This window comes from Coffea arabica, chromosome 5e, assembly GCF_036785885.1.
Source record: "Coffea arabica cultivar ET-39 chromosome 5e, Coffea Arabica ET-39 HiFi, whole genome shotgun sequence".
Classification (NCBI taxonomy): domain Eukaryota; kingdom Viridiplantae; phylum Streptophyta; class Magnoliopsida; order Gentianales; family Rubiaceae; genus Coffea; species Coffea arabica.
In genome coordinates this window covers 40,043,721-40,187,899 of record NC_092318.1, presented here as the reverse complement: position 1 = coordinate 40,187,899, position 144,179 = coordinate 40,043,721, and the positions used below count along the sequence as shown (strand labels likewise).

General features: G+C 35.2%; 4 protein-coding genes and 3 long non-coding RNA genes across 24 annotated transcripts in view; 1 reads left to right on the top strand and 6 right to left on the bottom strand.

The window, feature by feature from the left end:
• Window positions 1-647, bottom strand: part of LOC140006280 (uncharacterized) — a 1,970-nt gene extending 1,323 nt beyond the window's left edge. Inside the window, exon 1 of the long non-coding RNA XR_011813919.1 lies at window positions 533-647. This is a non-coding gene — a long non-coding RNA (uncharacterized lncRNA). The remainder of the gene's footprint in view (window positions 1-532) is intronic.
• A 5,275-nt stretch (window positions 648-5,922) lies between these two features.
• LOC113687337 (cysteine-rich receptor-like protein kinase 25) lies at window positions 5,923-13,192 on the bottom strand. The gene is made up of 7 exons (XM_072048659.1): window positions 12,372-13,192; window positions 8,530-8,673; window positions 8,318-8,448; window positions 8,020-8,230; window positions 7,277-7,514; window positions 6,991-7,141; window positions 5,923-6,588 (listed from the first exon to the last, which is right to left on the bottom strand). The coding sequence occupies exons 1-7, from the start codon at window positions 13,186-13,188 to the stop codon at window positions 6,256-6,258; spliced, it is 2,025 nt and encodes a 674-aa protein (XP_071904760.1). The 5' UTR covers window positions 13,189-13,192; the 3' UTR covers window positions 5,923-6,255.
• A 15,506-nt stretch (window positions 13,193-28,698) lies between these two features.
• Window positions 28,699-29,183, bottom strand: LOC140006569 (uncharacterized). Its single transcript, XR_011814262.1, has 2 exons — window positions 29,086-29,183; window positions 28,699-28,997 (listed from the first exon to the last, which is right to left on the bottom strand). It is a non-coding gene; the product is annotated as an uncharacterized lncRNA (long non-coding RNA).
• A 4,479-nt stretch (window positions 29,184-33,662) lies between these two features.
• LOC113688306 (uncharacterized) lies at window positions 33,663-79,870 on the top strand. Of its 18 annotated transcripts, none has more exons than XR_011814257.1 (13): window positions 33,664-34,637; window positions 35,159-39,375; window positions 39,897-44,113; window positions 44,635-48,851; window positions 49,373-53,589; window positions 54,111-58,327; window positions 58,849-63,065; window positions 63,587-67,803; window positions 68,325-72,541; window positions 73,063-77,279; window positions 77,801-77,876; window positions 79,359-79,413; window positions 79,600-79,870. It is a non-coding gene; the product is annotated as an uncharacterized lncRNA (long non-coding RNA). The 18 variants fall into 18 exon arrangements; XR_011814251.1 differs by having other exon boundaries at window positions 79,359-79,494; XR_011814260.1 differs by having other exon boundaries at window positions 33,663-34,637; window positions 77,596-77,876; window positions 79,359-79,667.
• An 8,178-nt stretch (window positions 79,871-88,048) lies between these two features.
• LOC140007010 (cysteine-rich receptor-like protein kinase 25) lies at window positions 88,049-88,894 on the bottom strand. The gene has a single exon (XM_072049690.1). It carries the CDS (start codon window positions 88,892-88,894, stop codon window positions 88,049-88,051), a length of 846 nt encoding a protein of 281 aa, XP_071905791.1.
• A 15,344-nt stretch (window positions 88,895-104,238) lies between these two features.
• Window positions 104,239-110,405, bottom strand: LOC113687338 (cysteine-rich receptor-like protein kinase 25). The gene is made up of 6 exons (XM_072049689.1): window positions 109,475-110,405; window positions 106,685-106,785; window positions 106,386-106,596; window positions 105,855-106,092; window positions 105,568-105,718; window positions 104,239-104,842 (listed from the first exon to the last, which is right to left on the bottom strand). Exons 1-6 carry the CDS (start codon window positions 110,337-110,339, stop codon window positions 104,510-104,512), a joined length of 1,899 nt encoding a protein of 632 aa, XP_071905790.1. The 5' UTR covers window positions 110,340-110,405; the 3' UTR covers window positions 104,239-104,509.
• A 10,521-nt stretch (window positions 110,406-120,926) lies between these two features.
• Window positions 120,927-139,775, bottom strand: LOC113688304 (cysteine-rich receptor-like protein kinase 10). The gene is made up of 9 exons (XM_027206104.2): window positions 139,220-139,775; window positions 128,050-128,849; window positions 126,950-127,523; window positions 123,367-123,510; window positions 123,158-123,282; window positions 122,859-123,069; window positions 122,318-122,555; window positions 122,018-122,168; window positions 120,927-121,289 (listed from the first exon to the last, which is right to left on the bottom strand). The coding sequence occupies exons 1-9, from the start codon at window positions 139,773-139,775 to the stop codon at window positions 120,957-120,959; spliced, it is 3,132 nt and encodes a 1,043-aa protein (XP_027061905.2). The 3' UTR covers window positions 120,927-120,956.
• Between the last annotated feature and the right edge of the window lie 4,404 nt (window positions 139,776-144,179).

Below are 144,179 nucleotides of genomic sequence, written 5' to 3'. Positions count from 1 at the left end.
AATAGAAAAAAAATTAAATTATGAAGTTACCTTTATAAACTCTAATTCTATCTGAAAAATCTGGAATAGTAGGGAGTAAATTGCAAAGCCATGTCGTATTGGTTATAGTATCAGTCAATCCTGGAGTAAACCGTACAAGTGTGGTATTTATTGTTTGTTTGCAGCTGGGATTTCTTGACTTGATGAAGATCTGGAACTACAAAGCAAGCGAATGAAGTTTGGAGGGGCCGAAGACGACTTCTTCTAATGTAGCTTCAATTTTTGTACGAGGAAATTGCCCCTTTTTACCAATTCAACTGCTAATAATAGAGACTATTCCTCGTTCTCTCCTGAACAAGTATCGGCTTCAAGGAAATAACGAAGAAGTTGGGCACTTTTGTTTGTTCCCGGACGCTTAGATGGAATTGATCAATGAATTTTCCCAAATTGGTAATGAAATTTCATTCTTCCCTCATCGAATCAATTCTCAATTCATTCACTGGAAGGGAAGGAGAAGATTGACAGAAACTAATTAAAACCCCATAATTTCAACCTGAGTTATGCAATGGCCAGCGAGTGGAGCATGGAGGGGTGGAGGTGGCAGCAAAAGTGATGGGTGAAGGCAGCACAAGTGGAGGAGGCAGCGGCAGGAATGCTCCAACAGAGCATTAGATATGGCGATTGATAATGGAAAGAGAAGAGAGAGGTTTGAGTTTCTTCCATCAATTTTACAGTTGACCCATTTTTGAGATTTTACCCGTATAAGACCCGCGTGTTGACCCGATTTAGGAGTTCAGTCGTGGAATTGGAATTGAAATTCTTTGGTCCAGCCAAAGAATTGGAACCATAGAATTCGATCGATTTGGAATTGCAATTGATTCTAATTCTACAGGAAAGATAGTACCCAAACACAAGAATTGAAATTGGAGCTCCAATTCCAATTCTACACTCCAATTCTATGGGGAACCAAACGTATCCTTAGTTTTACTACTTCAAGTGTATATTCCAAGTTGTTTTTGTCCAAAATATACAGCTCAAAAACTTGGACAACAAAATATAATTGATGTTGCAGGAGCAATCATTGCTTGTTTGTAGGCATTTGACTTGCAAAATCAAAACATGGTTGGCATCGAGGAGGAATCATTGCTTGCATAATTTGGTACTTGAGGAGGAAACATTTGTTCTAGGCATTTGACTCGTGGTGAAGACTTCTACTATCCCGCACTATTTCAGATAATGCCCATCACAGTTTCTAGTTTAAGTTTATACCAAAGTATTGTTTTAAACAATGACCCTATGATTCTTGCTCTAATACTATGATAAAGAAGACAACAAATAGGGAAAAAATAATTGACAGACTAAGTTACGAAGCCATCTTTGCTACATATAAGTGATAAAAGCCAACTTTGCTCAAGACATGTTGTCTATTTTACAAAAAAAAAAAAATGTCTAAAGTGCAACAACAACTTGCATTTTTCTTTCAAGCACATCCTTAAATCCTCAAGGTGCGAGAAGTCAATCAGAGTGAAGAAGCTAATTTACAACAATAGTGGAGAAAGATGCCTTCCTGGTAAACGAGTCATGCAACAAACACTACAACGTGGTGCTGGTGATGCACTGAATATTCCCAACAAGAATTGGCCTATTTCTTCCCCTATCTGGGGTATGGTTCAGTAATTGATGCCTCATTTACAGAGCTTGGAATTGAAATTCTTTCGGTATTAGATTGCTCAACTTCCACCTCTTCCACCATGCTTTCCGATCCATGGCTCCGGAAATCTGCTGGACGATGTCGAGTTGGTAGGGTAACCGAGCTACTATTGAGTAAAGGTGGCAAATCAACCCACTTAACTAAATTTACCCATACCCGTCCATGAATAGATGGGTATGGATATCTTAAATTTTTGTATATGGATATAAATGGGTTAGGTATTATTGAGTAACCCATCAAACCTAATTAACCCATTTAGAATTCTCTTCTCCTAAATCTCTTCTCTTCCCCCACCCATTTTTCTTTCCAAATTTTTCATTTTGTCATGATGTTAACTACTTTTGTTTCATTATTATTATTATTTGTTGGTTTTATTTTATTATTTTATTTTCTCTTAATTTGTTAACTTGCTCATTTTTCAGCATTACCAATTTATGATAAATTTAAGCCTCTTTTCTTATCTTTCTAAAATGAAATTTTAAATTTATATATGGAAAAAATGTTAGGGGTTCAAAATTTTTGAATTAAATTTTTATATTAACCTTTATAGTACTTAGTTCAAATTTTTATATTCTTATTATTCAATTATTAAATAATATGTAATTTTGTGAAATAGAGTATAAATGAAAAAAAATTGGTAATTAGGCTTATTAAACATTATAAGTAAATATTTAAAACTAATGATGGGTACAAAGAGCGGTATAAATTGATAACTTAGTTTGTAAAAATGAATTTAAATGAATTTACAAAAAATTAAAATAAATGGGTTATAAATGGGTAATTGGGTTACCCAATTCATTTTTTAATTTATCCATTTATACCCATCTAATTAAATGGGTACAAATGGGTTGACTCACTTATACCCATTATCCATTTTACCCAACCCAAACACGCCCAAGTCACCCATTTTGACACCTCTACTATTAAGCATATTGACCAGGGAAGCCATTGTAGGCCTTTTACTGACATATTCTTCAACACATAGTAAGCCTCATTGGATGCATTGAATGACTTCATTTTTGGCAAAAGAATCTCCAATTCTTGAATCCAGAAGAGTTAAAGGTTCGCCACGTCTCCAATGCTTCCAAACCCTTTTGAAATAATTCAACTTATAAGGAGTTCACACATAAAAACTTCAATTTGTTCAACCATTTATACGTGTCACAAGTAATGCCACCTTTCGAATCGACATCAGTAAATGCTCTACCTTCAAAGTTTAACCATACAAAAGGTTTAGAATCACAACCTTCCTATCCATCCTTTTATATGGTCTGCCAAATTAGTTAAAATGACTTGTAAAAAGAAAAGGAAGCAAACTAGTCTTTACTAAAATTTTGAACCACTGTACTGTGTGTAACTATGAACAAATGACGAATGATAAGGCCTAATGGCATCATGACGGTGAGGATTCGCATTGGACGTCTAAATATTTCCACTAGGGGTGCCAAGTTAAAATCCTTGACTGCAATTGTGCAAAACCACAGAAAATTAATAAAAACAGTAGTAGAGGTCTTACATAGCTTACGAGGTCTTCAATTCGCACTTACATAGCTTACGAGGTCTTCAGAATCTTCAGATTTTTGGAAACTACTATTCTTCTTGCCTGTCACAATTTCTAAAATAAGAACCCCAAAACTGAATACATCTTACTTTATCGAAAACTGGCCCCGTCTCATATATTCAGGACTCAGGAGCCATGTAACTACTGCAAGCCACAATGATTGTTATAAACGGTGCTAAGATGACCCCAATGAGGCAATGAAATGGAAGTGTAGATAATTTTCCATGAAGATTCAAAGTCATATTCCCTACAAATACCACTGACCACGTGCTTTGGCCTGCTGCAAATTTCTTACAGCCAACTATCGAACAATAGAAGTTAATTCAGATAATTGTTGTTGAATTGACGAGACATTTACCTCATTTACTCGATGAATATAGATATCTTCCCTTGTGCCAAATTGTTGAGAATTTTCTGCCATCCCTTCTATCAATTCCCAAACTTCTCGAGGGGTCTTATTCACCAATGCACCTCCATTGACAGTATCTATAAGACTTCTATCTGCATAAAGCAAGCCTGCATAGAAATACTGAATCATTGCTCACTAATTTGGTGCTGGGGACAACTTGTACATAGCTTCTTAAACCTATCCCAGAACTCATACAGAAATTCTCCATGCTGCTGCTTATTTGAGCTTATTGCCCAAAATATTTGAGCTTATTGCCGCAGCTATTCTTCAAGAATGCGATGAAGTACCGAAATAAGAAGAAAAGGAAAGAAGCGTCTGTCTGTCTCTTGCCAAAAAGATACCTCCTGACTAGTCTCTCGCTTCGAGAAAGATAAAGAAACTATCATGTGTCCTATTGTTCTGTTTCCTACTCCTCCTAAAACTGCTCCTCTAGTCCCTATAGAAAGAATGGACTAGTGTCCTATTACAAATGAATGACTGTCCATTCGGCCAACTGAATCCAATCCTCACGACTTTGATTCGAAGTTGGAAATATTCTCACGAGCCAAATCCCAAATTTTCTGGAGGTGCAGAGAGTTATTTTAAATACCAAATCACGTCTTTAATCCCTTTTTGTTTCAAATTCCTATGATCAACACCAATTATCAAAAATAAGTAAAATCTACCAATTAACGCAATATTTGATAAAATACAAGAGGAAAACAATCATAAAATTAATAACAAAAATGCATATTTTTATCTGAAATCTGAATCCATTAACTGATTAAATTGTTAATTATTAAATAAAATACATTTGAGTATATATTATTTTTAGTATTAAGTGAATAGTTTATCACTTATTTTTGGAAGTAAATTTTACCTAGAAAATTCAGTGACACTTAATTAATTCAGATGCTCAATTTTTTGTTATCAAACGCATCTAAACATATTAAAATCTAAATACATTAATTTTAAGTGCTGAATTGGACTATCAAACAGAGCCTAAGTCTTCACTTTAGATTTCACCACAAGATTAGGGAAATTATAGTATTTGGTTAAATTCGGTTCATTGGCAAGAGCGAATTTCAATGGTTTGAGTGAAATACATCCTTAGCAAGGCAAGAGCATTAGTGATAATTGACTATTTCATCCAAAGTTAGGTACATTAGATGGATTATATATCCTAAAACATTTGTGTTTAGTTGAGTTTTTTCAAATTGTTAATTTTCCTTGCATTGTTTTAGCATTGTGATTATTTTACTTAGTTGAAATTCTTGATTAGTTTAAATAATAGAGTGAGCTAAAAGCTTTAATAGTTAAAAGTAATTCTCATAGGATCAATCCTAACTCCCTAGTAATACGAGCCATGACCTTTATACTTGCAGTGAACTAGGGAATTAGTTAAAACTTAGAGCCTAGGCTAGAATCTCGTCGGGTGTAGCGTTATAATTGATAGACTAAGCTAGGAAGTCTAGTTTTTCTATCTGCAAATGATAAAACCTCAAGACATGTTTATTTTTTTTTTAAAAAAAAAACCTAAAGAGCGACAACAACTTGCATTGTTCTTTGAAGCACATCCTAATACCCTTAGGGTCCGTTTGCTTCAATGTAAAATTTTTTTTCCAAGGAGAACATTTTCAATGAAAAAAATTTTCCTGAAAAAATTTTCTTTTCCCTTCATTTTCAGATGTTTGGTGCAGTTTTAAGAAAATTTACCACAAAACTAAAACATACAAGAAGAAGATTCCCCAATAGAACCCCTCCAACTACCACCATCCCATGTACATTGGATTTACAATCTCAACCCAGAGAGTCATCCAATCTCCAAATCTATCAAACTCCATAATCAGGAATTCATAATTTCTCAAACCAATTACACATTGTACCAATGAAGATTCAAATTAATAATATGTCAATAAAAATTGCTTCAATAATTAAAACCTTATAATTGATCAACCATCATATGGACAAGTAGCTCTTGAATTCTGTTACAAACTTTTCTGCACAAAAGTCTTCCTCCACTCTATCTCTTTCACTTTTCTAGATTTCCCTCACCCAAAAACTTATCAAGACCCACTCTTGGGATAGATTTTCTACATCTCCATGGATGCATTGTTTATGCTGGCATGGGAGGAAAGGAGTAGAATTGGCGAAGATGAGGAGGAGGGAAAGGTGGCTAACAATGGCGTTTTTCGTAGCAGGCACAGGGATGGATTTTTAACAATAGTCTCGGTATTGGTTTTTGTTATATGTTACGAGCATCTTAATAGGTAAGCCTTGAAATGGTTGATAAGCTTCATGAGTTTGATTGAAATTAACTTCCGTATGCCTGCTCCATAAGTCATTTTACGTCCTGTAGCGTAAAACATTTTACATTGGAAAATATTTTCCTAACATCTTCTGCTGCCAAACACCAGAAAATCCAAAAAATATTTTCAGTTCAAACAAACAGACCCTTAAGGTGTGAGAAGTCAATCAGAGTGAAGAAGCTAATTTTCAACACTAGTGGAGAAACTTTAGATACCTTCCTGGTAAATGAGTCATGCTACCAGAAATACAATGTGGTACCGATGATGCACTTGATGTTTTCTTCTAGTATTGCCTTTGTTTATTCCTTTATCTAGGATATAGTTCAGTAATTGATGCCTCATTTACAGAACTTTGAGTTAAAATTCTTTCGGTATTAGATTGATCAACTCCCAGCTCTTCCACCCTGCTCTCTGATCTATTGCTCCGGAAGAATGCTGGACGATGTGGAGTTGGCAGGATAACAGAATTACTATTCAGCATGTAGACCACGGAAGCCATTATAGGTCTTCTACTGACATCTTCTTCAACACACAGTAAGCCAACTTGGACACATTGAATGACTTCATTTTGGGCATAAGAATCTCCAATGCTTGCATCCAAAAGAGCTAAAGCTTCGCCACGTCTCCAATGCTCCCAAACCTTTTTGAAATAATTCCACTCATAAGGAGTTCACACCTAAAAACTTCAATTTGCTCAAACATATAGGTGTCACAAGTAATGGCACCTTTCCATTAGGCATTAGTAAATACTCTACAGTCAAAGTTTAACCATACACAACCTTCCTTTCCATCATTTTATGTGGCCTGTCATATTAGTTAAAATGCCTTAAAACAAAAAGAAGTAAATTCTGAGCTACTCTACTATGTTTAACAATGTAGAAATGGCAAATGATAAGTCCTAGTGCTGTCATGATGGTGAGGATTCGTATTGGACATCTAACTATTTTCATTAGGGGTGCCAAGTTCAAATCCTCCACTGCAAATGTGCAAAAGCATAGAACAACAGTAAAAACTGTAGTAAGTTTTTGCAATTCGCACTTACATAGCTTACGAGGTCTTCGGAATCTTCAGATTGCGAGAAGGTGCTGTTCTTTTTTCCGGTGATAATTTCCAAAATTACAACCCCAAAACTGAATACATCTGACTTTACCGAGAACTGGCCCCTCCTTGTGTATTCAGGAGCCATGTAACCACTGCAAGGCTCAATGATTGTTATAATCAGTACTAGGACAATCCCAATGAGGCTATCGAATGGAGATGTACATAATTTTCTATGAAAGATACAACGTCATTTCATGCGAGAAATATAGTATGGGCATAAAACTTACAATGTCCCAGCAATTCTATTTGTATTTCCTTCAGATTGATCAACTCCACAAATCCTTGCCATGCCAAAATCTGCTATCTTTGGGCTCATATTTCCATCCAATAATATATTGCCTGCTTTGAGATCACGATGAACAATTCTAAGGCGAGAATCCTCATGCAGATAAAGAAGTCCTCTTGCTATACCTCCAATGATATTGTAACGTCTTGCCCAATTCAATGATCGTTTATTTTCTGAATCTACACAAATTTAAACACAATATATTGTGTTAGCAATGAAAGTTACCAAATTAATAATTCCAGAAAGCACAATCAAATAGGTAAATTACACTCTTGGTTCTTAAACTATAAACACACTCTCAATTTAGTTTTTAAAATTCTATTGTGGACACTTCACCCTAAAGGTTTCAATTTATCCCACTTCAGTATAATCAGTAATGAAATTATTGAAATGAATGAAATATTTTGCTCTACTTTGATCATCACTTACCTATTATCGTTAGTTTTGACAATTCATTTAGTTGTTATACTGATGTGTGACAAATTTGATACTTTAGAGGATGAAGTAACTAAAATTAAAGTTTAAATACTAGAGTTGGAGTGCGTCTATGGTTTAAGGTTCTAAACTGGAATTCACTCCAATGTGTTATCTATCATTTCGCATAACATGGTCGAATCAAGTAAAATAGAACAAGATAACATGGACCAATAAAATATTACTTCAAGTATGTCTAGTTCGACCCACCAAAGAGAAAGTAGTCAAGGCTTTTGTTGGGAACAAATTCATAGATGAGTATCTTTTCTTCTCCTTCCAGGCAAAATCCCAACAGTCGAACTAGATTTCTATGTTGAAGCTTTGCAACTACTACAATTTCATTTTTAAATTCTTCTGCACCTTGCCCTGAGCTTCTTGACAGCCTCTTAACAGCTACTTCTTGTCCATTACCAAGTTCGCCCTGAGTAAACATGCATACTAGAATCTATTTGAAATATTAAACGTGAGATATTCAAATTCACAAAAGCAAAATATTTCATGCAGAGACCTTGTATACACGGCCAAATCCACCTTCGCCAATTTTGTTATCCACAGAGAAGTTATTCGTGGCAATTTGAATTTCAGTCAAGCTATACTGTAAGGATTCGGCCGTTAAGATATCAGCAACTCCATCTACACCTGTAATAAGCAAATATACTCGATTTAATGTTAGCTCAAAAACCTTTAAGATGTCCTGTAATTGCTATGAATAAAAATTACCAGTTGTTGCGAGTGCCCCATCAACATATCTCTTCCTCAATCTTCTTTTCAGGAAAACAAAAGACATCATAAATAGCATAACTGCAACAATGATTAGTGGGACAGCAATCCGAAAAGCTGCTCGTAGGAGGCTTCGCCCTTTGCCTGGATGAACAGAAGTTTGTTGAGCACCAAAATTCAGCTTGTAGGAAATCAAGTTTGTTGAACTTCGGGTTAGTGTCACTCTGAGACAGCGTATTGCATATTCACAAGGCTAAGCCAAAAATACAGTATTTGGAAAAAAAAATTTAATATTCTCTAAACATGTTTTTTTTTAACCGCATCTGGTACGCTTCATGTTGACTAGGAGTGGCAATTTTCAATACTACCTAAAAATACGACACAAACCTAACATGAAATTAATGGGTTTGTATTGAGATTTCGCGGGTTCGGATCAGAATCGAATCGAACCGATGGTTCTGTTAAGACTACAATGGTAAATTAGTAAATTAAAATTATATTTTAGATCATTCGGGTTGATCCACCAACCCGAAATTTTCAGATTTAAGTCAGGTATCTAGACCCGTTTTGGATTGGTGGGTCGTGTTTGGATCAACAGGTTATCTATTATACTCGAGTCTCAACCTAACCCGCCAAACCGAATCTGACTCGATTGCCACCCCTAATGTTGACGGTAAATAAAACAAAAGTTGATAGTCAATTTTTAATCCTAACTATTTTTGTTATGGATTAACACAATTAAACTCCCCTAAGGTTTCAACAATTTACAAAACTTAGCTTTGTGTTTGGACCAAATAATGGCCGCCCTTTTAATTGAGGCTGTTAAGACTCACATTTGGGTCTGTGTTGGTGGCAATTTGTAAGAAATCCTATAAACAACCTATCATCTCCAAGATATGCCTGACTCATGATGACAATCAGAGCAAAACCCATTCAAACTTGTAAATAAGAACTACCACTTCCACTAGCACCCTTGTTCCTACATACTCCATTTCCGGGACTATGAATATTCGATCCCACTTCCTATTTCATTCTATCCCATTTTTTTTTATTGTATCACTATTTATCTTTCATAAATATTATACTTTAATTTTTTTTTCTTTATTAAGTTCTAATAACTATTAACAAAGTAATATACAAAATTCAACAAACCTCAAAAAATCAAAATACAGAGAAAAGACTGTTGTATTTTATTTTTTTTACTGTATTAATAGTTATTTGACAACAAGGAAACAAAAAAAAAAAAGTAAAGATTATGTTTACAAAAGAGAAATATTAATATAATAAAAAGTGGAATAAAAAATCGAATATGAAATATAACTGAATATCTATTCCCATTTGGCTAATCAGAGGTTTATTACCACTGCCACCAGAACCACCATAACGACCACCTTATTTTATTGTACCTACTCCTATTCAATTCCCTCGAGATCTGGCATCACCAAGTAATTTTCTCCTTTCTATCTTTCCTTTGCTTCATACGCTTACATAAATGATACATACATACATATATAAATGCATATATGATATTTTGTTTGTGGAATTTGAACATATGTAATGATAGTGGTTGTAGAGGAGATTTGGGCAACTTTTTTTTTTTTGTTTCCCTAGAATGAAAGGTAATGTAGATTTTGAAAACTTTTAATGTACGGCATAGTTTGGTAGTCTGAAATTGTGTGCTAAACGGTTAAAACCGAGTCAATGAGAAGATTGGCTGTGTTAAGTAATGTTCCCTACTTTTCGGAGCTCGGAATCAGGAGGCCATGGAGTGAATAGTGAGGTAAAGGGTAAAGACAAATGTTTGTTAAACAGAACGAGGAGGAGAAGAGGTTGACCATTGTCCGTTAACAAGGACAATGCTATACATTGATGGGTATTTTGGACATCTAGCAAGTCTTTCTGTTGACCATTCAAGTTTAAGCAGATTAAGTAATGCCGAAGGGAAGGGACTTCTTGTCATAGGCTTACCAGCATTGATTAGTAATGGGGTCAAACTTTAAGATGCCAAATGTCATGAGAGATAAATGCACAAAAGATTTTGTATCATTTCCTATTCCATTCCTTGTCCCACTTTAGGTTATATTACCATGTATCTTTTATGAATATCTTATTTTAATTCTTTTTTCTCTTAGAATTTTAACAACCACTAACAATGTCAAAAACAAAGTGCAATAGACTAAGAAGCCAAAATTTAATTTAAAAATCATATTTTTTAATGAATTTTCTACTATATTTTTTGTTTCTTGATCATATATTGGTTTTTAGTTGATATATTTTGATTTTTTTTAACGCTATTAGTCGACATTGGACCTCAAGGCAAAAGGAAAGCATGATTAAAATAGAATGTTCATGAAGAGTACATGGCAATACAATAGAAGGTGGATAGAAAATAGGAGAGAAGATCCATTGTGAGATAAATGTAATTAAACATTTAATTACTATGAATTTTAATAATTAACTTCTACAATTGATGATTTAGTGCTTCACCTCATAATCTCCTAATGCTTTCGAAATGATCACTTTACCCCCTCCCTTTTTGCTTTCTGGTGAAGTGGATTGCTTTTTTTTTTCTCATGGTTAACTGAACTTGAAAGTGGGTAAATACGGTATTTGGTTGATTTCATTGCTAATTTTTGTTTTGAACATTTTTTCCCAATTAATTTTCATTTTGGATCTTTAAACTAGACATGTACACCTACTTTAGTCCTTAAATTTTAATTTAGGACATTTTATTCTCTAAAGTATGAAATTCGTCCTTAAACATTATTTTTTTTAATCTTGACAACAAGTTCTGTCACAAAACAAAGAAAAACTTAATCGCTCCACCTTACAAAAAGACAACTGAATAAGGTAAAATTGTGATTTTGAAACCACAAGATTGTGAGGCAAAACGTTAAACCACAAAGGGGTAAATTAATTTACCTATTTTAATGTTAGATTTCAAACAAGCGAAAAAAAACATATTACACTAGAATGTAAAATCTTTTACATGCATACAATGCATCCTCGATCTTCTTCAATGCCTTTGTTTAAATTTGGGAAAACTAAAATGGATTGTTCTTTGCATTACGCCATAATAAGTTCATTTGAAAAATTTTTAAATCAACATTGTCCATAATATACCTCATTAATTATTTTATGATTAATCATTACAAAATTTTCCATGATCTTGAACTCTTTTATGCTATTTAAATGTTTCTTGCAAATTGAATGCAAATACTTTCTCAAATGGACTTTCTCATTATGTATGCTGATCAACTAATCAAAACAAAATAATATAGTAGATAAATGGATAAATTACTAAAGGAAAACAAAGTGGAGAGAAGGCCAACCCATTTTCGTACATCAAACCATCATACCTAAGGGGATTCTATAATGGCCACCATACTGCTATTTCAATAAACATGCAATAGTTAATCACTGTCCTAATGGTTGCAAAATGACTAAGTATGTACATAATTATTGGCCTAAGAAGTATGAGTCCACTTAAAATTCTTCCATAAAAATGACAATTCATGATGAATGTGATCAGTACGACGTGATTATGCTGAAATCTTAACATTATGTATTCCACTATTGTATAAAGTTACGTGGTGGCCTCCTTTAGGTATGTATTTTATTTTGAGATTGAATCCACACCCTCTCATCTTATATCCACATATTGTACAAACTTCAATACTATTAATTCCAATTATAAATGCTTGAAGGCATGGATTCAAATGAAGGGTGTGTGGATTTAATTCTTTTCATTTTCGGCCCGGAATCTGATACAAACAAGAAATCGTAAGCCTGCATACAAGCCCAAAAAAGACTGCTATATATAACAATGCTCCAGAACTTACCTTTAGTGGAACTAGAAGGAGGACCACCAGGAGAGTTTGCCGGAAGCGGTGGTGCAGAGGATGTAGGCGGTGGTGCAGAGGATACACTACCGTAGAAGGGGTAAACCTCATACCTTACCTTACAGCTTGGTAACATCACTCTACCTCCCACTCTGCCATTACAACACGAGGGCAGCAATGATATAGCATTGCTGAGACAAGTTTCGCAGTCTAGAGCGGATAGATCTGGTGTGCACTGCGCAAGGGTATACAATTTCTTGTTACCCGTGGAATAGTCGCCTTCTCGAACAGCAAACATTTTCGCCCCCGTTCTATTTGCAGCCTGAACCGCAATGTCATTCACCAGGTTTTCCAACGTTGTTTCGAACTTCTCCTGGTCCCGTCCAGTGACATTTTGTACATTGTACATAGCAAAAACAACGTAGACATCGACCCTGGAGAAAATTGCCTGGTTAGAAAAGCGTAAGAAGCACTCCTCGTACCAAACAATAGCATCCTCGTGATACGGGCACTCCTCAATTACTTTTATGCCGGCTATTGCTACGCATTGTCCACAAACGTCAGTGCTGACATCGCCTCGACAGAGAAAGAGGCCATAGACCGTGTTAGAAGGGTCATTGCCAGTACTGATATTGTAGAAACCACCGGTGTCTGTCCGAAATGCATTTGAAGATAGAGCGGCAAGCACGGAATACAGATTGTTACTGTAAATCCTGCCGGAAATACTGTTAGGTTCGTATGTAGTATTTACACAGTAAGACGAAAGAAAATTAACGGGGCTAGTGAGTGTGGTATGAAAGCTAAGCAAACAAAGCATGCAATATTGGAAGTGGAACAACAAATTTCTGGAGATCATTTCACAGGCAGGGATCAAAAGAATAAAAGGCTAAAAATACACAAATTACAGTTGTACAATAGGAGCCAAAGTTTTGGTTGAGGGACCATGAAAATTGTACAGGCCAGGAAAACGTGTAGTCTAGGAAGACTTATTTTAGCAAGTCGGTCAACGAAGTGCCTGGACGGGAACCATCAGCTGAATGGTCTGTAACCAGAATTCTCTCTATACGTCCTTTATGGATTTTGACGGGAGTGGAAAATTCGAGGATGCTGACAATATTGAAGAATGTCATTGTGACAGATTAATGGAGACCAAGCTAAAAGCTAGTGCTCTAATCGTCCCAAATTCAATCTCTATTTGGTAGTAGAATCGTTCAACACTACTGGGTTTTAACTTTGGATTATTCTTTCTAAACATTGTCAGTGTAAATCCATTTCACACTAATAAGATGCATGACACGTAAATTTTATTCAAAATTTAAATTCATTTTTAACAAATATAGCATGCACCTAGATAAAAAAATAAATCTTTATGCTGATGGTGTAGATTAGATTAATCCTATTTTTAAGAAAGAGTTCTTTAGATACGCTTGAAAAATCATGTAAAGTCTATCAAATTGTTTCTTTTGTCGCCTTTATACGAATGGACCCCTACATGGAAAGAAATATCCAGCCATTTCGCCACAATTGACAGCCAATTTTATGTCCGCCACTGCTTTTCAAATCAAGTTTAATTTTCTAACGTATTTATTTACAATGGTGCCTGCTGCATTAGTAAGATATATCTTGGGCTGTAAAATAGCCAGGGTTCATGCCTTAGTTGATACAGGAGTAACCACTTTGCTAGTTGCCTGGACATGAGCCATCGGATGACTAGTCTGTAACTAAAACTTCAATACGTCATTAAAGGATGCTAACAACATCAAAACAACGTCATTGTGAAGGATAATTGTAATTCTACTAATGCTCCAAAGAATAAGTTCGACCCAAATTTAAAAAAAAAAAAAAAAAAGTTGACCCAAATTGAATCTCTATATTGCAGTTCAACACCGGTTTTAAGAAAGAGTTCTCTAAATATAGTTCAAAGGGTAAATGATACATGGCCCGTGGATTCATTCATTGTCACATGACTCTATTAATATTTACAAATATCCATATAAACTTTCTATGGTTTCATATAAAGTGAACATTTGACGGAAAAATAACCTCTAAATATATTAATTTGAAATACCAGTATTACCTTTAGGGTAAATTTCAGAAACCTCCCCTGAGATTTAGCACCCCTTGATTTTGAGAAATCACACTTACAACCCTAGGTAGAATGAAGTGACATGCTGTCCTAATCAGTAATGGAGAAATTACCATGCTACCCCCTATTATTAAGTATTTCTTGTGCAGGAAAATGCTGCAAAAAAAAAATTGAAGCTATATTAATTCAAAATTGAAAGAACATGATTCCTATCATCTTTGGCCCACAATTTGAGTGCCATTTTTGTTATATCAGGGCTTTTCCAAGTGGTTTTAACGAGGCTAAAGGCTCCTTGCAGTCCTTACTCTTCGTTTTTGAAGTAGTACAAGTACTTCGTGTCATCAAAATGTATGATAAGAAGACTTATTAATTATTGTATTTTTTTATGCATTTCATCTGGTGGAATATGCATTGCCATATACTAATCTTATAATATATAGCAACGCATTGATGCACTAGTTGCTTGGAAAGACACGTTGATGCATTAGTTGTACGAACAAATATGAATAGTAGCACACTTTTTGGAATCTTAGTTTGGCTTAGACTTAGCTAAACATGTGACCATGGAAATGCACATCTGATTGCATTGTCACAAGTACCACACAAAACAGGTTCAACTTCCTCAGCTTTCTACTTTGAATTGCCTATGACTATGAAGGCTAAAACAGTTGGTGAACAATTATAGCATTGCATGTTGTACTTGGACTTCATCAAATTGATTTTGTAATCTCAATAAAAATGTAGATAGCAATCAGTATTAGATTGATGCATCAGTTGCTCCAATTTGCCCAAAGAAAATCGATGGTGAATGATATTGTTATCTTGTTTCCAAGCTACTTTATACATCTTAAGCACCAGAAGGTTGGAATGGTCCTGCCCAACGGTCCTCTACAGTATCAATGTTAAGAAGCTTCTTGTGCTTATTGCACTTACACCCCTTTAGCTTCTAAAATAATATCACATTATAGCTTTGTTTTTATTTTCATATTGTAAATTCAAAACTCATCTTCCAGCAGGGCAAAAGTGGAACAGAAAAATAGTCTCTCTCCTATAAACAATTTTTAAATACAATTCTTATGCAAAAGGGCTGACAATGTGATGAAAGTTGTCATTCTAAGGGTGGTAAGTGTGATTTCTGAAAGTTGGGGGGGCTAGGTGTGATCGGAGAAAACCTCGGGGGAGATTTCTGAAATTAACCCTTACCTTTATTTAAACATTAATTCAAACAATGACCAGACCATCTTACATAAAATTATAGGAGAATTATGTAGATAAATGCGAAATTTATAGAGGATTAAAATAGATATTCATACAAATCATACGGGACATTAAGTATATATCATTATTTCGTCACGTGCATTTTTGGAGCACTTCTGTTCAATCACTATAGCCATTGATGTTTTCTGTCTATTTATCATATCCCATGAAATCATAGGGCGTTATGGGGATATTTTGAAATCTAAGGGGAATCATGTGCCAATGAAAAACCAAGGGAGGTTATGTGTAATTTACGACAAGATCATGTAAAGTCTGTCACATTTTAATTGGACTAAAACTTTCCAATAATTTTCATTGTCAAAAATGCCAATAAATTGTCACACTACTTTTAATTCTCTACGGTTCCTTGTGTTTGGTTAAGTGGACAAATCATAAGACAAGCATTAATTTTGAAGGAAAGAAACGTCTACCCATTTTTTAATGACCAATTCCATGTCTGTGCTGGATTTTCGAACATATTTACAAGGGTGCCTGCAGCATTAGTAAGACGCAACTCAAAAGGTAAAAATAAACAATTTTCATGCCTTAGGAGCGACCACTATGATCTTTGTTGGTCTTTGTATTTGCAAGAAACATGTCACAATAAAGCTACACGTGTAACTCCTCATTTATATTATCAATTTTGATAATCCATTTGCTTGTTAGCATTTCATTGCAATTCTTATTTTAAATTTAACTTTTCAGGATTGTTTTTCTATTCGTATTGTTTCTTTGTTCATGTTAAGAAATTATTGTGCAGAATTTTATATTTGGATTCAATATTTTCATTATCAAATTTGTCCAAATGTTCATGTTGTTCATAAAATGCTTAATCTAGTTTAGATATTTATTCTGTTTGGTAATTATTATAAGGCGCATTCTTCTAGGACCTATTAGTATTTTATTTTCATATATGCTGAAATTATCAAATGGGAATAATTTGTATTGTTTCAGCCATTATTAACAGTTATGATTGCCCGAACAGGAAAAAGAATAATAGATTTTTGTAAAACTCAAAAGAATTTAAAAGACAAAGGATTTTTCAAGAATGAAAAGGTACTGCTATTCTCTTGCTCCACATTGGAACTTTAGCAAACCTAAATACCTAAGATCAGATAACTGCAGAAGTGTTAAGATTGAGGCAGGTGTGGAGCTACGTTGCCCCCTCCCCACCTTAGCTTCCGAAAAATACCCTACTAGTTGTGAAGATTTTTAATAAGTTTTAATAGTTGCACTTCTTGAAATTAAAAGAGTGGGGGTAATATGTAAAACACGTACACCTATTAATATTTAACAAAGAGAGTTTCAGATGATCAATTACTTATGTAACACTAGTAATTAAATAATAAAATTGACAATGAATTAGCTCTTATTTTGTAACACGACCAAACGCGATGATCTAGTTTTTAGGAAAAAAATCAAGGAACAAATAAAAGGTGAAAATATATATATTTATCCTTCCACCCCTCTCCACCCCAACTATTAGGTACAAGAAAGAGTCCTTCCTTTGACCATTGACCAACTTTAGCATGGATTTTTTAGTCTTAAAGCTTTAGTTACTTTAGTCTTAAAAAAGTTTTCCAACGTTGCAATATTTCTGCTGATCTGTTAACTTGTGGTTTAAAAGAGGGTTGAATTACTCCGGGTGTCTCAGAAGTTGGATAAGACCAAGGATGTGTCGAACTCAGTCAGGGCTAGCTAAATACGACAGGCGGACCCATATTAAGATTGTTGTGGATGATTTCTCTAGTGATTTGGGTAAAGACCTTGAAAGGATTAAAACGGCGATTGAAGAGTTCACATTTGCATATTTTTCTAACTTCGAAGACAACACCAAATAAAAAAAAAAACAAAAAAAAAGTAATTATTGCAAATGTAGAGCTAAATCTATGATTTGCAGACTCCAATTCCACGATTTGCTGAGGGAGAGAAGAGAAAAGGAAAAATGAAAAAAAAAAAAGAGAAGAAATGGAGAGAGACAGAGAGAGAAAAAAAAAATTGGCTTAAACCTGCCTTAGTTATAGTCGCTTTTACTTTTGCCCTGATTGTTTGTTAAAAGAGTTTTTGGTTATTTTCAGGCCATAAGTGGTTGAAATTAGTGATTTCGATCATATTAGACCTCTTATACTTTTATGAGGAAAGTAAAATCACCATTTTAAATTTAAGGAATGACAAAATTCCACTGGCGAATTGGAAGGTATATTTTGGACGATTTTCCTTCTATATATAAAGCATGAGGCATGGTTTTAGTGTTAAAATTTTTTTATCATCTTTTATTTTTCCAAAAGTAAAGATTTACTATAGATAACTACTAAAATTCAATAACTTCCAATAATTTCTAATAATTTCTTTTTTATCTGTTATTTCTTTGGCAAAAAAAAAAAATCATACTTCTTTTGTATTTTTGTTTGCAACAAAAAATATAAAAGTTATAATAACTTCCACTGGCATGAATAAATATAACTTAATTTTTTATTAATTTGCACACCATATGGCATGCTTTTTCCATTGATCTTTCTATATATAAAGCATGAGCCATGCAGGGGTGGAGCTAGAAAAAAATTCAATGGGGGCAAATTTAAAATGTGAAATTGTGCTACTTTCAAATTTTAAATCCCTATCAAAATTCTTAATAAAGTTTTATCTATTTGTGAAGGTGAAACAACAAGAGAGCTAGCAATTTTTACAAATTTATATGTGTTGAGAAAAAAAAAACAGCAACTTTTCGAATGGATTTGTATGGTGAGAGCAAATTGGACAAGAGTGAGAAGAAGAATAAAGATAAAGTTGAATCTTTGGTGATTGGTTTTTATTTATATGTGAGAGGCGAAATGAGTTATTTATTATTTTTAATCAATCTTCTTGGAGTAGACAAAGTGATAAAAAAGAATAATATTACTTAAATATGTTTAAAAAGAAACTAAAATCTTGTTGAAGAGCGGTGGGGCAATATTCTCTAATTATAGGGGTAAAGGTATGAACTTGTATGTGTCAAATTCGAACCAGTGTTTGCAACATCTTCTAGCACCATAAAACTAAGCCTCAACCCCTATTAGATTATACTACAGCCCACACCATCCCATCACTTATCTCAATATTAGGGATTCATTCGATCAGCAATCTTACCCTTCAATTGTCAAACATAAAGGGCCGACACTAAATCCTAGAGATGGCAAAATGGGCAAATTGATGGGTATAAATGGAATTAGATTCGTATCAAACCCAATCTCAAAATTGGAAAATCCATCCTGTCTAAAGGATGGGTAACCCATTGAAATTTGGGACAGATTGCTATCACCACTAAATCCTAACTCAAGGGTTCAACCGATCAAACTATGGAGACTACATCACAACACACATTGGTTCGAAAACTAGAGAAAGAGTCCTTAATATGTAAGTGAGGACTCAAAACTAATAATTTGAACTTTTTGGTCAATGATGGATTCCTGACTTAATTACATACTGGGTCTTTTTGGTGAACTCTCTCTGGTGTTTCCCCGAATCTTCTAATTGCGAGATTGGACTACTCATAGGCAAGTGAATTTTTCTCAGAGTTGGATCAAAGAACTTCTCTTCTTGGTGGTGGGCTAAAGTGCCAAGGAGATTGGCTAGTGTTGGACTAAGTGCGCCATGGGTTGGCAGGAGCTTGGAACCCAATTTGGATATTGAAGAAGAGTGGGTCTATGATTGAGAGAAGACATGACCTTGGACGTTAATGTGGGTTTGCATTGAGATTTGAAGTGTGCTTGAAGAAGAGCTTATCTTGTTGGTGATAGACTGAAGTGCCAAGAAGTTTGACTACTGTTGGACCAAGTATGCCATGGGTTGGCCGGGTTTGAAATCCAGTTTGGATGTTGAAGAATATTGGATCTATGATTGGTAGAGGAAATGACATAGATGATATGGTGGAATTGCGTTGAGTATTAAAGTATCTTGAAAAAGAATTTGTTACTCATGAAGAGGGAGATTATTAGACTCATGAATAAAGAATTATGTCTCATGTTAGTTTGAGAGAGAGAGAAAGAGTCCTTAATATGTAATTGAGGGCCCGAAACCCAGCGGTTTAACCTTTTTCATCAATGTTAGGTTCTTAACTTACATATTTGGTCTTTTTAGCAAGCTCACTTGAGTGTTTCTCCCTAACAAGTTGTGATTCAACTACTGAACAAACATGTTTCAAAGTATACAACAATTTAATGACAAATAATGAAAAATGTTTATCCCTAACAAGTTTGTTGTGATCTAACTGCAAGATAAACGTCTCAAAGTGTACAACAATTTAATGACAAATAAACTACAAACATGAAAATAAACGAGACACGAGATTTTTATGAGATTATAATAACTTGAACCTAAATCCAGCCCTTGTATATTTTTTCTTATCTCTTGAGTGTTTCTCCCTAACAAGTTTGTTGTGGTTCAACTGCGAAACAAACATGTTTCAAATTATACAACAATTTAATGACAAATGATGAAAAGTGTTTCTCCCTAACAATTTTGTTTTGATCCAGCCGCGAAACAAACATGTCTCAAAGTATATAACAATTTAATGACAAATAAACTATAAATATGAAAATAAATTGGACAAAGGATTATTATGAGATTATAACAACTTGAACCTAAACCTAACCCTTATATAATTTTTCTCACCTCCCAAGAACTCTCTCTCATCTCATGTATAAGGCTACATAATGCCAACAATACCTTCTCCGATGGACTCTCCGATGGGCAAGGGAAATAGGAAAATTGCAATGTGACTACCTTAAGGGAAGATAAGAAGTCTCCAGGCATCAATTTGGTTCCTTCACGGTTGTCGGCAGGCTCATCTGAATAATCCTGTTAGGTGAAGTTATAAAAAAAAAAAGGAAAAAAAATGAAAACTGGTTTCAACAAGGGATGATCTCTAACTTTACTATTTCAATTACTTTATCTAAACAGTGCCATAGTCGGTTTGGCAGCAGATGCATGAACTTCCACTCCAGTCTGGACCGATAAAGCTACATACAGAATCTGTTTTATCTTTTGAAAGATTCAAGGACGCCATTTTTGTTTATCACTGCTGTAGCATCTTTCTACACTTGATGCCACAATAATCAATTTCTGAGACTCCATTGCATTACCTTTTGAATTCTCAAATGATGCGCCTATTTGGTTTAGGGGGAATACAGGTGAAAATTCAATTTTCTTGTTACCAAATACATTGAATTATTATTGAAGCCTAGAGTCAATTGCATCTAAGAAGCCCTTGCCTTTTCCCAATTAACTTAGAATTATCGAATTCTATCTTCCAACTAACAAGGGAACCAACCAACCAATTCAAGTTCGAATCCAACATCCAAGTGATCTTAGCTAGTTTCAGTTCTGGTTTTGAAAAATCGGAAGTATGGACCAGAAAAGAAGTGGAAGTAGGAAATTATTGGACGGTAAAGAAGATAGAATCAGTGAACTTCCCGAAAGTGTTTTGAGTCGCATCCTATCCCGTTTACCAATAGAGGATGCTGTTAGAACTAGTGTTGATAAATGGGAGTACAAATGGACTTCCATTTATAACTTAACCTTTGATGAAGGAAAGAGTTTTCGATACTCGCACAACTCACAAGTGAGGCAAATGGAAGCGGCAGAAGGAACCTAAAAAGACGGATTTTATGGACTTTGTGGACAGAGTGCTTCCTCTTTCTAAGAATTCATCTATTAAAGAGTGTCACCACTTGTTTCTAGATGCCTATGATCCATTCCGTTTGAAAACTTGGATCACCGCTGCTCTAAGAGCTAATGTCCCGAGGCTTTGTATTTCATACGAAGGGAACTTAGTATTTCCCCGTTGGTTTTTCACATTTGATTCTCCGACGAGATTGAAACTCAAACTCTGCAAGTTTAAAATTCCAATGACCATATGTAATTCAAACCATCGAACTTTGGATATCCATGATATTGAATTCCAGAACGGTGAGCCTTCTAGCCATATTTCTTACCTACTCTGTCATTGAAGAGTTTCTGTCATCAGATTGCTAATGGAGGAATGTGAATAAGCTTAAAATACAGACACCAATGCTTGCTAGGTTCGAGATGACAGGCTCCATCTTTGAACATCTGTGAACGTGCAAATGACGGAACAACTGACTGGAAAATAGAGATTTGTAGGGGCAACCTTGCAAATTTCAAATGTAGTGTTGATAAGTTCGCCAATATCTATTTTTCTAGCCTATCAAAAATTGTTGATGCATCTCTAGAGTATTCGGAGCCTGAAATGAATGACAATATTAACCAAAGAAGCGCGACAGGTGTTCGAGCCTGTATGATCTTGACAAGATTCTCTGCTTTCATCAGCTTCCTGGAACTATCTACTGATCTGGTCCGGGTAAAGATTCTCCTTTATGCCAGTTTCTAAATCTCACCTCAAGCAAAATTGTTCATTTATAGTTCTTCAGAATTTAATTTTGCAATTACCTCTTGCTATTCCCTTTCATTATTCACGCAATTTGAGATTGTAGATAAGAATATAGAGGCAAGTAACAGGCTCAGTCTACGATTTATCATGACTCATGAGTTAAGACATCTTGCCATTCTGATAAATGATTAGCTTCATGATGTACATGATCTTGCTAAAAAATACCCCTATGCCTTTTTCTTGTGTTGTATCTTGACTGATGCTTATGGCTGTAAATAAGTCTAATCAAACCAAACATCAAACTATTCAAACTTCTTTGATTATTGTAAAAAGCTTGAAATTGTTTTTGAGCTTGCTTTATTTATTTATCAAGCTGATCTCAGATGAGGTTTTACCAAGGCAAGCTCGAGTAGGTTGCGTTTTCTTATCTACAAATTCTAATTTTTCATTTTTATACATTGAAAGTTGATGCTATTCAAGTTTGACTTGATTAGTTAGCGAACCAATTCTAAACAATCTCTTATTGAGCTAAAATAGTTTCAAGTATGGAGTAGGTTGGTTCACCTTTCAGCCCTTCTAATGCTAGCCTAATTGCCCGATCTCCTCAAGGTACTTGCTGGTGCGAATCCTCAATGTCCTCCTCTTTTCTTTTATGAGCTTGCCCACCTCAAAGTGTATTCAGCAAGCATTCCAATTCAGTGTGATGCAGCACTCATGAAGATGGCACCAGGTCTTGAATCACTTACATTTGCTGGGGGTAAAATAAAGATTACCATTTCCACGCTCCTAAAAGTCCTTTTTTTTTTTTTTGCAGACTTCGTTAACTTTTGTGTTTATGTGCTTTGGTGGTTCCTTAATGTTTAACCTGTAGTCCTATTCATTGTCTTCCTTGTTTAACTACATTAAACAGGAATTTTCGAGGCAAGCTGCTGATGACTACGATCAAATTCAATTGTTGCCTGGATATCTATCTTTCCTCGAGGTATATTCGTACATTCATAAGCCAACGGAGAGTACTTTGGTGAAATTTTTTCTGCGGAATGCTGTAAAGCTTAAGGAGCTGTTGATTTATTCACAGCATGAGGGACATAAGGTGGATGAAGTTAGAGATCATCTGCTAATGTTTCTCCAATCCCATGATTGGAGAACTCTAAGAGCTCTAAGAGCTCTAAGAGTCTAATTGCGAGGAGAACTCTAAGAGCCTTATTTTAATTATGAGCCAATTCCAGTGATTGCAGGTTAATGAAGGTTGCTACTAGCCCACTGAACACTTGTCACCACAAGTAACTGGACAAATTAAAGGGAAATGAAAACTTTTCACCAAGATGACTAGAACAAAATTATGCATTCATTTTTCCATCACAATTAGGGGTTTCAAGTGGGCCTTACGAGTTAGATTTGACAAGTCCAAGTTTGGCTTGTAAAAATAAAGTAGCACTTTCATGTTTTGGGACTCAGTATCTAGGCTCAATGTGTAAAACGCATACTCGGTTCACCAAGATACCAGAGTTTCGGTCCAATTTTAGCTTGGCCCAAACTTACAATTAATACATAATTTTAAAAATAATATACATATAATATTTATTTTATTGTATCATAATATATATATGTTATAAACTATTTAGAGTATAATATATAATTATTAAATAACATACATCATTATGAATAAAAAAAATAGCTATTTATGTATTTAATTGATTAGGTCAAGTCGAGTTTTAATCGAGCTGAGTCTCTTTAAACTCAAACTCGACTTACAATTTAATCGAGTCTTAACCTTAACCTAACCCTACAGCCCAATAATATGCAAGGCTCGACTCAAATTAATTCGGATCAAATAGGCCGAGTTTAGGTTGATCCAACCCATTAACAACCCTAATGACAACCACTATTTTTCACTTTCTTTTGGGTATGAAAACAACCTACTTATATAAATAGTTGCCCAGCACTGAAGCCTTTATTCTTTTTTTTAATTCTCCTACTACTCTCTTAAAGCCAAGCACATTACCAATTAATTTGTATTTCTTAAACAAGATTATTTCATGCATTTTAGATTATTTTTTATTTTCATGATGGTTTTTCAACTATTTTTGGTAAAATAATTATATTTAAATACTCTATTTGCTTAAAATTTTTCATAAAATAATGTGAGAAAATATTTATACATGTACGAGGCAAAAGAAGACATTCCGCAGAAACATTTTATGAAGAGTGCATAAAACAAGTATATTTGTTTATTTTAAATATTGTTTTTCTTAGGTACAATTTTCCAAGGAAATATTTGTAAAAAGGTACAAAGAATGAGTAAAAAAAAAAATGAAAGACATAAAGAAAGGAAGAATGAAAGGTTGCAATTTTTATAAAATCCGTAAATAAGGCAAAAGGATTAAAAAAACACGTTATTAGCATTACATTGAGGACAATATGTTCACATTGATATTGATGCAGACATGCATCCATATGCACAAGTATTGGTGGCTTTTTCCTCTTTTATTTTAACTGTGTGCACATCTAAACAAGTATTGTTAGCCTTTTCTTTCGTATTAATGCTCAATAATTCTATCTTCTAAGTGAGATATAACCACCATGAAGGTTTGGTAAGGGCAACTTTCATGTGCAAAAAGTTACAAAATTATACAGCTTTTCCACCTTGAATGTCACGGAGTTGATCGTTTTACCAAAACTGTAGCTCCTGGGCTTGAATTATGTCATATCAAGTAATGACAGTTCCATTCAAAGGGTTAATTCTTATACGCTGTCAATTGCTTCAGGCTTGCATTTATGTGATATAGCAGTTCCTATATGATATCGTTATCATTGAGTAATGTGAAGGCAAATAATTGACCTGAATCTGAGCCCTATAACTGGAGCATTTGCACTTGTTATGAATTGTAAACATACCCAAGTCCTTATCCTGCAGAAGTATATCATAATGCAAAGAAATATTGGTCAAATTAGTTTCTACCAGGTCTGTTTCTTTTCTTGTGATTGTGTGCATTGCAGAATACTTGATATCGTAGATGTGAGATTGTATGGCTGTGTGTGTAGATCAAAAGTGAGTACTTTGTAATATTGAAAGTTGACTAGATTAAATATCTTTCTTTACTTCTTTTTCGGGTAAATTACATTTTACCCCCCTGTGATTTACCCTTTTTTTACATAACCCCCCTATGGTTTCAAAAGCTATACAAAACCCCCTCATGGTTTGGATTAAAGTGTCAAAGTAACGGAAATAGTCACTCGTAACGGAACTTCTAAAAATGTCGAAATTACCCTTATAAATACATGACACATTAACCCCCTATGATTTTTATATTTTACCATATAACCCCCTATGGTTTAATACTTTACCATATAACCCCCTTATGATTTTCAAAACATACACATAACCCCCCTTGGTTAATACATAAATTTCAACCTTACATAAGGGTATTTTTGACATTTTAGGTGACACCGTTACGAGTGACTATTTCCGTTACTTTGACACTTTAATCCAAACCATAAGGGGGTTATGTATAGCTTTTGAAACCATAGAGGGGTTATATGAAAAAATGCTAAACCACAGGGGGGTAAAGTGGAATTTGCCCTTCTTTTTCCTATGTCACTTCAAAATTGATTAATACATTCAATCCCAGGATCTACTCACAGCTAATAGAATTGCTGCACACAAAAGGCAATTATGCAACATCCCTATCATTCTGGTACGTTTCTTACTATTTTGATAACCATACATAATTTTCGTCAAAGGAATTCGTAATATCAATAAGGTGACATCTCCAAGTTCTGCATATGAGAGCACTAAAATGCCTTTCCTGTCTCAATTGCTTTATCTGCACAGTTCCATAGTTAGCCTGGTCAGAGATGCATGAACTTCCCCTCCAATATGGAGTCGTAAAGCTACATACTGAATCAATTCTATCTTTTGAAAGATCCAAAGACACCATTTCTTATTTTTCATTTCTCAAGAGGATAAATATGGATAGCATTTATGATATACGATTATTGGAAGAATTCATTTGCGAGAAAAAATGTGGAACCTGTGTGTATGTTTGGAAGTAGTTCATGAACCTCGTACACTGTAGCATCTATCTATATTAATGCCACCAATACTCAATTTCTGAGACTCCATCTGATCACCGTTTTAGTTCCTAAATATGCGTACGTATGGTTTAGGGAGAGTACTTGTGAAAAGTCAGTTTGCGTTTTCCTTGTTACCAAATACATTGAATTATTATTGAGAACCTTAACAGTGTCAATTGCAACTAAGCAGACCTTCCGTTTTCCCAACTAACCTACAAATATGGAATTCTAGCTTCCAACGAATGAAGGAATCAACCAACCAATTCCAGTTCTAAACCAAAATCCAAGTGATCTTAGCTAGTTCGAGTTCTAAGTTGAAAAATTGGAAGCACGGACAAGAGAAGAAGTCGAAGTAAGGAATTATTGGACAGTAAAAAAGATAGAATCAGTGAACTTCCCGAAAGTGTTTTGAGTCACATCCTATCCTGTTTGCCAACAGAGGATGCTGTTAGAACTAGTGTCTTGTCAAGGAAATGGGAGTACAAATGGACTTCCATTTACAACTTAACCTTTGATGATAGAAAGAGATTTTGTTACTCGCACAGGTGGAGGAAATGGAAGAGGAAGAAGCAGCCTAAAAAGACAGATTTTATGAACTTTGTGGACAGAGTTCTTGCTCTTTCTAAGAATTCATCGATCAAAGGGTGTCACCTTTTGTTTCTAGACGTGTATGATCCATTTCGTATGAAAACTTGGATCACTGCTGCTCTAAGCTCTAATGTCCAGAGGCTTCTTATTTCATATGCAGCTAGTTCGAGTTCTAAGTTGAAAAATCCAAGTGATTTTGATGGCTTGTTTCATTTAATTTCATAGAATTTAACGAATATATAGCTAGTTTCATATCACATTAATAGGAATAGGATAGTTATAGGTACAGTTAATACATAAGTGAAAGCATGTATCACATATATTTGGAAATTACGTCATAACCAACCAAAATAATGAATTCAATTAATTGGTTATTTCATTTGCATAATTAGATAGTAATTCCATAACACTAAGCATATTTGCATGTCAATTATGCATGTCAATTATTACTACTTGTGTTGCATGTTGGTAGTGTAGATCCATTTGCTTTATTTGTAATAATCTAAATAAAAGAGGAGTTCGAATAACACCGGTAGTTGATAATATTTCTTGTGGGATCGACATCTAATATCCCCTATATTTGATAAATGATTTGTATACTTACACAAAATGGGATATTTTGGCTTTAAAAATTTGGTGTAAAGCAAAAGCCTGATCGAACCAATTCATAGCAGAAACTTTGCCAATGTTGTGGAGTAAATTGTTACGAAACATGTATAGTTTTACTACTTCAAGTGTATATTCCAAGTTGTTTTTGTCCAAAATATGCAGCTCAAAAACTTGGACAACAAAACATAATTGATGTTGCAGGAGCAATCATTGCTTGTTTGTAGGCATTTGACTTGTAAACTCAAAACATGGTTGGCATCGAGGAGGAATCATTGCTTGCATAATTTGGTACTTGAGGAGGAAACGTTTGTTCTAGGCATTTGACTCGTGGTGAAGACTTCTACTATCCCGCACTATTTCAGATAATTCCCATCACAGTTTCTAGTTTAAGTTTATACCAAAGTATTATTTTAAACAATGACCCTATGATTCTTGCTCTGATACTATGATAAAGAAGACAACAAATAGTGAAAAAATAATTGGAAGCCATCTTTGCTATATATAAGTGATAAAAGCCAACTTTGCTCAAGACATGTTGTCTATTTTTTTTAAGAAAAAAAAAAATCTATAGTGCAACAACAACTTGCATTTTTCTTTCAAGCACTTCCTTAAATCCTCAAGTGTGAAGAAGCTAATTTACAACACTAGTGGAGAAAGATACCTTCCTGGTAAACGAGTCATGCAACAAACACTACAATGTGGTGCTGGTGATGCACTCAATATTCCCAACCAGAATTGGCCTATTTCTTCCCCTATCTGGGGTATGGTTCAGTAATTGATGCCTCATTTACAGAGCTTGGAATTCAAATTCTTTCGGTATTAGATTGCTCAACTTCCAGCTCTTCCACAATGCTTTCCGATCCATGGCTCCGGAAAACTGCTGGACGATGTGGAGTTGGTATGGTAACAGAGCTACTATTGAGCATATTGACCACGGAAACCATTGTAGGCCTTTTAAACAAATAGGTAAATTACATTTTTAGCTTTTAACATATAAATGCACTCTCAGTTTAGTTCTTAAATTTTTATTGTGGACACTTCACCCTAAAGGTTTTAAATTGTCCCACTTCAGTATAATTATTAATGAAATCATTAAAACAAATGGAATATTCCATCCCACTTTGATCATTACTTGCCATTATCCCATCAGTTTTGACAATTGACTGAGTGATTGTGATGATGTGTGACAAATGTGATGCATTAGGAGGTGAAGTATCCAAAATTAAAGTTTAAGAACTAAAGTTTGAGTGCGTCTGTGATTTAAGGGTCTAAACTAGAATTCACACCAATTAAACATTTGTCTAGAGGCAATTTGTCTGTCATTTCCATAAAATGGCAAGTCAAGTAAAATAGAACAAGATCACATGGAACAACAAAAAATTACTATAAGTATGTCTAGATTGAACCCACCAAAGAGAAAGTAGTCAAGGCTTTTGTTAGGAACAAATTCATAGATGAGTATCTTTTCATCTCCTTCCAGGCAAAATCCCAATAGTCGAACTAGATTTCTGTGTTGAAGCTTTGCAACTACTACAATTTCATTTTTAAATTCTTCTGCACCTTGCACTGAGCTCCTTGACAGCCTTTTAACAGCTACTTCTTGTCCATTACCAAGTACACCCTGAGTAAACATGCATACTAGAATTTAATTGAAATATTAAATGTGTAGATATTCAAATTCACAAAAGCAAAATATTTCATGCAGAGACCTTGTATACACGACCAAATCCACCTTCGCCAATTTTGTTATCCACAGAGAAGTTATTTGTGGCAATTTGAATTTCAGTTAAGCTATACTGTAAGGATTCGGCTGTAAAGATTTCAGCAACTCCATCTACACCAGGGATAAGCGACTTCACTCAATTTATTAGTACAAAAATCTCTGAGGTTTCCTGTAATTGCAATCAATAAACTTTACCAGTTGCCTCCTGCTGTGCCATAGCAGCATATCGCTTCCCTGATCTTCTTTTCAGGAAGACTAAAGCTATGATAAATAGCACAAAAGCAACCCCGATTAGTGGGACAGCAATTGGAAAAGCTGCTCGTAGGGGTCTTCGCCCTTTGCCTGGATTAAAGGAAGTTTAATTTACTTCAAAAGTCAGCTCATAGGAGATCAAGTTTGCTGAACTTTGGATTAGTGTAACTCCGAGACAGCCCATTACATAGACGGATAGCTACGCAAGAACACATTATTTGAAAAAATATTCATTCAGTATGCTTTAAAAGTTTTTTCGCCACCTTTTCGTCTCACATACTCCATGTTGACGGTAAATAGAAAAAAATTTTGACGATCAATTTTCAATCCCAGCATACCAATTGTTCTAGTTATGGATTAATAGACTTCAGTAATTAGCTTGGCTTCCCTGTGGCTTCAGTAATTTACAAATTTAGCTCTGTGTTTGGACCAAATTACAACTACGCTTGTAAATGCGGCTGTCCAGATCCAACCGTTGGATATAATCAAATGACAATAATGGCCCACTTTAAAAAGACTTGGAAAATAAAAACCAAAACAAATGGGATAGCGTTTTTAGGCACAAGAATTGCTAGCAAAAAAGCCGAAGATAATTAATTACTAAATTTAGAAAAGTTGGGTGGCAAATTAGCAAATAGGTGTTTCCCCCAGAAGAACAAGAAAGTACGTATCAGAATCGAACGAGATAAAAGACAAAGAAGTGGAGAAGAAACATTAAAGATAAAGTAAAGGAAGATGCACCAATACTAAGAAGAAAGAAATACAAGATAACCAAACCAACGGTGTGGAAAGGCAAAATAAAATGAGGAAAAAAAAAAGAAGAAGAAGAAGAAAGCACCTTTTCGTCTCAAACCTTATTTACTCCATTTCAGATCTATTACAACTGCCACTGCAATCACCATAACCACCTCCTCATTTTAACGTACCTATTCCTATTCAATTCCCTCGAGACTGGTATCACCAAGTCATTTTCTCCTTTCTACTTTTTCCTTCGCTTCATAAGCATACCGACATACATACATACGCGCGTCACGCGTATATACATACATATATGGTATTATAGTTGTGGAATTTGAACATATGTAATGGTAATGCTGGTAGATGAGATTTGGGCATTTTTGTTTCCTTAGATGGAAAGGTAATGTAGTTTTTAAAAGGGAAAATTGTTTAAAACATTTTTCACATTTCGTTTAATAATTTTTTTGTTATTCACTTTTAAAATTCTCAACTTAAATTTTTTGATAATTTCTTATCCTGAATATGATCCACACATGATTAATTTTTTGGGGCAAAAAAGTGAGACCCATCTGCAATTAAATAATCGACTCGATCGATATTTTTGTCCTTAAAAATATAGGATTTTATTCAATCATATTCATTTTTTTTCTAAAAAAGTGGGATTTGACTCAATTTGTATTTGTTTTGCCATTAAAAAAAATAAAATTTGACATTTTTGTGCATATAAAAAATTATTGCATGTCAATCATCGAGTGATTTTAAGTTAAAAGTGGTCAAAAATTTAGGTTTGTACCAAAATTTACTAACTTGAATTTGTAAGGAACACAAAATTAAGATTTTAAAAGTGATTGACGAAAAAATTCATTTGATAAAATGTAAAAATCGTTTTAAATGATCTTCTTTTTTTGAAAACTTAATGTACGACAGAGTTTAATAGTCTAAAATTGTGCTCTAAACGACTAGAGGCCGATCAATGAGCAGATTGGTTCTGTAAAGTAAAGTTGGCTGCTTAATGGAGCTTGGATGCTGGAGCCCTATTGTAACCATGGTTATCAAGGTTCGGATCAGCAAAATCGATTCGGATCGTATATAGAATCGAAAATTGCCTTAATTTGTATAGGATCGTTAGCATCGTTCGTGGGATCGTAGGATCATATATAGGATCGTACGATCCTACGATATCCCATTGTGATCCTACGAATTTTTGAGAATTTTGTAAATGTAGGGCTAAATGGAAATATTTTGAGCATTTTTGTAATTTATCAAAGAATTAGATCCTTTAATTATAATTTTGCAACAATTTTTGTCTCAAAAACAAATTAAAAGGTACAATAAAAAAGGATTCGGGAACAAATGAATGAAACAAGCAGAGACAAAGTCACAAAAGACGAAGAGAGAGAAAGATTCTTTGGTTCTTCCCAATCTCCATTCCATACTTTTGCCCTATCTAGATTCCAATAAAATTTCACAAAATCACTACAAGAAAATTGGTCATCAGTGACAACTTTTCTCTGTGACGAAAAAAAGTTGTCACAAAAGTGGATCCTTTATTGACGACTTTCTAACTCGTCACAAACCTCTAATGGGAGCCAACTCATTTGTGACAACTTAGAAAAGTCGTCACTAGTAAATTCCCGCCAAGATTTAGCAAGAGCGCGGGAGTGTTTGGAACACACAATAGTGACGACATTAAAAACATCATCACTATTGCTTGGCCTAGTTACGGACAACTTTTTGTTGTCGTCACTGATCACTAAAAAAAAGGTTATTAGTGACAACATTCTCTAGTGATGACAATAAGTCGTCACAAAAGGGGTTTCTTTAGTCGCGACACCTAAAGTTGTCACAATTGCATCAAAGCAACTAAATGTTTAGTGACGACCCGTTATTTTCGTCACAAACTACATTGCAAGAAATATGGTCATTAGTGACAACATTTTTTAGTGACGACAAAAGTCGTCACAAAAAGTGGTTATTTAGTGACGACAAGGAAAGTTGTCATAATTGCTCAAAGCAACTAAGTCTTCAGTGACAACCTTGAAAAAGTTGTCACTAAAATGATCTATATAGTGACAACTTCTAATATCGTCACTGTCACTCTACCGATTCGGATTTAGTGACAAGAATTAATCGTCACTGTTTAAAGTACTTATTTCTAAGTCACTTTCATTAATTCTACTGTGCCACCCTAACTTTTGCGATTTAGCCCCAAATGTTGTAATAAATTTCATTAATTCCATTATGATACCTTAACTTTTTCAATTTAGCCCCATATGTAGTACACCGATTTCATTAATTCTATTATTACTCCCTAACTTTTGTAATTTAGCCCCATATGTAATTCACCAATTTCATTAATTCTACTATGGCACTCTAACTTTTGCAATTTAACCCCCATATGTAATACACCAATTTTATTATTTCTATTATGGCACCCTAGCTTTTACAATTTAGCCCCTATTTTTTTATTAGGAAATTGCGAATGGTATCTTGATAAACTATGCATAAATATTTTATAATTTTCTCAAACTTAAGTAATAATTTGTTATAAATTCTAAAGATATATCTTTCATTACAATAGTTATAAGGCAGACAGGTCTTTTTATCAATGGAATAAGAAATTTATGGCAGATTTATCCTTTGTGCTACATGCCAAGTAGTATTAGCAAAGGAATAACAAAGTACTACAAAGCAATTAACAAAATATCTGTAATTTATACACATTTTGCAACTACTACTTTGTGTTTTCTCTGTAATGAATTTTTTAACTATTGAGAACTTAAGTTTTGTCTTGCAAATCTATACTAGTACAATAATTTTAAACAAAATTAAACATTAAAATAAATGTTTGAAAAAGAACAAAAGTACATTTATCACTTGCAGTAATGTAACAAAATTTTCTCAACCATTATCAATATTTTCACAAAAGTATTAAAAACTAGCAATTGACAATATTAAAAACTAGCAATTTAATTAGTGATGACTTTTCTTGTCATTATAATCTTGAATAAATTAGTGATAACATTATGTCATCACTAAATTTTCTTTGATTTTGACTTAACAATAATGTCTTATTAATAGCATTTGATTATTTTTAATGAAAGTCTGTTATAACCATAGAATTTGACTTTCGTTATTTTCAATTAATGATGTACTTTAGTGCTGCAATTATAAAAAATTGCAGGGCTAAAATATTTGCAAATTATAAAAGTATATTTTCACTTATATGTAATTAACAAATTTTGCCACCTATATTGACGAAAATTTGTGTTTTTGTACTAAAAAATAAAGAATAATACTATAGCAATAAAATCTATGCTTCAAACCAAATTAAAAATAAAAAAAAAACATGATGATTGGTCTCAAATGTTGGGAAAATGATTATTTTTATTGAAACTATGTGTAGACACCAAATTTTTGTTTTTTTAATTTTATTTTGTTTAATTAATTTAATAGGTTTATTTGTTTCAATTCTAGGGCTTTTATTTTTATTTTTATTTTATTTTATTTTATTTTGCTCTAATTCATTTTATTTTATTATTTATTTTTGTCTCGTACTAAAAAAAAAGAGAAAAAGAAAAAGCAAAAAAAAAATAATGACAAATGGGGATCATGGATAGAGACAAGTGTCCCTTTTTGCATTTGACAACACCTCACCTCACCTAGATGGTGAGGTGTCTAGACACTTGTAGGATAGATATTTTGAAAAGGAAAAGAAAGAGAAGAAAAGGGCAACGGGGCTTGAAAAAAAAAGGCAAGACAAAGAGGAGGGTTTGGCGGCTGAGTAGGGGGGGAACCTGGTTGGTGGCCGAAAAGAGAAAAAAGAAAGGAGAGAACCGAGAGGGGAGGACGGCTGGAAAAAACAGAGTAAAAGAAAAACCAAGGGGGTGGCGGATGAAAAGGAACCGTGGAAAACGAAAAGGAAAAAAAGGAGGTGCTTCATCGGAGGCTAAAGAAAAAGAAAGAGAAAGATTGAAAGGAAAAAATGGGAAGTTTAGCGGCTGAAGGCTGAGGAGAGGCTTCGGCTGAGTGAAGGGAAAAGGACGGAGAGGGAAGCTCAACGAAAACAAAAAACAGAGAAAAGGAAAAGAGGGTGGCGGCTGACGGGCAGAGGAGGAAAAAAGAGCAAAAACGCAAGGGGAAAACAGAGGGGCTGAGAACAAGGAGAAGAAAAAGGAGAGAACCGAGAGGGGGGCTTCGGTGGGGAAAAACAGAGAAGGCCGAGAGAGGTTTGGGCTAAAAAGAACAAAGCAAAGGAAAGACAAGGGGCGGCGGAACAAAGCAGAAAACTAAGAGGAAAATGGACTGCTAGGGTTAGAGAAAAGGGAGACGCGAAAGTGAAAGGGAGAACTTCGGGGAGTTTCTGAGAGGAAGACAAGAGCAGGAACCAGAACAAGAGGAAGAAAGAAGCTTCGGGCTAGGGAAAAATCAAAACGGAGGCAGAGGAGAGTAAGAACCAGAATCACCACTGCCGTCGACCACCGCCAGCGCCGCCACTTCACCGAATCCACCATCATCACCGGCCAATTTTCATCAAGCAAGAGCACGGTAAGCTGTCTTTTCTTCTTTAAAACTTCAGTTTTGTTCAAGCCTTTGAAACAGGCTGCCGTGACTGTGTTTGGTTGCAATTTTCGGTTGTTTGTTCATGATTTTTTAATACGCATGCTATATGTGTTAATTGGACTGTTTGCTGTGTTTCTGGCAAACTTTTGGGGCTGAAAATGACCTTAATTGAGCAAAAAAAGTCGGTGAAATTTTGGTGCCTATTTGCTGTTCGACGAAATGCCTAACCGAAAGTCCTGCTTTGAAGATGATTTTTGCTTGCGTTTTGCGTTGTTCTTATCCCAGAAATTTTGTTTACCAGAGTTGGGTAGTTGAAGTTTTTGGTAATTATGCTAGAGGTTGGGTTTTGTTTTTGCTAAGATGGCATGCTGTAGCTCCCTGCTTTTCCCTTGTGGTTGTGCAATCAGCCACGGATTTAAGGGGGGGCTGGTGGGGGCTTAAGCCCCCCCCAAGCCGCCGGAAAACCCCCTATAATCAAACGCTAAGGCTTACTCTGCCTATCTAAGTCGATCTCAAGGACACCGCCATCCCCGACTGCCTCCAGTCCTGCTGCCAGAAGAGCACCGCCGCTAGCAGTCCACCGTAAGTTATCCCTTTCATTTGTATTTCATTTTTTTTCCTTGATCACAAGTTTTGGAAAGTTTTTCAAATGGGTCTGCCATGACTTGGTTGTTGCGTTTCCCCTGTTGATGGCCCATAATTTTATGATTATACGTGTTTTATGTGTTGATTTGGTTGGATTTTCTTGGGATTTCTGATAATTTTGGGTGCTGCTTTACATCAATTGAGCGAGAGATTAGCTAAAATTTCTTATGCTCATGTGGTGTTTGACGAAATACCTAACCGACAGTCTTGCTTGAAGACGATTTTGCTTGCATTTTGCGTGTTCTTATCCCAGAAATTTTGTTTACTAGAGTTGGGTAGTTGACGTTTTTGGCAATTATGCAAGAGGTTGGGTTTTGATGGTATGCTGTAGCTCCCTGCTTTTCCCTTGTGGTTGTGCAATAGATTTGAAATGATGAATTAGAAGAAAGCCACGGTTGGGAATAAAATTATTGCAGAGAATATTTGTTGCTCAAAAGAAAAGTTTCTCATGGCTTTGTATGTTCTTTTCAAAGGATTCTACACTTAGCATGTGAATAAGTTGACCCGTATCAATTTCCCTTTAGTAGAATATGTTTTTCAGTTTGGCTATTGTTGTTTCATTTCTGCCATTTTTGAATGAAAGCTGTTAGTTTCCTTCATCCGATGATCTGCGAGGCTGTTTTGCTGTGAATACTGAGTTTTTATTGCAAGATTATGGTTGTGCCTAAGATTTTTATCTTGTGAGTTTGTTTGAAGTTATGGCAGAGCTCTAAGCCATTTTGGTTGCATTTTGATGAGCATCAAATCTGCAGCAGAATAAAATTTTTGCAGTCCTCTTTGCTGTTTTCTTTTTTCTGCAATTGCTCACCAAGTTTCAGCCATCCAACCTGCTGATTGGTCTTATATTGAAAATGTGGATTAGATAAGTGGTGTTGGATTAGCATGTTTAGTATTTTGTTCAAATTCAAGATCTGATCTTTAGCATGTTTTCTTGAATGTTTTGGTTCGGCACTTCAAACAAGAGTTAAACATTTTCGCTGCATTTTTGTTTTGTTATTTTGAAAACCACTGCTACCCCTTTGTTTTTGCTAGCTGTCACCAAACCAGATTTTCTGATTTGATCTTGCAACAAAAGGGTAATATTTGACTTTCTAACTCGTCACAAACCTCTAATGGGAGCCAACTCATTTGTGACAACTTAGAAAAGTCGTCACTAGTAAATTCCCGCCAAGATTTAGCAAGAGCGCGGGAGTGTTTGGAACACACAATAGTGACGACATTAAAAACATCATCACTATTGCTTGGCCTAGTTACGGACAACTTTTTGTTGTCGTCACTGATCACTAAAAAAAAGGTTATTAGTGACAACATTCTCTAGTGATGACAATAAGTCGTCACAAAAGGGGTTTCTTTAGTCGCGACACCTAAAGTTGTCACAATTGCATCAAAGCAACTAAATGTTTAGTGACGACCCGTTATTTTCGTCACAAACTACATTGCAAGAAATATGGTCATTAGTGACAACATTTTTTAGTGACGACAAAAGTCGTCACAAAAAGTGGTTATTTAGTGACGACAAGGAAAGTTGTCATAATTGCTCAAAGCAACTAAGTCTTCAGTGACAACCTTGAAAAAGTTGTCACTAAAATGATCTATATAGTGACAACTTCTAATATCGTCACTGTCACTCTACCGATTCGGATTTAGTGACAAGAATTAATCGTCACTGTTTAAAGTACTTATTTCTAAGTCACTTTCATTAATTCTACTGTGCCACCCTAACTTTTGCGATTTAGCCCCAAATGTTGTAATAAATTTCATTAATTCCATTATGATACCTTAACTTTTTCAATTTAGCCCCATATGTAGTACACCGATTTCATTAATTCTATTATTACTCCCTAACTTTTGTAATTTAGCCCCATATGTAATTCACCAATTTCATTAATTCTACTATGGCACTCTAACTTTTGCAATTTAACCCCCATATGTAATACACCAATTTTATTATTTCTATTATGGCACCCTAGCTTTTACAATTTAGCCCCTATTTTTTTATTAGGAAATTGCGAATGGTATCTTGATAAACTATGCATAAATATTTTATAATTTTCTCAAACTTAAGTAATAATTTGTTATAAATTCTAAAGATATATCTTTCATTACAATAGTTATAAGGCAGACAGGTCTTTTTATCAATGGAATAAGAAATTTATGGCAGATTTATCCTTTGTGCTACATGCCAAGTAGTATTAGCAAAGGAATAACAAAGTACTACAAAGCAATTAACAAAATATCTGTAATTTATACACATTTTGCAACTACTACTTTGTGTTTTCTCTGTAATGAATTTTTTAACTATTGAGAACTTAAGTTTTGTCTTGCAAATCTATACTAGTACAATAATTTTAAACAAAATTAAACATTAAAATAAATGTTTGAAAAAGAACAAAAGTACATTTATCACTTGCAGTAATGTAACAAAATTTTCTCAACCATTATCAATATTTTCACAAAAGTATTAAAAACTAGCAATTGACAATATTAAAAACTAGCAATTTAATTAGTGATGACTTTTCTTGTCATTATAATCTTGAATAAATTAGTGATAACATTATGTCATCACTAAATTTTCTTTGATTTTGACTTAACAATAATGTCTTATTAATAGCATTTGATTATTTTTAATAAAAGTCTGTTATAACCATAGAATTTGACTTTCGTTATTTTCAATTAATGATGTACTTTAGTGCTGCAATTATAAAAAATTGCAGGGCTAAAATATTTGCAAATTATAAAAGTATATTTTCACTTATATGTAATTAACAAATTTTGCCACCTATATTGACGAAAATTTGTGTTTTTGTACTAAAAAATAAAGAATAATACTATAGCAATAAAATCTATGCTTCAAACCAAATTAAAAATAAAAAAAAAACATGATGATTGGTCTCAAATGTTGGGAAAATGATTATTTTTATTGAAACTATGTGTAGACACCAAATTTTTGTTTTTTTAATTTTATTTTGTTTAATTAATTTAATAGGTTTATTTGTTTCAATTCTAGGGCTTTTATTTTTATTTTTATTTTATTTTATTTTATTTTGCTCTAATTCATTTTATTTTATTATTTATTTTTGTCTCGTACTAAAAAAAAAGAGAAAAAGAAAAAGCAAAAAAAAAATAATGACAAATGGGGATCATGGATAGAGACAAGTGTCCCTTTTTGCATTTGACAACACCTCACCTCACCTAGATGGTGAGGTGTCTAGACACTTGTAGGATAGATATTTTGAAAAGGAAAAGAAAGAGAAGAAAAGGGCAACGGGGCTTGAAAAAAAAAGGCAAGACAAAGAGGAGGGTTTGGCGGCTGAGTAGGGGGGGAACCTGGTTGGTGGCCGAAAAGAGAAAAAAGAAAGGAGAGAACCGAGAGGGGAGGACGGCTGGAAAAAACAGAGTAAAAGAAAAACCAAGGGGGTGGCGGATGAAAAGGAACCGTGGAAAACGAAAAGGAAAAAAAGGAGGTGCTTCATCGGAGGCTAAAGAAAAAGAAAGAGAAAGATTGAAAGGAAAAAATGGGAAGTTTAGCGGCTGAAGGCTGAGGAGAGGCTTCGGCTGAGTGAAGGGAAAAGGACGGAGAGGGAAGCTCAACGAAAACAAAAAACAGAGAAAAGGAAAAGAGGGTGGCGGCTGACGGGCAGAGGAGGAAAAAAGAGCAAAAACGCAAGGGGAAAACAGAGGGGCTGAGAACAAGGAGAAGAAAAAGGAGAGAACCGAGAGGGGGGCTTCGGTGGGGAAAAACAGAGAAGGCCGAGAGAGGTTTGGGCTAAAAAGAACAAAGCAAAGGAAAGACAAGGGGCGGCGGAACAAAGCAGAAAACTAAGAGGAAAATGGACTGCTAGGGTTAGAGAAAAGGGAGACGCGAAAGTGAAAGGGAGAACTTCGGGGAGTTTCTGAGAGGAAGACAAGAGCAGGAACCAGAACAAGAGGAAGAAAGAAGCTTCGGGCTAGGGAAAAATCAAAACGGAGGCAGAGGAGAGTAAGAACCAGAATCACCACTGCCGTCGACCACCGCCAGCGCCGCCACTTCACCGAATCCACCATCATCACCGGCCAATTTTCATCAAGCAAGAGCACGGTAAGCTGTCTTTTCTTCTTTAAAACTTCAGTTTTGTTCAAGCCTTTGAAACAGGCTGCCGTGACTGTGTTTGGTTGCAATTTTCGGTTGTTTGTTCATGATTTTTTAATACGCATGCTATATGTGTTAATTGGACTGTTTGCTGTGTTTCTGGCAAACTTTTGGGGCTGAAAATGACCTTAATTGAGCAAAAAAAGTCGGTGAAATTTTGGTGCCTATTTGCTGTTCGACGAAATGCCTAACCGAAAGTCCTGCTTTGAAGATGATTTTTGCTTGCGTTTTGCGTTGTTCTTATCCCAGAAATTTTGTTTACCAGAGTTGGGTAGTTGAAGTTTTTGGTAATTATGCTAGAGGTTGGGTTTTGTTTTTGCTAAGATGGCATGCTGTAGCTCCCTGCTTTTCCCTTGTGGTTGTGCAATCAGCCACGGATTTAAGGGGGGGCTGGTGGGGGCTTAAGCCCCCCCCAAGCCGCCGGAAAACCCCCTATAATCAAACGCTAAGGCTTACTCTGCCTATCTAAGTCGATCTCAAGGACACCGCCATCCCCGACTGCCTCCAGTCCTGCTGCCAGAAGAGCACCGCCGCTAGCAGTCCACCGTAAGTTATCCCTTTCATTTGTATTTCATTTTTTTTCCTTGATCACAAGTTTTGGAAAGTTTTTCAAATGGGTCTGCCATGACTTGGTTGTTGCGTTTCCCCTGTTGATGGCCCATAATTTTATGATTATACGTGTTTTATGTGTTGATTTGGTTGGATTTTCTTGGGATTTCTGATAATTTTGGGTGCTGCTTTACATCAATTGAGCGAGAGATTAGCTAAAATTTCTTATGCTCATGTGGTGTTTGACGAAATACCTAACCGACAGTCTTGCTTGAAGACGATTTTGCTTGCATTTTGCGTGTTCTTATCCCAGAAATTTTGTTTACTAGAGTTGGGTAGTTGACGTTTTTGGCAATTATGCAAGAGGTTGGGTTTTGATGGTATGCTGTAGCTCCCTGCTTTTCCCTTGTGGTTGTGCAATAGATTTGAAATGATGAATTAGAAGAAAGCCACGGTTGGGAATAAAATTATTGCAGAGAATATTTGTTGCTCAAAAGAAAAGTTTCTCATGGCTTTGTATGTTCTTTTCAAAGGATTCTACACTTAGCATGTGAATAAGTTGACCCGTATCAATTTCCCTTTAGTAGAATATGTTTTTCAGTTTGGCTATTGTTGTTTCATTTCTGCCATTTTTGAATGAAAGCTGTTAGTTTCCTTCATCCGATGATCTGCGAGGCTGTTTTGCTGTGAATACTGAGTTTTTATTGCAAGATTATGGTTGTGCCTAAGATTTTTATCTTGTGAGTTTGTTTGAAGTTATGGCAGAGCTCTAAGCCATTTTGGTTGCATTTTGATGAGCATCAAATCTGCAGCAGAATAAAATTTTTGCAGTCCTCTTTGCTGTTTTCTTTTTTCTGCAATTGCTCACCAAGTTTCAGCCATCCAACCTGCTGATTGGTCTTATATTGAAAATGTGGATTAGATAAGTGGTGTTGGATTAGCATGTTTAGTATTTTGTTCAAATTCAAGATCTGATCTTTAGCATGTTTTCTTGAATGTTTTGGTTCGGCACTTCAAACAAGAGTTAAACATTTTCGCTGCATTTTTGTTTTGTTATTTTGAAAACCACTGCTACCCCTTTGTTTTTGCTAGCTGTCACCAAACCAGATTTTCTGATTTGATCTTGCAACAAAAGGGTAATATTTGACTTTCTAACTCGTCACAAACCTCTAATGGGAGCCAACTCATTTGTGACAACTTAGAAAAGTCGTCACTAGTAAATTCCCGCCAAGATTTAGCAAGAGCGCGGGAGTGTTTGGAACACACAATAGTGACGACATTAAAAACATCATCACTATTGCTTGGCCTAGTTACGGACAACTTTTTGTTGTCGTCACTGATCACTAAAAAAAAGGTTATTAGTGACAACATTCTCTAGTGATGACAATAAGTCGTCACAAAAGGGGTTTCTTTAGTCGCGACACCTAAAGTTGTCACAATTGCATCAAAGCAACTAAATGTTTAGTGACGACCCGTTATTTTCGTCACAAACTACATTGCAAGAAATATGGTCATTAGTGACAACATTTTTTAGTGACGACAAAAGTCGTCACAAAAAGTGGTTATTTAGTGACGACAAGGAAAGTTGTCATAATTGCTCAAAGCAACTAAGTCTTCAGTGACAACCTTGAAAAAGTTGTCACTAAAATGATCTATATAGTGACAACTTCTAATATCGTCACTGTCACTCTACCGATTCGGATTTAGTGACAAGAATTAATCGTCACTGTTTAAAGTACTTATTTCTAAGTCACTTTCATTAATTCTACTGTGCCACCCTAACTTTTGCGATTTAGCCCCAAATGTTGTAATAAATTTCATTAATTCCATTATGATACCTTAACTTTTTCAATTTAGCCCCATATGTAGTACACCGATTTCATTAATTCTATTATTACTCCCTAACTTTTGTAATTTAGCCCCATATGTAATTCACCAATTTCATTAATTCTACTATGGCACTCTAACTTTTGCAATTTAACCCCCATATGTAATACACCAATTTTATTATTTCTATTATGGCACCCTAGCTTTTACAATTTAGCCCCTATTTTTTTATTAGGAAATTGCGAATGGTATCTTGATAAACTATGCATAAATATTTTATAATTTTCTCAAACTTAAGTAATAATTTGTTATAAATTCTAAAGATATATCTTTCATTACAATAGTTATAAGGCAGACAGGTCTTTTTATCAATGGAATAAGAAATTTATGGCAGATTTATCCTTTGTGCTACATGCCAAGTAGTATTAGCAAAGGAATAACAAAGTACTACAAAGCAATTAACAAAATATCTGTAATTTATACACATTTTGCAACTACTACTTTGTGTTTTCTCTGTAATGAATTTTTTAACTATTGAGAACTTAAGTTTTGTCTTGCAAATCTATACTAGTACAATAATTTTAAACAAAATTAAACATTAAAATAAATGTTTGAAAAAGAACAAAAGTACATTTATCACTTGCAGTAATGTAACAAAATTTTCTCAACCATTATCAATATTTTCACAAAAGTATTAAAAACTAGCAATTGACAATATTAAAAACTAGCAATTTAATTAGTGATGACTTTTCTTGTCATTATAATCTTGAATAAATTAGTGATAACATTATGTCATCACTAAATTTTCTTTGATTTTGACTTAACAATAATGTCTTATTAATAGCATTTGATTATTTTTAATAAAAGTCTGTTATAACCATAGAATTTGACTTTCGTTATTTTCAATTAATGATGTACTTTAGTGCTGCAATTATAAAAAATTGCAGGGCTAAAATATTTGCAAATTATAAAAGTATATTTTCACTTATATGTAATTAACAAATTTTGCCACCTATATTGACGAAAATTTGTGTTTTTGTACTAAAAAATAAAGAATAATACTATAGCAATAAAATCTATGCTTCAAACCAAATTAAAAATAAAAAAAAAACATGATGATTGGTCTCAAATGTTGGGAAAATGATTATTTTTATTGAAACTATGTGTAGACACCAAATTTTTGTTTTTTTAATTTTATTTTGTTTAATTAATTTAATAGGTTTATTTGTTTCAATTCTAGGGCTTTTATTTTTATTTTTATTTTATTTTATTTTATTTTGCTCTAATTCATTTTATTTTATTATTTATTTTTGTCTCGTACTAAAAAAAAAGAGAAAAAGAAAAAGCAAAAAAAAAATAATGACAAATGGGGATCATGGATAGAGACAAGTGTCCCTTTTTGCATTTGACAACACCTCACCTCACCTAGATGGTGAGGTGTCTAGACACTTGTAGGATAGATATTTTGAAAAGGAAAAGAAAGAGAAGAAAAGGGCAACGGGGCTTGAAAAAAAAAGGCAAGACAAAGAGGAGGGTTTGGCGGCTGAGTAGGGGGGGAACCTGGTTGGTGGCCGAAAAGAGAAAAAAGAAAGGAGAGAACCGAGAGGGGAGGACGGCTGGAAAAAACAGAGTAAAAGAAAAACCAAGGGGGTGGCGGATGAAAAGGAACCGTGGAAAACGAAAAGGAAAAAAAGGAGGTGCTTCATCGGAGGCTAAAGAAAAAGAAAGAGAAAGATTGAAAGGAAAAAATGGGAAGTTTAGCGGCTGAAGGCTGAGGAGAGGCTTCGGCTGAGTGAAGGGAAAAGGACGGAGAGGGAAGCTCAACGAAAACAAAAAACAGAGAAAAGGAAAAGAGGGTGGCGGCTGACGGGCAGAGGAGGAAAAAAGAGCAAAAACGCAAGGGGAAAACAGAGGGGCTGAGAACAAGGAGAAGAAAAAGGAGAGAACCGAGAGGGGGGCTTCGGTGGGGAAAAACAGAGAAGGCCGAGAGAGGTTTGGGCTAAAAAGAACAAAGCAAAGGAAAGACAAGGGGCGGCGGAACAAAGCAGAAAACTAAGAGGAAAATGGACTGCTAGGGTTAGAGAAAAGGGAGACGCGAAAGTGAAAGGGAGAACTTCGGGGAGTTTCTGAGAGGAAGACAAGAGCAGGAACCAGAACAAGAGGAAGAAAGAAGCTTCGGGCTAGGGAAAAATCAAAACGGAGGCAGAGGAGAGTAAGAACCAGAATCACCACTGCCGTCGACCACCGCCAGCGCCGCCACTTCACCGAATCCACCATCATCACCGGCCAATTTTCATCAAGCAAGAGCACGGTAAGCTGTCTTTTCTTCTTTAAAACTTCAGTTTTGTTCAAGCCTTTGAAACAGGCTGCCGTGACTGTGTTTGGTTGCAATTTTCGGTTGTTTGTTCATGATTTTTTAATACGCATGCTATATGTGTTAATTGGACTGTTTGCTGTGTTTCTGGCAAACTTTTGGGGCTGAAAATGACCTTAATTGAGCAAAAAAAGTCGGTGAAATTTTGGTGCCTATTTGCTGTTCGACGAAATGCCTAACCGAAAGTCCTGCTTTGAAGATGATTTTTGCTTGCGTTTTGCGTTGTTCTTATCCCAGAAATTTTGTTTACCAGAGTTGGGTAGTTGAAGTTTTTGGTAATTATGCTAGAGGTTGGGTTTTGTTTTTGCTAAGATGGCATGCTGTAGCTCCCTGCTTTTCCCTTGTGGTTGTGCAATCAGCCACGGATTTAAGGGGGGGCTGGTGGGGGCTTAAGCCCCCCCCAAGCCGCCGGAAAACCCCCTATAATCAAACGCTAAGGCTTACTCTGCCTATCTCAGTCGATCTCAAGGACACCGCCATCCCCGACTGCCTCCAGTCCTGCTGCCAGAAGAGCACCGCCGCTAGCAGTCCACCGTAAGTTATCCCTTTCATTTGTATTTCATTTTTTTTCCTTGATCACAAGTTTTGGAAAGTTTTTCAAATGGGTCTGCCATGACTTGGTTGTTGCGTTTCCCCTGTTGATGGCCCATAATTTTATGATTATACGTGTTTTATGTGTTGATTTGGTTGGATTTTCTTGGGATTTCTGATAATTTTGGGTGCTGCTTTACATCAATTGAGCGAGAGATTAGCTAAAATTTCTTATGCTCATGTGGTGTTTGACGAAATACCTAACCGACAGTCTTGCTTGAAGACGATTTTGCTTGCATTTTGCGTGTTCTTATCCCAGAAATTTTGTTTACTAGAGTTGGGTAGTTGACGTTTTTGGCAATTATGCAAGAGGTTGGGTTTTGATGGTATGCTGTAGCTCCCTGCTTTTCCCTTGTGGTTGTGCAATAGATTTGAAATGATGAATTAGAAGAAAGCCACGGTTGGGAATAAAATTATTGCAGAGAATATTTGTTGCTCAAAAGAAAAGTTTCTCATGGCTTTGTATGTTCTTTTCAAAGGATTCTACACTTAGCATGTGAATAAGTTGACCCGTATCAATTTCCCTTTAGTAGAATATGTTTTTCAGTTTGGCTATTGTTGTTTCATTTCTGCCATTTTTGAATGAAAGCTGTTAGTTTCCTTCATCCGATGATCTGCGAGGCTGTTTTGCTGTGAATACTGAGTTTTTATTGCAAGATTATGGTTGTGCCTAAGATTTTTATCTTGTGAGTTTGTTTGAAGTTATGGCAGAGCTCTAAGCCATTTTGGTTGCATTTTGATGAGCATCAAATCTGCAGCAGAATAAAATTTTTGCAGTCCTCTTTGCTGTTTTCTTTTTTCTGCAATTGCTCACCAAGTTTCAGCCATCCAACCTGCTGATTGGTCTTATATTGAAAATGTGGATTAGATAAGTGGTGTTGGATTAGCATGTTTAGTATTTTGTTCAAATTCAAGATCTGATCTTTAGCATGTTTTCTTGAATGTTTTGGTTCGGCACTTCAAACAAGAGTTAAACATTTTCGCTGCATTTTTGTTTTGTTATTTTGAAAACCACTGCTACCCCTTTGTTTTTGCTAGCTGTCACCAAACCAGATTTTCTGATTTGATCTTGCAACAAAAGGGTAATATTTGACTTTCTAACTCGTCACAAACCTCTAATGGGAGCCAACTCATTTGTGACAACTTAGAAAAGTCGTCACTAGTAAATTCCCGCCAAGATTTAGCAAGAGCGCGGGAGTGTTTGGAACACACAATAGTGACGACATTAAAAACATCATCACTATTGCTTGGCCTAGTTACGGACAACTTTTTGTTGTCGTCACTGATCACTAAAAAAAAGGTTATTAGTGACAACATTCTCTAGTGATGACAATAAGTCGTCACAAAAGGGGTTTCTTTAGTCGCGACACCTAAAGTTGTCACAATTGCATCAAAGCAACTAAATGTTTAGTGACGACCCGTTATTTTCGTCACAAACTACATTGCAAGAAATATGGTCATTAGTGACAACATTTTTTAGTGACGACAAAAGTCGTCACAAAAAGTGGTTATTTAGTGACGACAAGGAAAGTTGTCATAATTGCTCAAAGCAACTAAGTCTTCAGTGACAACCTTGAAAAAGTTGTCACTAAAATGATCTATATAGTGACAACTTCTAATATCGTCACTGTCACTCTACCGATTCGGATTTAGTGACAAGAATTAATCGTCACTGTTTAAAGTACTTATTTCTAAGTCACTTTCATTAATTCTACTGTGCCACCCTAACTTTTGCGATTTAGCCCCAAATGTTGTAATAAATTTCATTAATTCCATTATGATACCTTAACTTTTTCAATTTAGCCCCATATGTAGTACACCGATTTCATTAATTCTATTATTACTCCCTAACTTTTGTAATTTAGCCCCATATGTAATTCACCAATTTCATTAATTCTACTATGGCACTCTAACTTTTGCAATTTAACCCCCATATGTAATACACCAATTTTATTATTTCTATTATGGCACCCTAGCTTTTACAATTTAGCCCCTATTTTTTTATTAGGAAATTGCGAATGGTATCTTGATAAACTATGCATAAATATTTTATAATTTTCTCAAACTTAAGTAATAATTTGTTATAAATTCTAAAGATATATCTTTCATTACAATAGTTATAAGGCAGACAGGTCTTTTTATCAATGGAATAAGAAATTTATGGCAGATTTATCCTTTGTGCTACATGCCAAGTAGTATTAGCAAAGGAATAACAAAGTACTACAAAGCAATTAACAAAATATCTGTAATTTATACACATTTTGCAACTACTACTTTGTGTTTTCTCTGTAATGAATTTTTTAACTATTGAGAACTTAAGTTTTGTCTTGCAAATCTATACTAGTACAATAATTTTAAACAAAATTAAACATTAAAATAAATGTTTGAAAAAGAACAAAAGTACATTTATCACTTGCAGTAATGTAACAAAATTTTCTCAACCATTATCAATATTTTCACAAAAGTATTAAAAACTAGCAATTGACAATATTAAAAACTAGCAATTTAATTAGTGATGACTTTTCTTGTCATTATAATCTTGAATAAATTAGTGATAACATTATGTCATCACTAAATTTTCTTTGATTTTGACTTAACAATAATGTCTTATTAATAGCATTTGATTATTTTTAATAAAAGTCTGTTATAACCATAGAATTTGACTTTCGTTATTTTCAATTAATGATGTACTTTAGTGCTGCAATTATAAAAAATTGCAGGGCTAAAATATTTGCAAATTATAAAAGTATATTTTCACTTATATGTAATTAACAAATTTTGCCACCTATATTGACGAAAATTTGTGTTTTTGTACTAAAAAATAAAGAATAATACTATAGCAATAAAATCTATGCTTCAAACCAAATTAAAAATAAAAAAAAAACATGATGATTGGTCTCAAATGTTGGGAAAATGATTATTTTTATTGAAACTATGTGTAGACACCAAATTTTTGTTTTTTTAATTTTATTTTGTTTAATTAATTTAATAGGTTTATTTGTTTCAATTCTAGGGCTTTTATTTTTATTTTTATTTTATTTTATTTTATTTTGCTCTAATTCATTTTATTTTATTATTTATTTTTGTCTCGTACTAAAAAAAAAGAGAAAAAGAAAAAGCAAAAAAAAAATAATGACAAATGGGGATCATGGATAGAGACAAGTGTCCCTTTTTGCATTTGACAACACCTCACCTCACCTAGATGGTGAGGTGTCTAGACACTTGTAGGATAGATATTTTGAAAAGGAAAAGAAAGAGAAGAAAAGGGCAACGGGGCTTGAAAAAAAAAGGCAAGACAAAGAGGAGGGTTTGGCGGCTGAGTAGGGGGGGAACCTGGTTGGTGGCCGAAAAGAGAAAAAAGAAAGGAGAGAACCGAGAGGGGAGGACGGCTGGAAAAAACAGAGTAAAAGAAAAACCAAGGGGGTGGCGGATGAAAAGGAACCGTGGAAAACGAAAAGGAAAAAAAGGAGGTGCTTCATCGGAGGCTAAAGAAAAAGAAAGAGAAAGATTGAAAGGAAAAAATGGGAAGTTTAGCGGCTGAAGGCTGAGGAGAGGCTTCGGCTGAGTGAAGGGAAAAGGACGGAGAGGGAAGCTCAACGAAAACAAAAAACAGAGAAAAGGAAAAGAGGGTGGCGGCTGACGGGCAGAGGAGGAAAAAAGAGCAAAAACGCAAGGGGAAAACAGAGGGGCTGAGAACAAGGAGAAGAAAAAGGAGAGAACCGAGAGGGGGGCTTCGGTGGGGAAAAACAGAGAAGGCCGAGAGAGGTTTGGGCTAAAAAGAACAAAGCAAAGGAAAGACAAGGGGCGGCGGAACAAAGCAGAAAACTAAGAGGAAAATGGACTGCTAGGGTTAGAGAAAAGGGAGACGCGAAAGTGAAAGGGAGAACTTCGGGGAGTTTCTGAGAGGAAGACAAGAGCAGGAACCAGAACAAGAGGAAGAAAGAAGCTTCGGGCTAGGGAAAAATCAAAACGGAGGCAGAGGAGAGTAAGAACCAGAATCACCACTGCCGTCGACCACCGCCAGCGCCGCCACTTCACCGAATCCACCATCATCACCGGCCAATTTTCATCAAGCAAGAGCACGGTAAGCTGTCTTTTCTTCTTTAAAACTTCAGTTTTGTTCAAGCCTTTGAAACAGGCTGCCGTGACTGTGTTTGGTTGCAATTTTCGGTTGTTTGTTCATGATTTTTTAATACGCATGCTATATGTGTTAATTGGACTGTTTGCTGTGTTTCTGGCAAACTTTTGGGGCTGAAAATGACCTTAATTGAGCAAAAAAAGTCGGTGAAATTTTGGTGCCTATTTGCTGTTCGACGAAATGCCTAACCGAAAGTCCTGCTTTGAAGATGATTTTTGCTTGCGTTTTGCGTTGTTCTTATCCCAGAAATTTTGTTTACCAGAGTTGGGTAGTTGAAGTTTTTGGTAATTATGCTAGAGGTTGGGTTTTGTTTTTGCTAAGATGGCATGCTGTAGCTCCCTGCTTTTCCCTTGTGGTTGTGCAATCAGCCACGGATTTAAGGGGGGGCTGGTGGGGGCTTAAGCCCCCCCCAAGCCGCCGGAAAACCCCCTATAATCAAACGCTAAGGCTTACTCTGCCTATCTAAGTCGATCTCAAGGACACCGCCATCCCCGACTGCCTCCAGTCCTGCTGCCAGAAGAGCACCGCCGCTAGCAGTCCACCGTAAGTTATCCCTTTCATTTGTATTTCATTTTTTTTCCTTGATCACAAGTTTTGGAAAGTTTTTCAAATGGGTCTGCCATGACTTGGTTGTTGCGTTTCCCCTGTTGATGGCCCATAATTTTATGATTATACGTGTTTTATGTGTTGATTTGGTTGGATTTTCTTGGGATTTCTGATAATTTTGGGTGCTGCTTTACATCAATTGAGCGAGAGATTAGCTAAAATTTCTTATGCTCATGTGGTGTTTGACGAAATACCTAACCGACAGTCTTGCTTGAAGACGATTTTGCTTGCATTTTGCGTGTTCTTATCCCAGAAATTTTGTTTACTAGAGTTGGGTAGTTGACGTTTTTGGCAATTATGCAAGAGGTTGGGTTTTGATGGTATGCTGTAGCTCCCTGCTTTTCCCTTGTGGTTGTGCAATAGATTTGAAATGATGAATTAGAAGAAAGCCACGGTTGGGAATAAAATTATTGCAGAGAATATTTGTTGCTCAAAAGAAAAGTTTCTCATGGCTTTGTATGTTCTTTTCAAAGGATTCTACACTTAGCATGTGAATAAGTTGACCCGTATCAATTTCCCTTTAGTAGAATATGTTTTTCAGTTTGGCTATTGTTGTTTCATTTCTGCCATTTTTGAATGAAAGCTGTTAGTTTCCTTCATCCGATGATCTGCGAGGCTGTTTTGCTGTGAATACTGAGTTTTTATTGCAAGATTATGGTTGTGCCTAAGATTTTTATCTTGTGAGTTTGTTTGAAGTTATGGCAGAGCTCTAAGCCATTTTGGTTGCATTTTGATGAGCATCAAATCTGCAGCAGAATAAAATTTTTGCAGTCCTCTTTGCTGTTTTCTTTTTTCTGCAATTGCTCACCAAGTTTCAGCCATCCAACCTGCTGATTGGTCTTATATTGAAAATGTGGATTAGATAAGTGGTGTTGGATTAGCATGTTTAGTATTTTGTTCAAATTCAAGATCTGATCTTTAGCATGTTTTCTTGAATGTTTTGGTTCGGCACTTCAAACAAGAGTTAAACATTTTCGCTGCATTTTTGTTTTGTTATTTTGAAAACCACTGCTACCCCTTTGTTTTTGCTAGCTGTCACCAAACCAGATTTTCTGATTTGATCTTGCAACAAAAGGGTAATATTTGACTTTCTAACTCGTCACAAACCTCTAATGGGAGCCAACTCATTTGTGACAACTTAGAAAAGTCGTCACTAGTAAATTCCCGCCAAGATTTAGCAAGAGCGCGGGAGTGTTTGGAACACACAATAGTGACGACATTAAAAACATCATCACTATTGCTTGGCCTAGTTACGGACAACTTTTTGTTGTCGTCACTGATCACTAAAAAAAAGGTTATTAGTGACAACATTCTCTAGTGATGACAATAAGTCGTCACAAAAGGGGTTTCTTTAGTCGCGACACCTAAAGTTGTCACAATTGCATCAAAGCAACTAAATGTTTAGTGACGACCCGTTATTTTCGTCACAAACTACATTGCAAGAAATATGGTCATTAGTGACAACATTTTTTAGTGACGACAAAAGTCGTCACAAAAAGTGGTTATTTAGTGACGACAAGGAAAGTTGTCATAATTGCTCAAAGCAACTAAGTCTTCAGTGACAACCTTGAAAAAGTTGTCACTAAAATGATCTATATAGTGACAACTTCTAATATCGTCACTGTCACTCTACCGATTCGGATTTAGTGACAAGAATTAATCGTCACTGTTTAAAGTACTTATTTCTAAGTCACTTTCATTAATTCTACTGTGCCACCCTAACTTTTGCGATTTAGCCCCAAATGTTGTAATAAATTTCATTAATTCCATTATGATACCTTAACTTTTTCAATTTAGCCCCATATGTAGTACACCGATTTCATTAATTCTATTATTACTCCCTAACTTTTGTAATTTAGCCCCATATGTAATTCACCAATTTCATTAATTCTACTATGGCACTCTAACTTTTGCAATTTAACCCCCATATGTAATACACCAATTTTATTATTTCTATTATGGCACCCTAGCTTTTACAATTTAGCCCCTATTTTTTTATTAGGAAATTGCGAATGGTATCTTGATAAACTATGCATAAATATTTTATAATTTTCTCAAACTTAAGTAATAATTTGTTATAAATTCTAAAGATATATCTTTCATTACAATAGTTATAAGGCAGACAGGTCTTTTTATCAATGGAATAAGAAATTTATGGCAGATTTATCCTTTGTGCTACATGCCAAGTAGTATTAGCAAAGGAATAACAAAGTACTACAAAGCAATTAACAAAATATCTGTAATTTATACACATTTTGCAACTACTACTTTGTGTTTTCTCTGTAATGAATTTTTTAACTATTGAGAACTTAAGTTTTGTCTTGCAAATCTATACTAGTACAATAATTTTAAACAAAATTAAACATTAAAATAAATGTTTGAAAAAGAACAAAAGTACATTTATCACTTGCAGTAATGTAACAAAATTTTCTCAACCATTATCAATATTTTCACAAAAGTATTAAAAACTAGCAATTGACAATATTAAAAACTAGCAATTTAATTAGTGATGACTTTTCTTGTCATTATAATCTTGAATAAATTAGTGATAACATTATGTCATCACTAAATTTTCTTTGATTTTGACTTAACAATAATGTCTTATTAATAGCATTTGATTATTTTTAATAAAAGTCTGTTATAACCATAGAATTTGACTTTCGTTATTTTCAATTAATGATGTACTTTAGTGCTGCAATTATAAAAAATTGCAGGGCTAAAATATTTGCAAATTATAAAAGTATATTTTCACTTATATGTAATTAACAAATTTTGCCACCTATATTGACGAAAATTTGTGTTTTTGTACTAAAAAATAAAGAATAATACTATAGCAATAAAATCTATGCTTCAAACCAAATTAAAAATAAAAAAAAAACATGATGATTGGTCTCAAATGTTGGGAAAATGATTATTTTTATTGAAACTATGTGTAGACACCAAATTTTTGTTTTTTTAATTTTATTTTGTTTAATTAATTTAATAGGTTTATTTGTTTCAATTCTAGGGCTTTTATTTTTATTTTTATTTTATTTTATTTTATTTTGCTCTAATTCATTTTATTTTATTATTTATTTTTGTCTCGTACTAAAAAAAAAGAGAAAAAGAAAAAGCAAAAAAAAAATAATGACAAATGGGGATCATGGATAGAGACAAGTGTCCCTTTTTGCATTTGACAACACCTCACCTCACCTAGATGGTGAGGTGTCTAGACACTTGTAGGATAGATATTTTGAAAAGGAAAAGAAAGAGAAGAAAAGGGCAACGGGGCTTGAAAAAAAAAGGCAAGACAAAGAGGAGGGTTTGGCGGCTGAGTAGGGGGGGAACCTGGTTGGTGGCCGAAAAGAGAAAAAAGAAAGGAGAGAACCGAGAGGGGAGGACGGCTGGAAAAAACAGAGTAAAAGAAAAACCAAGGGGGTGGCGGATGAAAAGGAACCGTGGAAAACGAAAAGGAAAAAAAGGAGGTGCTTCATCGGAGGCTAAAGAAAAAGAAAGAGAAAGATTGAAAGGAAAAAATGGGAAGTTTAGCGGCTGAAGGCTGAGGAGAGGCTTCGGCTGAGTGAAGGGAAAAGGACGGAGAGGGAAGCTCAACGAAAACAAAAAACAGAGAAAAGGAAAAGAGGGTGGCGGCTGACGGGCAGAGGAGGAAAAAAGAGCAAAAACGCAAGGGGAAAACAGAGGGGCTGAGAACAAGGAGAAGAAAAAGGAGAGAACCGAGAGGGGGGCTTCGGTGGGGAAAAACAGAGAAGGCCGAGAGAGGTTTGGGCTAAAAAGAACAAAGCAAAGGAAAGACAAGGGGCGGCGGAACAAAGCAGAAAACTAAGAGGAAAATGGACTGCTAGGGTTAGAGAAAAGGGAGACGCGAAAGTGAAAGGGAGAACTTCGGGGAGTTTCTGAGAGGAAGACAAGAGCAGGAACCAGAACAAGAGGAAGAAAGAAGCTTCGGGCTAGGGAAAAATCAAAACGGAGGCAGAGGAGAGTAAGAACCAGAATCACCACTGCCGTCGACCACCGCCAGCGCCGCCACTTCACCGAATCCACCATCATCACCGGCCAATTTTCATCAAGCAAGAGCACGGTAAGCTGTCTTTTCTTCTTTAAAACTTCAGTTTTGTTCAAGCCTTTGAAACAGGCTGCCGTGACTGTGTTTGGTTGCAATTTTCGGTTGTTTGTTCATGATTTTTTAATACGCATGCTATATGTGTTAATTGGACTGTTTGCTGTGTTTCTGGCAAACTTTTGGGGCTGAAAATGACCTTAATTGAGCAAAAAAAGTCGGTGAAATTTTGGTGCCTATTTGCTGTTCGACGAAATGCCTAACCGAAAGTCCTGCTTTGAAGATGATTTTTGCTTGCGTTTTGCGTTGTTCTTATCCCAGAAATTTTGTTTACCAGAGTTGGGTAGTTGAAGTTTTTGGTAATTATGCTAGAGGTTGGGTTTTGTTTTTGCTAAGATGGCATGCTGTAGCTCCCTGCTTTTCCCTTGTGGTTGTGCAATCAGCCACGGATTTAAGGGGGGGCTGGTGGGGGCTTAAGCCCCCCCCAAGCCGCCGGAAAACCCCCTATAATCAAACGCTAAGGCTTACTCTGCCTATCTCAGTCGATCTCAAGGACACCGCCATCCCCGACTGCCTCCAGTCCTGCTGCCAGAAGAGCACCGCCGCTAGCAGTCCACCGTAAGTTATCCCTTTCATTTGTATTTCATTTTTTTTCCTTGATCACAAGTTTTGGAAAGTTTTTCAAATGGGTCTGCCATGACTTGGTTGTTGCGTTTCCCCTGTTGATGGCCCATAATTTTATGATTATACGTGTTTTATGTGTTGATTTGGTTGGATTTTCTTGGGATTTCTGATAATTTTGGGTGCTGCTTTACATCAATTGAGCGAGAGATTAGCTAAAATTTCTTATGCTCATGTGGTGTTTGACGAAATACCTAACCGACAGTCTTGCTTGAAGACGATTTTGCTTGCATTTTGCGTGTTCTTATCCCAGAAATTTTGTTTACTAGAGTTGGGTAGTTGACGTTTTTGGCAATTATGCAAGAGGTTGGGTTTTGATGGTATGCTGTAGCTCCCTGCTTTTCCCTTGTGGTTGTGCAATAGATTTGAAATGATGAATTAGAAGAAAGCCACGGTTGGGAATAAAATTATTGCAGAGAATATTTGTTGCTCAAAAGAAAAGTTTCTCATGGCTTTGTATGTTCTTTTCAAAGGATTCTACACTTAGCATGTGAATAAGTTGACCCGTATCAATTTCCCTTTAGTAGAATATGTTTTTCAGTTTGGCTATTGTTGTTTCATTTCTGCCATTTTTGAATGAAAGCTGTTAGTTTCCTTCATCCGATGATCTGCGAGGCTGTTTTGCTGTGAATACTGAGTTTTTATTGCAAGATTATGGTTGTGCCTAAGATTTTTATCTTGTGAGTTTGTTTGAAGTTATGGCAGAGCTCTAAGCCATTTTGGTTGCATTTTGATGAGCATCAAATCTGCAGCAGAATAAAATTTTTGCAGTCCTCTTTGCTGTTTTCTTTTTTCTGCAATTGCTCACCAAGTTTCAGCCATCCAACCTGCTGATTGGTCTTATATTGAAAATGTGGATTAGATAAGTGGTGTTGGATTAGCATGTTTAGTATTTTGTTCAAATTCAAGATCTGATCTTTAGCATGTTTTCTTGAATGTTTTGGTTCGGCACTTCAAACAAGAGTTAAACATTTTCGCTGCATTTTTGTTTTGTTATTTTGAAAACCACTGCTACCCCTTTGTTTTTGCTAGCTGTCACCAAACCAGATTTTCTGATTTGATCTTGCAACAAAAGGGTAATATTTGACTTTCTAACTCGTCACAAACCTCTAATGGGAGCCAACTCATTTGTGACAACTTAGAAAAGTCGTCACTAGTAAATTCCCGCCAAGATTTAGCAAGAGCGCGGGAGTGTTTGGAACACACAATAGTGACGACATTAAAAACATCATCACTATTGCTTGGCCTAGTTACGGACAACTTTTTGTTGTCGTCACTGATCACTAAAAAAAAGGTTATTAGTGACAACATTCTCTAGTGATGACAATAAGTCGTCACAAAAGGGGTTTCTTTAGTCGCGACACCTAAAGTTGTCACAATTGCATCAAAGCAACTAAATGTTTAGTGACGACCCGTTATTTTCGTCACAAACTACATTGCAAGAAATATGGTCATTAGTGACAACATTTTTTAGTGACGACAAAAGTCGTCACAAAAAGTGGTTATTTAGTGACGACAAGGAAAGTTGTCATAATTGCTCAAAGCAACTAAGTCTTCAGTGACAACCTTGAAAAAGTTGTCACTAAAATGATCTATATAGTGACAACTTCTAATATCGTCACTGTCACTCTACCGATTCGGATTTAGTGACAAGAATTAATCGTCACTGTTTAAAGTACTTATTTCTAAGTCACTTTCATTAATTCTACTGTGCCACCCTAACTTTTGCGATTTAGCCCCAAATGTTGTAATAAATTTCATTAATTCCATTATGATACCTTAACTTTTTCAATTTAGCCCCATATGTAGTACACCGATTTCATTAATTCTATTATTACTCCCTAACTTTTGTAATTTAGCCCCATATGTAATTCACCAATTTCATTAATTCTACTATGGCACTCTAACTTTTGCAATTTAACCCCCATATGTAATACACCAATTTTATTATTTCTATTATGGCACCCTAGCTTTTACAATTTAGCCCCTATTTTTTTATTAGGAAATTGCGAATGGTATCTTGATAAACTATGCATAAATATTTTATAATTTTCTCAAACTTAAGTAATAATTTGTTATAAATTCTAAAGATATATCTTTCATTACAATAGTTATAAGGCAGACAGGTCTTTTTATCAATGGAATAAGAAATTTATGGCAGATTTATCCTTTGTGCTACATGCCAAGTAGTATTAGCAAAGGAATAACAAAGTACTACAAAGCAATTAACAAAATATCTGTAATTTATACACATTTTGCAACTACTACTTTGTGTTTTCTCTGTAATGAATTTTTTAACTATTGAGAACTTAAGTTTTGTCTTGCAAATCTATACTAGTACAATAATTTTAAACAAAATTAAACATTAAAATAAATGTTTGAAAAAGAACAAAAGTACATTTATCACTTGCAGTAATGTAACAAAATTTTCTCAACCATTATCAATATTTTCACAAAAGTATTAAAAACTAGCAATTGACAATATTAAAAACTAGCAATTTAATTAGTGATGACTTTTCTTGTCATTATAATCTTGAATAAATTAGTGATAACATTATGTCATCACTAAATTTTCTTTGATTTTGACTTAACAATAATGTCTTATTAATAGCATTTGATTATTTTTAATAAAAGTCTGTTATAACCATAGAATTTGACTTTCGTTATTTTCAATTAATGATGTACTTTAGTGCTGCAATTATAAAAAATTGCAGGGCTAAAATATTTGCAAATTATAAAAGTATATTTTCACTTATATGTAATTAACAAATTTTGCCACCTATATTGACGAAAATTTGTGTTTTTGTACTAAAAAATAAAGAATAATACTATAGCAATAAAATCTATGCTTCAAACCAAATTAAAAATAAAAAAAAAACATGATGATTGGTCTCAAATGTTGGGAAAATGATTATTTTTATTGAAACTATGTGTAGACACCAAATTTTTGTTTTTTTAATTTTATTTTGTTTAATTAATTTAATAGGTTTATTTGTTTCAATTCTAGGGCTTTTATTTTTATTTTTATTTTATTTTATTTTATTTTGCTCTAATTCATTTTATTTTATTATTTATTTTTGTCTCGTACTAAAAAAAAAGAGAAAAAGAAAAAGCAAAAAAAAAATAATGACAAATGGGGATCATGGATAGAGACAAGTGTCCCTTTTTGCATTTGACAACACCTCACCTCACCTAGATGGTGAGGTGTCTAGACACTTGTAGGATAGATATTTTGAAAAGGAAAAGAAAGAGAAGAAAAGGGCAACGGGGCTTGAAAAAAAAAGGCAAGACAAAGAGGAGGGTTTGGCGGCTGAGTAGGGGGGGAACCTGGTTGGTGGCCGAAAAGAGAAAAAAGAAAGGAGAGAACCGAGAGGGGAGGACGGCTGGAAAAAACAGAGTAAAAGAAAAACCAAGGGGGTGGCGGATGAAAAGGAACCGTGGAAAACGAAAAGGAAAAAAAGGAGGTGCTTCATCGGAGGCTAAAGAAAAAGAAAGAGAAAGATTGAAAGGAAAAAATGGGAAGTTTAGCGGCTGAAGGCTGAGGAGAGGCTTCGGCTGAGTGAAGGGAAAAGGACGGAGAGGGAAGCTCAACGAAAACAAAAAACAGAGAAAAGGAAAAGAGGGTGGCGGCTGACGGGCAGAGGAGGAAAAAAGAGCAAAAACGCAAGGGGAAAACAGAGGGGCTGAGAACAAGGAGAAGAAAAAGGAGAGAACCGAGAGGGGGGCTTCGGTGGGGAAAAACAGAGAAGGCCGAGAGAGGTTTGGGCTAAAAAGAACAAAGCAAAGGAAAGACAAGGGGCGGCGGAACAAAGCAGAAAACTAAGAGGAAAATGGACTGCTAGGGTTAGAGAAAAGGGAGACGCGAAAGTGAAAGGGAGAACTTCGGGGAGTTTCTGAGAGGAAGACAAGAGCAGGAACCAGAACAAGAGGAAGAAAGAAGCTTCGGGCTAGGGAAAAATCAAAACGGAGGCAGAGGAGAGTAAGAACCAGAATCACCACTGCCGTCGACCACCGCCAGCGCCGCCACTTCACCGAATCCACCATCATCACCGGCCAATTTTCATCAAGCAAGAGCACGGTAAGCTGTCTTTTCTTCTTTAAAACTTCAGTTTTGTTCAAGCCTTTGAAACAGGCTGCCGTGACTGTGTTTGGTTGCAATTTTCGGTTGTTTGTTCATGATTTTTTAATACGCATGCTATATGTGTTAATTGGACTGTTTGCTGTGTTTCTGGCAAACTTTTGGGGCTGAAAATGACCTTAATTGAGCAAAAAAAGTCGGTGAAATTTTGGTGCCTATTTGCTGTTCGACGAAATGCCTAACCGAAAGTCCTGCTTTGAAGATGATTTTTGCTTGCGTTTTGCGTTGTTCTTATCCCAGAAATTTTGTTTACCAGAGTTGGGTAGTTGAAGTTTTTGGTAATTATGCTAGAGGTTGGGTTTTGTTTTTGCTAAGATGGCATGCTGTAGCTCCCTGCTTTTCCCTTGTGGTTGTGCAATCAGCCACGGATTTAAGGGGGGGCTGGTGGGGGCTTAAGCCCCCCCCAAGCCGCCGGAAAACCCCCTATAATCAAACGCTAAGGCTTACTCTGCCTATCTCAGTCGATCTCAAGGACACCGCCATCCCCGACTGCCTCCAGTCCTGCTGCCAGAAGAGCACCGCCGCTAGCAGTCCACCGTAAGTTATCCCTTTCATTTGTATTTCATTTTTTTTCCTTGATCACAAGTTTTGGAAAGTTTTTCAAATGGGTCTGCCATGACTTGGTTGTTGCGTTTCCCCTGTTGATGGCCCATAATTTTATGATTATACGTGTTTTATGTGTTGATTTGGTTGGATTTTCTTGGGATTTCTGATAATTTTGGGTGCTGCTTTACATCAATTGAGCGAGAGATTAGCTAAAATTTCTTATGCTCATGTGGTGTTTGACGAAATACCTAACCGACAGTCTTGCTTGAAGACGATTTTGCTTGCATTTTGCGTGTTCTTATCCCAGAAATTTTGTTTACTAGAGTTGGGTAGTTGACGTTTTTGGCAATTATGCAAGAGGTTGGGTTTTGATGGTATGCTGTAGCTCCCTGCTTTTCCCTTGTGGTTGTGCAATAGATTTGAAATGATGAATTAGAAGAAAGCCACGGTTGGGAATAAAATTATTGCAGAGAATATTTGTTGCTCAAAAGAAAAGTTTCTCATGGCTTTGTATGTTCTTTTCAAAGGATTCTACACTTAGCATGTGAATAAGTTGACCCGTATCAATTTCCCTTTAGTAGAATATGTTTTTCAGTTTGGCTATTGTTGTTTCATTTCTGCCATTTTTGAATGAAAGCTGTTAGTTTCCTTCATCCGATGATCTGCGAGGCTGTTTTGCTGTGAATACTGAGTTTTTATTGCAAGATTATGGTTGTGCCTAAGATTTTTATCTTGTGAGTTTGTTTGAAGTTATGGCAGAGCTCTAAGCCATTTTGGTTGCATTTTGATGAGCATCAAATCTGCAGCAGAATAAAATTTTTGCAGTCCTCTTTGCTGTTTTCTTTTTTCTGCAATTGCTCACCAAGTTTCAGCCATCCAACCTGCTGATTGGTCTTATATTGAAAAGGTGGATTAGATAAGTGGTGTTGGATTAGCATGTTTAGTATTTTGTTCAAATTCAAGATCTGATCTTTAGCATGTTTTCTTGAATGTTTTGGTTCGGCACTTCAAACAAGAGTTAAACATTTTCGCTGCATTTTTGTTTTGTTATTTTGAAAACCACTGCTACCCCTTTGTTTTTGCTAGCTGTCACCAAACCAGATTTTCTGATTTGATCTTGCAACAAAAGGGTAATATTTGACTTTCTAACTCGTCACAAACCTCTAATGGGAGCCAACTCATTTGTGACAACTTAGAAAAGTCGTCACTAGTAAATTCCCGCCAAGATTTAGCAAGAGCGCGGGAGTGTTTGGAACACACAATAGTGACGACATTAAAAACATCATCACTATTGCTTGGCCTAGTTACGGACAACTTTTTGTTGTCGTCACTGATCACTAAAAAAAAGGTTATTAGTGACAACATTCTCTAGTGATGACAATAAGTCGTCACAAAAGGGGTTTCTTTAGTCGCGACACCTAAAGTTGTCACAATTGCATCAAAGCAACTAAATGTTTAGTGACGACCCGTTATTTTCGTCACAAACTACATTGCAAGAAATATGGTCATTAGTGACAACATTTTTTAGTGACGACAAAAGTCGTCACAAAAAGTGGTTATTTAGTGACGACAAGGAAAGTTGTCATAATTGCTCAAAGCAACTAAGTCTTCAGTGACAACCTTGAAAAAGTTGTCACTAAAATGATCTATATAGTGACAACTTCTAATATCGTCACTGTCACTCTACCGATTCGGATTTAGTGACAAGAATTAATCGTCACTGTTTAAAGTACTTATTTCTAAGTCACTTTCATTAATTCTACTGTGCCACCCTAACTTTTGCGATTTAGCCCCAAATGTTGTAATAAATTTCATTAATTCCATTATGATACCTTAACTTTTTCAATTTAGCCCCATATGTAGTACACCGATTTCATTAATTCTATTATTACTCCCTAACTTTTGTAATTTAGCCCCATATGTAATTCACCAATTTCATTAATTCTACTATGGCACTCTAACTTTTGCAATTTAACCCCCATATGTAATACACCAATTTTATTATTTCTATTATGGCACCCTAGCTTTTACAATTTAGCCCCTATTTTTTTATTAGGAAATTGCGAATGGTATCTTGATAAACTATGCATAAATATTTTATAATTTTCTCAAACTTAAGTAATAATTTGTTATAAATTCTAAAGATATATCTTTCATTACAATAGTTATAAGGCAGACAGGTCTTTTTATCAATGGAATAAGAAATTTATGGCAGATTTATCCTTTGTGCTACATGCCAAGTAGTATTAGCAAAGGAATAACAAAGTACTACAAAGCAATTAACAAAATATCTGTAATTTATACACATTTTGCAACTACTACTTTGTGTTTTCTCTGTAATGAATTTTTTAACTATTGAGAACTTAAGTTTTGTCTTGCAAATCTATACTAGTACAATAATTTTAAACAAAATTAAACATTAAAATAAATGTTTGAAAAAGAACAAAAGTACATTTATCACTTGCAGTAATGTAACAAAATTTTCTCAACCATTATCAATATTTTCACAAAAGTATTAAAAACTAGCAATTGACAATATTAAAAACTAGCAATTTAATTAGTGATGACTTTTCTTGTCATTATAATCTTGAATAAATTAGTGATAACATTATGTCATCACTAAATTTTCTTTGATTTTGACTTAACAATAATGTCTTATTAATAGCATTTGATTATTTTTAATAAAAGTCTGTTATAACCATAGAATTTGACTTTCGTTATTTTCAATTAATGATGTACTTTAGTGCTGCAATTATAAAAAATTGCAGGGCTAAAATATTTGCAAATTATAAAAGTATATTTTCACTTATATGTAATTAACAAATTTTGCCACCTATATTGACGAAAATTTGTGTTTTTGTACTAAAAAATAAAGAATAATACTATAGCAATAAAATCTATGCTTCAAACCAAATTAAAAATAAAAAAAAAACATGATGATTGGTCTCAAATGTTGGGAAAATGATTATTTTTATTGAAACTATGTGTAGACACCAAATTTTTGTTTTTTTAATTTTATTTTGTTTAATTAATTTAATAGGTTTATTTGTTTCAATTCTAGGGCTTTTATTTTTATTTTTATTTTATTTTATTTTATTTTGCTCTAATTCATTTTATTTTATTATTTATTTTTGTCTCGTACTAAAAAAAAAGAGAAAAAGAAAAAGCAAAAAAAAAATAATGACAAATGGGGATCATGGATAGAGACAAGTGTCCCTTTTTGCATTTGACAACACCTCACCTCACCTAGATGGTGAGGTGTCTAGACACTTGTAGGATAGATATTTTGAAAAGGAAAAGAAAGAGAAGAAAAGGGCAACGGGGCTTGAAAAAAAAAGGCAAGACAAAGAGGAGGGTTTGGCGGCTGAGTAGGGGGGGAACCTGGTTGGTGGCCGAAAAGAGAAAAAAGAAAGGAGAGAACCGAGAGGGGAGGACGGCTGGAAAAAACAGAGTAAAAGAAAAACCAAGGGGGTGGCGGATGAAAAGGAACCGTGGAAAACGAAAAGGAAAAAAAGGAGGTGCTTCATCGGAGGCTAAAGAAAAAGAAAGAGAAAGATTGAAAGGAAAAAATGGGAAGTTTAGCGGCTGAAGGCTGAGGAGAGGCTTCGGCTGAGTGAAGGGAAAAGGACGGAGAGGGAAGCTCAACGAAAACAAAAAACAGAGAAAAGGAAAAGAGGGTGGCGGCTGACGGGCAGAGGAGGAAAAAAGAGCAAAAACGCAAGGGGAAAACAGAGGGGCTGAGAACAAGGAGAAGAAAAAGGAGAGAACCGAGAGGGGGGCTTCGGTGGGGAAAAACAGAGAAGGCCGAGAGAGGTTTGGGCTAAAAAGAACAAAGCAAAGGAAAGACAAGGGGCGGCGGAACAAAGCAGAAAACTAAGAGGAAAATGGACTGCTAGGGTTAGAGAAAAGGGAGACGCGAAAGTGAAAGGGAGAACTTCGGGGAGTTTCTGAGAGGAAGACAAGAGCAGGAACCAGAACAAGAGGAAGAAAGAAGCTTCGGGCTAGGGAAAAATCAAAACGGAGGCAGAGGAGAGTAAGAACCAGAATCACCACTGCCGTCGACCACCGCCAGCGCCGCCACTTCACCGAATCCACCATCATCACCGGCCAATTTTCATCAAGCAAGAGCACGGTAAGCTGTCTTTTCTTCTTTAAAACTTCAGTTTTGTTCAAGCCTTTGAAACAGGCTGCCGTGACTGTGTTTGGTTGCAATTTTCGGTTGTTTGTTCATGATTTTTTAATACGCATGCTATATGTGTTAATTGGACTGTTTGCTGTGTTTCTGGCAAACTTTTGGGGCTGAAAATGACCTTAATTGAGCAAAAAAAGTCGGTGAAATTTTGGTGCCTATTTGCTGTTCGACGAAATGCCTAACCGAAAGTCCTGCTTTGAAGATGATTTTTGCTTGCGTTTTGCGTTGTTCTTATCCCAGAAATTTTGTTTACCAGAGTTGGGTAGTTGAAGTTTTTGGTAATTATGCTAGAGGTTGGGTTTTGTTTTTGCTAAGATGGCATGCTGTAGCTCCCTGCTTTTCCCTTGTGGTTGTGCAATCAGCCACGGATTTAAGGGGGGGCTGGTGGGGGCTTAAGCCCCCCCCAAGCCGCCGGAAAACCCCCTATAATCAAACGCTAAGGCTTACTCTGCCTATCTAAGTCGATCTCAAGGACACCGCCATCCCCGACTGCCTCCAGTCCTGCTGCCAGAAGAGCACCGCCGCTAGCAGTCCACCGTAAGTTATCCCTTTCATTTGTATTTCATTTTTTTTCCTTGATCACAAGTTTTGGAAAGTTTTTCAAATGGGTCTGCCATGACTTGGTTGTTGCGTTTCCCCTGTTGATGGCCCATAATTTTATGATTATACGTGTTTTATGTGTTGATTTGGTTGGATTTTCTTGGGATTTCTGATAATTTTGGGTGCTGCTTTACATCAATTGAGCGAGAGATTAGCTAAAATTTCTTATGCTCATGTGGTGTTTGACGAAATACCTAACCGACAGTCTTGCTTGAAGACGATTTTGCTTGCATTTTGCGTGTTCTTATCCCAGAAATTTTGTTTACTAGAGTTGGGTAGTTGACGTTTTTGGCAATTATGCAAGAGGTTGGGTTTTGATGGTATGCTGTAGCTCCCTGCTTTTCCCTTGTGGTTGTGCAATAGATTTGAAATGATGAATTAGAAGAAAGCCACGGTTGGGAATAAAATTATTGCAGAGAATATTTGTTGCTCAAAAGAAAAGTTTCTCATGGCTTTGTATGTTCTTTTCAAAGGATTCTACACTTAGCATGTGAATAAGTTGACCCGTATCAATTTCCCTTTAGTAGAATATGTTTTTCAGTTTGGCTATTGTTGTTTCATTTCTGCCATTTTTGAATGAAAGCTGTTAGTTTCCTTCATCCGATGATCTGCGAGGCTGTTTTGCTGTGAATACTGAGTTTTTATTGCAAGATTATGGTTGTGCCTAAGATTTTTATCTTGTGAGTTTGTTTGAAGTTATGGCAGAGCTCTAAGCCATTTTGGTTGCATTTTGATGAGCATCAAATCTGCAGCAGAATAAAATTTTTGCAGTCCTCTTTGCTGTTTTCTTTTTTCTGCAATTGCTCACCAAGTTTCAGCCATCCAACCTGCTGATTGGTCTTATATTGAAAATGTGGATTAGATAAGTGGTGTTGGATTAGCATGTTTAGTATTTTGTTCAAATTCAAGATCTGATCTTTAGCATGTTTTCTTGAATGTTTTGGTTCGGCACTTCAAACAAGAGTTAAACATTTTCGCTGCATTTTTGTTTTGTTATTTTGAAAACCACTGCTACCCCTTTGTTTTTGCTAGCTGTCACCAAACCAGATTTTCTGATTTGATCTTGCAACAAAAGGGTAATATTTGACTTTCTAACTCGTCACAAACCTCTAATGGGAGCCAACTCATTTGTGACAACTTAGAAAAGTCGTCACTAGTAAATTCCCGCCAAGATTTAGCAAGAGCGCGGGAGTGTTTGGAACACACAATAGTGACGACATTAAAAACATCATCACTATTGCTTGGCCTAGTTACGGACAACTTTTTGTTGTCGTCACTGATCACTAAAAAAAAGGTTATTAGTGACAACATTCTCTAGTGATGACAATAAGTCGTCACAAAAGGGGTTTCTTTAGTCGCGACACCTAAAGTTGTCACAATTGCATCAAAGCAACTAAATGTTTAGTGACGACCCGTTATTTTCGTCACAAACTACATTGCAAGAAATATGGTCATTAGTGACAACATTTTTTAGTGACGACAAAAGTCGTCACAAAAAGTGGTTATTTAGTGACGACAAGGAAAGTTGTCATAATTGCTCAAAGCAACTAAGTCTTCAGTGACAACCTTGAAAAAGTTGTCACTAAAATGATCTATATAGTGACAACTTCTAATATCGTCACTGTCACTCTACCGATTCGGATTTAGTGACAAGAATTAATCGTCACTGTTTAAAGTACTTATTTCTAAGTCACTTTCATTAATTCTACTGTGCCACCCTAACTTTTGCGATTTAGCCCCAAATGTTGTAATAAATTTCATTAATTCCATTATGATACCTTAACTTTTTCAATTTAGCCCCATATGTAGTACACCGATTTCATTAATTCTATTATTACTCCCTAACTTTTGTAATTTAGCCCCATATGTAATTCACCAATTTCATTAATTCTACTATGGCACTCTAACTTTTGCAATTTAACCCCCATATGTAATACACCAATTTTATTATTTCTATTATGGCACCCTAGCTTTTACAATTTAGCCCCTATTTTTTTATTAGGAAATTGCGAATGGTATCTTGATAAACTATGCATAAATATTTTATAATTTTCTCAAACTTAAGTAATAATTTGTTATAAATTCTAAAGATATATCTTTCATTACAATAGTTATAAGGCAGACAGGTCTTTTTATCAATGGAATAAGAAATTTATGGCAGATTTATCCTTTGTGCTACATGCCAAGTAGTATTAGCAAAGGAATAACAAAGTACTACAAAGCAATTAACAAAATATCTGTAATTTATACACATTTTGCAACTACTACTTTGTGTTTTCTCTGTAATGAATTTTTTAACTATTGAGAACTTAAGTTTTGTCTTGCAAATCTATACTAGTACAATAATTTTAAACAAAATTAAACATTAAAATAAATGTTTGAAAAAGAACAAAAGTACATTTATCACTTGCAGTAATGTAACAAAATTTTCTCAACCATTATCAATATTTTCACAAAAGTATTAAAAACTAGCAATTGACAATATTAAAAACTAGCAATTTAATTAGTGATGACTTTTCTTGTCATTATAATCTTGAATAAATTAGTGATAACATTATGTCATCACTAAATTTTCTTTGATTTTGACTTAACAATAATGTCTTATTAATAGCATTTGATTATTTTTAATAAAAGTCTGTTATAACCATAGAATTTGACTTTCGTTATTTTCAATTAATGATGTACTTTAGTGCTGCAATTATAAAAAATTGCAGGGCTAAAATATTTGCAAATTATAAAAGTATATTTTCACTTATATGTAATTAACAAATTTTGCCACCTATATTGACGAAAATTTGTGTTTTTGTACTAAAAAATAAAGAATAATACTATAGCAATAAAATCTATGCTTCAAACCAAATTAAAAATAAAAAAAAAACATGATGATTGGTCTCAAATGTTGGGAAAATGATTATTTTTATTGAAACTATGTGTAGACACCAAATTTTTGTTTTTTTAATTTTATTTTGTTTAATTAATTTAATAGGTTTATTTGTTTCAATTCTAGGGCTTTTATTTTTATTTTTATTTTATTTTATTTTATTTTGCTCTAATTCATTTTATTTTATTATTTATTTTTGTCTCGTACTAAAAAAAAAGAGAAAAAGAAAAAGCAAAAAAAAAATAATGACAAATGGGGATCATGGATAGAGACAAGTGTCCCTTTTTGCATTTGACAACACCTCACCTCACCTAGATGGTGAGGTGTCTAGACACTTGTAGGATAGATATTTTGAAAAGGAAAAGAAAGAGAAGAAAAGGGCAACGGGGCTTGAAAAAAAAAGGCAAGACAAAGAGGAGGGTTTGGCGGCTGAGTAGGGGGGGAACCTGGTTGGTGGCCGAAAAGAGAAAAAAGAAAGGAGAGAACCGAGAGGGGAGGACGGCTGGAAAAAACAGAGTAAAAGAAAAACCAAGGGGGTGGCGGATGAAAAGGAACCGTGGAAAACGAAAAGGAAAAAAAGGAGGTGCTTCATCGGAGGCTAAAGAAAAAGAAAGAGAAAGATTGAAAGGAAAAAATGGGAAGTTTAGCGGCTGAAGGCTGAGGAGAGGCTTCGGCTGAGTGAAGGGAAAAGGACGGAGAGGGAAGCTCAACGAAAACAAAAAACAGAGAAAAGGAAAAGAGGGTGGCGGCTGACGGGCAGAGGAGGAAAAAAGAGCAAAAACGCAAGGGGAAAACAGAGGGGCTGAGAACAAGGAGAAGAAAAAGGAGAGAACCGAGAGGGGGGCTTCGGTGGGGAAAAACAGAGAAGGCCGAGAGAGGTTTGGGCTAAAAAGAACAAAGCAAAGGAAAGACAAGGGGCGGCGGAACAAAGCAGAAAACTAAGAGGAAAATGGACTGCTAGGGTTAGAGAAAAGGGAGACGCGAAAGTGAAAGGGAGAACTTCGGGGAGTTTCTGAGAGGAAGACAAGAGCAGGAACCAGAACAAGAGGAAGAAAGAAGCTTCGGGCTAGGGAAAAATCAAAACGGAGGCAGAGGAGAGTAAGAACCAGAATCACCACTGCCGTCGACCACCGCCAGCGCCGCCACTTCACCGAATCCACCATCATCACCGGCCAATTTTCATCAAGCAAGAGCACGGTAAGCTGTCTTTTCTTCTTTAAAACTTCAGTTTTGTTCAAGCCTTTGAAACAGGCTGCCGTGACTGTGTTTGGTTGCAATTTTCGGTTGTTTGTTCATGATTTTTTAATACGCATGCTATATGTGTTAATTGGACTGTTTGCTGTGTTTCTGGCAAACTTTTGGGGCTGAAAATGACCTTAATTGAGCAAAAAAAGTCGGTGAAATTTTGGTGCCTATTTGCTGTTCGACGAAATGCCTAACCGAAAGTCCTGCTTTGAAGATGATTTTTGCTTGCGTTTTGCGTTGTTCTTATCCCAGAAATTTTGTTTACCAGAGTTGGGTAGTTGAAGTTTTTGGTAATTATGCTAGAGGTTGGGTTTTGTTTTTGCTAAGATGGCATGCTGTAGCTCCCTGCTTTTCCCTTGTGGTTGTGCAATCAGCCACGGATTTAAGGGGGGGCTGGTGGGGGCTTAAGCCCCCCCCAAGCCGCCGGAAAACCCCCTATAATCAAACGCTAAGGCTTACTCTGCCTATCTCAGTCGATCTCAAGGACACCGCCATCCCCGACTGCCTCCAGTCCTGCTGCCAGAAGAGCACCGCCGCTAGCAGTCCACCGTAAGTTATCCCTTTCATTTGTATTTCATTTTTTTTCCTTGATCACAAGTTTTGGAAAGTTTTTCAAATGGGTCTGCCATGACTTGGTTGTTGCGTTTCCCCTGTTGATGGCCCATAATTTTATGATTATACGTGTTTTATGTGTTGATTTGGTTGGATTTTCTTGGGATTTCTGATAATTTTGGGTGCTGCTTTACATCAATTGAGCGAGAGATTAGCTAAAATTTCTTATGCTCATGTGGTGTTTGACGAAATACCTAACCGACAGTCTTGCTTGAAGACGATTTTGCTTGCATTTTGCGTGTTCTTATCCCAGAAATTTTGTTTACTAGAGTTGGGTAGTTGACGTTTTTGGCAATTATGCAAGAGGTTGGGTTTTGATGGTATGCTGTAGCTCCCTGCTTTTCCCTTGTGGTTGTGCAATAGATTTGAAATGATGAATTAGAAGAAAGCCACGGTTGGGAATAAAATTATTGCAGAGAATATTTGTTGCTCAAAAGAAAAGTTTCTCATGGCTTTGTATGTTCTTTTCAAAGGATTCTACACTTAGCATGTGAATAAGTTGACCCGTATCAATTTCCCTTTAGTAGAATATGTTTTTCAGTTTGGCTATTGTTGTTTCATTTCTGCCATTTTTGAATGAAAGCTGTTAGTTTCCTTCATCCGATGATCTGCGAGGCTGTTTTGCTGTGAATACTGAGTTTTTATTGCAAGATTATGGTTGTGCCTAAGATTTTTATCTTGTGAGTTTGTTTGAAGTTATGGCAGAGCTCTAAGCCATTTTGGTTGCATTTTGATGAGCATCAAATCTGCAGCAGAATAAAATTTTTGCAGTCCTCTTTGCTGTTTTCTTTTTTCTGCAATTGCTCACCAAGTTTCAGCCATCCAACCTGCTGATTGGTCTTATATTGAAAATGTGGATTAGATAAGTGGTGTTGGATTAGCATGTTTAGTATTTTGTTCAAATTCAAGATCTGATCTTTAGCATGTTTTCTTGAATGTTTTGGTTCGGCACTTCAAACAAGAGTTAAACATTTTCGCTGCATTTTTGTTTTGTTATTTTGAAAACCACTGCTACCCCTTTGTTTTTGCTAGCTGTCACCAAACCAGATTTTCTGATTTGATCTTGCAACAAAAGGGTAATATTTGACTTTCTAACTCGTCACAAACCTCTAATGGGAGCCAACTCATTTGTGACAACTTAGAAAAGTCGTCACTAGTAAATTCCCGCCAAGATTTAGCAAGAGCGCGGGAGTGTTTGGAACACACAATAGTGACGACATTAAAAACATCATCACTATTGCTTGGCCTAGTTACGGACAACTTTTTGTTGTCGTCACTGATCACTAAAAAAAAGGTTATTAGTGACAACATTCTCTAGTGATGACAATAAGTCGTCACAAAAGGGGTTTCTTTAGTCGCGACACCTAAAGTTGTCACAATTGCATCAAAGCAACTAAATGTTTAGTGACGACCCGTTATTTTCGTCACAAACTACATTGCAAGAAATATGGTCATTAGTGACAACATTTTTTAGTGACGACAAAAGTCGTCACAAAAAGTGGTTATTTAGTGACGACAAGGAAAGTTGTCATAATTGCTCAAAGCAACTAAGTCTTCAGTGACAACCTTGAAAAAGTTGTCACTAAAATGATCTATATAGTGACAACTTCTAATATCGTCACTGTCACTCTACCGATTCGGATTTAGTGACAAGAATTAATCGTCACTGTTTAAAGTACTTATTTCTAAGTCACTTTCATTAATTCTACTGTGCCACCCTAACTTTTGCGATTTAGCCCCAAATGTTGTAATAAATTTCATTAATTCCATTATGATACCTTAACTTTTTCAATTTAGCCCCATATGTAGTACACCGATTTCATTAATTCTATTATTACTCCCTAACTTTTGTAATTTAGCCCCATATGTAATTCACCAATTTCATTAATTCTACTATGGCACTCTAACTTTTGCAATTTAACCCCCATATGTAATACACCAATTTTATTATTTCTATTATGGCACCCTAGCTTTTACAATTTAGCCCCTATTTTTTTATTAGGAAATTGCGAATGGTATCTTGATAAACTATGCATAAATATTTTATAATTTTCTCAAACTTAAGTAATAATTTGTTATAAATTCTAAAGATATATCTTTCATTACAATAGTTATAAGGCAGACAGGTCTTTTTATCAATGGAATAAGAAATTTATGGCAGATTTATCCTTTGTGCTACATGCCAAGTAGTATTAGCAAAGGAATAACAAAGTACTACAAAGCAATTAACAAAATATCTGTAATTTATACACATTTTGCAACTACTACTTTGTGTTTTCTCTGTAATGAATTTTTTAACTATTGAGAACTTAAGTTTTGTCTTGCAAATCTATACTAGTACAATAATTTTAAACAAAATTAAACATTAAAATAAATGTTTGAAAAAGAACAAAAGTACATTTATCACTTGCAGTAATGTAACAAAATTTTCTCAACCATTATCAATATTTTCACAAAAGTATTAAAAACTAGCAATTGACAATATTAAAAACTAGCAATTTAATTAGTGATGACTTTTCTTGTCATTATAATCTTGAATAAATTAGTGATAACATTATGTCATCACTAAATTTTCTTTGATTTTGACTTAACAATAATGTCTTATTAATAGCATTTGATTATTTTTAATAAAAGTCTGTTATAACCATAGAATTTGACTTTCGTTATTTTCAATTAATGATGTACTTTAGTGCTGCAATTATAAAAAATTGCAGGGCTAAAATATTTGCAAATTATAAAAGTATATTTTCACTTATATGTAATTAACAAATTTTGCCACCTATATTGACGAAAATTTGTGTTTTTGTACTAAAAAATAAAGAATAATACTATAGCAATAAAATCTATGCTTCAAACCAAATTAAAAATAAAAAAAAAACATGATGATTGGTCTCAAATGTTGGGAAAATGATTATTTTTATTGAAACTATGTGTAGACACCAAATTTTTGTTTTTTTAATTTTATTTTGTTTAATTAATTTAATAGGTTTATTTGTTTCAATTCTAGGGCTTTTATTTTTATTTTTATTTTATTTTATTTTATTTTGCTCTAATTCATTTTATTTTATTATTTATTTTTGTCTCGTACTAAAAAAAAAGAGAAAAAGAAAAAGCAAAAAAAAAATAATGACAAATGGGGATCATGGATAGAGACAAGTGTCCCTTTTTGCATTTGACAACACCTCACCTCACCTAGATGGTGAGGTGTCTAGACACTTGTAGGATAGATATTTTGAAAAGGAAAAGAAAGAGAAGAAAAGGGCAACGGGGCTTGAAAAAAAAAGGCAAGACAAAGAGGAGGGTTTGGCGGCTGAGTAGGGGGGGAACCTGGTTGGTGGCCGAAAAGAGAAAAAAGAAAGGAGAGAACCGAGAGGGGAGGACGGCTGGAAAAAACAGAGTAAAAGAAAAACCAAGGGGGTGGCGGATGAAAAGGAACCGTGGAAAACGAAAAGGAAAAAAAGGAGGTGCTTCATCGGAGGCTAAAGAAAAAGAAAGAGAAAGATTGAAAGGAAAAAATGGGAAGTTTAGCGGCTGAAGGCTGAGGAGAGGCTTCGGCTGAGTGAAGGGAAAAGGACGGAGAGGGAAGCTCAACGAAAACAAAAAACAGAGAAAAGGAAAAGAGGGTGGCGGCTGACGGGCAGAGGAGGAAAAAAGAGCAAAAACGCAAGGGGAAAACAGAGGGGCTGAGAACAAGGAGAAGAAAAAGGAGAGAACCGAGAGGGGGGCTTCGGTGGGGAAAAACAGAGAAGGCCGAGAGAGGTTTGGGCTAAAAAGAACAAAGCAAAGGAAAGACAAGGGGCGGCGGAACAAAGCAGAAAACTAAGAGGAAAATGGACTGCTAGGGTTAGAGAAAAGGGAGACGCGAAAGTGAAAGGGAGAACTTCGGGGAGTTTCTGAGAGGAAGACAAGAGCAGGAACCAGAACAAGAGGAAGAAAGAAGCTTCGGGCTAGGGAAAAATCAAAACGGAGGCAGAGGAGAGTAAGAACCAGAATCACCACTGCCGTCGACCACCGCCAGCGCCGCCACTTCACCGAATCCACCATCATCACCGGCCAATTTTCATCAAGCAAGAGCACGGTAAGCTGTCTTTTCTTCTTTAAAACTTCAGTTTTGTTCAAGCCTTTGAAACAGGCTGCCGTGACTGTGTTTGGTTGCAATTTTCGGTTGTTTGTTCATGATTTTTTAATACGCATGCTATATGTGTTAATTGGACTGTTTGCTGTGTTTCTGGCAAACTTTTGGGGCTGAAAATGACCTTAATTGAGCAAAAAAAGTCGGTGAAATTTTGGTGCCTATTTGCTGTTCGACGAAATGCCTAACCGAAAGTCCTGCTTTGAAGATGATTTTTGCTTGCGTTTTGCGTTGTTCTTATCCCAGAAATTTTGTTTACCAGAGTTGGGTAGTTGAAGTTTTTGGTAATTATGCTAGAGGTTGGGTTTTGTTTTTGCTAAGATGGCATGCTGTAGCTCCCTGCTTTTCCCTTGTGGTTGTGCAATCAGCCACGGATTTAAGGGGGGGCTGGTGGGGGCTTAAGCCCCCCCCAAGCCGCCGGAAAACCCCCTATAATCAAACGCTAAGGCTTACTCTGCCTATCTCAGTCGATCTCAAGGACACCGCCATCCCCGACTGCCTCCAGTCCTGCTGCCAGAAGAGCACCGCCGCTAGCAGTCCACCGTAAGTTATCCCTTTCATTTGTATTTCATTTTTTTTCCTTGATCACAAGTTTTGGAAAGTTTTTCAAATGGGTCTGCCATGACTTGGTTGTTGCGTTTCCCCTGTTGATGGCCCATAATTTTATGATTATACGTGTTTTATGTGTTGATTTGGTTGGATTTTCTTGGGATTTCTGATAATTTTGGGTGCTGCTTTACATCAATTGAGCGAGAGATTAGCTAAAATTTCTTATGCTCATGTGGTGTTTGACGAAATACCTAACCGACAGTCTTGCTTGAAGACGATTTTGCTTGCATTTTGCGTGTTCTTATCCCAGAAATTTTGTTTACTAGAGTTGGGTAGTTGACGTTTTTGGCAATTATGCAAGAGGTTGGGTTTTGATGGTATGCTGTAGCTCCCTGCTTTTCCCTTGTGGTTGTGCAATAGATTTGAAATGATGAATTAGAAGAAAGCCACGGTTGGGAATAAAATTATTGCAGAGAATATTTGTTGCTCAAAAGAAAAGTTTCTCATGGCTTTGTATGTTCTTTTCAAAGGATTCTACACTTAGCATGTGAATAAGTTGACCCGTATCAATTTCCCTTTAGTAGAATATGTTTTTCAGTTTGGCTATTGTTGTTTCATTTCTGCCATTTTTGAATGAAAGCTGTTAGTTTCCTTCATCCGATGATCTGCGAGGCTGTTTTGCTGTGAATACTGAGTTTTTATTGCAAGATTATGGTTGTGCCTAAGATTTTTATCTTGTGAGTTTGTTTGAAGTTATGGCAGAGCTCTAAGCCATTTTGGTTGCATTTTGATGAGCATCAAATCTGCAGCAGAATAAAATTTTTGCAGTCCTCTTTGCTGTTTTCTTTTTTCTGCAATTGCTCACCAAGTTTCAGCCATCCAACCTGCTGATTGGTCTTATATTGAAAAGGTGGATTAGATAAGTGGTGTTGGATTAGCATGTTTAGTATTTTGTTCAAATTCAAGATCTGATCTTTAGCATGTTTTCTTGAATGTTTTGGTTCGGCACTTCAAACAAGAGTTAAACATTTTCGCTGCATTTTTGTTTTGTTATTTTGAAAACCACTGCTACCCCTTTGTTTTTGCTAGCTGTCACCAAACCAGATTTTCTGATTTGATCTTGCAACAAAAGGGTAATATTTGACTTTCTAACTCGTCACAAACCTCTAATGGGAGCCAACTCATTTGTGACAACTTAGAAAAGTCGTCACTAGTAAATTCCCGCCAAGATTTAGCAAGAGCGCGGGAGTGTTTGGAACACACAATAGTGACGACATTAAAAACATCATCACTATTGCTTGGCCTAGTTACGGACAACTTTTTGTTGTCGTCACTGATCACTAAAAAAAAGGTTATTAGTGACAACATTCTCTAGTGATGACAATAAGTCGTCACAAAAGGGGTTTCTTTAGTCGCGACACCTAAAGTTGTCACAATTGCATCAAAGCAACTAAATGTTTAGTGACGACCCGTTATTTTCGTCACAAACTACATTGCAAGAAATATGGTCATTAGTGACAACATTTTTTAGTGACGACAAAAGTCGTCACAAAAAGTGGTTATTTAGTGACGACAAGGAAAGTTGTCATAATTGCTCAAAGCAACTAAGTCTTCAGTGACAACCTTGAAAAAGTTGTCACTAAAATGATCTATATAGTGACAACTTCTAATATCGTCACTGTCACTCTACCGATTCGGATTTAGTGACAAGAATTAATCGTCACTGTTTAAAGTACTTATTTCTAAGTCACTTTCATTAATTCTACTGTGCCACCCTAACTTTTGCGATTTAGCCCCAAATGTTGTAATAAATTTCATTAATTCCATTATGATACCTTAACTTTTTCAATTTAGCCCCATATGTAGTACACCGATTTCATTAATTCTATTATTACTCCCTAACTTTTGTAATTTAGCCCCATATGTAATTCACCAATTTCATTAATTCTACTATGGCACTCTAACTTTTGCAATTTAACCCCCATATGTAATACACCAATTTTATTATTTCTATTATGGCACCCTAGCTTTTACAATTTAGCCCCTATTTTTTTATTAGGAAATTGCGAATGGTATCTTGATAAACTATGCATAAATATTTTATAATTTTCTCAAACTTAAGTAATAATTTGTTATAAATTCTAAAGATATATCTTTCATTACAATAGTTATAAGGCAGACAGGTCTTTTTATCAATGGAATAAGAAATTTATGGCAGATTTATCCTTTGTGCTACATGCCAAGTAGTATTAGCAAAGGAATAACAAAGTACTACAAAGCAATTAACAAAATATCTGTAATTTATACACATTTTGCAACTACTACTTTGTGTTTTCTCTGTAATGAATTTTTTAACTATTGAGAACTTAAGTTTTGTCTTGCAAATCTATACTAGTACAATAATTTTAAACAAAATTAAACATTAAAATAAATGTTTGAAAAAGAACAAAAGTACATTTATCACTTGCAGTAATGTAACAAAATTTTCTCAACCATTATCAATATTTTCACAAAAGTATTAAAAACTAGCAATTGACAATATTAAAAACTAGCAATTTAATTAGTGATGACTTTTCTTGTCATTATAATCTTGAATAAATTAGTGATAACATTATGTCATCACTAAATTTTCTTTGATTTTGACTTAACAATAATGTCTTATTAATAGCATTTGATTATTTTTAATAAAAGTCTGTTATAACCATAGAATTTGACTTTCGTTATTTTCAATTAATGATGTACTTTAGTGCTGCAATTATAAAAAATTGCAGGGCTAAAATATTTGCAAATTATAAAAGTATATTTTCACTTATATGTAATTAACAAATTTTGCCACCTATATTGACGAAAATTTGTGTTTTTGTACTAAAAAATAAAGAATAATACTATAGCAATAAAATCTATGCTTCAAACCAAATTAAAAATAAAAAAAAAACATGATGATTGGTCTCAAATGTTGGGAAAATGATTATTTTTATTGAAACTATGTGTAGACACCAAATTTTTGTTTTTTTAATTTTATTTTGTTTAATTAATTTAATAGGTTTATTTGTTTCAATTCTAGGGCTTTTATTTTTATTTTTATTTTATTTTATTTTATTTTGCTCTAATTCATTTTATTTTATTATTTATTTTTGTCTCGTACTAAAAAAAAAGAGAAAAAGAAAAAGCAAAAAAAAAATAATGACAAATGGGGATCATGGATAGAGACAAGTGTCCCTTTTTGCATTTGACAACACCTCACCTCACCTAGATGGTGAGGTGTCTAGACACTTGTAGGATAGATATTTTGAAAAGGAAAAGAAAGAGAAGAAAAGGGCAACGGGGCTTGAAAAAAAAAGGCAAGACAAAGAGGAGGGTTTGGCGGCTGAGTAGGGGGGGAACCTGGTTGGTGGCCGAAAAGAGAAAAAAGAAAGGAGAGAACCGAGAGGGGAGGACGGCTGGAAAAAACAGAGTAAAAGAAAAACCAAGGGGGTGGCGGATGAAAAGGAACCGTGGAAAACGAAAAGGAAAAAAAGGAGGTGCTTCATCGGAGGCTAAAGAAAAAGAAAGAGAAAGATTGAAAGGAAAAAATGGGAAGTTTAGCGGCTGAAGGCTGAGGAGAGGCTTCGGCTGAGTGAAGGGAAAAGGACGGAGAGGGAAGCTCAACGAAAACAAAAAACAGAGAAAAGGAAAAGAGGGTGGCGGCTGACGGGCAGAGGAGGAAAAAAGAGCAAAAACGCAAGGGGAAAACAGAGGGGCTGAGAACAAGGAGAAGAAAAAGGAGAGAACCGAGAGGGGGGCTTCGGTGGGGAAAAACAGAGAAGGCCGAGAGAGGTTTGGGCTAAAAAGAACAAAGCAAAGGAAAGACAAGGGGCGGCGGAACAAAGCAGAAAACTAAGAGGAAAATGGACTGCTAGGGTTAGAGAAAAGGGAGACGCGAAAGTGAAAGGGAGAACTTCGGGGAGTTTCTGAGAGGAAGACAAGAGCAGGAACCAGAACAAGAGGAAGAAAGAAGCTTCGGGCTAGGGAAAAATCAAAACGGAGGCAGAGGAGAGTAAGAACCAGAATCACCACTGCCGTCGACCACCGCCAGCGCCGCCACTTCACCGAATCCACCATCATCACCGGCCAATTTTCATCAAGCAAGAGCACGGTAAGCTGTCTTTTCTTCTTTAAAACTTCAGTTTTGTTCAAGCCTTTGAAACAGGCTGCCGTGACTGTGTTTGGTTGCAATTTTCGGTTGTTTGTTCATGATTTTTTAATACGCATGCTATATGTGTTAATTGGACTGTTTGCTGTGTTTCTGGCAAACTTTTGGGGCTGAAAATGACCTTAATTGAGCAAAAAAAGTCGGTGAAATTTTGGTGCCTATTTGCTGTTCGACGAAATGCCTAACCGAAAGTCCTGCTTTGAAGATGATTTTTGCTTGCGTTTTGCGTTGTTCTTATCCCAGAAATTTTGTTTACCAGAGTTGGGTAGTTGAAGTTTTTGGTAATTATGCTAGAGGTTGGGTTTTGTTTTTGCTAAGATGGCATGCTGTAGCTCCCTGCTTTTCCCTTGTGGTTGTGCAATCAGCCACGGATTTAAGGGGGGGCTGGTGGGGGCTTAAGCCCCCCCCAAGCCGCCGGAAAACCCCCTATAATCAAACGCTAAGGCTTACTCTGCCTATCTCAGTCGATCTCAAGGACACCGCCATCCCCGACTGCCTCCAGTCCTGCTGCCAGAAGAGCACCGCCGCTAGCAGTCCACCGTAAGTTATCCCTTTCATTTGTATTTCATTTTTTTTCCTTGATCACAAGTTTTGGAAAGTTTTTCAAATGGGTCTGCCATGACTTGGTTGTTGCGTTTCCCCTGTTGATGGCCCATAATTTTATGATTATACGTGTTTTATGTGTTGATTTGGTTGGATTTTCTTGGGATTTCTGATAATTTTGGGTGCTGCTTTACATCAATTGAGCGAGAGATTAGCTAAAATTTCTTATGCTCATGTGGTGTTTGACGAAATACCTAACCGACAGTCTTGCTTGAAGACGATTTTGCTTGCATTTTGCGTGTTCTTATCCCAGAAATTTTGTTTACTAGAGTTGGGTAGTTGACGTTTTTGGCAATTATGCAAGAGGTTGGGTTTTGATGGTATGCTGTAGCTCCCTGCTTTTCCCTTGTGGTTGTGCAATAGATTTGAAATGATGAATTAGAAGAAAGCCACGGTTGGGAATAAAATTATTGCAGAGAATATTTGTTGCTCAAAAGAAAAGTTTCTCATGGCTTTGTATGTTCTTTTCAAAGGATTCTACACCCCTTTAGTAGAATATGTTTTTCAGTTTGGCTATTGTTGTTTCATTTCTGCCATTTTTGAATGAAAGCTGTTAGTTTCCTTCATCCGATGATCTGCGAGGCTGTTTTGCTGTGAATACTGAGTTTTTATTGCAAGATTATGGTTGTGCCTAAGATTTTTATCTTGTGAGTTTGTTTGAAGTTATGGCAGAGCTCTAAGCCATTTTGGTTGCATTTTGATGAGCATCAAATCTGCAGCAGAATAAAATTTTTGCAGTCCTCTTTGCTGTTTTCTTTTTTCTGCAATTGCTCACCAAGTTTCAGCCATCCAACCTGCTGATTGGTCTTATATTGAAAAGGTGGATTAGATAAGTGGTGTTGGATTAGCATGTTTAGTATTTTGTTCAAATTCAAGATCTGATCTTTAGCATGTTTTCTTGAATGTTTTGGTTCGGCACTTCAAACAAGAGTTAAACATTTTCGCTGCATTTTTGTTTTGTTATTTTGAAAACCACTGCTACCCCTTTGTTTTTGCTAGCTGTCACCAAACCAGATTTTCTGATTTGATCTTGCAACAAAAGGGTAATATTTGGCTTGGGTGGTGATTAGGAGTGTGTCTTGCGATTGTTTGATTCAAAAAGCTGATGTTTGTGAGTGACATATTCGAATTGATAGTGAACTAGAGAAGGTAGCAGGTTGATGTTGCATAAATTCTCACCGTAGCCTTGCATGAACAGATTGTAGAAATGTGCTTTGCAAAAATAACTTTCTAAAATTGCACTCTGGCCCCCCAAGTCTCCCTTTGTTCACCGTGGCCCAAAATCTGGAAAAATCAAACTAATTTCACTCTTTTAAGCTTAGTCCTCTGTTTGCATATTTTATGTGGTTTTTTGGACAGATTAATTCTGGAATTTAGACCATAATTGTAGCGTTTTCAAATATTGAGCAAATATTGCAGCGTTTTCAACGGATGAAGACTCGCAGAATGCAATTGCCTCCTCTTCGTTATTCGAGTGAAACAACTAAGTCTCATTACTAAGTCTCATTTCTAACTTCTTGCTGGTGCTGTAATATGTGGGCCCAAATTATATGAGGTTCTTAATGAATTGTAATTTTTGTCTTAATAATCTAAGTCTCATTACTTGTTCTTTATTATTATACTCCTCCTCTTACCTACTTCTTTTACTCTTTTATGACAGATAAATGCTATTCATACTAGCTTTTGGAAGATATCTATGGTTATGGTTGAAGAATGTTGAAGACAAAATTGCCTTTTGCTCATGGAGTGGTTCATTTAGATGTTCTTCAATTTCTTAAACTGTGATTGCTTTTGTAAATGTACCTTATGTACAAGTGATATTTTGGACAAATGTTATTTTTGTAGGCATTAGTTGGGTAATGTACACTTGAATTTGGCATTTGAGAATGCTATATTATTACCATGTAATCTAATGCAAATACTTTTGGTTATCAATCGTTCATATTTATTTGTATGATTTGTTTAAAATCAATGATTTAGCAATGATTACAGGTCAAATTATGACTATTAAGCTATTGAGAAATTATCTAATGACAAAAAAAGTTGTCACAAAATAGAAAATAAAAACTCCTTGTCACAACAGAGACTGTCACTAAATCTAAGCTAAATTTGTGACGACAATTGTTGTCAGTAAAATAGTTATATACAATGGCTTTCGGTGCTTTTTAGTGACGACTTTAAGTAGAGCATTTTTGACAAAAGGTCAATTCGTCAATAAAACACTTCCGGATTGTTGTCACTAATGACAACTATTTAGTGACGACATTTCAGGTCGTCACTAAATAGTTGTCATTAGTGACGACAATCTGGAAGTGTTTTATTGACGACTTGATCTTTTGTCAAAAATGCTCTACTTAAAGTCGTCACTAATGAGAACTATTTAGTGACGACATTTTAGGTCGTCACTGTTTACTTTTACCGACGGGGATTTAGTGACGACTTTGTGACGATCAAAAAGTAGTCAATAAAAGGTATTTGTGACGATATTTGTATGTTTTGTGATGACTTTGTGTTGTCACTAATGAACAATTTTCTTGTAGTGAATTTTGCCAATTTCCCATCTCTAATTCTCTATTGTCTTTGCATCCTTGTCCAAGTTCAAAGAATTTCTGGCAAAAGAAGTCGCCCAACGAAAACAACTACGAGTACTTGTAACCCCTAATTTGATTGTTTATTTTAATTATGCCTATCAGCTATATATGTGTACTAGATACTTTTACTATCAAGCGTCAAGATAGGTTGTTTCTTATTTCTAATGCGACAAGATGCTCGAACCTTTTCTTTTCATTTTAGGGTTCCGTTGCTTTATTTCTTGTCAAACTATAGGTAAAAAATGTTATTTGTTTATAAATCATTTACTTATTTAATATTTTTAAAGTTGTACAAAACTGTATATGAACTTTAAATTAATTAATTTAGTTAATTTGGAAATTTTTTATGGAATCTTACTTACAATCCTATGATCCGATCCTATTAAACTAAAATCGATCCTACGTAGGATCCCATTTTGCAAACCTTGATTGTAACTATTAAGACTGGCCCAGGAATAAACAAACTGGTATCAGATCTGGTTGATATATTTTGCAAGACAGGTTCATCTGGTGGGGCCCGTCCATCTTGTGGAGCCCACTCATCCTGTGGGTCCGTTTATCCGTGGGACCCGCTCACCTTGTGGGGCTCGTTCATCCCGTGGGGCCCGCTCACCCTGTGGGGTCCGCTAACGAGACTTACATATTTGTTTGACCAGTTTTTTGAGACAAACTTTAAATTACAGATTTTGTAGTAACAATGACGATAACAAAGACGGTTGTCGAGAAATTCGACAGAAATGTCAACTTGGGGATGTGGCAGCTCAAGATGGAGGCTATTCTTGTTCAAGACGGAGTTGATCTAGCGATTCACATAATCGAGAACAAACCAGAAGATGTAAAGGATGTGAATTTCACGGAAATAGATAAGAAGGCCAGACCCAGCATAATCTTAAATCTCTCCGATGAAGTTTTGCGGAAGGTAGCAACGGAGACTTCGGCCAAGGTTATGTGGGATAAATTGAAAGGTTTGTATATGAAAAAGACAGTCGAGAATTGGCTATATTTGAAACAAAGTTTGTATATGCTTCGGATGTCTGAAGAAAATATTTTTAGGTCTAACAATGAGTGGAATTTAGATTCGGATTGTTCATATCATATGTGTCCCAATAGGGACTGGTTTTCAACATATGAATCAACTGAAGGTGGAATTGTCTTAATGGGTAACAACGCCGCTTGTAAAGTTGTTGGCAAAGGCACAATCCGGATTAAAATATACGATGGTATTATGAGGACGCTTGCAAATGTTAGACATGTTCCAAATTTGAAGAAAAATCTCATCTCTTTGGGCACTCTTGAGTCTATTGGGTGCAGGTATTCAGGTGGAGATGGAGTTCTCAAAATCACTCAAGGAGCTCTTGTTGTTATGAAGGTACACAGATATAGTACTTTGTATATTTTGCAGGGATCTACTGTTACAGGTGCTGCTGCTGTTTTAACATCATCTTTGTCAGATACAGACATCACCAAATTATGGCATATGTGTTTGGAGCATATGAGCGAAAAAGGCTTGAGCATACTGAGCAAAAGAGGACTTCTTTGTGGACAAAGTACCGGGCCATTGGAATTCTGTGAACATTGTATTTTTGGGAAGCAGAAAAGAATCAGCTTCAGTTTACCAGCAATTCACAAGACAAAAGGTACTCTTGATTACATTCATTCAGATCTATGGGGTCCTTCTCATGCTCCTTCTAAAGATGGTACCAGGTACATGTTGACTTTAATTGATGATTATTCAAGGAAAGTTTGAGTATATTTTCTTAAACATAAAAATGATGTTTTCTTAACTTTCAAACAATGGAAAGATTTGATTGAAAAAGAAATAGGAAAACATATTAAGCGGTTGAGAACAGATAATGGCATGGAATTTTGTGGAGGTGAATTTGATAGATTTTGCAAAAATGAAGGAATTGTTCGGCATCACACTGTTACGATGACGCCTCAACAAAATGGTGTGGCCGAACGTATGAATAGAACGCTTTTGGAGAGAGTATAGTATATGATCTCCAATGCAGGGTTGACAAACGACTTTTGGACAGAAGCGATCAATATAGCCTGTTATATTGTCAACCATTCTCCTTCTGCACCTCTTGATTTCAAAACTCCTGAGAAAATTTTGTCAGGTACTCCTGCTGATTACTCCAATTTAAAAGTTTTTGGGTGTCCAGCATATATGCACGTGAATGATGAAAAATTAGAGCCTAGGGCTAAAAAATACATTTTTCTTGGATGAAAGGATACAGATTATGGTGTCCTGATCCCAAATTTATAATCAGTAGAGATGTTACTTTTGATGAGTTGTTTATGTTATCTTCCAAGAAGGAGTCTTCTAGTCCTTGTACTACTGATAGTAAACAGAAGCAGGTGGAACTTGATATTGGCAGTTCCGATCCTTTTCATACCAAATCTTCTATTCATCAAGTGCCAGTAGATGCAGTTGAATCTACTGTTGAAGATAGTTCTGATAAAGAGAAATATTCCATAACCAGAGATAGACCAAGGAGAGACATTCGACCACCACAAAGATATGCAAATTTAGTTGCATATGTTTTGTCTATTGCAAAAGAAATTGATGCAGTTGGTGAGCCTTCCATCTATTCAGAAGCAGTTTCTTGTGATGATTCTACAAAGTGGTTGATTACGATGAATGATTTCTTCATCAGAATGAAACTTGGGTTCTTGTAAAGTCGCAGTCAAATAAGAAAATAATTGGTTGCAAGTGGGTCATCAAGAAAAAGAAAGATGTTCCAGGGGTTGAAGATGCAAGGTATAAAGCACGATTGGTTGCAAAGGGCTATAGTCAGGTACAAGGTGTTGATTTTAATGATGTATTCTCACCTGTTGTTAAACATAGCTCTATTCGTATTTTACTTGTTTTAGTTGCCATGTATGATTTGGAGTTAGAGCAGCTTGATGTTAAGACAGTTTTCTTACATGGCGAACATGAAAAACAAATTACATGAAGCAATTCCAGGGTTTTGAAATTGAAGGTAAAAAAGACCATGTTTGCTTGTTAAATAAATCCTTATATGGACTGAAACAGTCTCTAAGACAGTGGTATAAAAGGTTTGATTCCTTTATGTTGGATCGTGGTTATTTGAGGAGCATGTATGATAATTGTGTTTACTTCCGGAAGTTAGATCATGATTCTTTTATCTATTTGTTACTTTATATTGATGACATGCTCATTGCTGCCAAGAATTTGTCAGAAATTCACACTTTGAAATTGCAGTTAAATAGTGAATTTGAAATGAAAGATTTGGGAGCAGCTAAGAAAATTCTTGGCATGGATATCAAGCGAGATTGAGGAGTAGGGAAGTTATTCTTGACCCAGAAAAATTACCTTGAGAAAGTCTTGGAGCGTTTTGGCATGAAAGATGCTAAACCAGTATCTACTCCTCTAGCTAGCCATTTTCGGCTATCTGCTGCTCAATCACCACAATCAGATGAAGAGGAAGAATATATGGCACGGGTTCCTTATTCTAATGTAGTCGGCAATGTTATGTATGCAATGGTTTGTACTCGTCCAGATATCTCACATGCAGTCAGTGTTGTTAGCAGATATATGTCCTGCCCTAGTAAAGTACATTGGCAGGCTATGAAATGGATTCTCAGATACTTGCGAGGTACTTCAAATACATGTTTGAAGTTTGGAAAAAATAATAACACTTTGATTGGTTTTATAGACTCAGACTACGCTGGGGATCTTGACAGGAAAAGATCACTTTCTGGCTATGTATTTTGCATTGGCAGTTGTGTTGTCAGTTGGAAAGCTACTGTACAACCTGTCGTAGCTTTATTTATTATAGAAACAGAATGTATGGCTGTGACCGAAGCAATCAAAGAAGCTTTGTGGCTGAAGAGTTTATTTAGCGAACTTAGTCTACATCAAGGTGTTACTGTTATTCATTGTGATAGTCAAAGTGCCATACACTTGACTAAAGATTAGATATATCATGAGAGGACGAAACATATTGATGTGAAGTATCACTTCATTCGAGGATATCATTGCTGAAGGAAAAGTCCTTATTCAGAAAATCAATACTAAGAACAATCCAGCCGATATGTTTACGAAATCTCTTCCAATTTACAAGTTCAAGGAGTACTTGGATTTGATTGGTGTTCATTGTTCGTGATATGGCCCGTTGGGGCTTATATGGAGAAAGTGGAGCAAGTTTACTAGTGTCGATGGTGGGACTCAAAATTATGCCAAGGTAGAGGTTTGTTGAGCCGCAAGGTTTGACTTTGGTGGCAAAAATTTTTCATTCCACATCGGAAGAAGCTTTAGGAGTTCCTTTGTTTGCTTCCTATAAATAAGGGGGCTTAGTGGTGAAGAAGGGTGCACCACTCAAGAAATTATTATATGCGTTATTAGTTTTTTGGGTCATCTAACCCATTTATAGTCAAATATTTTAGGCTCTCTTGTTTTGAGTTTAGGAATATTTCCTAAACCTTTTGTAAGTGCCATTTTGGCTTAGGAACCACTTTCCTACAGCTTTTGTTTTTCTTCTTCATAGTAGAAATATTGCTCCTCCCTCGCCCGTGGACATAGGTCAATTTGACCGAACCACGTAAATCTTCTGTGTCTTTTATTTGCTTTATTATTTGTCTTTATTGAGTTGCCATAATCCTTTTATATGGTCGGTTTTACCGCTTAATTGTTATATGGCTGGTGTCTACCGCCTAATCATTATATGGTCGGTTATATCATCTATTTTGTTCTAACTTTAGTTTGTTTACTCTTGCACCGGTCCTAACAGTAACTAGTGAAGTAAAGGTTAAAGGCAAATGTTTGCTATAAAGGAACGAGGAAAGGAAGAGGTTACCGTTGCCCATTAACCGGGAATCGAGGACAATGTCATATGTTGGTGGGCATTTTGGAACATTCAACTTGTCTTTTTGTTGACCAGTCAAAGTATAATGTGTCAATGGAGACTCGAGGTTAACTAATGCAAAAGAGCTCATATCCCTTTCAGTCATAGCATTATCAGGGACCCGGGACCCTATGGTTTTTTTTTTTTTCCGGAGACAGAAAATTGTAGTATATCCTAATCTAGGATACACTAGGGGAAGAGTGGATCTAAAGAGGTTCATGGGTAATTCGGAAGGGACTGAACCATCACCAAATCAAACGGTTACGTAATACACCTGCTTGAATTTTTTGAATCAAGTCCACATTTTAATATGGTAATTGATGAGAGGCAAGGTATGGTAATTCACCAAGCCTTAAAGGCTTGATGATGACCGGGCTGGTAGTTGGACCTCTATGGTTACACGCACTATTTTTAAAACTCGGATTGGTGGACTCCATCAGTCAAAACGAAAGTGGTTAGTTATTTGGTTTGAGTCATCTTTAAAAATCGCATGTTAGAAACTCGTTCAAATTGGTTTTATACTTTTTTTTTTTTTTGCTTTTTTTTCCCGTTGCTAATTTCTTTTTCTTTTTCCAAAATTTTCTTCTTCTTTAGAGCCTTAATTTGATCCCTCCAACAATTTGGTAATATGTATTGGAAATCACAAGCACAAAGTTCTAAGAGAAAATAACAAAAAAGGAAGAGAGAAGATAGATCTATGAATATATCTTCATTATCAACTTCTAAAGATCTAGATCTAAATGAAAAAAAAAAAAGAATGAATGAAAATAGAGGAAGAGAGAAGGAATCCTGCCTATTTGAAGAAAAGAAACAAAAATGAAAATCACAAAATGAAAGGAAAAAAAAAAAAAGAATGCAGAGATTGAACCCCCTGGTAATTTGGTGATGATGCATGCTGCTGATTTGATAATGTCGTGTTTTTTGTTTTTCCTTTTTAATTTGGTGAATTTCTATTTTCGAATAACATTGATTGAAGTTGACTGGAAAGAGCCAAAAAAAAAAAAAGGGAAAACGCAGGTTGAAACTTGAAAGTTGAAGTGAAGAAGGAGAAGAAAGAGACGCAAATGTTTCCACCTGGTGCATGAGGAGAGGGGTAGGGGTTTGGACCGAATGAAGAGTAGGAAGGCAAAAGGTAAGGTAGGTGGCAACTGCCTTCCAAGTCTAAAATTTTTCTAATTTTGTGTTTTGACCCTTTATGTTTTGAACAATTACAATTATGCTTGCAAATTTCTTTTATAATTCTCGTGTGCAACTTTAGCTTTTGTACTTGGTACAAATAATTGTCAATTTTGTTTACGACTTATCATGCATGTGCATTTGAACTTTACAAAAGTTAACAAATTAATTTGAAATATGATTGTTGAATTTTTATTTAAAATTCGTATTAAGTATTTGATATTGATTTGTCATTTTGTTCAATTTGTAACTCAATTGTGTTTTAAGAATTTGATGTGATGCAAGGACTATGAGGTAAAAATGAACCTAATTAATGTATTAATAGTATTTTTTATTTTTTATTTTTAAAAATTAATATAAGTTTATGACGTCATAATGACATCATCTGATTTTTAATACCGGTATGATTCGATCGAACCCATTGACCCTTGAATTCAATCAAATCGATTGCTGGTAGGAGTTTCAAAAATAGGTTACAAGTGCCACCATAGAGGGCTTTTTGTAGCTCAGATGAGGCCAAGCTTACTTCTTGTGATCTAGGCAATGATAGCATGATTAACCTGCAATCCTATCAGTCTCTCACCCCATTATCAATACTTAGCATTACTTAGTAACATGGTCAAACTTTAAAATCTGATTGGTAATTTGGTCAAATTTCATGGAAATACATGCACAATAGGTCTGACTTATAAGTTGGCCGTAAAAAAACACAGTACATTTTACTTATCACTTCCTAACTCACTCTCGGTCTCATCTTGTATTATATTGTCATATATTGTTGATGAACAAGCTATTTTAACTCTTTTTTTTTTCTTCTTCTTCAGAATTCCAAGAACCACTAACTATGTAAAAAAATGATAATAGACTAAAATGCCAAATTTTAATTAAAAAATCAAATTTTTACGAGTTTTTAGTATATATATACCTCCTATACTCATTAAACAAACTATATACTTGCAGAATTTGAGATAATTAGATTATTAAATTTGGTTTAAGGCAAGACCTCGTCAATTGGATAAATAAAAGGAAAACTAAAAGAAACGTAATGGAGAGAAGCCCCACCCAGTTTCTCAAATCAAGCTATCATACCTATGGGATTCTACGATGGCGACCACGCTATTATTTCAATATATATTCTATAGTTAATTACCATTCTAATGATTGCAAAAAGGCTAAATATGTAGATAATTACTGTCTTAGGAAGTATAAGTCCACTTAAAATTCTACCATATATGACAAATCATGAGTGCCATGATCAGTATGATGTGCTTATGCTGAAATCTGTTTTGTACTATATGCCAATGCTGAAATTTACTCCTTGTACAAATTCTACTGTCATTCACACCAATTATAAATGTATTAAAGGTTTGGATTTAAATAAAGTTATGCGAATATAGCCCTTTCATTTTCATTTTCGATCCAGAATTCAATAAAAACAAAAAAATTGTAAGAATCAAGTCTGTTTTTAACACTAGGGGAAAAAAATGGTCAGAGCAAGACTCCAGAACATACCTTTAGTGGAACTAGGAGGAGGAGCGCCAGTGAAGGGATGTAAGTTTGACATAGGCGGTGGTGCAGGGGATGCACTATTGTAGAAGCGGTAGAGCTCATACCTAATATTACAGCTTGGAAAGAGCACTCTGCCTCCCACTCTGATAGTACAACAAAGGTTCAGATTGGTTCTGATAGCACTTTCAAGGCACCCTTTGCAGTCATCACCAGATATATCTGGTGTGCACTGTGTAAGGGCATACAACGTCTGAAAAGCGGAAAAGTTGGCTTGTTGAACAGCAAACTTTTTGCCCCATGTTTGATTTGCAGCCTGATCCGCAGCGTTATACAACAAATTTCCCAATAGCAATACGAAGTTGTACCAGTCCGATTCAGTGACATTTTGTACGTTGTACATAGCCAATCTCACTCCGAAATCAACCTTGGAGAAGATTGTCTGGTCAGAAAAACGCAACAAGCACTCATCATACCAAACAATAGCAGCCGTCTGATTCGGGCACTCTTGAAATACTCTTGTGCTGGCATTTGCTACACATTCTTTGCAAACATCAGGGCTGAGATCGCCTCGACAGAGAAGGAGGCCATAGACCGTGTTAGAAGGGTCATTACCAGTACTGAAATTATAGAAGCCATTGGTGTCTGTTCGAGATGCATTTGAAGACAGGGCGTCAAGCACGAAATTCAGATTGGTTCTGTAAATGCTGCCAGTAGTGCTGTTAGGGTTGTATGTAGCGTTTCCACAGTAAGGCGCAAGAAAATTAACGGGGCTAGTGAGTGTGGTATGGAAGCTAAGGAAACAAAGCATGTAATAATGGAAGTGGAACAACAATTTTCGGGAGATCATTTCAAAGGCAGGCATCAAAAGAATAAAAGGCTAACAATCTACAAACCAGATTGGTAAATTAGGAGCCAAAGCATTGGTTAAGGGACCATGAAAGTTGTACAGGCCAGGAAAACGTGTGCTCTAGGAAGACTTTATTTTAGCAAGTCGGAATACGTCGTTTATGGATTTTGACGGGAGTGGAAAATTCGAGGATGCTGACGATATTGAACAATGTCATTGTGACAGATTAATGGAGACCAAGCTAAAAGCTAGTGCTCTAATCGTCCCAAATTCAATCTCTATTTGGTAGTAGAATCGTTCAACACTACTGGGTTTTAACTTTGGATTATTCTTTCTAAACATTGTCAGTGTAAATCCATTTCACACTAATAAGATGCATGACACGTAAATTTTACTCAAATTTTGAATTCATTTTTAACAAATATAGCCTGCACCTAAATAAATAAATAAATAAAATCTTTATGCTGATGGTGTAGATTAGATTAATCCTATTTTTGAGAAAGAGCTCTTTAGATACACTTGAAAAATCATGTAAAGTCTATCAAATTGTTTCTTTTGTTGCCTGTATACAAATGGACCCCAACACGGACAGAAGTATCTAGCCATTTCGCCACAATTGACAGCCAATTTTATGTCTGCCACTGCTTTTCAAATCAAGTTTGATGGCCAGTTAATTTTCTAACTTATTTATTTACAATGGTGCCTGCTGCATTAGTAAGATATATCTTGGGCTGTAAAATATCCAGAGTTCATGCCTTAGTTTGATACAGGAGTAACCACTTTGCTAGTTGACGGTGCCGAACCTGTATAATAATAAATACCTACTCGAGAAAAATACAGATTTTGTATATAGCGGTGAGTAGGGTCGAATTCACAGGGACTGGGGATAATTCATTTCTTCTAGAGTTCAAAGTATGGGGAGTTTTTGGATTAAATGCTAACTAAGTAAATTAAATGCTGAAAATAATTAATTAAAAGAAATAATTAGAGAAACTCTAGCCAATGATACACTTCAGAAATGGTTCATGCACTGATCATCGATGCATAGGTAATTCCACATTTATTAATAGATTAGTTATAGTTGTCATGCACGCGATAAACAACCAACCCTTCCTTAATTTATCGATAGCTAAGGTACGACCGTTAGCTATTTCCCTAACCCAAAAACAACCTTAGGTACGACCGTAGGATTTAATTTTTAGATTGCATTAAGAATTAGAAAGACCCAATCCTAACTAACAAACACGCTACGAGGGTTTGTTTAAGTTAGATCGTATGTTTCCCTGACATAAACCCAATTACGCCAGTTGTTACTGGGATAGAGATAACGAACAATTACGGATTCAATTATCCCTATTCAGCAAAATAACCTATATGAATAATTAATTATTGTGCACTAATCAATCATATACAAAAGCTATAACAATTAAAAACAGGAATCATATAAATACCAATAAATGAAGAAGCGATTAAAATAAATTCGATCTCACAGTAATTGCAGAACCAAATCTTAAATTGTTCCTTGACTAGAATTAAGAAACTAGTTCTCCATTAATGGAGAACAACCCACGCGGAAAGGCTATTCGAAGCTTACAATTCTTGTCTCTCAAATTCCGTCCGATAGTAAAAGAACTACTCCGCGGCCTAGAGAACCAAGCGGCTGCCCCTTCCTAGGAGTCACGGTTCTCCCCTCAAAGAAAGGAAAACCTAAGTGACTCTCTAACTCCTCATCTGCCGCCCCCTCATTTCGAAAGCTCAAGAATTCTTTTTTGAAAACTATTGCCAGTCAAAACAAAAACCAAGTCTCCTAATACTAGTCAACAATAGTGGCTCTTAAGGGTCTCTCACAAAACATCAATGTTTTTAAACTCGGACCGGTCAGTGAACCGGAGAGATGGCCGGTTCGCGGTTCGACCGGTCCGACCGGTCCAACCGGCCGGTTCAAAGGTTCACTGTTTTTTTTTTTTTTTTTTTTTTTTTTTTTTTTTTTTTTTTTAGTGTTAAGTACTAAGCAGGTTTCATTCTACACTTGAACTTTACCAACATAACTTAATTTAAGTTATGATAATAATAAATTTTCTAAAAGTTATACACAAAACATGGAATGATAAATATAATTAAAATATCATAATTCACCACAAGTTTTCATAAATTCATTATAAACATAAATAGATACAATCCAAATGTGCACCAATTATCACAAATAAAAACACAAAAAATAAATAAATTAAATATTGAAATTCTTTTACAACCCTTAAAAAAATTCATATATAAAAGAGTTCAAGTTAAGACAAACTATTTGAATAGCAAACTTTTATCAGTGGCATGATAAGCAACCACACCACCTTCACAATTTCATCAACTTAAGCTGAAAAAGTTAAAATTTTATTATAAAAATATAAATCTAATTGCTCAAACTAAAAAAAACTAAAAATTTTTGAAAAACAAATATACAGTTAAACACATAAAAAATTAATTGCTACTAAACATTATTAATTAACATGTTATATTAAATTCAATGATTCTATACCATTAATTATTTTAAATTCAATTATCAATAGCTTCGATTATGTGCCAACTACCATATTTTTGACCAACCCAATGTTAGTATTTGTAATTCCTACCCAATTCCTACATGGATGTGCACTACTTTTGCAAAAATTTCATCCTTAATTAATCGAATAAAAATAAAACAAAAATGAGGGAAACATATGAAAATTGAGGGGAAAAAGAAGAAAATGCAAAAAATCAACTAAAGATAATAATATAGAAAAAAACCTTGAAAAGAAAAAAATTAAACTTACTAAAATGTTGGAAAACAAGAAAAGTTGAAATTTTCAACTTGTTTACAATCTGCTAAAGATAATAACCTGATAATAATGGTGAAGACTTGAGAAAATCTTGTTGTGGATATTTGGGTTAAAAATGGTTAAGAAGAAAAAATTGAAAAAAAAAATAAGAGAAGAACTTGATGTTTTAATATATTTTTTAGTCAAGTAGAATTCTCAACAAACTTAAGTACAGTCTAGCGGTAAGATTGTCATATTTAAACTTGGAGACCCAGGTTCGAATCTTAGCTACACCATTCTTGATATTTTGTTGAAGAATTTAAAAAACCGCCGGTTCACGGTTCTTAACGGTTCACACGGTTCTTCCGGTTCGTCCGGATTTCAACGGTTCTCCATGAACTTCCGGCTTTAGCATTAGACCGAACCGGTGACATGGCCGGTTCGCGGTCCAACCGGCCGGTCCGGTCCGGTTCTGAAAACATTGCAAAACATACGAGAGATTCCCTTTTTTTCTCCCTTCAATTTCAGTCAAAGCAAGATTGGAAGACAATTGCAATGGTCCCACTTTCCAAGGTCAACAAAAGATGATAAGCAATACAAAGTCAAGAATGGAGGCTCTTGTCTCCTCAGATGCCTTTCTCAAAGCTGCGGCCCATCTCCCTTTAAAAGCATAGCCTCGCAAAAAACCTAAGCCAGGCGACAAACTAACTCTCGCCCAATTAGATTTCTTCAGCTTCTCAAGCGGTCCCACGTACGACAAATCCTCTAAAATTTAATTTTAAGCACTTTTCAGCATTCAGTCCTGCAATTGACACCAAAATAAAATATTAGTAAAATTCACTCAATTACTAGAAATATTTAGTCGAATAAAAGTACATTAATACCCAAAATACCCCCTAAAATGCACCCTATCACTAGTTTCCTGGACATGAGCCATCGGATGACTAGTCTGTAACTATAACTTCTATACGCCATTAAAGGATTTTGGTGGAACTGGAAATTTGAGGATGCTAAAAACATCAAAACAACTTTATTGTGGAGGATAATTGTACTTCTACTAATGCTCTAAAGAATAAATTCGACCTAAATTTTAAAAAAAAAAAAAGTTGACCCAAATTGAATCTCTATATAGTAGTTCAACACTGGTTTTAAGAAAGAGTTCTCTAAATATAGTTCAAAGGGGAAATGATGCACAGCCCCGTGGATTCATTCATTGTCACATGACTCTATTAATATGTACGAATATCCATATAAACTTTCTATGGTTTCATATAAAGTGAAAATTTGATGGAAAAATAACCTCTAAAATATATTTATTTGAAATACCAGTATTACATTTAGTTAAACATTAATTCAAACAATGACCAGACCATCTTACATAAAACTATAGGAGAATTATGTGAATAAATGCAAAATTTACAAAGGATTAAAATGGATATTCATACAAATCAAACGGGATATTAAGTATATATCATTATTTCGTCCCATGCATTTTTGGAGCACTTCTGTTCAATCACTATAGCCATTGGTGTTTTCTGTCTATTTATTGTATCCCATGAAATCATAGGGCGTTATGTGGACATTTTGAAATTTAAAGGGAATCATGTGTCAATGAAAAACCAAGGGAGGTTATGTGTAATTTACAACAGTCTGTCACATTTTAATAGGACTGAAACTTTCTAATAATTTTCATTGTCAAAAATGCCAATAAACTGTCACGCTACTTTTAATTCTCTACGGTTCCTTGTGTTTGGTGAAGTGGACAAATCATAAGACAAGCATTAATTTAGAGGAAAGAAACGTCTACCCATTTCTTAATGGCCAATTCCATGTCTGTGCTGGATTTTCGATCATATTGACAAGGGTGCCTGCAGCATTAGACCGTGTTAGAAGCCATTGGTGCCTGTTCGAGATGCATTTGAAGATAGGGCGTCAAGCACGAAATTTAGATTGGTTCTGTAAATGCTGCCGGTCGCACTGTTAGGGTTGTATGTAGCGTTTCCACAGTAAGGCGCAAGAAAATTAACGGGGCTAGTGAGTGTGGTATGGAAGCTAAGGAAACAAAGCATGTAATAATGGAAGTGGAACAACAATTTTCTGGAGATCATTTCAAAGGCAGGCATCAAAAGAAAAAAAGGCTAAAAATCCATAAATTACAGTTGTAAAATAGAGTTTTATTTGGTTTTCTTTTTTTTTTACTGACACAGTAGATATCCAAAATTCAACGAATTATATTTCCGGGCCAGACTAATCCAATGTTTTGGTTGAGGGATCATGAAAGTTGTACACGCCACGAAAACGAGTATTCTATAGGATGACTTTACTTTAGCAATTCAGTCAACCAAGTTTTTGACCCAAAAAAAAAGAATTCAGTCAACCAAGTCGCCTGCACGTGAACCATCAGCTGAATTGTCTCCAACTAAAATTCAATACGTCAGTAATGGATTTGATGGGCTTGCAAAATTCAATACGTCAGTAATGGAAAAATATACAACATTTGACCCTAAATTACATCTATTTAATTTGTATATATTTGATCCAAATTTGATACTTATTCATTATTTTATGTATTCTTTATGTTTTCTTCATATGTAAATATGTAACTGCTATATGTGTGTGTAGTTGTCAGGGGTATTGTAAGATATTATCAAGTTTTCATTTGCATTTCAAATGCCAATTCTTTCAAATGCCAATTCTTGCAACCATTGTGTTCAATTTTCAATTTTCAATTTTATATGATTTTCATATTATATGAGGTAAAATTAAACATATTGCAAAAATGTTAAACCAAATTGCAACTCATGATTTTCTTTTGTTTCAAATTTTATTTTGAAAGTAAAAATATAAGTACATTTTAAAATGTAAAATAAACTTACAAGTTATGGAAATTTTTCCTTTTACTTCAAAGGTTAACCCCTCAATTTGGAGGTTGAATATGGATTCAACCACAAAATTTCTCCTTTGAAAATTTGAAAACATTTAATTCAATATTTTTGTGTGTGGCCAATTCAAAATTAATATGAAAAATAACTAAATTTGATTTTTTTTATACTTTTTGCATTGAATTTTCATTTTATATTTTACCCGCCAAATTTACTTTATAGTAGTGTAACATTGGCAATATGTTAAATTATGTTTTCAATAAAAAAAAAAAGAGAAATTAAGACTCTTGGGCCAATAGAGATAGGAAATGCCAACTATAATTACTATTATTTAAAAAAGAAAATCCCGACACAAACACAACATAGTATATACATATGTGTACATAAAATTCTCATAAGCATATAAGAGAAAATTGTAGATTTGTAGAGCATAATATATCTTAAATGAAAATTTGTAGTATTACTTTATTTTATTTTTAGCCAAGTGGAAGAAGAAAAAAGGAATAAGGGAAGTGGAATTGGAGGAGGTTGGGCGAGAGAGATGGAGGTTGGAGGGGCTATCCAAGGGTTTGGGAGAATGATGAAGAAAAAGGGGTGACAAATTAGGGGGCGGGGATAAGAAGTTAGAAGAGAGATGAATGGAATACTAAAGAGTTAAAAGGTAACGGAAAAAGTTGAAAAATGATGATGAACTACAAAGTTAGATAGAGAAAAAGGAAAGAAAGAAAGGAATTGTGGAGTATGATAGAGGTGGTAAAAAAGATAGGAAGAATTGCTCTGTGATTGAAGGTGCAAAGGTCATATGAGACAATGGATAGTCATGACAAGTAAGACAGAACCAAAATAATGATAGTTTCTAATAATTCTAAAAACGCAGCTTACAAAAATATTTTTAATCTATATTAAAATCTATGAAAAACATTATTTTAAAAGCCCTCAACAATTTTAGGGCTACAAGACAGGAGAAAATTTTTTCTAAAATTGTGGAAAATAAATTAGTCATAATTTATGTGTTTATATTATAAATTTTGATGTATGGATATATATATGGCTATAAATTAGAAATCTATATTATAAATTTAGTATAACTTTTTAGTCTTTGTCATATATTTTATCCTATATTACAATATATAAATATGTATTATTATTTTGAATTGAAATATAAACTCATGTATAGCACGGGCCAAAATGCTAGTTCATGTAAACTGTGGAAGCATTAAGTGGATATTATTAATTCACCAAACGCATTTTTGGAGCACACCTGGTTCAATCACTATAACATTGGCGCTTTCCGTCTATTTTTCATATTACACTAAACAATAGGGGTTTATGCGGATATTTTAAGATCTAAAGGAGATCATATAGTAATATAAAAATCTAGGGGGATTATATGTAATTTACCGTAAAATCCGGCAAAGTCTTTCGCATTTTAATTGGATTGAAATTTCCAATAATTTTCGTTGTCCAAAATGTCAATAAACTGTCCCACTACTTGTGTTTGCAATACATACAAGTATCTTCACAATTTTGTCGAACTGATTTGCATTTCTTAAATTCTTCTTCTTTTGGTAAAGTGGACACATCATAGGACAAGCATTAATTTAGAGAGACCTCAAGGAAAGAAACGTCTACCTATTTATTAATGACCAATTCCACTTTCGTGCTTGCTTTTCAAAAATATATCAAGTTTTTGAACATATTTACATTTTACAAGGTTGTTGATCTTTGTTTTTTCAAGAAACCGGTCACAATAGAGCTACTCGCGTAAATCCTCGTTTATGTTATCAGTTTTAGTGAACCATGTGCTTGTTGGCATTTCATTGCAATTTTAATGTTAAAATTAATTTTTTAGCATTTCTTTTTTATTTATATTATTTTTCATTCGTGTTAAGAAATTATGGTATAGGATTCATATCTCATTCAGTATTTTCCTTATCGAAATCACCCAAATTTACAACATATGTATATTTTCGGCCTACACGTTCATGTTGTTCTTAAAATTCTTGCATCTAGTTTAGATATTTATTATGTTTAGTAATTATAATATAGTGCGTTCTTCTAGGGCCTATTAGTGTTTTAATTTCATATATGCTCAAATTATCAAATGGAAATAATTTTTATTTTCATATATTAATTACAATTATCAGGCCCAAAAAAGGGAAAAGAAGAATAGATTTTTTTAATTAAAAAAGAACTTAAAGAAAAAGGGTTTATCGAGAATGAAAAGGAACTAACATTCTCTTTCCCCATATTCGAACTTAAGCGATGACCAACCTAAAAATCCCCACTACACTACTAAGTTTTTTTCAGAAACTGAAATAAACTCACACACACTTAATTAGACTAAGCACGAGAATTAACAGTTAAATTGGTCCGAAAGCAATCTAAGGAGGGACCCACCCACTACACTACTAAGTAGTAGGCCATAATATATGCTTTCTTGCTGTGGGTGAGGGAGAGAGGATTGGAGGAGGAAAAGAAAGAGAAGGAAATCTTTGTTATTGTTTTACATTAGAATCTTTAAGAATACCCTGTGGTACCTTATGATGATGTTCTAAAGCATATAATCCTGAAAATTTAATGATGAAAACAAGAAGAATTCATGGCTGAAGATTCGGTTTAAATGATGAAGGTTTGACATTTTCATGATTTTGCACTTTCAAGATCGTCATCATACTAGAAAATTGGAGAACCTATTAAACATATAAGATCTAGTAACTTATCCAATCTCCTAAGTGCACGTAATAAAAGGACCGAACCTTTAAGAAATAGTCAATCAAATTTTCGAGCATAACGAAAGTCAAAATATTGCATCGAGTGGAAAATCAAGCTTAAAATTGAAACTCATATCCAGCTCAATGTTCATTTCGAACCCGATTCATGGAGCATCCACTTGTACAATATTAGTTGTATCCACGTAGCTACACTAAAGTGACTCTTTTTTCTTTTCTTATTTCATATGTCAGCACAAGAAGAGTGGAACTTTTGAAACCGATTAGTAATATTTCTTTCAAATTTCGAATTGAGGTTTAGTGATAATTAAAGAATTTGATAGTACCTTTTATCCAATCTACTAAGTGCACGTAATAGAAGGACCTAACTTTTAAGAAAAAGTCAATCAAAATTTCAAGCATAACGAAAGTCAAAATATTGTATCGAGTGGAAAGTCAAGCTTAAAATTGAAACTCATATCCAGCTCGATGTTGATTTCGAACCCGAGTTGGAGCATGTTAAAAATAAGGCTCAGCCCGATTTGATTACACTTCGGTCCACACCGACCCCGTCACTAATCTCAATATTTGAAAATCCTTCGAGCTCTAAACAGAAACCTATCCTTTCTTGACATGCGTCACAATAAACTATCAGTAGATACCATTAGGGAACGGCTTCAAGCCCTTTGCTCTATTTAACCCAAAATTCTATTAATTTTGTCCTGAGAAATTAAGTGGACTTTGTTTTGTATGTACATCAATGGTCCCTCCTAACTAATTGTAAATAATTCTTTAAAAAACTCATGAAGTAGCACATTGCATTTGAAATCAAGATGGGATGGAGCAGTGGCGGTGCCAGGAATTTGTTATAGGGGGAGACGGGGGAAACTAAGGTTGAGTATAACTTTATTACAAAAAAGGAATAAATCAAGATTAAATGAGCAAAAAAATTTCAAAACGTTGAAATAAATTTTAGTGGTTATATTTTGATTGATTTTTAGCTCTAGGAACTTTGTCTTAGTTGAATTTCGGAAGAGTCGTAATATTTGGAAAATGTTGACTATTTGAAGTAGCCACAAAAATGTGGACATTCTTAGATGTAGAAGCTTCAAAGCCGAGAGAAGGGATGAATTAGGTGATATAGCGGAACTTACACTAACAAAATCCATAAAGATTTAAAAAATAAATAAAAAAGCTTCAAAGATTCCAGGTTCGACACTTGTTTCAATAGTTCTTTTATTCAATTTTCTTGCTCCCGATAGTCACAAAATACTCAAATCTCACTAAGTTACTAAATAACCTGAAAAATCACTAGTATAATTAAGTGCAAGCTTTATGTTTTAGATGTTCTAAAGCTTCTGCTTTTTCATCTAAAGCAACCACAAATGTTTTATTTTGATTTTCAAAAGTTTATTCTATTGAAAAGTTTTTTTCTTTTTATATTAGCAATAACTGTAACCTAGTCTAAAACCATTCTTTTAGTTTTCCTAATCATTGCAGTAGAACTAGTTAAATTCACTATATTCATTAACACAAAACAGAAACATTGAAGTTTATCTAATTGAAAAATAGAAGAAGTAATTGTCAATTTTATTTAATCTAAAATGACAATGCTTGGTGGTTCTCAGGAGGGTTCATTTCACAGTGTTGGTGCCGCAGAGGAAACATTGCTTGTTGAGACAAAGACTTCTCCTACGCCGTTCTATTTCAGATGATTATGCCATAGCGTCTATTTTAATTTTAGATCAAAGTATTATTTTAAATGGGTATTTCTAATGGGTGTCAAAAAGGCACTTGTTAACAAATCTATATTTCATCCGAAATATTATATTTAAACACACATTAATAATCATTATCTATAAACACACATTAATAATCATTATCCGTCAGATAGACCGATTTTAAATAAAGACCCTAGAACACTTGCTCTATGACAAGGAAGACAAAAAATAGGGGAAATTTTATTATTTTTTTCATTTATAATTACATTAAGACTTTTTTATTTGATGCTTAAAGCACCAAATAAGCATATAGAAAAAGGAAATTGGCCCACCATTAAACCTTTAAAATTACCACCCTGAAATACAGCACATTAGCAAACAAATTACCCTTTTGAAAAAAAAAAAGAGACCCACTCCTTATGGTGCTTTAAGGGCACAAAATATAAACCCAAAAGATAAGACAACATTTAAATCAGTAGCTAATCTAATCTAATTTTATTAGATGATGTCTAATTTGATATGGATAAAACATTTACATATCTTAACTAAGGTGCACATCAGGATCATCATGATTTGAGACTTTTTAGGCACCCACTTATGTATTGCGACCTAAACTTCCTTTTAAGTGTTCTACTGCTACACTAATACACCATCACCTATGATATTTGGTGTGACAGCCCCACTTTCCCCTGGGCGTACCCTAGGGTTTAGCTGACCGCCTGCCCAACTTTCGTCAGGACTCACTCACTCACATCAAATAAAATAAGATGCAATCTCAATAATAAACGAAATAATAGTTCCCAAGTTTGGAACATACGAATACATTCATTTCTTTCTCAGCCATCCATACAATCCCAAATACATCAAAAGATTTAAGTTCTCAGTACATTCAACCTTAATCGAGCAACTAGTGCGAGTACAATTATAAAAGTCAAAACAATTAGACTACGCTAGTCTACACACGTCTCACGCCTTGCTCATACCCCTGTAAGAAAAATAAATGGCGTGGAATGAGCTAAAAGTCCAGTGAGATTCCAAATAGCAAGTTGACCGTGATTTAAACGTGCAAGTATCACGTGGCAAGGTAATGAGCATGAAAAGTTCATAAAAGTGAGCAATAACGCTTCAAGTAGCAAATCTCAAAATGAACGAGTGTAAAGCTTTCTTTTAAAACGAAACAATAACACGATCAGTACGAATCATTCCATAGTATAAGGATACGGATGGCTCTCAAGAGCTAAATTTCCATTTCATCACCAGAGCTTGATCAAATAATAGTTGACACTCCGTCAACTTTCAAGTAAGTAACCAATCCAATAGAGCACCACTTAAACCACTCTCCGTCCACCATCCACACCCCCTACTGGGCCCAAAATCCTCAATAAACACTGGTGGTAATACTTGAGTATACCGATTGAAAAATAGAAGAAGTAATTGTCAATTTTATTTAATCTAAAATGCCAATTTATTGGACTAAGGAGGAAAGGATAACTAAATTTTAAACCAACAGAGGCAAGAAAATTATTGTTATTATAAATGTTATCTAATGACATATATCCAAGATTCAAATTCACTTAATATATATATATATATGTATCTAATGACATCCAAGATTCAAATTCACTTAATTATATATATATATATATATATATATTAAATGCACAAAATGAAAGTTTCATCTTTGAATGAATATATAAAAAAAAGTTGTGACCAAGAAAATCTAAAAGTGAATTTTTGTCTTCCATCAAAACGAAACATAGAAAAACAAAAGATTTGCCCAATAGCTACAGTGAATGCTGGAGGCTTGGGTAGATGAATTAATGAAACATTGCAAATAAAATTATCTTAGGACAAAATTTTATATAGAAATTTACAAGACGAAAATCAAGAAGTTACACAGGATAGGATATGGAATTTGCATGGTTATCCTTTTAAGGGAAAAAGCATAATTAATTTAAAACAAAAGGTCAATAGGTAACGGTGGGATGGTGGGTTTTTCAATTGTTTTGACTTGGGCTTTCTGTTATAGGGTTGGATAACTAAATTGGTATTTGGGCATTCTTATTTTTTATGGAAGTAGTTGACATGGCGGAATTTGGTTTTGGACGGGAATCAGAGTTGGACTTTTTTTTTTTTTTTATTAGTACGAGACATATGCATGAATGTTAGGGGTGGAGACTTCTTTTTTTTTTTTTAAACTTTAAGAATAATTTGTGAGTAAAATTAAAAAAAAAGAATAATTTATAATTGAAAAAAAAGGCATATGCTTTGTGGTTCTGAGGAGGGTTCAATTCACAGTGTTAGTACCGAGAAGGAAGCAATGCTTGTTGGAGTCAAGACCTCTACTACGCCATTCTATTTCAGATGATTGTGCCATGGTTTCTAATTTAAATTTAGATCAAAGTATTATTTCAACTGATGTCAAAAGGCCACTTATTAATGAACCTATATTTCATCCCATCTATCATATATAAACATACACTAATAATCATTATTTGTTAGATAGACTAATTTTAAATAAGGGCAAAAAACTGCGGTGGTCCTTAAATTTTTAACTTTACGCATTTTTAGTCCTCCAACTAATAAGTGCATAAATGTAATCCTCCAATTAATAAAAAATGTGCAGTTATAGTCCTTCCGTCCAATTTGGCTGTTAAGATGGATGGAAAACATATAATGGATTGCTCATATGACATTTATTTTTGGTATAATTACAAAAACCTCCCTAGAGTTTTCTAACAATTTCATTGAGCTCCCTTGAGATTTGGAAAATTACACCTACTTCCCTTGATTTGATAGTTTTAGTAACAAAACCTTAAAATAATATTGACTAGGTCAAATTTTTAAATGAATAACCAAAAATACCCTTGTGTAATGAGTTTTAATTTACTTCCCTATACAATTATAAGGTTATCTAGTATAATTATAAGAAAAATGTGCCAAATTTTTCATGTCCATACCTATTATTTGATAAACAACTATAATAATATTTTTATGACTATGATAGGATGCTTTTGATGGTATTTTATTATGGATTTAAATTTATAAGATAAAAAAGAAAATGTTGAAATAATTTATTTAGAATTTATGAATTTTTTGAATAGTTGGATTATCATAATTTAATAGTGATTTTGGACCATTTTCTTTTGATTTATTGTTAATTTTAATACCAAAAAATAGAAAACAAAGATTAGCAAAAATATTGTATTGCATATAAAGTTAACTCATCAAAAAAAAAAAATCACTTGTTGGACATTTGGTTACAATAGAAACTAGAGGTAATAGTGGTAGTTCTACCACTTTATTGGCAAAAAATTTTTAAAAAAAGGAATAAGATGGAAAAATAATGAAAAAATAATTTTAAAGTCATTCTAAGTATAAACATACCAAACAAGGAAATTTCATTAAAATATTTAAGGGTAGTATTGTCATTTTAAATGATAAGGAGGTATGTATAATTTTTAAAATCTCAAGGAAGCTAAATGAAATTGTTAAAAACCTCAAGGGAGGTTTCTGAAATTATCCCTTTATTTTTTGTATCATTTTTGTATCATCCCGTCCATCTTAACGGCTAAATTAGACAAAAGGATTACAACTACACATTTTTATTAATTGGAGGACTACATTTACGAACTTATTAGTTGAAGGACTAAAAGTGCACAAAGTTGAAAGTTTGAGGACCACCGCAGTTTTTTGCCCAAAATAAAGACCCTACAATACTTGCTCTATGATAAGGAAGACAAAAAACAGGGGAAATATTTATTATTTTTGTTTCATTTATCTTTACATCAAGATTTTTTTTATTTGATGCTTAAAGCACCAAATAAGCATATAGAAAAAGGAAGGCGGCCCTCCATTAAACCTTTAAAATTACCACCTTGAAGTGCAGCACTTTAGCAAACAAATTACCCTTTTGAAAAAAAAAAAAGGAGACCCACTCCTTATTCGGTGCTTTGGGGGCACAAAATATAAACCCAAAAGATAAGACAACATTTAAATCAGTAACTAATCTAATCTAATTTTATTAGATGATGTCTAATTTGATATGGATAAAACATTTACATATCTTAACTAAGGGTATATATTAAGACTTTATAGGCACCCAATTAGGTATTGCAACCTAAACTTCCTTTATGTGTTCTACTGTTACACTTATACGCCATCACCTATAATAATTAATATCTGGACACCAATTTGAGTTAAAAAGTTAAAAAAAAATTATGAAATACGGAGTCCTCCTTAAAGTGCCAATATTTTTTCCTGCCAATCACAACATCACAATTCCCTGGCTTTTCCTTACCCAGAAAAAGAAAGAGTGAAATGAAGGAAAGAAAAATCCAAGATGAAGAATAAGAAATATTTTGTTGATCTGCCATTATCTCTCATACACTTGCTAAGGTATTCACTTGTATTATTTTGGGTTGATAATTTTGTATTTTTTAATATCAATTTCCATACTCTAAATTTCATCTATGCATTTGGGGATTTCATGGAATTTTATATACCTTTAAATTCTCAAGATTTCTAGGTTATTTGTGACTATTTATGTAGCAGAATAATTCACAGATGTAGTTATTCACTTGAAAAAATTCATATGCTAAATGTGAAGATTGTATAAATGCATCAACTATCCTTTTTCTTTTTTGCGTAATCATTGATAGTTGGGATAGCCATCATATTTACACAATTATATGAATGGTTTTATCTTTGCTTAAAGAAAAGGGAAAAAGATTGGCTAAGTTACATTAAAAAGAAGAATAGAAAAAGGTAAGTGCAATAAAGAAAAGAATAAAGAAAAGAGAAAATTAAATGACAAAATTGGGTAAATACTTTAAACCAAAAAAAAAAAAGAAGGAATAACAAATACGAAGATTGTATGAATGCACGTACAATGTTATTACAATAGAATACTTAAGAAAGCTTAGGTGATAATAAATCATTGAATGCTGAAAAAGTTCCAAATCAGGATGAATCTGATATAATTTAAACGCCTTTTAACTAATAACACACTCCAAGAATTGTGAACCAAGACAGCCTTTATATTGGTTTTGTTACCAAACGTATACATTGTAAACCCGGCCGGGCTATCCTTCATAATTCGTTGGTACAAAGATATAATTGATAGACTCAGTTTGGAAGCCAACTTTGCTATGTACAAATGATAAAAGTTCAAGACACATTGTTTGTTCGATCAGCTGGGGATTAATGTTCATAAATAAAATTGCTCTTCTATTTTTAAAAAATATCTAAAGAGCGACAACAACTTGCATTTTCTTTCAAGCACATCCTTATACCCCTAAGGCGGAAGAAGTCAATTAGTGTGAAGAAGCAAACATTGAAACGATCCCCTAATTTCCAACAATAGTGGGCAAATTTAGATACCTTCCTGGTAAATGAATCATGCTTCAAAATCTACAACATAATGCTGATGATGAACTTGATATTTTCTTCCAGAATTGGCCTATTTCTTCCTTCATCTGGGATATGGTTCAGTAATTGATGCATCATTGACAGAGCTTGGAGCTGAAATTCTTTGAGTGTTGGATTGATCAACTTTCAGCTCGTCTACCCTGCTCTCCGATCCATTGCTCCGGAAAACTGCCGGACGATGTGGAGTTGGTAGGGAAACAGAACCAGGATTGAGCATGCTGACCACGGAAGCCATTTTGGGTCTTTTACTGGCATCTTCTTCAACACATAGTAAGCCAACTTGGATGCATTGAATGACTTCATTTCTGGCATAAGAATCTCCAACGCTTGAATCCAAAAGAGCTAAAGTTTGGCCCCGTCTCCAATGGTTCCAAGCCTTTTCGAAATAATCCCACTCATAAGGTGTACATTCTTAAAAACTTCAATCAGCTTAAATAGATGTACAGGTAAATGTCAATATTCACAATAGGCAATTGTCAATACTCTCTATTTCAAGTTTAATCATATAAAAAGATTGATTAATCTTTCTTACATTGACAGTGTATACACTGTTGTCAGCGTTAGACGAACAACAATCATGCAAAATTTGAATTTTAAATTTAATTTTTGCACACATGTTATGAATCTAACGGTGATAGTATATACACTGTCTGATATATGAGATTTATTCATAAAAGATTTCGAATCGCAACCTTTTTTCCCATCATTGTAGTTAAGTATAACCGAAGAAAGAAGTACAATGGTCTTTACTGAAATTCACAAGTACTCTATTTTGAGTGTGTGACAACGTACAAAACGAGAGAAAGAATAGCAATTATGACAAGTCTTGCATCCGACATCTAAAAATTTCCATAAGAAGCACATAAACAGAAATACGTAGTTATTTAGGGCAGGTAGTTCATAAATTATAGTTCCAGTTTGGTCTGGTTCACACAAAAAATGGTATTGCAAGTTTAGGTGAATTTAATAATGAAAAAAAAAAGATAAAAGGTTGAAAATTAGGAGTGCCAATATCAAATCCTCCTCCCTAGTTCTGCAAAAGCCAAAAAAAAAAAAAAAAAAAGTAACAACCATAGCAAAGGTTTTGCAATTTGTACTTACATAGCTTAGAAGGTCTTCGGAATCTCTAGATTGATGGAAGTCACTGCTCTTCTTGCCCGTGACAATTTCCAAAATTACAACCCCAAAACTAAACACGTCTGACTTTAGTGAGAACTGACCCCACCTTGTGTATTCAGGAGCCATATAACCACTACAAGCCTCAACGATTGTTATAATCAGTACAAAGATAATCCGAATGATGGAATCAAATGGACGTGTACCTAATTTTCCATGAAAGATTCAAAGTGATATTATGTGAGAAAAGATAGTATGGGAGCAAAACTTACACTGTCCCAGCAATTCTATTTGTGTTTCCTTCATATTGATCAACTCCACAAATCTTTGCCATGCCAAAATCTGCTATCTTTGGACTCATATTTCCATCCAATAATATATTACTTACTTTGAGATCGCGATGAACAATTCTTAGACGAGAATCCTCATGCAGATAAAGAAGTCCTTTTGCTATACCTCCAATGATATTGTAACGTCTTGACCAGTTCAATGATCGTTTATTTTCTGGATCTACACAAATTTAAACACAATATATTGTGCTAGCATTGAGAATTATTAAATCAATAACTCCATAAAGCATAATCAAATAGGTAAATTAATATTTGTGCCCGTGAAGTATCCAAAATTAAAGTTTAAGAACTAAAGTTTGAGTGCGTCTGTGGTTTAAGGGTCTAAACCAAAATTAAACATTTGTCTAGAGGCAATTTGTCCGTCATTTCCATAAAATGGCAAGTCAAGTAAAATAGAACAAGATCACATGGAACAACAAAAAATTACTATAAGTATGTCTAGATTGAACCCACCAAAGAGAAAGTAGTCAAGGCTTTTGTTGGCAACAAATTCATAGATGAGTATCTTTTCTTCTCCTTCCAGGCAAAATCCCAATAGCCGAACTAGATTTCTGTGTTGAAGCTTTGCAACTACTACAATTTCATTTTTAAATTCTTCTGCACCTTGCACTGAGCTCCTTGACAGCCTTTTGACAGCTACTTCTTGTCCATTACCAAGTACACCCTGAGTAAACATGCATACTAGAATTTAATTGAAATATTAAATGTGTAGATATTCAAATTCACAAAAGCAAAATATTTCACGCAAAGACCTTGTATACACGACCAAATCCACCTTCGCCAATTTTGTTATCCATAGAGAAGTTATTTGTGGCAATTTGAATTTCAGTTAAGCTATACTGTAAGGATTCGGCTGTTAGGATTTCAGCAACTCCATCTACACCAGGGATAAGCAACTTCACTCAATTTATTAGTTCAAAAACCTCTGAGGTTTCCTGTAATTGCAATCAATAAACTTTACCACTTGTTTCCGGTGCCATTGCAACACGACTCTTCCGCAATCTTCTTTTCAGGAAAACTAAAGCCATGACAAATAGCACAACAGCAACCCCAATTAATGGGACAGCAATTGAAAAAGCTGCTCGCGGGGGGCTTCGCCCTTTGCCTGGATGAAAGTTAGTTTAATTTAGCTTCGAAAGTCAGCTGATCATAGGAGATCAAGTTTATTAAACTTCGAGGTAGAGTCACTCTGAGACAGCCTTACATAGACAAAAAGCTAGAGTTCAGATCCTCTCTATTACTTTCTCACCATTTATGTGCCTAAATTTTTCATAACAGTCTATTTATGTCAATAATTTTACTTCCACAAGTAGAACAACATACTTAAAATTCATTCTCATTTATGAATTTTTTGTCATTCAATTTGTACAAAACACTTTGACGGTGCGAAATGGGTCAAAATTACGATAAAAAAATGTAAAGTTTGATCCCATAGTAAAATCCAATAGCTTAACTGTGTTTGGACAAATCACCAAAACATTCTTTACCCTATGCACTTGTAGCCTTGTGTTGAAGTGCAAATCCTTATTTATTATTTGCTGGATGATTTCACACCACGCAACATCGAACTCGAGTCGAGCTCAACCTGATCAAGTCGAACTCGAATTCAAACTTGAGTTCAAAGATATTCAGCTTATTAGTTCATAAGCCGGCTTAATTATATATATATATATTATTTTTTATTTTAATAGTAAAGTTATGTATATATTCCTAATATTTTATTATTTGTTAAGAAAATTATTATTTTATTCCCTTTTTAAAAAATAAAATAATTTTTTTAAACTCGAGTTTGAATTCAAACTCGATTCAAATTTGAGTTAAGCTCGAGCTCGAGTTGTTACATTGAGAGCTTGTTGAGTTCAAGCTCGAGTTTGAGCTTGATAAAACTAAGTCAAGTTTGAATCGATTAAACCAAAGTCGACTCTACTCAACTCATTTATAGCCTATTTCATTGGGCTGATTGTTTCAACTGCTAGGGTCACGTCAGGTTCAATAACAATAGGGGATGAAATAAAAAGTAAAACAAAAAATCCATTGTGAAACAAATGTAAAAAAATTTTATTTGGCAAGAAAACAATGATAGGATTTAAAAGTGGAGGAGAAAGGAAATTTGAATTTAAGATCTCTAAATCCAAAGGTCTCAACCTTAGCCACTAAGCATATAGTGTGTTACCTCATGATCTCTTGTGCATGTGAAATTATCCTATTATCCTGGCCCCTTGAACTTTCTTTGAAAGTGGATCACTGATTTTTCCTTTTTAGGCTAAATTAACTTCAAAGAGGGTAAATATGGTATTGGTTGATTTCAATGCTAATATTTGTCTTGTATATTTTTTTCTCAGCTATTTTCTACTTTGGGCTCTTGAACTATAGACATACTACCACTTTAATCATTAAATTTCAAAGTTAAGCACTTTATTTCTTAAAATATGAAATTCTTCTTACTTTAGTTCTTAATAATTGTATTCAAAATTTTGACAGCTAGTTTTGTCACAAAACAAAGAAAGATCAAATGGCTTCACGTTGCCAAAGCACAACTAAGGTAAAATTGCGATTTTGAAACCACAAGGGGTTAAGAGGTAAAACATTAAACCACAAAGAAGTAACATTAATTTAATTATTTAATATCATATTTCAAACTAGCAAACAAATTATATTGCACTATAACAGAAAATCTTTTACATGCATACAATACATCATCGATCTTCTTCAATGTCTTTGTCTTAAAGTGGAAAAACTAAAATGGATTCTTCTTTGCATTATGCCATAGTAATTTCATTTTTTTACATCAATTTTGCTATCAATACCATTCATAATATAACTCATGTACTATTTTAGTTAAACTCAAAAGTTAAACTAAAAATACCAAACTTTTTCCATTTGATTAATCATTGCAAAATTTTCCATGAACTTAAACCCTTTTACACTATGTAAATGTTTCTAGCAAATTGAATGCAAAAACTTTCTCAAATGCACTTTATATTCATGTATGCTGATCAAGCAATCAAAATAAAATTATAACATAAGTATATGAGTTTTAAAAACCATATAATAGATAAATGGATAGATAACTAAATAAAAACGTAATGCAAAAGTGCCCAACCCATTTTCGCACGTCAGGCCATCACGGTTAAAGGGATTCCGCAATGACCATAACAATTCTACTTCAATAGTTATTACAGTCCTAATGCTTGCAAAAAGACTAAATTTACTGTCCATAAATGACAAATGATGGATCCAAATTTGCATGTGATCTGCCAATGCTGAAATCTTACTGTTGCGTATTCAACTAAAATTTGACTTAGAAAATTCAATAAGTTACGTGGCGGTCTTCTATAGGTACATATTTTCGTTTGAAAGTGAATTCACACCCCTCATCCTATATTTACATATTCTACTAACTTCAATAATATTAATTCCAATACTAAAGGTATGAATTTAAAATGAAGGCATGTGAATTTAGTACTACAAACAAGAAATTGTAAGAATTAAGATTGTATTCAACACCAATTCCAAGAAGAGACGGCCATAGAAGCACTTACCTTCAGTGGATTTAGGAGGAGGACCGCCAGGAGAGTTTGGCGATGCAGAGGATACAGTATCATAGAAGCTGGAGACCTCATACCTCAGGTTACAGCTTGGATAAATTACTCTCCCTCCCTGCTTCTTGGAACAGCACGCGGGTACATCTATTATAGCCTCTGTGAGACACCTTTTGCAGTCATAAGGGGATAGATCTGGTGTGCACTGCGTAAGGGTATACAATCTCTTTTGATCAGTGGAATAATTGCCTTCTTCGACAGCAAACTTTTTGCCCGTGGTATGATTTGCAGCCTTATCCGCAGCGTTATGCAACAAATTGATCAATACCATTTTGAATTTGTCCCAGTCAGGTCCAGGGACATCGAATGGATTGCGCCTAGTCAAATTCTCTCCCAAATCAGCCTTGGAGAAGATCGTCTGGTCAGAAAAACGTACCAAGCACTCGTCATACCAAACAATAGCAGCTGTTTTATTCGGGCACTCATGAAGTAGTCGTGTGCGGGCATCTGCGACGCATTCTTTGCAAACATCAGTGTTGACATCACCTCGACAGAGAAAGAGGCCATAGACCTTGTTTGAAGGGTCATCGCCAGTACTGAAATTATAGAAGCCATTGTTGTCTGTCCAAGATGCATGCGAAGACAGAGTGTCAAGCAAGAAATTCAGATTGGCTCTGTAAATGCTGCCGGAAGGACTGTTAGGATTGTATGTAATATTTCCACAGTAAGAGTCAAGATAGTTCCAGGGGTTTGTGTCGTTGGAAGTGGAACAACAATATTCAATGGTATGGAAGCTAAGCAAACAAAGCATGTAATATTTGAAGTGGAACAACAAATTTCTGGAGATCATTTCAAAGGAAGGCATCAAAAGAGTAAAAGGCTAACAACCTACAAACTAGATTGGTAGATTAGGAGCCAAATTAAGTATTGTTTGAGGGACCATGAAAGTTGCATAAGCCAGGAAAACTTATGGCCTGGGAAAACTTGACCTTGGCAGACAACCAACTCGCCTGGACGTGAACCATCAGCTGAATGGTCTCTAACCAAAATTCAATACGTCAGTAATAGATTTTTACCGTTTGACAAAAAAAAAATAATGGATTTTGACGGGAATGCAAATTTCAGGATGCTAACAACTATCAAACAACGTCATCGTGGAGGATAATTGTAATTTGAGTAAAGTGGACCCAAATTGAATCTCTGTCTATTAGTTCAATACTTTTAAGAAAAAGTTCTCTATATATAGTTAAAAGGATAAATTATACACATAATCCCCTATAGATTCATTGATTGTCACATGACAACCCTAATATTTTCAATATTCATATAAAACCTCTATGGTTTCATATAAAATAGAAATTTTACAAAAAAAAATCTTATGTTACACAATTAGTTGAACTATTATTATTGCCCTTACTTAAATATTAAATCGAACAACAATCAGACCACCTTGTATAAAGTTATAGAAGAATTATGTGGATAAATACAAAATCTATAGAGGGCTAAAGTGGATATTTATAAATTGTAGGAGCATTAAGTGGATATTATTAATTCACCACATGCATTTTTGGAGCACATCTAGTTCAATCACTGTAACCATTGATGTTTTCCGTCTATTTTTCATATTACATGAAACAATAGGGGTTTATGCGGATATTTTGAAATGTAAAGGAGATCATATATTAATATAAAAATCCAAGGTGATTACATGTAATTTACCATAAAATCCCGTAAAGTCTGTCGCATTTTAATTGGATTGAAACTTTCCAATAATTTTTGTTGTCAAAAATGCCAATAAACTGTCCAACTACTTGTTTTGCAGTACATACGTGTTCACCATTTTGTCAAACTGATTTACATTTCTTAATCTTCTTTTGATTAATTCAAAGGAACCCTCAAGGAAAGCAACGTCTACCCATTTATTAATGACCAATTCCGCGTTGCTTTGTTTTAAAAAATTCATCAAGTTTAAGAGCCACCTTTTGAACATAGTTACAAGGGTGCCTGCAGCATCAGTAAGAAGCGACCATTATGATGGTTGCTGATCTTTGTTTTTGCAAGAAACTGGTCACAATAGAGCTACTCCTGTAAATCCTCGTTTATGTTATCAGTTTTTGTGAACCAGGGTTTTTCGAGAATGAAAAGGAACTAATATTCTCTTGCTCCATATTCTAACTTAAGCGATGACCATCCTAAAAATCCCCACTACACTACTAAGTAGTAGGCCATAATATATGCTTTCCTGCTGTGGATGAGAGAGAGAGAGGATTGGAGGTGGAAAAGAAAGAGAAGGAAATCTTTGTTATTGTTTTGCATTAGAATCTTTAAGATTCTAAAGTATTGTTTTGCTGAAGATTCGGTTTCAATGATGAAGGTTTGACATTTTCATTGGAGAACCTAGTAAATTCTTTAATATAGGAAGAAAATCAAAAAGAGCTCTAACATTTAAAGGAAATTTGTGATCCTATTGCCAATTGCGTTTGTACACATATCTTCTCAATGATCCAATATACTCTTCTTTAGACTGACCCTCCATTTCGTTGACCTCATTCTCATACGTCGAGAGCTACATACATTAAGCAAAACCGCTATGATTATCTAACCTAAAAAATTTTAAAAAAAATTCTTCAACAAAAAAGGGAAAAAAATGCAAAGATTTGCAAGATTACAGGAAAATTAAGAATTGTGTCTTGTCATCATCGTAACCTTCTTCATCGTCGTAAGCTCCTGCCAGGAAAAAAACAAGTGACTCTTTTTTCTTTTCTTATTTCATATGTCAGCACAAGAAGTTTAGTGATAAACTTCTTTTCAAACCGATATAGTAATATTTCTTTCAAATTTCGAATTGAGGTTTAGTGATAATTAAAGAATTTGATAGTACCTTTTATCCAATCTACTAAGTGCACGTAATAGAAGGACCTAAATTTTAAGAAAAAGTCAATCAAAATTTCAAGCATGACGAAAGTCAAAATATTGAATGGAGTGGAAAGTCAAGCTTAAAATTGAAACTCATACCCAGCTCGATGTTGATTTCGAACCCGAGTTGGAGCATGTTAAAAATAAGGCTCAGCCGGATTCGATTACACTTTGGCCCACACCAACCCCCATCACTAATCTCAATATTTGAAATTCCTTCGAGCTCTAAACGGCAACCTATCCTTTCTTGACATGCGTCACAATAAACTATCAATAGATACCATTAGGGAACGGCTTCAAGCCCTTTAAAAAAAATGATGAAATACAGAGTCCTCCTTAAAGTGCCAATAGTTTTTCCTGTCAATCACAACATCACAATTCCCTGGCTTTTCCTTACCCAGAAAAAGAAAGAATGAAATGAAGGAAAGAAAAATCCAAGATGAAGAATAAGAAATATTTTGTTGATCTGCCATTATCTCCCATACACTTGCTAAGATATTCACTTGTATAATTTTGGGTTGATAATTTTGTATTTTTTAATATCAATTTCCATATTCTAAATTTCATCTATGCATTTGGGGATTTCATAGAATTTTATATACCTTTAAATTCTCAAGATTTCTAGGTTTTTTGTGATTATTTATGTAGCAGAATAATTCACAGATGTAGTTATTCACTTGAAAAAGTTCATATGCTAAATGTGAAGATTGTATAAATGCATCAACTATCCTTTTTCTTTTTTGCGTAATCATTGATAGTTGGGATAGCCATCATATTTACACAATTATATGAATGGTTTTTTCTTTGCTTGAAGAAAAGGGGAAAAGATTGGCTAAGTTACATTAAAAAGAAGAATAGAAAAAGGTAAGTCCAATAAGGAAAAGAATAAAGAAAAGAGAAACTTAAATGACAAAATTGGGTAAATACTTTAAACCAAAAAAAAAAGAAGGAATAACAAATACGAAGATTGTATGAATGCAAGTACAATGTTATTACAATAGAATACTTAAGAAAGCTTAGGTGATAATAAATCATTGAATGCTGAAAAAGTTCCAAATCAGGATGAATCTGATATAATTTAAACTCCTTTTAACTAATAACACACTCCAAGAATTGTGAACCCAGACAGCCTTTATATTGGTTTTGTTACCAAACGTATACATTGTAAACCCGGGCTATCCTTCATAATTCGTTGGTACAATGATATAATTGATAGACTCAGTTTGGAAGCCAACTTTGCTATGTACAAATGATAAAAGTTCAAGACACATTGTTTGTTCGATCAGCTGGGGATTAATGATCATAAATAAAATTGCTCTTCTATTTTTAAAAAATATCTAAAGAGCGACAACAACTTGCATTTTCTTTCAAGCACATCCTTATACCCCAAAGGTGGAAGAAGTCAATTAGTGTGAAGAAGCAAACATTGAAACTGATAGGGTGTTAATTGTTGGTCATTTTATTGTTAATTTTCCCCTTTGTCCTTACTAAATATTGTTTTAATTGTTAATATATACTTATATTTGGTATTTGACCTGAATTACAGGAGGTGGAGTAGAAAAGTACTAAAAAGGGAGGCCTTCTTGAGAAATATTCAATACGTGAGGAGCTTCCAAAAAGATCTACAACCATGGCCCACAATTGTGCTACAACGGAGCCCGTTTCCTGGGCTAACTAGGAGTTTTCTGGGATTAGCAATTGGAGAGACGTCGTACAACAGTAGTAGCACTTAGATAGGAAATATAGAAATAGCATAGGACTAGCACTACTTTGGAGGGGATTCTTTTAGATTTTGACTTTTCCCGTTTTGTTTTTTAGTATCTTTTCCTTCCTTCGTATGATGGGATGAAGGGAAGACATTAGATCAATCTCTGCAACTTTGCTTTTCTTTATGCCTTCGATCGAATTGAATTTGCCCATTTTCCAATCAATGGCCGCTTCTTTCTCTTCGAGTTCGTGTGGGTCTTTCGCATCGGGGATGAGCTAAATTCTCTTTTCTAGCCAAAAAATAACGGATGCTTTGATTCGCCTAAAAATTGTGAAATCGATTTAATTTTATTTTTTTCTTTTATTTATTGTTATTCGCATATTCCCTGGTTACGAGCTTATGATTGTTCAATTAATTGATTGTTTTGGATTCGGATAATTAATTAAATTAGCAACCTGATGTCAATTAGAGCGTTAAATTCGTAATTGTTTAATTGCTCTAAAATAGTGACAACTGGCATGATTGGGTTTGTGTCAGAGGAATACGTAGGCTAATATAAAATAATCCTGGTAGTGCGTTATTTGGTTAGAATAGGGCTCCTCTAATACGTAAGACAGTTGGGGCATTAAATCTTACGGGCGTACCCTGGATTATTTCTCAATTAGAGCAGTGATTAACGGGCGTACCTTAATCACCAACACAGTAAGGAGGGGTTGACTGTTATCGCTTGTTTGGCAGTTATAACCTCTTTATTAGTAAATAATTGGAATTGGCTTTGCATCGATGATCAATTAGGTGAACCATTGCTGAAATTATTTCTTGACTAGAGCCTTAACTATTATTCATTTGATTTTAGTAAATTATTATTTAATTTTTAGTTGATTTTTAGATTTCATTTGAATTTCTTTGATTGTCACCTTCTGCACAAAAACACCCCATTGTTACTGTGGATTTGAAAAGAAACATTTACCCCCAATCCCTGTGAATTCGACCTTACTTACCACTATTTACAAAAATTAACTTTAGTTGAGCAGGTTTTTATTATTGCACAGGCTGACAACCTGTCAATTTTTGGCGCCGTTGCCAGGGACTGGTGCCTAATTAATTTGTTTCCTTTTGAGTTCATCTTGTTTTATTTCTTTTTTTTTTCTCTCTTATTTTTTTTATATAGTTTATGGCTGCTAACATTCCGTATCTTGCTGATAGACTAGATTTTATTTCTTGAAGGAGTTATGAGGCTAATGCTTTTTCTAATGATCAATTGGTTATTCCAAATTGTGAATGTTATTTTGTCTCAGATCGTTCAACTGACATATACCGTGCATTTCAAGATGGCCTAAGTGCTCCAATCGATACTTTTGGAGATTTTTCACTTCAATATCAAACGTGGTATGACCTTTATTCAAATGGGTATGATCAAGGATGGTGAGAGGATTTCAATTTTAATTATGCGACCAGGCCAATGGATTTTCAACAGCAAGAGTCTCAACAATCATCATCCATGCCAGGTCCGTCTCTAGAAGAAATGATGAAGCAATTAATTGCTAATCAACAAAAGACGGATTCTGACATACAAAGTATGAGGAATCAATTGGGACAGGTGCAAGTAATGCAGAGTCAGGTGAGTCAGATGGTGATAGCAATTAACCGCCTAGAATCCCAAATCCAAGGAAGACTTTCATCTCAGCCTGAAGTCAACCCAAAGAACGTGAGTGCCATGACCCTCAAAAGTGGAAGAGAAATTAAAGGGCCTATGGTTCTGGAGAATAAGAGTCAACATCAAATTCAAAAAGAGATGGAAGATGAAAGGCGTGAATTGGCATCAACACTGAGCAAATTGAATTCTTCAAATTATGAAGAATTGCCCTCACAGACCATCGTCGACGTTAAGAAAGATGAGGATGTGTTTGTTTGGCCAAGTGACATGGAGCTACAAGAGTCTCAAGAAAATAGATCTAAAGATGCAATTGAAAAGGAAGTTGAAGTACAAAAAATGAGACCCCAACATCAACTCATCCAAGTGAATGAATCCAACGAACAAGCTCCAAATGCGGTGACATTTTCTCCATTCCTTAATCAATATTCTTCTGATTCTTATTCTTCAATTCCTGTTAAGGAGATTGACTTTATTATATCAGAAAATTTTGAATTTCATGACAAGAATAAGTTAAAAGTGGCGATGGCAAGATATCTTGAACCAATAAATGCATGTGAGGAAGGAGTGAATGGAGAATTCAAATTATCGTTGACTTATTTGGCGCCATTTACTAGTCCATGGAAGACCGTAACTCGTGTGTTCAAGGATTACTCTATTTACGAGGGTTATTAGAACTATATAAAGGATGAATCATTAAAACGAGCCACAAGATTTTATCCTCCATGAACAAATATGACAATGTCTAGCTAAAGACGTTAAAGAAAGGCGCTCATTGGGAGGCAACCCAATTTCTTTTAGTCATTTGTTCGTTTTTGTTTGTTAGTTTAAACATGTTTTCCTTGAGTTTGACTGATTTCGGATTTCAATTTTCGTTTTTGATGATTGGTAGGTGTCTCTCTAACATGACGCGCCCGCGTCAAGTCGTATGGAGAGCTCATGGTCAGAAGGATTCTGGCCCTCATGACGTGCCCACGTCAAGTCACCTAAAAAGCTTTTCACTTTGTGCCTACATGACGTGCCCGCGTCATGTTTGCGGGAAAGCTAAGTATTCAAACTTTGAGAAAAAATTTTGATTTTCTTTTAATCTCTAATTTTGAATTTTGAAAGTGAATTTTATTCATAATATTGAGAAAAGAAAAAAGATAAAAAAAATCCAAAGAAAAGTTTTTTTTTTTAAAAAAAGCCCAAAGAAAAAACCAAAAACTATTTTGTTTTTCTTTTTCTCTTTTCTTTTCTTTCTTTTCTTTCTTTCTTTCTTTCCTTTTTCTTCCTCTTCTCCCCCGCTGCCCCTGTTTCCCTTTCCTTCTTCACTCTTTTGGCCGAAACCCTTCACCGACGCCCCTCTATCCAAACACTAGCGCCGCCGAGTCCAGCCTTCCACCATCGCGGCGCACACACCAAGTGACAGCCGCGCGCTGCTCATCCCTCCACCTGCTCTCCTCTCTCCTCTCGCGAACCTAACTTACCGACTAAATCCCACAGACTGCCACCAACGTCGCCACCTCTATTTCTTCACGCGCGGCCGCCATCTCCCTCTCTCGATCTCACTGTCCGCCACCACCATTGCCACTCCAGCTGCGCGCCTCCACTCCAACTCAACCCATCGATCTCACTAGCTCACATGCACCAGCTCCTGCCAACGACCGTGAGCTACCGTCGTGCGCCCCCTGCCAACGCAGTTCGCCCACCGTCTCGCCCTTTTCTTCTTTGCCGCGTCTCTCTCCTTGCCGCGACGTCACCACCTGTCAATTTTTGACAGGTGGAGGTATTGGAATTTCTTCCTCCAATTGTATTTTTTGGGTCCTAAATTGCTAGATTTTGTGCCCTTTTTCTTGGGTTTCTTGGTCGATAAAAGTGGGGGCTGATTTGTTTAGTTTTCTCTGTCCCGTTGAGCCTAATTGTTGCTCTGCTTGGGGTTGTTTTCTGGTACTAATTGCATTGTTGAGCAATGATTGGGTTTTGACTACTTGAGGCTTTTATTTCATCTGTAGGGATAATTTTTGACGGCACTTCTGCTGGTTCCTTTGTTTGAAAGTTATTTGGATGGTAGTGTCTCTGATTGCTGAAATTTAGTAATTTGTTTAGACACTAGCACTGCTCAGAGTATGTTCGAGTGGAACTGGTGGGATGTCCGCTGCTCTTTAAGTTTAATTGTTGTGGTATTTGGAGTTGAATTCTTGTATTGGTTCAATTGTTGGGGGTCCATTGCTCAGCGATTTGTATTGTTAATCTAGTGGACCGTTTCTTGTGCATTACATCGCCAAATTGAGAGCCTCAGCTGTTGTCTGTTGGCTTCACTAGAGGTTTTTCATTTGTTATTCCATTGCACTTGGTAGTCTCCATATTTCTTAAAAATTCTATTTCTGGTTGATTGAGTAGCCTCTTAGTACCTATAGCGGTGATCCCGGCCCGTCTACCTCCGCTGCGCCTCCTCCAACTCCAGGGGCTGAGGACTGGCACCAGCTCCGGACGCAGGTTCAAAATTTGGAGGCTCGGATGATTAACATCGACAACAATGTGGCTGTCATGACACAGAATTTGGCGGCATTTATGCAGCAAGCGGGTTTTCCACCCCAATTCCCGCCTCGCCCACCACTTTGACCCGATTTTAGGGGAGTTCTATTACCCATTTTCCCTGCTTTTGCTGTTTCTTTGCCACATTGAGGACAATGTGTCATTTAGATGTGGGGGGGATTAGATGGGGTGCTAATGTTTTTAGTTTTATTTTTCAGATGTTTCCTTTTTGTTTTTACTTTTTAGCTTTTAATTACCTCGTCTATTTTTAATTTTTGTCTAGTTTTTGCTATTTGGTGTCATTTGATGTGTTTTAGTCTAGTTTTCGCTATTTGGTGTCATTTGATGTTGGATTGTCTACTCGATGCTACTATTGTCAAGCTTTCATAATAAAAGTATATCGAGTTGATGTGGTTGAGTCCAAGAGCATCCCTTTGGTGAATATCAGTAATTATGTAGCCTTTCTAATTTTTGGTTAACTCTTCTAGGCATTGGGAATGATTGTTAGCATTTTCATGTGAATTGGTCCAGTATTAACTTTAGTTCTCTATATTTGAAGAAATGAGACTAGCAGCTGCTATTTTTGTTTTCTTTTACTATGTTATTTTGAGTTATTGTGTTATCTGGCTGTGAAATAAAGTTGATTGTACTCCACTAGTCATTACTACTGAGTAACTACGGGTTTTCACCTAAAGTGTCGATTCTCACGTCAAAAAGTAATAATTTCTATGAGTACGTGGTCGTATAGCGATAGGAGCTAAGTAACCGAGGTTCTTCATCTGACAAATGTTGGAGTTCGCATTAAAAGGCTCCGATGGCTAGAGACTAAGTCTTTTGTGCTATTGAAAAAATAAATAAATAAATAACGAAAAAAAAAGAAGTGAAAGTTGTGTTAGTGTATGATAAAAGTCAGCTTGCCGATTTGTGGATTTAATGTTGAGATTTTGGTTAATAATTGGACTATTTGGTGATAAATGTTGTGCGTCATTCCTTCTTCTTAGATTAGTTAACCTGAAATTAGAGGAGTTTGTGGTTTAGAAGCTAATCGGGATGATGTTTCTCGGATTTTGATCACTGATGCTTGATATATGATTTTTCTTGGTATCTTGGCAATATGGGGGATGGAGCGATGACCATGGTCAAATTTTGGTGTTTGATTGTTGTTCTCATACTTGAGGACAAGCATGATTTAGGTGTGGGGGGAATTGATAGGGTGTTAATTGTTGGTCATTTTATTGTTAATTTCTCGCTTTGTCCTTACCAAATATTGTTTTAATTGTTAATATATACTTATATTTGGTATTTGGCCTAAATTACAGGAGGTGGAGCAGAAAAGTGCTAAAAAGGGAGGCCTTCTTGAGAAATATTCAATACGTGGGGAGCTTCCAAAAAGATCTACAACCACGGCCCACAATTGTGCTACAACGGAGCCCGTTTCCTGGGCTAACTAGGAGTTTTCTGGGATTAGCAATTGGAGAGACGCCGCACAACAGTAGTAGCACTTAGATAGGAAATATAGAAATAGCATAGGACTAGCACTACTTTGGAGGGGATTCTTTTAGCTTTTGACTTTTCCCATTTTGTTTTTTAGTATCTTTTCCTTCCTTCGTATGATGGGATGAAAGGAAGACATTAGATCAATCTCTGTAACTTTGCTTTTCTTTATGCCTTCGATCGAATTGAATTTGCCCATTTTTCAATCAATGGCCGCTGCTTTCTCTTCGAGTTCGTATGGATCTTTCGCATTGGGGGGATGAGCTAAATTCCCTCTTCTAGTCAAGAAACAACGGATGCTTTGATTTGCCAAAAAATTGTGAGATCGATTTAATTTAATTTTTTTCTTTTATTTATTGGTATTTGCATATTCCTTGATTACAGCGCTTGTGATTGTTCAATTAATTGATTGTTTTGGATCCAGATAATTAATTAATTTAGCAACCTGATGTCAATTAGAGCGTTAAATTCGTAATTGTTTAATTGCTCTAAAATAGTGACAACTGACACGATTGGGTTTGTGTCAGAGAAATACGCGGACTAATATAAAATAACTCTGGTAGTGCGTTATTTGGTTAGAATAGGACTCCTCTAATACGTAAGGCAGTTGGGGCATTAAATCTTACGGGCGTACCCAGAATTATTTCTCAATTAGAGCAGTGATTAACGGGCGTACCTTAATCACCGACACAGTAAGAAGGGGTTGACTGTCATCGCTTGTTTGACAGTTATAACCTATTTATTAGTAAATAATTGGAATTGGCTTTGCATCGATGATCAATTAGGTGAACCATTACTAAAGTTATTTCTTGGCTAGAGCCTTAATTATTATTCATTTGATTTTAGTAAATTATTATTTAATTTTTAGCAATTTCTTAGATTTTATTTGAATTTCTTTGATTGTCACCTTCTGCACAAAAACACCCCCTTTGTTACTGTGGATTTAAAAAGAAACATTTATCCCCAATTCCTGTGAATTCGACCCTACTTACCACTATTTACAAAAATTAACTTTAGTTGAGCATGTTTTTATTATTGCACAAGCTGACAACCTGTCAGAAAAATTCCCTAATTTCCAACAATAGTGGGCAAATTTAGATACCTTCCTGGTAAATGAATCATGCTTCAAAATCTACAACATAATGCTGATGATGAACTTGATATTTTCTTCCAGAATTGGCCTATTTCTTCCTTCATCTGGGATATGGTTCAGTAATTGATGCATCATTGACAGAGCTTGGAGCTGAAATTCTTTGAGCGTTGGATTGATCAACTTTCAGCTCGTCTACCCTGCTCTCCGATCCATTGCTCCGGAAAACTGCCGGACGATGTGGAGTTGGTAGGGAAACAGAAGCAGGATTGAGCATGCAGACCACGGAAGCCATTGTGGGTCTTTTACTGGCATCTTCTTCAACACATAGTAAGCCAACTTGGATGCATTGAATGACTTCATTTCTGGCATAAGAATCTCCAATGCTTGAATCCAAAAGAGCTAAAGTTTGGCCGCGTCTCCAATGGTTCCAAGCCTTTTCGAAATAATCCCACTCATAAGGTGTACATTCTTAAAAACTTCAATCAGCTTAAATAGATATACAGGTAAATGTCAATATTCACAATAGGCAATTGTCAATACTCTCTATTTCAAGCTTAATCATATAAAAAGATGGATTGATCTTTCCTACACTGACAGTGTACACACTGTTGTCAGCGTTGGATGAACAACAACTATGCAAAATTTGAATTTCAAATTTTAACATTTACACATATATCATGAATCTAAAGGTGATAATGTATACACTGTCAGTGTATATGAGATTTATTCATAAAAGATTTTGAATCGCAACCTTTTTTCCCATCATTGTAGTTAAGTATAACCTGAGAAAGAAGTACAATGGTCTTTACTGAAATTCACAAGTACTCTATTCTGAGTGTGTGACAACGTACAAAACGAGAGAAAGAATAGCAATTATGACAAGTCTTGCATCCGACATCTAAAAATTTCCATAAGAATCACATAAACAGAAATACGTAGTTATTTAGGGCAGGTAGTTCATAAATTATCGTGCCAGTTTGGTCTGGTTCACACAAAAAATGGTATTGCAAGTTTAGGTGAATTTAATAATGAAAAAAAAAAGAAAAGATAAAAGGTTGAAAATTAGGAGTGCCAATATCAAATCCTCCTCCCCAGTTCTGCAAAAGCCAAAAAAAAAAAAAAAGTAACAACTATAGCAAAGGTTTTGCAATTTGTACTTACATAGCTTAGAAGGTCTTCGGAATCTCTAGATTGATGGAAGTCACTGCTCTTCTTGCCCGTGACAATTTCCAAAATTACAACCCCAAAACTAAACACGTCTGACTTTAGTGAGAACTGACCCCACCTTGTGTATTCAGGAGCCATATAACCACTACAAGCCACCACTACAAGCCACAACGATTGTTATAATCAGTACAAAGATAATCCGAATGATGCAATCAAATGGAGGTGTACATAATTTTCCATGAAAGATTCAAAGTGATATTATGTGAGAAAAGATAGTATGGGAGCAAAACTTACACTGTCCCTGCAATTCTATTTGTGTTTCCTTCATATTGATCAACTCCACAAATCTTTGCCATGCCAAAATCTGCTATCTTTGGACTCATATTTCCATGCAATAATATATTACTTACTTTGAGATCGCGATGAACAATTCTTAGACGAGAATCCTCATGCAGATAAAGAAGTCCTTTTGCTATACCTCCAATGATATTGTAACGTCTTGACCAGTTCAATGATCGTTTATTTTCTGGATCTACACAAATTTAAACACAATATATTGTGCTAGCATTGAGAATTATTAAATCAATAACTCCAGAAAGCATAATCAAATAGGTAAATTAATATTTGTGCCCGTGAAGTATCCAAAATTAAAGTTTAAGAACTAAAGTTTGAGTGCGTCTGTGGTTTAAGGGTCTAAACCAGAATTCACACCAATTAAACATTTGTCTAGAGGCAATTTGTCCGTCATTTCCATAAAATGGCAAGTCAAGTAAAATAGAACAAGATCACATGGAACAACAAAAAATTACTATAAGTATGTCCAGATTGAACCCACCAAAGAGAAAGTAGTCAAGGCTTTTGTTGGCAACAAATTCATAGATGAGTATCTTTTCTTCTCCTTCCAGGCAAAATCCCAATAGCCGAACTAGATTTCTGTGTTGAAGCTTTGCAACTACTACAATTTCATTTTTAAATTCTTCTGCACCTTGCACTGAGCTCCTTGACAGCCTTTTAACAGCTACTTCTTGTCCATTACCAAGTACACCCTGAGTAAACATGCATACTAGAATTTAATTGAAATATTAAATGTGTAGATATTCAAATTCACAAAAGCAAAATATTTCACGCAAAGACCTTGTATACACGACCAAATCCACCTTCGCCAATTTTGTTATCCATAGAGAAGTTATTTGTGGCAATTTGAATTTCAGTTAAGCTATACTGTAAGGATTCGGCTGTTAAGATTTCAGCAACTCCATCTACACCAGGGATAAGCAACTTCACTCAATTTATTAGTTCAAAAACCTCTGAGGTTTCCTGTAATTGCAATCAATAAACTTTACCACTTGTTTCCGGTGCCATTGCAACATAACTCTTCCGCAATCTTCTTTTCAGGAAAACTAAAGCCATGACAAATAGCACAACAGCAACCCCAATTAATGGGACAGCAATTGAAAAAGCTGCTCGCGGGGGGCTTCGCCCTTTGCCTGGATGAAAGTTAGTTTAATTTAGCTTCGAAAGTCAGCTGATTATAGGAGATCAAGTTTATTAAACTTCGAGGTAGAGTAGGGTCACCCTGAGACAGCCTTACACAGACAAAAAGCTAGAGTTGAGATCCTCTCCATTACTTTCTCACCATTTATGTGCCTAAATTTTTCATAATAATCTATTTATGTCAATAATTTTACCTCCACAAGTAGATCAACATACTTAAAATTCATTCTCATTTATGAATTTTTTGCCATTCAATTTGTACAAAACACTTTGACGGTGTAAAATGGTTCAAAATTATGATAAAAAATGTAAAGTTTGATCAAATAGTAAAGTTTAATCAATTTAATTTGAATTTCTTAATACTTTAAGCAACACGAGAAATATAAATTGGATGACCTTTTATTTCAAAAAGGGTTAAATACCAAAAAACCCCCTGTGGTTTGCCTAATGTTCACTTTACCTCCCTATGGTTTGGAAACCTACAATTTGACTTCTTGTCGTTTCAACTAAAGTAAAAGTCTAACGGAAAACATCTAAACTAACGTCTGAAAGGAAAATGTCAAAATTGCCCCTCTATAAGGGTTTTGCGTTAAGTACCAAAAACCCCCCTGTGGTTTGTCAAATGTACACTTTACTTCCCTATGGTTTGAAAATATACAATTTAACTCCCTGTCATTTCACCTAAAGTGAAAATCTAACAGAAATTCCGTTAAATACACTTTAGTTGAAATGACAGGGAGTCAAATTGTAGGTTTCCAAACCATAGGGAGGTAAAGTGAACATTAGGCAAACCACAGGGGGGGTTTTGGTATTTAACCCTTTCAAAAATAATATTATAACCATGTTTATTTAGGTGTAATGGAGAAAAATTTTCTCCATGGAGAAGAGCCAAACCAACAAAGCTATGCAAAAACACATTATTTGGAAGAATATTTTTTCAATATTCTTTAAAAGTTTTTCACCACCTTTTCGTCTCACATGCTTCATGTTGATGGATTAATATTAAAAAACTCCCCTGAGATTTGAGCGTTTACAAGCTTAACTTTGTGTCTGGACCAAATTACGACTACCCATTGTCAGCGAGGCTGTCCAAACCTAGTGATTATAATGCAATGACAACAATGCCAAATATTTTGGAAATAAAACCAAACAAATGAGATAGCTTTTTTAGTCCAAAGAATTGCTATAGAAGAAAAAGGTCGAAGAAAATTAATTACCAAATTAAGAAGAGAGACAAATCACCAAAAATTCTTTAGCCTATGCACTTGTAGCCTTGTGTAGAAATGCAAATCCTTATTTCTTATTCGCTGGATGATTTCGCACCACGCATCCGTGGTCCTGTGAAATTGGATAGCATAAGTTTCCTTCGCTTTCAGAAGACCACGAATCTAAGGTGGGAAATCATCCAACGATGTGTTTCCTCTGCTGTGTTTTTTGTTCTTTTGTCATGTATTTGTTTTTAGTTATTCCATTTTGATTTTTTATGACCCACATGAAGAATACATGGCAATATGCATAGTTATTAAACTCGATTGGACAAGAAATCCAACAGAGGGGCCAGGGCAACATGTGACTGGTTTAACCAATCAGTCATTGGTTGAACTAGTGGGTACTAAATTAATATTTATAAATATAAAATAGCAATAAAGTGCTTTTAGATACTAATTATTATACTTTGAAAGATATACAGTGAATATACAAATATTAATAGAAGATTTAATTTTATTTTATTGTTCTTGTACATAAATAAATAACACATTCAAATATAGAACAAAATTGTATCACTTATTTTCAAAGGTATAGCATCATTTTTATTATTTTATCTTTCAAAAATAAAATAATTTTTAACAACTCAAATATTGTAAGTTTGAAAGTTAAAAGAATTAATTGTCTAACAAAAAAGTAAACAAGTTTATTTAATAAAACATTTAATTATCAAGTAAAAACTAAGCAAGTAGTAAATTTTTTTACACATTTAAGTGGAAATCCAACATACAAATCTAGTCAAAATTATATTACACCTTGTTTCAAAAACAATGATCCACAATTGTATTAGAAAAAAGAACCCAGTCAACTGGAAAACCGAACGGGCTATGATTGAACCACCATGTCAAACAGGTTTGATCGGACCAGCCCATTCTTCAATCAAACTGGAAATCCTTTCGGCCGGATGGTCGAGTCATTGATAGGGTTGCAAACGAATCGAACCGCTCACGAGCAACTCAATTCAAAACTCGACTCGAGCTCGATGTGCTGCTCATGATAACTCGAGCTCAATCAACATCGAACTCGAGGCAGGCTCAACCTGGTCAAGTCGAACTCGAATTCGAACTCGAGTTCAAAGCTATTCAACTCGATAGTTCATGAGCCAAATCAATTATATATATATATATTATTTTTTATTTTAATAGTAAAATTACATATATATATATCCCTAATATTTTATTTTTTGTTAAGAAATTATTATTTTATTCCCTTTTTGAAAAATAAAATAACTATTTTTTTATTTTTTTAAGCTTCAGTCCAAGTTCAAACTCAATTCGAATTTGAGTTAAACTCGAGCTCGAGCTGTTACATTGAGAGCTCGTCCAGTTCAAGCTTGAGCTTGAGTGTGATAAAACTAAGTCGAGTTTGGATCGATTAAACTAAAGTCGACTCAACTCAACTTTGTAGCCTATTTCATTGGGCTGATTGTTTCAACTGCTAGGGTCACATCAGGTTCAATAACAATAGGGGATGAAATAAAAAGTAAAACAGAAAATCCATTGTGAAACAAATGTAAAAAAAAATTTATTTGGCAAGAAAACAATGGTAGGATTTAAGAGTGGAGGAGAAAGGGAATTTGAATCTAAGATCTCTAAATTCTAAGGTCTCAACCTTAGCCACTAAGCATATAGTGCGTTACGTCATAATCTCCTTATGCATGTGAAATTATCCTATTATCTTGGCCCCTTGAACTTTCTTGTAAAGTGGATCACTGATTTTTCTTTTTTAGGCTAAATTAACTTCAAGGAGGGTAAATATGGTATTTGGTTGATTTCAATGCGAATAGTTGTCTTGTATATTTTTTTTCTCAGCTATTTTCTACTTTGGGCTCTCAACTATAGACATACTGCCACTTTAATCATTAAATTTCAAAGTTGAGCACTTTATTTCTTAAAATATGAAATTCATCCTACTTTAGTTCTTAATAGTTGTATTCAAAATTTTGGCAGCTAGTTTTGTTACAAAACAAAGAAAGATCAAATGGATTCACGTTACCAAAGCCAGGGACGGAGCCAGAAATTTATTTTTGGGGGGGCTGAAGTGTATTAAAAATTTTTTTTTGTGACGAAATAAATATATTTAATAAGTAAAATTTAGAATCAATAATTATAAAAATAATAAAAACATATAGTTATACATACCCAAAAATTTGTTATTGATTAACACTTGAAGTATTGGTAGTTGTTGCACTCAAATAACGAAGAGGAGGCAATTGCATTCTGCGAGTCTTCATCCGTTGAAAACGCTGCAATATTTGCTCATTTTCAATTGTTGCAAAAATATCCTTCTCGATGTATACAACCAGACAGTCATTCATCCACTCGTCTCCCATTTTGTTGCGCAAATCAGTCTTGACAATATTCATTGCAGATAATACTCTTTCAACAGAAGCAGTCGCAACTGGTAGAACTAATGCCAACTGGATCAGACGATAAACCAATGGAAAAACTGTATTTTTACCAGTTTTAACCATTTGTTGAGCAAGACTTCCCAAATCTCCAACTTCTGAAAATTGAGGATTGCGTTGCACATTATAAATATAATTTCGAAGTTGAGACTCAAGATATAAATAATCGTTACTTGAGAAGTCTTCAGGATATAAATCAGCAAGACGGAGTAGTTTCTGCACATTGAATTGAGAGAAAGAACTTTTTGGATCAAGACATGCTATGCAACTAAGCAATTCCGTGCTAACTTCCGAGAAACGATTATTCATCTCTTGTATAATTAAATCAACAATCTGACATCACAACAATAATAAAATTAATAACTAAGAAAATCTGCTAACAAGTAACAAATGTAATGAAATAATAATTTCAAAAATAATACCTCACAAAAAATTTCCACGCGATAATGATGAAAATTAGTGATGGTTTGACCTCTGGTCCATAACAATTCTACTTCAACATATATTCAATAGTTATTACAGTCCTAATGCTTGCAAAAGACTAAATTTACTGTCCTAAGAAGTATGACCACTTAAAATCTTCCATAAATTACAAATGATGATGCGGAAATCTTACTGTTACGTATTCAACTAAAATTTGGCTTAGAAAATTCAGTAAGTTACGTGGTGGTCTCCTTTCGTTTGAAAGTGAATTCACACCCTTCATCCTATATTTACATATTATACTAACTTCAATAATATTAATTTCAATAACAAAGGTATGAATTTAAAATGAAGGATATGAATTTAGTGCTTTTCATTTTTGACCTAGAATTTACTGCAAACAAGAAATTGTAAGAATTAAGATTGTATTCAACACCAATTCCAAGAAGAGACGGCCATAGCAAGGCTGCAGAACTTTACCTTCAGTGGATTTAGGAGGAGGACCGCCAGGAGAGTTTGGCGATGCAGAGGATACAGTATCATAGAAGCTGGAGACCTCATACCTCAGGTTACAGCTTGGATAAATTACTCTCCCTCCCTGCTTCTTGGAACAGCACGCGGGTACATCTATTATAGCCTCTGTGAGGCACCTTTTGCAGTCATAAGGGGATAGATCTGGTGTGCACTGCGTAAGGGTATACAATCTCTTTTGATCAGTGGAATAATTGCCTTCTTCGACAGCAAACTTTTTGCCCATGGTATGATTTGCAGCCTTATCCGCAGTGTTATGCAACAAATTGATCAATACCATTTTGAATTTGTCCCAGTCGGGTCCAGGGACATCGAATGGATTGCGCCTAGTCAAATTCTCTCCCAAATCAGCCTTGGAGAAGATCGTCTGGTCAGAAAAACGTACCAAGCACTCGTCATACCAAACAATAGCAGCTGTTTGATTCGGGCACTCATGAAGTAGTCGTGTGTGGGCATCTGCGACGCATTCTTTGCAAACATCAGTGTTGACATCACCTCGACAGAGAAAGAGGCCATAGACCTTGTTTGAAGGGTCATCGCCAGTACTGAAATTATAGAAGCCATTGTTGTCTGTCCGAGATGCATGCGAAGACAGATTGTAAAGCAAGAAATTCAGATTGGCTCTGTAAATGCTGCCGGAAGGACTGTTAGGATTGTATGTAATATTTCCACAGTAAGAGTCAAGATAGTTCCAGGGGTTTGTGTCTGATAAGTGACTAATTTACGTAATAATTGTATGATATTTTATATTATTTTTAGTCACTTTAGTTATATTATTGGAAGAAAATGAATCATTTTGGCTATAATTGGTGAAAAATGCTTTTAAGTGATTAAATGAGCTTTTTATCACTTTTTACTTGGATTTTGTGTATTTTGACAGTTTTGACACATTTTCGTATTTCGGCTATAACTTGAGCTACAATGATCGGATTAGAATGATTCTTGAACCCATTTGAAGATAAGAGATAGATGTACAACTTTGGTGAAAACATCTGAATCCAGTTTGAAGGTTTTCCAGGTCAAAAAGCCGAAGTACAGAGTCAATTGCTATTGGTCGAAACTGGAACAAGGCATGGAGCAGGAAAGGGTTTTTCAGTCATATCTCAGCCTACACAGATCCAAATGAGGTGATTCTTGATGCATTGGAAAGATAACTTAAAAGGCTACAACTTTCATGTTTTAGACATGAGCTGATTCAGCCTCTAACATCAAAAAATGATTGGTTGAAGTTGGGCCAAAAACAGAGCAAGTGATCCACACTCGGATCCATAAGGATCCGAGGTACTGTAGCAGCTTGGATCACTGTAGCAGCCCAGATTTACTGTAGCAATCCGGCCTGAATTTGGCCGGATTGTGGTCAGAAAAGGCTGCTCTGTACGCGTAAAACTCAATTTCACCTCCACCAACTCACATGTGATGCTAGACATGTGAGAAACATTCCCAGCTGTAAAAGGAAGGTGGAGGCCTCATTTCTTGACCAACCTTTCATCATTAAATAGCCAAATTCATTGCAAGATTGAGAGAGAGAGAGAGATACGGGAGAAGCTTGGAGTCTGCAGAAATGTAGTTCTTCCATTTCCTTAGTGTAGGATAGTTTTAGTTAGTAGTTAATCCATTCTTGTATAATAATTAGATTAGGATGAAGATGGAGATGAAGAAGAAGGAGTTGAAGCTCAAGTGACATGGGTTATTTCTTCTCCAATTCTTTATCTTTTGTATTGGATTCTTAAATATGGTTATTATGCACGTTCTGGAATTTATGTTTGTTATTTGTTTCTAAAGTTTATACCTTGGGTTTGGTTGAACTTTCTATAATTGTTAGTGTTTATTATTTGGTTATTTGATTGCTATGATTTGAGCAAGTTATTTAGCACTTTGGCTCTTTAAATCATGATTAATCTGGTACCATTGATTGTGATTATCTAAGGTGTTGTTTCTGCAATGAAAATTGAGATTTAACACTAGTTCAAGAAGTGCTAAACATAGGGAATACACTCACGAAAGTAGAGGTGCACCTATGTGGTTTTTAGTGATTCATTTCATGTAATTTTATTGAAGAAATGAACTTGTAGCTAATTTTATAACCATGAAAATATGTATGGATTAGTTATGAGTATAGTTTATTCACTACGAAAGTAGGTTTTACATGTTTAAGGAAATTACACTATAACTAGCCTAGATGTAGTACTCAATGATCCCAATATAACACTTGCATGAGTAGTTAGGGATATCACAACCTAAGGAGCTTTTATTTGTCATTTTGTATAATTTCAGTAGGTTAAATTTGTTATAATTCATTGATAGTCTAAATAATAGAGAAGCTTTAGTAATACTAGTAATTGTTCACTCTTCCCTGTGGGATCGACCCGATATATACCCTAAACTACTAGTTGATCTGTATACTTGCAGTGAACGGGTGTAATTTGGTTTTTTAACTTGTACGTATGTAAAATACCCGTTAGTGTCGTTGGAAGTGGAACAACAATATTCAATGGTATGGAAGCTAAGCAAACAAAGCATGTAATATTTGAAATGGAACAACAAATTTCTGGAGATCATTTCAAAGGAAGGCATCAAAAGAGTAAAAGGCTAACAACCTACAAACTAGATTGGTAGATTAGGAGCCAAATTAAGTATTGTTTGAGGGACCATGAAAGTTGCATAAGCCAGGAAAATTTATGGCCTGGGAAAACTTGACCTTGGCAAGTCTTACAACCAAGTCGCCTGGACGTGAACCATCAGCTGACTGGCCTGTAACCAAGATTCTATAGTCAGTAGATGCTAAGGGTATCGAACAACGACATTTGTGGAGGATAATTGGAAATTGACTAATGCTGAGAAGAATAAAGTGGACCAGATGGAATCCCTACCTAGAAGTTCAGAGTTCATACTGGTTTGAGAAAGAGTTCTCTATATACAGTTAAAAGGATAGATTATACATAATACCCCCGTGGATTCACTTGTTGTCACATAAACGACCTAATATTTCTAAATACCCACATAAATCTCATGTGATTTCATGTAAAGTGAAAACTTGAAGAAAAATAAATCCCGTAATATTGTTAGTTACTAGTACTGTCCTATTCAAGCACACTAAATCAATCAACACTTTAACCACTGTACATAAAATCATACGGGAATAATGTGGATAAATGCAAAAACTATTGAGAGCTAGAGTGAATATTCATGCAAATCATAGGGACTTTAAATGGATATTTTGATTTTATTACACACGTTTTTTATATATGGTTCAATCAGTGTAACTATAGGTGCTTCCTATCCATTTTTCATATTACATGAAACCACAGGAGGTTACATAAATATTTTCAAATCCTAAAGGGATTGTATGGAAATATGGAAAATTTTGGGGGGGGTGCTAATTTAACCTGGTCAAATCATGTAAAGTCTGTCGCATTTTCGTTATTGGATTGAAACTTCCAAATAATTTTCATTGTCGAAAATACCATTTGCAATATATATGAGTGTCTTCACCATTTTGTCCAACTTGTTTACATTTCATAGACTTTTCTTTTTCTTTGGCTAAAGTGGGAATATCACAAGACAAGCATTAAATCAAAGGGCCCTCCAACGAAAGAAATACCTGTCCAATTTATATTACCAATTTAATTCGCCATGTGCTTGTTGGCTTCTAATTTATGTTAAAATTAACTTTTCAAGATTGGTGTTCTGTTTATATTGTTTTTTGTTCGTGTTAAGAAATTATTGTGCAGGATTTTAAATCTAATTCAGTATTTTTGTTGTCAAAATCACCCAAATTTTACAACATATGTATATTTTGGAGTACATATTTGTGTTGTTCATAAGATGCTTGTATCTAGTTTAGATATTTATTCTGTTTAGTAATTATAAGGATGCACATTCTTCTACGACCTATTTGTGCTGAAATTATCAAATGTGAATAATTTTTATTGTTTTAGTTATTATTAACATTTATCATTGCCAGAAAGGGAAAAGAAGAACAGATTTTTGAAAAAAAAAAAAAAAAAAGAACTTAGAGGAAAAGGGTTTTTCACGAATGAAAGGAACTATTGAAGGATCCTAAAAAACCCTTGATCACTACTAGCTAGTAGGCCCTGATATATTCCTTAGTAATTGTGGATGACAGAGAGAGGATTGGACGGTGGAGAAGAAAGAGAAGGAATTTTTGTGTAGGGTAAAATCGCTACTTCTCTTTCATGTTACTTACAAATTGTTATTGTTTTACATTAAAATCTTTCAGAGTATCCTATGATACCTTATGATCATGTTCTAAACCATATGATCCTCAAAATTCAATGATGAAAAACAAGAAGAATTCATGGCTGAAGGTTTGACATATTCATGTTTTAGCAGTTTAAAGATCGTGATCCTAACCCATGAATACTCTAGAAAATTGGAGAACCTATTAAACCTAGAAGTTATATGATACAGAGCCGTTTATGATGAAGTTTCATGGTTTTTGTATTCTACAACAGCAGAACCATGACTTGGAAATAAGAAAAACTCATAATCTTGCATAGCATAGTTGCACTGAATCGGTCATAATTTAGTGTATAAAGCTTGGATTAAGGTGCCATATGCTTTCCCAAAGGGCTTTTACTACTTATAAAGTAATTCTTCTGGTTCAATTTATATTGAAGGTAGAAATTTTTTCAAGGTTGACTGTTTCAATTCAAAATCTTGGAACAGTTTCTCATCAAAGTTTTAGCCTCTTGATGTATATAGTAGTGGAAAGCCCATTCTTGTATGATTTTTTCAAACTCACGAGCATCCGATTATGTAAATCTAGTCCATTCTGGAAGTTTTAGTCTTTCTGGTAACCTTGTAGTCATATTTGAATGTTCTAAAATTAAGATTTCGGAGATGACTCCTTCACGAAAGCTAAAGACATCATTGATCTTTCCAAATTCCAACTGTATAAATATCTTGTGAAAACAGTGAATCGGCCGGGACAATTAAATCTTTTAACGATTGTCAAATCTTGATATTTTCTGATTTGCACAAGTTGAATATTTTGAAATTGAAAGAGGCTTATAAACTCAATGATTTTTAATAACTGTTTACTGAAAGGTTTACTAGAATCAATTAATGGTACGTAGAACTATGTTAAAGAATTTTTAAACAATTATTGTTAGTTACGGATGAAAAACTTTTTAAAATATATCGATGAATGCTGATGGGTTTTTATATTTGCTAATTTTCAGGTTTTAGATGAAACTCATGTTTTCATTCAAAGGGTTTTTATTTAGTGTAAGAGTAGTGTTGTGTGTGTATGTGTATGTGCCTATATATATAGGATTAATTACAAAATCTCCTCCTAAGATTTAACCAATTTTGTACTTTGTCCCCTAACATTATTTTTGGTTTTTCACTTTAGCCTCTAAACCATTAATCAATGCTAACATTGTATAATGGAAATGTCAAAAAGACATTGATATCCCTAAGAGTTAATTACAATAAAATTCCCTTACGTTATAATGCATTTTGCACTTTACCTCTAATATCATTTTTTTCTTAATTTGTCTATTTATCGCTAAAATCATTAGTCAACTCCAATTTTTTTCATACCATTCAAGACAAATAATGTATAAAAATATTAATATCCCCAACAAAATAATAAAATTTAATATATATTCATGAATATAGGTTTTGGTGAATTTTATCCCTATAATTAAAGGTGTTTTAGATAGTGGAAAATATCCCGCTCATTTCACGCGATAAGTGAAAAAAAAAATTATTAGTGCAAAATTAAACTATGAAAATATTGTTAAAGGTCTATAGGTTGGGTTTGTTTGAATTGAAGCTTACTTGGAAAATCTTTTAGAATAATAGCACTTTTTGCTATTTGTTTGTGAAAGAAAAAGATGGTGAAAAAAATAAAAAGTTGATTGGAAAATGTGTTATAATGCAACAGAATTTTTTTGAAAAACATCAAAATAAATTTTAATATCATCTAAATATGGTCTATTAAAAGAACAACCTGATAAACTTTGAAACCCAAATCAACTATATTTCTCTCTGTTTTTAGTATTACCAACAAAAAAATGTATACTTTGATATAAAGAAATATTTAGCTATTAAAAGAAAAGCATAGTCATATGCATGCTCCTGACAAGTGTCGAGCCTGTGCAATAATAATAATAATAATCCTAAGTGCCAACAAAGCAGTTTCGTGTCAATTCTAGTACTCGAGCAGGGACTCTATATGTGCAATGAGTTACTTAATTCACCCCGGTTCCGAAGAATTTGCTTAATCCGATATACCAGAAATTATTCGCGCGAAATCTCTAATTTGTATATAGGGCAAGTAGGCTCGAATCCACAAAGATTGGGGGAAATTTGTTTCTTCTATAGTACGGAGAACAGGGGATTTTTATAAAATCAAGAATGACTAAACAATTCAAACAGAGATAAAAAATAAATAAATAACCAATTAATAAAAATAATTCACGAAAGTAAGCAGGAATTAAGTCGATGGTAGACAATCTCTAGTCAAAGAAACAACCTCACAGACACAGTCCATTTATCCGATCATCGATGCAAAGATGGTTTGCTCAATTCATTAACAGGTTAGTTATAGTCGCCAACAAGCTCTGACGTCCAACTCCAACTTTTCCTTAGTTTATTGATGACCAAGGTATGATCGTTAATCACCCCTAACCAGGAAATAACACTAGGAACGACCGTAAAATTTAATTTTTCAATTGCATTAAGAATTATAAAAATCTAACCCTAATCAATAACACACTAAGAGGGTTATTTAAATTAGATTGCGCATTCCCCTAACGTGTATAAACGCTAGTTGCCACTAATATTAATCGACTAAACAATTACGAATTTAGTGATTAATTTGGCATTAGATTATTAGGTTACTTTGAATAGCGGGCCCTTGACATTCAGTTAACGAAATAATCTCTAGAAATTAAAATAGAGAATGCACAAATATCAATAAATTGAAGGAACGAGTTGGGATTAGTTCGATCTCACGGATATTTGGGACTGCGTCGCTGAGTTGATCTCCGACTAGATGAGGAACTTAGCCATGCCTCATAGAGAAATTTCCACGCGAATTAGTAGAATTCATGAACATCAAACTTTGTTCCTTAAACAATCTAATATGTTTCATGCAAGAAGAGTAAAGGCACGAAGAAGGAATTATCTCCTGTCTTGCGGCCTCGGGACAAAGACGAATAAAAGAAAAATTCTCCCTAATCTAAACAATGACTAGTCTATCATCTCATTGGTTTTCCCACCGAATAAGGAAAACAAAGAGATAAGGCAACTACTGAAGTTTCTTTCTTTCTTGTTTCCTAATGCTAGTAAACTACTAGTCACGAAAGGAATGGCATTGGTTTAGCACATCTTAGAGCCGAATTTGCAAAGATTCTCAAAGCTTCCCGCGTGCACAGCATTTTCTCAAGAAAGTCACCCTTTTTAGTACTTTTCTGCTCCACTTCCTGTAATTAGGTCCAAATACCAAATATAAATATATTTCAACAATTAAAACAATATTTGGCTAGGACAAAGGGAAGAATTAATCATAAAATTAATAATAAATTATGCTCTATCAATTCCCCCACATCTAAACCATGCTTGTCCTCAAGCATGAGAACAACAATTCAGCAAATAAACTCAAACAACAGTCATTACTCAAACCATCTATTGCCAAGATGCAATTAAAACACATGCCGTGTGTCAATGTCTAAGTTCCAAGACATATTCTCTGGTTAGTTCCCAAAATCAACGACTCATCCAATCAATGACTAACTAATCTAAGAAGTTAGAATATTAAACCAACATTTATCAGCAAATGGTCTAACTGTTAATCAAAATCTTAACATCAAACCCATGGATCAGCAAGTTAACATTATCAACTGTATACTTGCACATCTTTCATATATATATATATATATATATATATATTCACAAATTTTCTTCTTCGTCTCTCTCTTCTTTTTTTTATAGAACACATGGCTTAGTCCTTAGCCATTCAAGCCTTTTGATGTGAACTCCGACGTTTGCCAAATAAAAGAGCCCGGTTACTCAGCCCTTATCGCTTAAAAACCACATACTCATAGCTATCGTCGCTTTTTGATGCGAAAGTTGACACTTTTGGTGATAACTACCGGTTACTAGGCAATGATGACCAGCGGAGTATAACCAAATATGATTCACAGATTAGCAACAAAATAAAATTAAAGATCACAAGCCCGCTTCATTTCTTAAACATGGAGAGCTAAAATTAATAGTAGAACCAATTTACATAGTAAATGCCAGTAAATATTCACACTACCTAAACAAGTTAGTCAAGAACCGCAAAAGTCACAAAATTTTCAACATTCACCAAAGAAATATGCTTAAAACTCGCCACATCAGACTTGACTTATAAGAGAAACTTAGCAATAGAGAAACTTGAGCCGTTTAATCGTTGTTGATCACAAACGACCAAAAAATTGCCCAAAAGTGACAAAAAGAAAAAGAAAATAAAAACACCCAAAAATTGCTAGCTGTCCTAACACCCCCCACACATAAACATTACATTGTCCCCAATGTAACTAGAAAGAGCAAAAAGGAGAAAAAGGAACAATTAAACTTCCCTGAACACGTAGTTGATGGTCTCGAGTAGCTATGGAATAAGTGGGAATGGTGGTGTAAGAGGCGCAACCGTAGAAGGTCCAATTGCGTCATAGGTAGTTCCCATATCATTCAATTTACCTACACCAAGAACTCACAATGAATCAAAATTCTCTGCAGATATCAATCAAGTAAATCAGGGATAGTAACTATGGCCATGAAATCAGCAATCAATGCACTAAGTATTATAGTTGCTTGATTGAACAAATAAATGCACAATTCTGCCAACTACAAGTCAGCAGAGGCCCGAATACTGTTGCAACTTAAATCAACAGTCATATGGCATCAAGAATTCAATAAAATAATTTAACAGGGACCCATAAACCAAAATTCAACACAGAACCCAAAACTCCCCAACCGCCGCCACACCAACTCTCTCCCGCCTCCCTCGACTCCTGACGCCGAACGATGCCAACCGCCGTTGCTATCGCATCTCCACCCTCGCTGCCGCTCCACGCATGCCGCTCAGACTGGGACCACCATCACCGTTGCCCATGCTGCCTTCGCTGCTCACTGTCCACGCCACCGCTAGCCATCACCCACAGTCATCCGCTTGGTATCTCTGGTATGAAGTGGAGGTATTTGATTTTTCCAATTTATTGGCTGACTTTCTAGGGTAAATTACTTATTTTTAGAGTGCTATTTCTGGAATAGATTTCTAGATTGAATTGGGCTAAATTTAATCACCCCTCACTTATCCAAAGTGATTAATTCATTTTTGGTGAACTCAAAAGTGAAGTAGAATTCACAACACAGCTCCTTAAATGTAGGGTAATCAATGACTAGATACCGCTGCCAACCTATTGCTGAGAACAACTGTTCAACTCTTCGTGCAATTTGCAAATGATCCAGGGTTGGGGCATGTGAACATTTACACGGAGCAAAAGGACGGTGCACCAAACTATTGAATCGGTCCTGTTGTTCCCGTGTAAGGTCAGTGATAGGTTCCCCCCAGTTTTCAGGAGATAGAGTACTCTTAGAGAGGCCTAAACGGGATTGAATGGGGGGTTGAATTGGGGCTCGCCTCTTACGAGGTTAGGACCCATATGGACTAGCTGTTGTTGCCATTTTCAAAGGTATTCGAAGACCACAGAAATGAATATAAATAGGCACAGAAATAGCGAGACAACCACCAAATGGGGACAAGGGACCACCGACAATAGATAGTACTCAATAGTCAGCAGTCCAATAGCAAAGAGAAGCACAGTGACCCCACCAGAACAACGACAAGTCAATGCAGACACAAAGATGCCTCCACTAGCGTCACTTGGCAAATAACAGTAAAGACAGCAGATTCGAGGCCCCAAAATGAAATTAACAGGCAATTATATTCAACAAAGGGGTGAATCACCAACCACGTATATCAAATCTTAGATTCACCAGACCCCACAGATATTGTAAGCCCAAATCCGGATCAAATATAGCAACAAGACCCCAAATGCGAATGACCAGTAGCAAAAATAAAGGAAAAAAGGGGTACCACTTTACCATACTAGAGGAGACCGCGGTGAAGACGCACGGCAAGAGGGAGCGTCGTGAGGGCTGTGCGCGCGAGAGAGAGTTACTGGGCGAGCTAGGCGTGCAGGAGAAGGCTGGTGGGCGCGCGGCTGCTGGGCACGTACAGGGAAAGGCTGCGCATTGCTGGAGATGCGCGCTGCGCTGGTTGCGCACGCGTCGCGCTGACAGGCTCGCAGAGTGAGCGGCGTGCGCTGGTTGCTGCGTGCGTCGCTGGGCTGCAAATCTCGTTGGCAGCGGAGTGAGCAGCAGCAGACAGGCAACAGCGGCGGGCGATCGTTGGCGGTGCGGGTAGCGGCGCCCCGTGGGAGAATGTGGTAGCGTGCTGCAGCCTCAAAGAACGAAAGAGAGAGAGAGATTGGGAAGAGAGATAAACGCGCGGCCGTGGCTAGGAGAGAGGTGGTGGTGCTGGCTGGCGAACGGAGGCAGCGAACAAGAAAAGGAAAAGAAGAAATTGAAACCAAGACAAAATAAGAAAATGAAAGAGTAGAAGCTAAAACAACGGACATTGACAAGACTAGACAAGACAAGGAAAAGAGAAAAGTAAAAAAGTGGGGTTAGAGAGGTCATGGTCAATTTTTGACTTCCGTTATCGCAAAGGTTGGAAGGCGTGGGCACGCCTTGGAGGTCGAGGTCTTTTGATTACCAAGTTTTACAAATGTCCATGCGCTGTGAATACAAGCCGTGGGCACACCTTGTAATATGAAATCTTCTGCCCACGAATTTGTGCCCCCAACCCTGAATAAAACTACACAAAAATGCCCATGACTTGCAATACAGATTGTTTGTCAAAAAGAAAATAAACCCACTGATCTTGAACACCTAAACATGAAATAAAACACAATTAAAATTCTTAGATTGTCTTCCAAGTAGTGCCTTTCTTTAACGTCTTTGACTAGACACAGTAATAGCTAGTTAAGCCTTACAATTTGGATAATCAAGGTATATGACCTTCACTTGCTCACTATTAAACCCCTCATAGTAGGGTTTCAGATGGTGATCATTTACCACGAACTTCTTCTCCATTTTCAAACTTCGGATTTCCACTGTACCATAATGGAAAATATTAGAAATGACAAATAGACCAATCCAACGCGAATGCAACTTATTGGGAAAAAACTTAAGTCTCGAGTGATAAAGGAGGACTTTTTGCCCTATTACAAATGACTTCTTTGAAACTTGTTGATCGTGAAAGATTTTGCTCTTCTCCTTATAAATTGCTGCATTCTCATAGGCTTCATTTCGTAGTTCTTCTAGCTCTTGTAATTGGAACTTTCTATGTCCTCCGGCATCCACAAGGTCCATGTTACACCGCTTAACTGCCCAAAATACCTTATGTTCAAATTTTACTAGGAGGTGGTATGGCTTCCCAAAAACTAATCTGTATGGGGACATTCCAATCGGCGTTTTATATGCGGTGCGGTAACCCCATAGAGCATCTACCAATTTCAAATTCCAATCTTTTCTATCAGGCCGCACCATCTTCTCCAAAATTGACTTAACCTCCCTATTTGTCAGTGGATGATAGGATGTGGATACTTTATGAAGTACGCTATACTTACGGAACAAGGCAGTGATCGTTTTATTGCAAAAATGAGTGCCCCTGTCACTCACTATAGCTCTCGGCATTTCAAAGTGGACAAAAATGTTAGATTTTATGAATTTTACAACCACTCTTGAATCATTAGTCCGGGTGGCCTTTGCCTCCACCCATTTGAAAACATAATCGACAGCAAGTAAAATGTATAAGAAATCAAAAGACGAGGGAAAGGGACCCATGAAATCTATACCCTAGACATCGAAAATTTCAACAAACAACATGGGGGTTTGAATCATTTGATCTCTACGAAAAATATTCCCCACCCTTTGACACTTATCATAAAATTTACAAAACAAATATGCATTTTTAAATAGAGTAGACCAATAAAAACTACTCTCCAATACCTTACATTCTGTTCGCTTTGGTCCAAAGTGCCTTTCACATGCAAATGAATGATAAAAAGTCAAAATAGAATGGAACTCACCGGCACTTATACACCTTCTTATCACTTGATCCGAGCATTGCCTCCACAGGTAAGGGTCATTCCAAATATAGTATTTGGCGTCGCTTTTCAATTTATCTCTTTTAGCCTTTGGCCAACCTGCAGATAATTGATTTGTTATCAAAAAATTGACAACATCAGCATACCAAGGTACCGACGAATCAATGGTTAGTAACTTTTCCTCAGGAAATGATTCTCTCAATGCTAGATCCTCCTTATTCGTAAGCAAACGGCTCAAATGATTAGCCACCAAGTTCTTGACCCCACTCTTATCCTTAATCTCTAAGTCGAACTCTTGTAGAAGCAAAATCTACCGTATGAGCCTAGGTTTTGCGTCCTTCTTCGCTAACAAATACCGCAAGACTGCATGATCAGAGAAAATAATTACTTTTGCACTCAATAAATATGATCTAAATTTTTTAGTGTAAAAACAACAGTTAGTAATTCTTTCTCTGTCATGGAATAGTTAAATTGAGCTCCACTGAATATTCTCGACACATAGTAAATCGCGTGTGTCGCCTTGCCAATTCTTTGCCCTAACACGGCTCCTACGGCATAATCACTAGTATCACACATTATTTCAAATGGCAGGTTTTAATCTGGAGGTTGAATGACGAGCGGTGATGTTAATGACTCTTTCAATTTATCAAAAGCCACCTTGCATTCACTGGTGAGCTTGAATGTAATGTCCTTTTGCAGCAACTTGAACAGGGGTGCTCCGATCTTTGAGAAATTCTTGATAAACCTCCTATAAAATCTTGTCTGGTCCAAAAAAGAACGTACTTTCTGTACACATGCGGGATAAGGCAAAGCAGAAATGAGATCTATTTTTGCTTTATCTACCTCTATTCCCTTAGCCGACACAACGTGCCCTAAGACAACACCATATTCCATCATAAAATAGTATTTTTTTCAATTAAGGACCAAGTTTGTCTCTATGCACTGTTTCAAAATTAAAACTAGATTATTAAAGCATTCCTCAAAACTATCCCCATATACGCTAAAATCATTCATAAATATCTCAATAATCTTTTCTACGTACTCGAAGAAAATACTTACCATGTACCTTTGAAAGGTTGCTGGAGCACTGCAGAGGTCGAAAGGTATTCTCCGGTTGGCAAACGTACTAAATGGGCAGGTGAATGTGATTTTCTCCTGATCTTTCGGTGCTATCGCAATCTGGAAATACCCTGAAAAACCATCAAGAAAATAGTAGTAAACACGACCAGCCAACCTCTCTATCATCTGATCAATAAAAGGGAGAGGAAAATGGTCCTTTTTTGTTACGACATTCAATCACCAGTAGTCAATGCACTGGCGCCATCCCGTGGGCTTCCTGACCGGAACTATCTCACCTTCATGGTTCTCTTCTACAGTCACTCCCGCATTTTTCGAGACCACTTGAATGAGACTTACGCAAGAGCTGTCCGAGATAGCAAAGATAATTCCCACCGCTAGGAGTTTAAATATATCCTTTTTCACTACCTCCATCATCAGTGGATTCAATCTTCACTGCGCCTGTCTTACCGGTTTCGCATCATTTTCTAACCGAATCCGATGCATGCATAAGAATGGACTTATTCCTTTAATGTCTGCTATACTCCACCCAATCGCCTCCTTATGATCCCTATGGATTCGCACCAGTTTGTGCTCTTGACTTGGAGATAAATGTGCAGAAATGATCACTGAAAGCGTCTCTCGATCTCCTAGGATTGCGTACTTTAGATGCTTCGGGAGAGGCTTAAACTCTAACTCTGGCGCCTGCATAACTGAAGGCAACAACTTTGTTTGAATTTCTGGCACAAAAAAAGAAGTAAACTCATACCTTAGAGGAATGGTTGGAAGTGAATGTAATGCTTCAACTGCACAGTGCAACTCATCCCTCATGTCCACATTAAGAGTTGCACCCAATTCAATAGGTCTAGTCAAGACCACTTCCAATGCGTCATTACCCTCTAATTCGAAAGTTTCCTGTACAATGAGCTCAATAACACTCAAAGTAAAGACTGAATTAGATTCCTCCGGATACTTCATCATCTCAAAAATATTGAAGTTTACAATTTCGCTATCAAATTCCATTGATAAAGTACCCTCATTCACATCTATTTTAATTCTAGCAGTGCTGAGAAATGGTATACCTAACAAGATAGGTGACGGATTTAACGATCTTTCATCTCCCATATCTAAGATATAAAAGTCTGCTGGAAAAACTAACTCATTTACCTGAACCAAAACATTCTCAACTAGCCCCTCTAGATAAGCATTGGTGCGGTCAGCTAGTTGGACTATGATGACTGTTTTTTTTAGTGGCCCAAGATTTAGGGAAGCATAAATGGTTTTTGACATCACGTTGATGGATACCCCTAAATCCAACATTGCTTTCCTAATCGGTGCATTTCCTATTTTACATGGGATTGTGAACATACTTGGATCTCCACACTTGGGTGAGAGTTTTTTTTGGAGTATAGCCGATACATTCTCTCCCACCGCTAATCTTTCGTTCCCTCTCAACTTCTTCTTATGGGTGCATAAATTCTTGAGAAATTTTGCATACTTCGGTACCTACTAATTGCCTCCAACAAGGGGATTTCTTGATTTCTATTTTTCGGAATACGTCCAGAATTTCTTTTTCCTTCTCCGCCTTCTTGGTCTTTGCCAACTTGCATGGAAAAGGAGATATATTAGATTTAATAGGAATCGAGGGAGTAAGAGTTACTTCAGAGTTTCCACGACTGCATCCTTCCTCTTCAATCTCCTTGTCGATCTCTTCTTCACTTTTACTCTTTAGATTCGTGGCCTTAGACCCCTTCACTTCTCAGGGTCATGGCACTTACATTGTTGGGGTTTACCTCGGGTTGCGATGGCAATTTTTTAAAAACTTGGGACTCTAAATTATTAATTACAATTGTCATGTGGCTTATTTGAGTCTCCGGATTTTTCATGCCGGATCTAGTTTCCTACTGGAACTGAGCAGTGCTCGTGATTAAGGACCTTGTTTCTTGCTGGAACTGAGTAGTACTCGTGGCCAAATTCTTGACAATATCCTCCAAAGAACCTCCTGAATTGGAGGACGAAAATTGAGGATTTGGTTGCCATGATTACTGAAATCCTGGTGAACGATTTGAAAATGAATTCTGTGGCCTGTTCCCATAGTTGAAGTTGGAGTGGTCTATCCAACCGGATTGTACGTGTTTGAGTATGAATTGTACTGCCTACGAGGCGCGGGCATGGCTCCAGCCATGTTTACTTGTTCAGCCCCATCATCTTGCAAAATAGGGCATGAGTCAGTGGGGTGGCTCACATTTGTGCAAATTTCACAGACCTTTGCTTGATGCACGTTTCCCACAGCTAACTGCTGAACAAAAGATGTTAGCTCCCATAGTTGCTGCTGAATGGACGACGTCTCTGCCTCGTTAACCCTACGGGTAGGGTTACTCTCGCGGAAGCCAAACTATTGAGAATTTTCTGCTATCGCTTCAATAAGCAACCATGCTTCTCTCGGTGTCTTATTTGTCAGCGCTCCTTTACTCGCAGCATCAATGATACTTCTGTCAGATGACTGAAGTCCCTCATAGAAGTATTGGATCAATAGTTGTTCACTAATTTGATGTTGTGGGCATCTAGTGCATAACTTATTGAACATTTCCCAATAATCATATAGGGACTCTCCAGAGTATTACTTAATGTTGCATATCTCTTTTCTCAGACTCGCAGCCTAGGATGCAGGGAAGAATTTTTCCAAAAATTTCTTTTTCAGCTGGGCTCATGTTGTGATACTACCTGCAGGTAGGTAGTATAACCAATCCTTCACTGCATTCTTGAGGGAAAAGTTTGATCTGTTTTT

Bases quoted from the DNA above. Each gene is read 5' to 3' on its own strand.
- LOC113687338 (XM_072049689.1), bottom strand. From the start codon at position 110,339: ATGCCTTCCTTTGAAATGATCTCCAGAAATTTGTTGTTCCACTTCAAA. The intron at 106,093-106,385 runs GTGGGTTCAATC...AAATTTGTGTAG, and splicing joins CCTTGACTACTTTCTCTTTG to ATCCAGAAAATAAACGATCA. The intron at 104,843-105,567 runs GTAAGTACAAAT...TATTTCGAAAAG, and splicing joins CCGAAGACCTTCTAAGCTAT to GCTTGGAACCATTGGAGACG.
- LOC113688304 (XM_027206104.2), bottom strand. From the start codon at position 139,775: ATGGTGCGGCCTGATAGAAAAGATTGGAATTTGAAATTGGTAGATGCT. The intron at 122,556-122,858 runs GTGGGTTCAATC...AAATTTGTGTAG, and splicing joins CCTTGACTACTTTCTCTTTG to ATCCAGAAAATAAACGATCA. The intron at 121,290-122,017 runs GTAAGTACAAAT...TATTTCGAAAAG, and splicing joins CCGAAGACCTTCTAAGCTAT to GCTTGGAACCATTGGAGACG.
- LOC113687337 (XM_072048659.1), bottom strand. From the start codon at position 13,188: ATGCTTTGTTTGCTTAGCTTTCATACCACACTCACTAGCCCCGTTAAT. The intron at 8,674-12,371 runs GTAAGTTCTGGA...CTGTTCATCCAG, and splicing joins TCCTTCTAGTTCCACTAAAG to GCAAAGGGCGAAGCCTCCTA. The intron at 8,449-8,529 runs GTAATTTTTATT...TGCTTATTACAG, and splicing joins TGGGGCACTCGCAACAACTG to GTGTAGATGGAGTTGCTGAT.
- LOC140007010 (XM_072049690.1), bottom strand. From the start codon at position 88,894: ATGCTTTGTTTCCTTAGCTTCCATACCACACTCACTAGCCCCGTTAAT.